A 144,179-nucleotide genomic window follows, 5' to 3' on the forward strand; every position below is an offset into this window, starting at 1 on the left:
CTGCTCCAAGGTGCCCTCCCCTTGAGAGGGTAGCTGTGCCATCCCTTTTCCTCCACACAGGACTCAGTAGTCCGTGTGAATGTCTCATGACTCATCCATGATGCCACAGAAATTTTGGGCCGATGTCTGAGTCAATACCTATCCCTGTTTTTTGTCAGATTGGCAGAAAACATATATTTTGGTATGCCGCAGAATTTTAGTAAGTAGTATATGTGTGCCATGAGATGAAAAATGTTGAAAATTGCTTCATTATATAGTACTATGTATTTATATATGTCAGAAACATATTACATGCCAACTATGCACATGAGACATAAGCTATTCAATTGAAAAACCAAGTAAGCAATTAATAAAGTGTAGTGCACAAAATTATAGAAACAGGTCAAAATATTTTTAGGAAGCAAGTGGTAGTTTTTTGGGACTTACAGGATATATCTAAAAATGAAAAGACCCAGAAACTGCATCATGAAGTGCAATGTTTTTGAAGGAGCTCAGACTATCAAATGATCAAAAACTGTGAGTATCTGTACATCTATACACTTGGAAAATACTGTTTGTTAGTAAGTCACAAAAGTATTGATACCGAAATTTTGACTTGGAACCAGGAGTATATTTCCAGTGATGATATTGCATTTTCTATCACAGGTTACACACCGTAATCTGAGGACGAATCAGAGAATTTACGTCAGACTGAACCCATGTGCATCGAGATGTTCTCCTAACAAAGAGAAAGCAAACAGCAAACATCATTCAAAACTACAACAGACTAGTTATCTATAATGAAATCCAAGTACAGTAAATATTACTTAACAAACCAGCAGATACATTAATTAGTTCATTCCTAAGTTGACCTGACATGATGGAAGGAGTTATTTGTTCAGCAGGAACTAGGTGAATAGAAAAGGTGTTCTTTTTTCTTTCCTGTTTGTTATATAAGCCTGCGTGCTGATGGCTTGGGAACCCATCCATATGGAGACAAAGGTTCTAACAGATTGTTTTTACCTGAAAAGGTTTTTCTTCTTCATGTATTTTGAGTCAGTTCTCAACATCTTCCAGGTTTAAAGCACAAAGAAATTATAGATTTTATTGGGAAGAAACTTTGTGTAGAATAACGCAGAAAAAAATCATTCCTATCAGCATAAGGCATCCATGAATATGTCTTATCAACTCATCAACTCCTGTTCTGGGCAAGGGTTTCTTCTAATTTTCAATAAATAACGTCATGAATAATCATATTGAAGAAATACGGACTGGAATACATTTTCATTAACAATGTTTTGGAAAATTATATCTATACACAGATATTTTTGTTATAAGCAAGCATAGTCCAAATTATATAGGATTTTACATTAATGCCCGTATCTCTTTAACTTTGCTCTTTTGAACGTCACAAAAGAAAGCTCCCTGACTCCCAACACTCCACTGCCATGAACACATGGAGCAGTCCAGTGGCAGAGTAGAAGGGAAGAATAACTACTTGACATTCACACCATAAAAAAATAATTCCTAAAAGCCCATGAAGAAAAGGGCATCATCACAAGCCTTTTGGAGAAGCACAGTCCCCACAGATACCATTCATCAGATGAGGCTCTCCCAGGCTGAACTTAGAACTGGTAACCCTAGAGTTCCAGCGACTACACATTACAGAAGTGTTACATCTGAATCAGGAAATCAGGCACTCAAGACATCTAATGAGCTCAGCATCTAAGACAGTACAAAACCAGTACTATTCCAGAAGTACAGAAAAGAAATTAGCCCCAGCTGGTGTGGCTCAGTGGATCGGGTGCCAGCCTGCAAACCCAGGGACCACCTGTCCCGTTCCCAGTCGGGACACATGCCTGGGGTGTAGGCCAGTCCCCACTTGGGGACGTGCGAGAGGGAACTGATCAATGTGCTTCCCACACATGATGGTTCTCTCCCTTTCTCCCTCTCTTCCTCTCTAAAAATAAATAAAATCTTTAAAAAAAGAAAGAAACTAATTCATTACAAGAAATGAATTCATTAGGCCCTAACAGTCAGGGCACTAGGGCTTGATTTCTTCACAGACCCTCAAGTGAGAAAGGCTGCTCTGGAAGGTGCCATTCACACATATAAGGAAGTAACTACTAGCCAGCAATGTGGCAAATCCCTCACTACATAATGGAAACATATTAAGTGTGGATTTCTGAAAACTTTTATATTTTATTCTTTGAGGTCTTTTGCTCAGAACTCTACAGATAATGCTTAGAATGTTAAGCTTTTCCAGCCCAACTGAAAACAGAAGCTGCCCAGGCTGGCGTAGCTCAGTGGATTGAGTGTGGGCTGCAAACCAAAGTGTCGCTCGCAGGTTCGATTCCCAGTCAGGGTACATGCCTGGGTTGCGAGCCGTGACCCCCAGCAACTGCAAATTGATGTTTCTCTCTCTCTCTCTTTCTCCCTCCCTTCCCTCTCTAGAAATAAATAAATAAATAAAATCTTTAAAAAAAAAGAAAAAGAAAACAGAAGCTTAAAAAACAAAAACAGAAAAAGGCTACCCATTGCTTTAGTTATAAATAATGATTTCATAGGACAGTGAATCAGGTACATGATGGAGGATTTACAAGAGCCCAAAATAACAATCGGATCACAAAAAAAGTGACTATCCATCTGATACTATCATAGACTTACTCCCTTTAAGTATCAGTTATTTTTTGCCATCTATGCCACATTATGGGTCAAAATTCTTTCTCTAGCATTTTCTCTAACAGAACAGGAAACTAGAAAGCAAAGGCATTACCTGAGTTTTCAGAAGCTTGTTTCCAACACTGTCTTGAGGCTCTTCAGGGCCACACTAGTCTGGGGGCAAGGCTGCTCCCCACTGGGATGAGCACACTGGCCATTCTCCACTTCCACACTGCATTATGTCAGGGCACCTGCCTAACATAAGCACATGAATGCTCTAAAGTAATGAATAGCAGACAGAAAAAGTAGCTTCATGCTACTGAAAATATTACCTAGCATTTGTAAAATGTATAGTTTTAGATAATAAAGAACACTTTATTGATTATGCTATTACAGTTATCCCATTTTTTTCTCCCTTTAACCTCCTCTGCCTTGCATCCTACCTTCCTCCAGCATTCTCCCTCCCCACTTAGTTCATGTCCATGGGTCATACATATAAGTTCTTTGGCTTCTCCATTTCCTATAACCTCCCCGTCTATTTTGTGCCTACCCATTAAGCCTTTTTTAAGGAAAGATTTTATTTTTAGAGAGAAGGGAAGGGAAGCAGAGAGGGAAATATCAATGTATGGTTGCCTCTTGCACGCCCCCTACTGGGGACCTGGCCTGCAGCCTAGGCACGTGTCCTGACTGGAAATCAAACTGGTGACACTGTGGTTGACAGCCTGTGGTCAATCTACTAAGCTACACTAGCCAGGGCCCATTATGCTTCTTATTCCCTATGCCCATTCCCCTATTCTTCCTTCTCCCCCTCCCCACTGATAACCCTCCTTGAGATCTCCATTTCTGTGATTCTGTTCCTGTCTTAGTTGTTTGCTTAGTTTGATTTTGTTTTCTTTAGGAGTTTTAGGTTCAGTTGTTGATAGTTGTGGGTTTGTCGTTTTACTGTTCCTAGTTTTGATCTTCCTCTTTTTCTTAGATAAGTCCTTTAATATTTCATATAATAAGGGTTTGGTGATGATGAACTCCTTTAACTTGACCTTATCTGGGAAGCACTTTATCTGCCCTTCCATTCTAAATGAGAGTTTTGCTGGATAGAGCAATCTTGGATGTAGGCCTTTGTCTTTCACGACTTCAAATACTTCTTTCCAGGCCCCTCCTTGCCTGCAAGGTTTCTTTTGAGAAACAGCTGATGGTCTTATGGGAACTCCTTTGTAGGTAACTGTCTCCTTTTCCCTTGCTGTTTTTAAGATTCTCTCCTTCTCTTCAATCTTGGGTAATTGAATTATGATGTGTCTTGGTGGGTTCCTCCTTGGATCCAACTTCTTTGGGACTCTCTGAACTTCCTGGACTTGCATATCTAGTTCCTTTGCCAGATTGGAGAAGTTTTCTTTCATTATTCTTTCAAGTAAGTTTTCAATTTCTTGCTGTCTCTCTTCTCCTTCTGGCACCCCTATGGCTCAGCTGTTGGAAAGTTTGAAGTTGTCCCAGAGGTTCCCAAGCCTCCCTCATCTTTCTGAATTTGGTTTCTTCATTCTGTTCCAGTTGAATATTTCTTCCTTCTGTTCCAATAGTTGATCTGAGTCCTGGTTTCCTTCTTCACTGTTGATTCCATGTATATTTTCCTTCATTTCACTTGGTATAGTTCTCACTTCTTCCTTCATTTTGCAACCATACTCAATTCTGTGAGCATCCTGATTACCAGTGTTTTGAACTCTGCCATTTGATAGGTTGGCTATCTCCTTTTCACTTAGTTCTTTTCCTGGACATTTGATCCATCTTTCATTTGGGCCGTATCTGTCTCAGCGCACCCATTATGTTACAAGGGGCAGAGCCCTAGGTGTTTTCCAGGGTAGGTCAACTTGCTTAACTTTTAGTTACTTCCCATTACCCACAAATTGGGCCCTTATGCTGATTCCTGGGTGGGTGGGCTTGTGTACATTTTAGGACCCCATGGGTCCCTCCAATGGACTCTCCTGTGAGACCAGGAGTTTCTCCCACCACCACAACCCCCACAGGTTTTTACAGCCAGAGATTTCAAGGCTTTTAGGTTTCCATACTGGACCCCTGGGTTGTGTGGTCTCACCACCCAGCTGTTCCTCCTGGTTTATATCTGCACTCAAACTGCCCAGTCCACCTACCCCCCAGCTTGCCATGCATCCTTTCCACCCCTGCTGCCCATCTGCACCCCTCATACCAGTCTGGATGAATGCTTCTTTATCTCCTTGGTTGTCACATTCCCATACAGTTTGATGTTCTGGCAGTTCTGGTTGTTTTTTTGTTTTTAAATTGGTGGTTATCCTTTTGGTCATGCAAGGAAGCCAAGTGTATCCACCTAAGCCTCCATCTTGGCCAAAGTCCAGTTTTAAATGATTTAAAATTTATGTCAAACTTAGTAGAAAACTGAAAGGGTTTTTTTCCCCCCTCTTCCTCATATAGTTCTTAATTATTCCCTAAAGCCTTTCTAAGAGTTTCCAAATAGCAACCATCAGGTTGACAGTTCACAGATCCTTTTACTATATTAACAACTAGACTGATAACTGCAGTGAAAGAATTAACAAATTCCCAAGGAGTTACCTCAAGGACTTTTAAGACACAATGTGAAGCATATATATTTTCATACGGTGGAATATGGCTTTAATACACAGAACAAAAATTTTACTTTGTGAATAAAATGTGGTCAAAATATAAGTCTACACTGAATATATGTGGAAAAGATATTTAATTGTAAAATAGAAAAGTAGGCCAGAGTACAGTTTTAAGGGTAATTGCTTCTTTTACAGTATAGGTAATCTAGAAGGGCCTTAGGGTTAAACATTTTCATAAAGCAATAAAACATTAATGCAAGAAATGAAGCAAGAAAAAGGGTTTGAAGTTACATTTTACAAAAATGAATGAACAATATGTCAGAGTTTAATGTTCATACATTGTGGAACTCAACAATATTGTGATGAGAGCAAGTCACAGCACAAAGGACTTTTAGAGAAAAAGTAAAAGTTATGGTAGACCTATCTATAGCATCACTATAGTATAAAAAGTTCTTGTTCTACATACAAAATCATTTTTTTCCATAAGAATAATTTCTTGGAGAAGGGAGGGGAATGAATCCATGAAATATTTCAGAAACCCATATGCTCTGAGTTTTCCAAAAACATTATCTTAAAATGTACTGCCTTAAAGTGCTTTCACGTGGAAATCATGATGGAAGGCACAGAATACAGTTTCACGTCCCCACTACGAAATTTTCAAAAAAGCATAGATTTTTGTAGTTTGCTAATTCAAGTTATCTTGTAAGCTGCTCCTTCCAAGAACACTATCATTCCAATAAAACCAGCTGCTAGCTTACTTAGTTAAGATGATCCTACAGAATAAAAGGGTTCGCCCCCTTAGTAACTTTTGTCATCTTTGTGGGAAAAATACCTATGCAAGTGATGCAATCTGAAATTATAAAACATGCAGAATATGTACAAACACAAAGTTTTAAAAATATTTGCTTCATATACATGTAAATCTACTTGGGTATAGCTGAAGTTGAACAAATATAAAAATTTATTTTCTAAAAAATGTTTTCAGAGAATCTGAGACAACTTAAAGCTGTACAAAGATTTCCTGGGAGAAATCTCTTCATATAGAAGTTTATACCTACAGGAGTAATTCCAGCATCAGTCCACCACATAATTATTACACAACATTTGGTCTAATCAACACCGATCACCCTTAAAACTGTTCTGTTTCTGAGAAATAAAGGTTCATACTAAAATCAAAAAGAATTCACAAAAACAGTGGCTTATTGTGTTTTTGGATTTCTTCAACAATCTTTACCAACTCATTTAGAACTGTAAAAAAAAGAAAAAAAAAACTATTTACAGAATTCAGTTTTAAATACATTTGACAACTTCTAGTTTTATGTTACAAGAATTCAGACTGCATGGCTTAAGTCCAATTACCAATCTGTAGTCTCTTCTATTATCCTGTCTTCCCGTGACTGCACCGTATTGTGTACAGTTCAAGATTGTATTCTCTCTTGACCAAAAGCAAACTCAAACCATACATTCATTTCAATTAAACTGCTTCTTTATTAGTCTGAAGACGAGTCATAGCTTCTAATTTCTGTCTGTAGGCCTCTGCTTCCTGTTCTTTCTTTAGAAGCTGCTGTCGATACTTTTGGGCTTCTCGATTTGCTTCATCCAGCTGTTTCTGAAGAGCTTCTCTCTCCTAATTTAAAACAAAAAGCTTTTTTCAATTTTTGCACAAATACATCATTAACATCTACAAGCATGCATCCTTTAACAAGAAATTCGTAGTGGTTAAAAGTAGTCATTTATTGATATTTCCTAGGCATCTTGCCTTTTCAATCAATTGACTGATTAAAGCACCCAATTTGTGCCCCACACTGTGAGATACAGATTAGTTTTTGATCCCCAGAAAAATATTTCATAATTAGAAATAAGACTAACATAATAAACCCAAATTGGGTGCCTTGTACTTTTATATGTACTACAAAAACTAGTGAAGAACTTTATGAAGGAAATATATGCAATCATACCTCTTATATCATTATCTGCATTTTTTTCTGAAGGTAATACTTATAAGGTAGTATTTATTGAGCACGTATTATATGACAAAACAAGGTGATTTCCAATGACAAGCCTCTAAGATAGGTATTATGCCCATTTTACAGATGAGGAAAATGATGCTCAGAGATGACGTAGCTTTCCAATGGTAACAGAGTAAGGAATCAGATTTATGAGATGCCAACATTACTGCATTTAAAACTATCTTTCTCTGTGATAGCAAGCAAGATTCCTCATCTCTAAAATGACGTGTGGTGGTCTAATTAGTGTTTCCTAAATTATACCATTTTACAAATCAATAAAAATACTAATTTCTATATTGTGACTTGTTAAACTACATAGGTATAAATGCAGTAAATTCCTCAATAAATTGAGAGGTGACTCAAATCTGGTCCTCCTCCTCAGTCTGCTTCCATTCAGTTGCCTAAGGAAAAACATTTTAAATGTTCTTTTCCCATACCTCTAGTAAGCATATGGACAAAAGCTCAAATTACAGAGGCCCAGCACCAATTAGTGGCGGGGGGGACTAAGGTTTAGACTATTAATCACAGGAAGGGCCACCCTCACACTGGACAGGACACTTGACCAGAGGTCAGCACCTTGCCAGGGAAGACGACAATATGAGCGTCTCTTCACTGCCCCCATTGACCCTTATCTATTGTGAACACCAAAAATTCCCTCTTCTTCACTATTCACATGGTCCACAAGGGGAGCATATCTAATGCTCCTGTCTTCCTGTAATCCCATTCCCTTCCCCACACTGGGATTAAAGCTACACCGAACATTTATTTTTTCCAAGGGTTCATCAAATGTGGGAGTGATTGATTACACAAGTAGTCTTCAAATCTTCCAATTACACAAAATGTATGAGAAGAAAGGTGTGTCTTTCATCTGCAATTTAAGAAATGCCCAAGCCCTACCCTGCTACATTTTTCTTACCCACTTCTTACCCTTGCACTCCAGGCAAGGTGAAAGAGTAGGAATGAATCAGAAAAGACACCCAAAAGATGAACCTCACGTAAGCGATCAACGCCAGTCCCCCCGACAGTGAACTACAGAGGACTCTGAGCACACCAATGGAAGGATGGGAGATGGGTGCTGCTTCCCAGGAGCTAGACCCCCACCACTAGCTGGAGCACCTACAGCCATTCCTCAGTGTTTCAAAATTTCATGTGTTAAGAATTAAGATCCTTGAGAACAGGCTGACAGTGACCAAAGGAGAAAGGGGAGGGGATAGTGGGGGAAAGGGCGAAGGGTTTGCTGGAACAATTACAAAGGACACATGGACAATAAGAAATGGGGGGTGGAAACAGGGGAGGGAAGTAGGGAGGGCTGGAGTGGTGGGGAGAGGTGGGGGGAAAAGGCAGAAAACTGTGATTGAACAACAATAAAATGTTTAGAAAGTAAAAATTAAAAAAGAAGAACTGAGATCATTTGGTATCCAAAGTTTTCAATATGGAATTAAAAAAAAACTTGCCCTGATTTGATAGGAAAATTGAAATGGATAATCTTAAGGTATCTTCTAGTATTAGCTATTTACTAACACTTAAAGAGAACAAGGGATTCACAATTATTTCAAAAAAATGAGAGCAAACTGAGTGAGGTAAATAGTCTACAGTGAATACAGTTTAATCCTATTTTCCTTACTGTATATTTTTATTGCAATTAGTAGAATATATCTTAATATAAATTGAAAGCATAGTTAACATAATTAAAGTCTGTGTTCTCATTTTTTATTTCCCAGATACACAGGTATTGGGGGGATCTTTTTGGCATTTTACTTTTCAAACCAAATAAAAATCTCTAAACAGTGGAAAATATTACTTATTTTACTCAAAAGATCCTCTTTCCAAATTTATTTGTCAAGTATTTACTGAACATGTTACACGTAAGACACTTGCTTAATGCAACCAGTGATGTTGTTGTTTCAACAGACTGACAGTGCAGCAGACTGATATTTGAGATCTATATTTACTGGTAAAAGGTAATACCAACCCGATGGCTTTGACCTTCAACACTAAAAACACAATAAAAGTACTTTTGACATTTTTAAATAAACATACGTTAGCCTACTAATATGTAATGCTAAGTATTTTTCCTTTAACAGTCTAACATTGAAGAATTCCAGGAACAATAAATTCTGATAAGATTTGGTAGCAATAAAAGAAAATACTTGTCTTACACCACAACTCCAAACCCACATGATATGTTACTATCACTGTCAGCAATGGAGTAACAGGGCAAGGACAGACTTGAGTCCACTTTCTCATTTTCAAACAAGACTCCTGAGCTCTGCTTCGGCTAGTAGCAATTATCTCTTAACAGTTTCATCATTTTTATTATACAATTTTCCAATATTCAAATTTATTTTACTTCAGCTATTATAAAGTGAAAAAATCATTACAGTGATTTATCTTCTACCCCATCTCAACATAAATTTTAGAAGACAATAATAATGTCAACTAACATATACTGAGCATTTACTACATGCCTACCATCGTACCAGTCCTTCACATCTATTCTTTAAACCTTACAACTATCTGATAATGTAAGCACTATTACTTTCCACTTTTTACTGATGGGGAAACCAGGTCTTGAAGGGTTAAATTATCTTGACCAAAATCACATAATCATAAAATTATGAAATATAATTCAAATCTAATCTGATTCCAGACCCATATTCTTAACTATTAAACCACTTATTTCTTAACAGAGAAACTGGGCGGGGTGTATGAGCTATCCATTTGCTGTATATAAACATCAACTTTCTAACTGCCTTAAGCCAAATAAGATCCTGTTTTTATAAATAAAGTTTTATCAAAATACAGCCATACCTACTCATTTCTAAATTGTCTATGGTTGCTCACCCGCCACAACGGCTGAACTAAGTAGCAAAACACAGACTAGATAGCCCAAAAAGCCAAAAGTATTAGCTATCTGGCCCTTTATAGAAAAATTTTGCTGACTCCAGCCCTAGAGAAAAAGAATTACCAAAAAGGGATGACTCCAAAAAATTTTTGAACTTTGATAGATCAAAAGGTTATTCATTAAGGAGGCAGATTGAAAAAAAATTGTATCAAATGAAACATTATATAAAGTTTATAGAAATTAATTTTTAGAAGAACATTAAGGATCCCAATCTATCACTGGTTAAAAGACACAAATTGCTCATTAAAAATAAATAAAATTTGCTAATAAACATATTTATCTTTAGCTTCAATGGTAAAGAAAAGGTAAAGGGATTTCCTGAACTCACACAATTAGGTAATAGAAAACAAACTATTACTCCTAATGTATCAATTATATCTTCTTCCTCCCACATGTACCAAGAACAGTTTTAACTTCAATTCAGTAGGCTACTGTGTATTTATGGAAGAAATCCAGGAACAGTACACTTCTTCCAAAAATATATTGTACAGCCCTGTCTGGGTAGCTCAAGTTGGCTAGAGTATCATCCAATACGCCACAGCTGTGGGCTCAATGCCTGGATCACTGGTCAGGGCACATACAAGAACCAACCAATGAATGTATAAGTACGTGGAACAACCAATCAAGGCTTCTCTTTCTCTCTCTCCCCCTCTCTCCTTCCCTTCCTCCCTCCCTTTCTCTCCTTTTCTCTTGCTCTCTAAAAAGATAAAATAAAAAATGCAGTTCTTTTATATATATAGTATGGTAATATCATGGGGTGATAAAACTATATACATTACTGCAATTTGGTCTTATTTATATGTCTCCTCTGGGGGGGAAAAAACCCATTCCTTATATTGCTACAATGCAGACATGAAAGCCACATTTACAATAAAATTTCTACAATTTAAACTAATTTTTCAAGAGATTGATAAACCTCTCCAATGTTAGCTGGGAAGTTGTAAATGTATATTCTTAAGTCTTTCTTTATGGACAGTCAATCTGGCAGCTGCAGATACACACAAAGGGAAACCCAAACATGTTACACTCCATACAATTTCCTTTTTACTTTCTTCAAAGCAGAGGTTCTCCATCTCAACCCTGATATTTTTGAGCAGGTAATTCCTTATTGTGGGGGCCTGTCTTGTGCATCATTGTAGGATGTTTAGCAGCATCCCTGGCCTCTACACAAATGTCAGTGGCATGCCCCTAGTTGCAATAACCCAAAATGTCCCCAGACACTGCCAAATGTCCCCTAAGGTCTAAATTGTCCCAGTTGAGAACCATTGCCTTAGAGAGACTTTTCAGGTGAATGACCAAACTGTCACTTAAGAGAGAAGTATAAAAATCTGCCCCCAAGAAAATAAATTCAAAAGAACTACTTCATGTATTATAAGGAAATGATAACCTGGTTTGATGAAAACACCAGAGTTCTCTTCTTTTTATAAGCCCAGCCCATCTCTACCATCTAACTCACTGTATGCTTCCAGATCTCACTGTAATAGCTCTAAGAGATCATGCAACTGTGGCCTGAAATTTCTGCTGGTGGAGACTAGGATTTCCATCACCAGAAAATTCCAATTACTAAAACCAAACCAAACCAAAACCACTCTTCTTTATACCAAGTTAAAACTCTATCCCCTAAGTTCCATCACCTTGGTTCTAGTGAATTCATACACCTCAGCTCACACTCTACTGTTATTTGTGATTATTTTCTCTGGTTTCTGAAACACTGTAAGAGAGGAATCAGGGGGAACTTTAAGGAACATAGGAACTCTCACATTAGGTAAATAAAAGTACAAGATGCACATTCAATGCTTTAAAAATACAATTGATTAAATTTAGCAAGTCTATGGTTTAATAAAAATCCTAGTAATTTAAAAATATTTCATTAAACAGGTAAAGCAAAGTACAAAACATTTTTCACCTTATATGCCAGAAATAAAGATCTGACATATCAGTAAAAAGATATTTTAAAAATTACTAAATAAGTATATAATACTACTCAATGGATTAAACAGTCAGTTTGTGAGTAAGATCTTCAATGTGTTGCCCTGGCCAGGTGGCTCAGTTAGCCAGAGCACCGTCCTGATAGCCTAGCCGAGGTCACAGCTCCATCCCCAGTCAGGGCACACACGGGAGTAAACCAAGAGGTATGTGATGGGTGGAGCAAAAAGTCCATTTCTCTCTCTCAAATCAATACAAAAAAATTTTTTTGAAAGAACTTCAATGTATTAAATATCACTCTGAAAACAACAACACAATTCACCCTTCATAATTAAAGTGATAATTTTACCAAATATTGTGGTTATACCATGAATCAGACCATCTTTTCAACTCAAAAATTCTTTGTGATTGTGACCAAAGATATATGAGTCTTACATTTAAATGAATTTGGGCAAGGATATTTTCAAATTGTCCTCAGTCAGAATTATGTTGTCTTTCAGTGACTTTAAAAAAATAATCTTGTCTGGCTAAGAGTGAGGGTAGGTAGATACACTTCGCTTCCTCACAAAACCAAAGGAGGGACAACCACCAATTTAAAAATAAAAGACAACCAGAACTGCCAGAGTATCAAACTGTCTGGAAGTCCAACAACCAAGGAGTTAAAGAAGACACATTCATCTAGACGGGTACAAGGGGCGGAGACGGAAAGTCGGGGCAGCGAGGAAGCAGGACAAGGCAGCGGCTAGGCTAGCAGACCAGGCAAGCAAAGCAGCAGCTGGCTGACCCGGAGGTCCCACATTTGCATGAGAGGAACAACTGGGGAATGAGACAGACTGCGCAACCCAGGGTTCCAGCACAGGAAACTAAAGCCTCAGAACCTCTAGCTACAAAAACCCATGGGGATTGTGATGGTGGAGGAAACTCCCAGTCTCACAGAAGAGTCTGTTGGAGAGGCCCACCGAATCCTAGAACACACACAAGCCCACTCACCCAGGAATCAGCACCAGAGAGCACAATCCGCTTGTGGGGATCAAGGGAAGTGACAGAAAGTGGGGCAAGAGCCAAGCAAGCAGCACTGTTCCCTCTCTGACATTCCCCCACACACAGTGGCACAACACAGCAAAGACGTTTGATCCACCCTGGTGAATACCTAAGGCTCCACCACTTATAATTAACAGGTGCACTGAGACAGAGATATGACCCAAATGTAAGAACAGATCAAGACTCCAGAAAAAGAACTAATAAGCAACAAGGAAATCGCCAACCTATCAGATGCAGAGTTCAGAACACTGGTACTCAGGATGCTCACAGAAATGGTTGAGTATGGTTGGAAAGTAAAGGAAGAAGCGAAAGCTCTACAAAGTGAAGTAAAGGAAAATATACAAGGAACCAACAGTGATGGGAAGGAAACTGGGACTCAAATCAATGACTGGAACAGAAAGAATAAACAAATATTCAACTGGAACAGAATGAAGAAACAAGAATTCAAAAAAACGAGGACAGGCTTAGGAACCTCTGGAAAGTTGTTAAACTTTCCAACAACTGAATCATAGGGGTGCCACAAGGAGAAGAGGAAGAGCAAAAAATTGAAAACTTATTTAAAAAATAATGAAAGTAAACTTCCCCAATCTGGCAAAGGAACTAGATATGCAAGTCCAAGAAGTTCAGAGAGTCCTGAAGAAGTTGGATCCAAGGAGGAACACACCAAGACACATCATAATTAAACTACCCAAGATTAAAGATAGGAGAGAATCTTAAAAGCAGCAAGAGAAAAGGAGACAGCTACCTAACAAAGAAGTTCCCATAAGATCATTGGCTGATTTCTCAAAAGAAACCTTGCAGGCAAGAAGGGACTGGATGTATTCAAAGTCATGAAAGGCAAGGACCTACATCCAAGATTGCTCTAGCCAGCAAAACTCTCATTTAGAATGGAAGGGCAGATAAAGTGCTTCCCAGATAAGGTCAAGTTAAAGGGGTTCAAGCCCTTATTATATGAAATGTTAAATGGACTTATCTAAGAAAAAGAAGAAGATCAAAACTAGGAACAGTGAAACGACAAACCCACAACTATCAACAACTGAACCTAAAACTCTTAAACAAAACAAAATCAAACTAAGCAAACAACTAAGACAGGAACAGAATCACAGAAATAGAGATCACATGGAGGGTTATCAGTGGGGAGGGAGAGGAGGAAGAATCGGAGGAAAGGTACAGGAGATAAGCAGTGTAATGGGTAGGTACAAAATAGACACGGGGAGGTTAAGAATAGTACAGGAAATGGAGAAGCCAAAGAACTTACATGTACAGCCCGACTCATGGACATGAACTAAGGTAGAGAAGGATGCTAAAGGGAGGAGGGTGGAGGGTAGGAGGGAGATAAAGGGGAGAAAAAAATTGGACAACTGTAATAGCATAATCAAATATACTTAAAAAGAAATCCTCCAAATCCGCCCTTTTCTATAACAAGAACCTTAAATTTCACCATTTACTATTCACATATACCAGATATTATGAATTTGTGTTAATGAGTATGTAACTTTTTCAGTTCTCATAAAAACTCCAAAATAACTTTTTAAATAACTTTATTTTCATTTGATATGTTTATATCAAATTTGTGGGACATAATTTCATTTACAGTCATGTGAAAAAAAAAAAACCTGTGAGGGAACTATGGTTTGGCTATACTTACACACTGGTTGACATCTATAATTTAGTTTGGGAGAGGGAAAAGAGTTCAATCTTATCAGTAGCTAATCTAATTTCCTTAAAGCACTTAATAAGTAAATAAGCAGTTATCTATAGCTTTATAATAAATAACCCAGTTGACAAATATCAACTTTCTTTAAGAGGTTCCTCCAGCCCAAACAGGCATTTGCATTTTTCTTTTGAAAGAACAAAAAAAACTTTTAGTCAATACATAGTGATACTTCCTCTAGTGACTTGTGAGAATGACGTGTATAAATTTAATGGAAAATAAAGGATGGAGTGCAAGAACCAAAGACATTCCAATGTTACCAGGATGGCAGACTTTGTGACAAACAAATTCTTCACTCATTCATTCATTCATTCAATGTTTATTTATTGAGGGCTTGCTATATGTATAAGGCAAAAATTAAACAAAATACTATGTAGTTTCTGTATCAAAACAACACTGACAGTAATAAATATAAAAGACAAAAAATATATATATAAAAGCAAATTGAATTTATTTTGGATGACTGCAGCAAAACACACCGGGTAAAAGACTCCTTACTTCTATTTCTGCAGATTCCACCCGGTTTTCAATTATTTCGATACATTGTCTCTTAGCTGGTGGTTCTTCACTTATAACAGTTTCTTCAGCAATGTCCGTTGCTGGTACTGTTAGTACTAAAATGAAAAAATGTACACATTACTTCATTTTCTGAAAGGTTTAGTAGAAATAAAACTAGTCAACATTGTTGATGCAACTTATCTAAAATATGTTACAAAACAATAATTTCAAAACATTGATTTGTTTTTTGAGGATATCCATATTTGTCTTCACCTTCTTGCTTTTTTACTACAAACTAGTCATTATTTAAGTACCCACTTATTTTTTTAAAATTTGTATCTAATATATTCATTCATATGACACAAAATCAAAATAATATTTAACAAGCATATTTTGAGAGGTCTCACTCCACTCCTGCTAACACAGATGATCACTTTTATTGGTTTCTTGTGTACTTCTTTTGTTAATCTATATAAAAACAAACATGAACATACATGCTCACTCTTCTTTCTTACACAAAAGGTAGCATACATATAAAACACACATTCAAATGGTACATCATTCTGCAATTGTTTTTTTCACTCCATGTATCTAAGTTACCTTTCATCAGTATATGGATAGCTTTCTTTAATTTAGCTTTTAATGTGTGGATGCACCATTATGAATGCTGTCTGTTTATAAATTTTGCTTGTTTCTCTACTAGGTTGTTGGACTTTGTCTCAATTTTCAGTATCTCTTTATATAAAATTAAGTTATACAGAGACAAGCTGTCTGTACTTTACATAGCAGCATAGGACCATTAAAATGACAGTGCAAACTGAAACCATGAAAAACAATCTTAATAAACAATGGGGAAAATTACAATTATTCCATAGCCTTTAATGTTTTTTGCCAAAACAGTAAAAATTATAATTTATAAATGTGAACATAAAAGAAAGTAAAACTAATATTTATTTAGTGTAATGTAATTTAAAACATTAGAAATAATGAGAATAAAAGTGTTTTATTTCTTTTAACTCATAATGTTACACTTATAAATTAACTTGGGAATTTGAGAATCTTGTACCTGTTTCACTGAACTGTCCACACAGTGTATATATTCATATGTCAATCACACATTTTTAAATTATGGAGTCTTTAAAAGTTTATTTTAATATTCAGAACATTCCTCTTATTGCTCTTCTTTTCCAGAGTTTCCTTTCCTCTTCACCTTCCCTCCTCTCCATCCACATAAACTTAGAATCTGTTTGGCTACTTCTAGAAAAAGACCTACTGGTCTTTGTAATGGCTGAACTGTGTCCTCTCATAGTTCAAATGTTTAAGTCCTTGCCCCGAATATTTCAGAATGTGTCTGTGTTTGCAGATGTAACTTTAAAGAGGTGAAGAGCGTAATGGGTCATTTAGGTAGGCCCTAATCCAACAGGACTGGTCTTCTTATATGAAGAGATGACCAGGACACAGATGAGGGACAACCACATGAGGACACAGCAAGAAGGCAGCCATCTGCAAGCCACAGAGAGAGGTCTCAGAAGAAACCAAAACTGCCAACACCTGGATCTTGAATTTCAAACTGCCAGCATTGTGAGAAGATAAATTTCTGTTGCTCAAGTCACCCACTCCGTGGTACTTTGTTCTGACAATCCTAGCAAATTAATACGGTCTTTTTAAAATATCACATTACACTTCTAAATTAACTCAGGAAGAACTGAGAGCTTTATGATAGTGAGTTTTCCCATCGAAAACAGACTTTCCATTTGTTCATCAGTGAGGTTCATCTGTATAAATGTCAGGTTTGAGGAATGTTGTATCTGCCTGATACAAATACTTTGAAAGTTTTCTTCTTTTCTGTATAATTCTTGCTGGGAACCACCCTGCCTGGTTTCAGGAGCTGTAACACCCCCATGGCTAAGGCTGAGTGAGCGACCTTCGGACCAGAAGCCACTAAGGAGACAAAATTTATCTCCCTGGCAGGAGCACTGCTTCTGCTCTTTTCATAACTGGCCCCCAATGCTTGATCAGTTAGCCAGTAACAGGTAGGATTCCCCAAGGGGGGAACAACCTAAGACAGGCATGATCACATGGAGGCCCCTAGGGAAGGACTTGGGGGGATATAGCAAAAGGGGGTAATGGACCCTCGCCCCCTCGGCTTTCAGAAAGCCTGAGTCTTCATTCTGCCTGTGAGAAGTCTATCTCTGGCTGCCTTACTTCTCCTGCCTGACTTAAGCCTGAAACAATGACAGAGGGCGGTACAGCCCTGTGCTGGAAAGGGCAGGTTTCCCCAGGTGATCAGGCCTAAGAAAGAATACATAAACTCCTATGAAACTTGCTTTGCTAAGAATGCTCTCGATTACATGATGAAGGTCCAAGCAGGAAATGAGTTTGTGCCCTTAAGTTTTGTAGCCTTTTAGCTAACAGACTCTGACTCAGAATAGGCCCTCAGAGTTCTTTGCATGTTATCTATTGTTTGATCCTTACTGCCTGACAATGTTTAATGAACTTTACCGGTATTCCTGTGCAAATTGAAATGCAATAAAAGACCTGTGAAGGCAAGGATCAGGGTGCTCTCCCCTAGAGAGCATGGCCAGACCGCTCCGAGGTGCCCCCCCCTTGAGAGGGTGGCCATGCCATCTTTTTTCCTCGGCACAGGACTTGGTAGTCCATGTGAATGTCTCATGTCTCATCCATGACACCGCAGACATTGCGGGCTGCTGTCTGCATCAAATTCTAATTAGTTCTTCAAAGCTTTACAAAAGAAAAATTTGGGCCTGATCCAAATTTTAGACCAGCTAGTAGCAGATGATTTCTGTACAACAGGAGAAAGGCCTCTCAGGCTTCACAGGGCAAGGGTTTCCGCCTGTCCTGCTCCAGTGACAAAGCCTTTCCCATAGCACAATACCTCTTCTACCACTAAACCAAATGTGCTTTAGGAGCACTTCTACCTCCAGCCCTTCCTTTCCGTAATTCCTTCACTGGCCATGAAGACGCACAGTCTCTGCTATCCTAGTCATTTTCTAAAAGGTTATGTGTGTGTATAACCTTTTATTTTCGGGGACTGGGTGCAGGGTGATGCTTGCTCAGCTAGGAACTTTCTGCATTTTCTCTTTCTGCTTCCTCCACTATTGATGCCCTATTCTATCTTAGCCCTGTTTGCCACACTTCCTATTTAGTCTGGGCCCTGTCTTGCTGGAAATGTATATTTATTGCTGATTTCTGAGCTCAACCCTTTTCTTGTTGTACTGTTGTGGGTTTTTGTGACAGTTCTCTTGCCCTGGCCATAATGGTCTTAGCTTCTTTGGCAGTACTTAAAATATGAAATTTTGTGGTTTTCTCAGCTTTTTAGATTTGCTGAAAATGTAGCTGGGGCTTGTTGCATCCACTGCATTGCTCTCTGTGGTTTCCAAGAAGGGAAAACATGGGGAAATTATCAACAAAGCTGCTAAATGTTGCCACCACATTCCTACTACAAGTCTTAAGTCCAACTTTTTAAAAGTAGCCTTTTCTTACATGGTATTTTAAAAACCTCACATGATATCTGAATTGTATTAAATGGCCTAGGAAATTATTGTCCAATGCTGACTAAGCATTATTTATTTAAGCTCATTCTCCAACCAGAACGTTTTGGGGCCAATTCTTTTCTTCACCTGGTATATACTCAGGAAAAAAACAAGCTAATTTTAATTATGTTTGTTGCAAAGGGCTACAAAAATATAATTTAAGGCAAAAATAAATACTCTGAAAAACACATCACAATATCCTATGAATTGAGAATAAACACAAATTTCATGTAAGTGCCTACGACCAACCTTGTTGTCCGTCTGGCATGGTCACAATGATGGGCTGACCTATCCCACTGGTTGGAATGGAGTGCAAATTCCCAAGCTGAATTCCATCTGTGACTATTGTGATGACTTGCTGACCTCCTGAACTAACCACTTGCTGAATTGCACCATCCACAGATTCTGCAGTAACTACTTCCTCCGTGGCCACTACTGGAAAAAAAAATATACATGTAAAAATCAGTGAGTATATATAAAAGTATAAACAGAAGTTTCTTTATTGCTTCAGTACCTTTGCTTTCCCTGCGTCTTTCCTTCACAGAAAAGCTTTTACATGGTTTTAAACATCACTGTCCAGCTGTACATACCTGTGTAAACATTACTGACTACAAGTACTACAATTTACAATAAGTGAGTTCCAACTATTCATGCATGTGTGTATTTAAATAAACAATTGCTCTTCACTTAGTTATATGAGGTACAAAATTTATAAGATTTCCTGAGGTCACAAATACGACAAAGTTTATATCTGCTTAAATAAAATTCTACAGTCCTAAAGATAATTTTATATGTGGTTACACTGCATTTACATTTACATATGAGTTGATAAACATTTCTATATCCAATGAAACATGAAAATTTGTATTTTTCAAGTAGCCAAAATAAACAGTATTCTCTTTTTGGATTATGTAAGCAGGGATTGCCTTGATAATAAGTGGCACACAGATCTAGTATTGTATGAATAATATAACATTTATATAATATGTAATATACTATAATGTTATAGTAATATGATATACTATAACATAATATATTAATATGTAATATATTAACATTTACATCAGTAAAATCCAAAATTGTGCTCTTAGTATTTTACAAGAGGCTCAGAGAGTATTCTATCATCTAAAAACAGTCCCCCTGGAATTGTCTGAGTAAAGAAATCACAAGTTAATACTGTCAAAATCTTTTCCTGCAAGCAATCCTATGACCAACTGTTGATCCCAAAAGACAGACACAGGAGCATTCATTGCAGTTTTACTTAAAATAGTCAAAAACTTGAAACAAACCAAATATCCAAAAAAAAGTAGAATGAATAAATAAGCTGTGGTAGATTCATACACTGGAATACCACACAGCAATTTGTGTGACACAACACAAAACATGGATAAATCTGACAAAAAACCAGGCTGAGTCGTATAAACCAGATACGAAAGACACTCTGTGCACTTTCCACTCGCAAACTGACACTGATTATACACACAGGAGCAATCACGGTGTGACGAGTAATCGCTCTGCACGCTTGATGATCTGTGCACTTTCCTGTACGCATGTGACGCTTCAATAAAACAGCATCAAAGGAAGGACAGCAATCAACCATAACACACTGAATTTTAAAAATCCATTTATCTACGGTAATACCTAATGAAAAAGGAAAGAAAGGGGGAAAGAGGAAAGCTCTTCTTGATAGAATAACATCTATCTAACAAAATAAGAACAATTATTATTGTGACCCTCCAAAACTGTCACTTATCCTAATGGATGTTAAAACCACTGGTGAAATCTTTTGAGGAAACAAGACATTTAAATGTTCTCAAGGTATCACACTGAAAAGGGGGGAAGTGGGCCCCAAAAGACCTGGCAGTCCCCACTCTCCCCAGCAGTCATTACAGGACAGCCTGACATTATGTGCCCTCCGACGTGATGCCATGGGGTATTACAAAATACCACCATGTTCTTCCTGGAAATGCTGGCTTGGATCTAATGATTAAGAAACACAGGAATCCAGAATGTGGGTGATCCTGCAGACTATTGGCCTGGCCCCTGCAAAGACTTCCATGTCATGAAGGACAACAAAGGCAACAGGACTGTCCTAGACTGTGGGAGACAAAGGAAACACAATAACCAAAAACGATGTGTGAACTTTGACTGGAGCCTGAATGAAAAAGCAGCGTTTAAAGGACATATTGGGGACAACTGGGGAAACCTGAATTATGGACCATATGTCAGTAATGTTACTAAACTACTGTTGATGCTTTTAGGAAATAGAATGGAGATGTGAGTATGTAAAAGGCTGTCCTTATTCTTGAGATACAGGCTGTTACAGTCATAGGATTACAGTTGAAAGACAGAGTTCATCCTCCAACTTTCCTATGGGTTTGAAAACTGTCAACAAAAAATGTTTTAATATAATTAGCCCTGAAAAAAGAAATGACATAAAAACTATTCCTCAAGTGCTACCATTCAGACACACAGTTGTTCTGAAACATGCTAAGTTGCTACCAACTCCCAGCAGTACATCATGGGTATCAAAGACCACAGGATTTACTGAAGACTGAGAGAGACCCTACACATATCAACTTTTTTTTTAAAGACAAGGTAAGCACTGGGACCCTAGTTTCCAAGGACACATTCGTGGCAACAGGCCTGCCTGCAGCTATTACTGTTTTATTTGATAATCATGGTCACAATACAAACTGCAGAAGATAATACTCAAAATGCAAATAACCTCTCTGTTTTGAGTCCTCTCATTTTTGTTTGCCTTAAACTATAATTAGGCTTTATTACCATGCACTTAGGAAAATTTCAGGAAGATAATTATAAAATAAAATGTAGGGCAAAAAACAGTAATATATTCAATAGAACAACTACTAAGGTTTTCAAACACATGAACTATTGCTTTGATTTTTTAAAAAATATCCATATGAAAAAGAAGTGTTCACTCTGATTGAATGTTAACTACAAGTAGTGAATATTTTAAAGCATAATCCTATGTAATAAATTTCTGAGATCACACACAAGGTACAACTCGAAAACTTTCATCTTTGCACTACCTGCAATGATAGTCATTAAAATGATGAAGTTCTTGCCTTTCATCTAAAAGGCTTTCTTTTTAAGTTGTGCTATGGTAAGGAGTTTAAGAAAAAATTATAGGAAACCAATTACATAAGAAGACAAAGTGCCCTCAAGAAACTCTAAGAACACCCAATAATCAGTCAGCTGTTGAAACATGTAAGAATAAACAGAAAGCCTAAAATTTTTTTAAAGTGTTATTAAATATATATATGTATGTATATAAAACATTCAAATAAGACAAGAAAAAACGGTCTTTAAGATGTTCTAAAAGATATTCTACATATAAATATGTCAACAATAAAATAAACTTTATTAAAATTTTTCAAAGGTATTATGCCTGCAATTGAAATGGAAACTTTATGAAACGTATTCTATAAAGCCAATATGCTTTTATTGCTCTGTTTTAAGAACAGAAAAAAGAACTATGTGCAAAGGAGACCTGACTCAAATTTCACCATTAGGAGAAAGGAGGGCGACGGCCACCAGACACATTACACATCTGGATAGACAACCTTATTACCAAAGAGCAGAAGGGTAGTCACGGACATCTATTAAATCAACAGATTATATAGGTACGCCAAAAGGAAGAATTAGGCCAAGCAAAGCTACATCAATATAGGACTATAGGTTACAGCCATAGTGCTTTATGAGTTTATTTTAAAAGGACTAGACAAACTACACTGCAGATACAAGGCCTGTATCTAACCAATTGTAATTTCTTATTCTCCATTCCAAATAACTTGCAAATCTATTCATTTCTCATTATCTCTTTGCCAAATCCTAATCCATGTTACCATTATCTCTTCCCCAGCTCACTGCCCCAGACTCCTAACTAAACTCCCTCCCAGAGCCTGACAAAGTAATCATTTAAAAAGTCCTGTATAACCTTAACCTTCAACCAATGTGAGTTACTCTCCCACTCACTGGGCCCAGCCTCTGTGGTCTTTTAGTCCTCTGAAATCACAAGCTCTTTCCTACTGCAAAAGCTCCATGTGTCCCTCTTCCTAAATTGTTTTTCCCCCAATTTTTGCTCCATAAATTCTAATCTAATCTATAAATGTCTCTTCCTCTGGGAAGAGCCTCTAATCCACCAGACTAAGTGAAAACCCTATATTCTTTATACATAGCACTAACCACATTTATTTTTCTGAGTGAATAACTTTATTATTTCATTCTACTGAAAGACTACCAAGTTCCATAACAGTTGGGACTGTACCTGATTGTTTGCCATTTTCTCTCTAGCACCTAGCGGATGACCCAGGACATAAGAGATGTTCAATAAAAAAACTGCTGAATGAATGACTAAATAATACTTTTCTCATTGTAAATGAATGCCTGTTTATAAACCATAATTGGAAATTTTAGCACAAGAACAGTTTTGAGTTATTCCTTGAACACAAAACCTGATATATCCCCTCCATGAACTTTTATCATTTGTACATTTTTTCATGTGTTTTAAGGCAGAAAAAAAGGGAGTAAGGTTGTGAGTTTCCTGGAGTTTTGATTTTGCAAATAGGAAATACCTTTAACAGAGTGACCTGTAAACTTTGATAGAGAGATAGGATTGCTTCTGCTTTTTAATAAATAGTGTACTACATGGTGATGGTTTCCTCTTATAATACCCAAAAGAAAACTTTTATTTTTCTGTTATCTTCACTTTAGAATAACTTCCAAAATGGAAAACCTATCCATTCTTAGAGGATACCACTCCACTCCACTCACCCTGGGCCCCCAAGTCCAGCTAAAAGTAGTCTGTTTGCTCTGAAAAACAACAGTAACTATCTAAATAATTTCTTTACAAATCTCTTATATAACAATTTTTAACATTTTAACCTAGTCTTTGACTTTTCACACATTTCTTTTTCATTTCTCTAACAAGGTTATTTGTTCCTACTAATGGTAACTCTCCCTCCGCCTTTTCCCTAGCTTCAGTGTCCCTCCCACATTCCTAGACAGGAATATGTGAAACTTTACATTTGTTGACAATTCTTTGGAAAAACAGTAGCTGAGAGCTGGCTCTGAAAGAGTTTCCTGGTCATTCTATTTCTGATGTAGAGATATTTAAGCTCCAAACTTAAAATCTTGTAAGAAAATAAAAACCTCCTTGATATATATAGTACCTGTACGCATTTGTAAGTTTTGATGGCTCTGGAAGAAATACAGGAAGAAATGGCAAGGGACAACAGTGAATCACAAGTAGGTAACATCACAAAACAGAAACATCACAAAATTATGTTTCTGCCAATGGCAGGCTTAGAACTTAGCATAGAATACACGCTCAGGTACCTTTAAAAAAAATGGACGGGCCAAAAATAAAGAAACCAGCAGTCACAAATTTAATCCCTTCAGTTTCATGCACAAGAAAATACACTATGAGAACACTTCAAATATTTCAGAAATACATGTGTTTTTTCCAAAATTAATGAAATGAAAGCATAAGGAAGAAAAGAAAAGTATACTTTAACAGAGCCTCTGCAAATCTTGCCAGTCAAAAGAAATGTTCAATTGTGCCTAGACACATAGAACTTACACACTATTTTGAGATGCTAAATCTCTTAACTAAGTACCTACCACAACAAATCAAATAAAGCAAAAGAATCAAAATACTAAAGAAAAAAAAGAAGCCAAAACTAAGACTGCAGATTAGACTACTAATATGGTACATACAAGAAGATGAAATATCAGTCAAAACAAAGTATAATAATTTAAGTATATTAAGTATATTTAAGTATAACAATTAAAGTATAATTTCTAAAAGTCTCAAGCCTAACAATATGAACTTCCAGCAAATATAGTAGATAACTACTTAATTTAGAGATAACTAAAAGACACATATTCCCTTAGTTTAAGTAGGTAACTACACTTAGTAACCTGAATCAATTCATTTTTAATAGAGATAATATTAATTTTCTTTAAACCACGATTTTATCAGTGCTCACTGATCAGCATCTGTTAGATACACAATTTCATAGGAATTCCCAAAATCTTAAAATATTTTTCTAGTCCTGGCTGGTGTGGTTCAGTGGACTGAGCACCAGCCTGCAAACCGAAAGGTCACTAGTTCAATTCCCAGTCAGAGCACATGCCTGTCTTACTGGTTATGTCCTCAGCTGGGGGCATGCGAGAGGCAATGATTCCTGTATCTCTCACACATTAATGTTTCTCTCCCTTTCTTTCTTTTTCCCTTATCTTCTCTCTAAAAGTAAATAAATTAAATCTTTAAAAAATATTTAAAACATTTTTCTAATCTTTTTGAACAAAAATCAATGTGTTAGATAATGGTATATATAAACATGGGCAAAGTTAAAGATAGGCAAACAAACCCTCAGTACGCCTATGCATTGCTGGCAGTGAAAAACTGCTGCTCTGTTTTATATTAAAAGTGCTCAACACAACATTCTACTCCAGTAAGAGAAATTTGGTCTTGATCATCAGTGTCATATTTTTGTTTTAATTATATCCTAATTACCTGAAGTCTCCTCCTCAATTACTCAATTCCTAAAAACATTAAGTAGCAAGCACCTAGATATATTTAAGTATTAAAACTATTAAGAAAGCCACTCTTCTTTCCCACAGCTTTTCCTTATTAGAGATTCATCTATGCACCTCATAAACAACTGAATATTAAATTACATATAAAGATGAAAGAATATGGGTCAAATTCTTAAACTGTGGTAGGCCATCAGAATCACCTGTTAAAAATACAGATGTGAGGGCCCCATGCCAAACCTACTCAATCAGAATCCATTACGGCAAAACTGAGGCAAACATGTTAAGATGATTCTAATTCAAACAACATTTAAGAACCCTGCTCTTGTTGCCATTATCATTAACTCTCAGATTAACTGAAAGGAGTTAAAATTAGTAGAAAACCTGAATTAGAGACATTTAAAGGAATACAGCCTTCTAATCATTGGGTATATAAAGTAACAAGCTAATTCCCAATTCGTTCCAAGCAGAAATTCTTCTAGTTTGTTTTAATAATGTAAAATAGAATGAAGAGTATTATAGTAATGTTGAACTACCTGACATTTTTCTTGAATTACTCCACTCCAAAATTCTGAAGGATATTTTAAATAAGGTTTTAAAAAATTATGTGTGTATACTTTTAAATGCTAAAATTTCTTTCACTGATTCATTTCCAAAATGAGTAAGTTAATTTCATGTAACAAGACAGGTTGGCCCTTGCTGGTGTGGCTCAGTGGACTGAGTGCCGACCTGTGAACCAAAGGGTCACTGGTTCGATTCCCAGCCAACAGACATGCCTAGGTTGTGGGCCAGGTCCCCAGAAGGGGGCATGTGATAGGCAACCGCACATTGATGTTTCTCTCCCTTTCTTTCTCCCTCCCTTCCCCTCTCTAAAAATAAATAAATACATTTTAAAATAAAATCATTAAATAAATTTAAAAAAACACAAAGTTGTAGCCTCCCTTAAAAATAAATAACACTATTCAGATTTATATATCACCTTTGTATGAGTTTGCTCTTTGTGAGTCAGTCCTGCAGGATACACTAACAATATACTTCTGAAACTTCAAAGCTGAAAATTAAACCTTGGTCAAAGGTCGATGATAGTATCTTAATTCAGATCACTATTGTGAAAACAAAATGAGGTAATGCATATAAAGCACTTGGCACAGCAACAAGCATACAGCAAGAACCCAATAAATATTAATCATTATTTTTCTATACTGCATTATGCCAAATTAAACTTATAACTAATATAAATCATTTTATCATCTACCTGGCCTAGAGCCAGGTAGAGCAAATGATTATTTAATACAACTATGCACAGTAGCAAAGCCTATCATGTTCAGAAACTGAAATACATAATTCCCAACAAAACCAATCGTTTATTTAAAATGAACATTAGCAACAAGCTCTTCAGAGTATATTGAGATTTATTAAATTACTTTTCTATACTTCTCTTAAATAAAGAATCATGAAGAACTATGCATAGAGACCTAAAAATTTAAATAAGTTAAATACTTGGCAAAATAAAGGTTTATGTGAAAAGAATAAAACTGAAATTATTTACATAAAAAAACTAATAAAAATGCAATTCAATGAGATAATCTAATCATCAAGCATTAATAACTTGCAGTTACATTTGCTTGTAAATATCAAGAAAAGGCAGTAATATCATTTGGTGTCACAATGAGAGCATTATAACAGACTGATGCACTTTATGAGGCTCCCACTGGACTACCATTATGGTAATGGAAAAAAATACAATAAAGATTAAATCAAAAAATAAAAATAAAAGGGAACTAGGTCAAACACAACAAAACAAAAAATAGATTTGTTTTATACGTGAAAGATGGCCCTAATGTAATCATGAAGGTGCTATTTAAAGCCATAGTTCCAGAGTGAAGTGGGTGGTACCCTAGACTATTACAAGTACCTTCCCTCTCTTTATAGACCATGGCAGTCAGCCAGTCCAGCCTCCATCTCAAATGCCGCTATATGCTGCTATACTCTGGCTATCTGGTATCCAGAAGATGTGTTTAGCGTACTACTTAGCTGGTAAAAGTAAAGAATGTGAGCAGCACCAGTTAGTACACTGATAGTTCTTATATTTTGGTCTTCAATCATTTAAAAAGGGCAAAAGAGGACTCATGGACATGGACAACAGTGGGGTGATTGCAGAGGAGGGGGATATAAGGGACTAAATGGTAATGGGAAAAATACAATAAAAATTAAAGAAAATAATGACAAAAGAGGAGCAGAACATTTATTTCAATGGACTGTTTCAACAAACACACCTCAGAAGTAACAGTCAGAACAGTGATATAAGACAAAATGATAATTACTCAAATATTTATTTCTGTTACAAACTAATCTATAAACATTCCAGAAGAGACCAGTCCACTGATCACCACAAGGTAAACTGCATAGAGGAGACAGTATATTATAGTAGTCACAGACACACCACTTGGGATTAGATGTTGAGCACCTTTTTACCTCTTAATAGCTATGGTACTTTGGGCAAAATTATTTAACCTGCACAATCCTCAGTTTCATCATCTATAAAATGGGAGCACTACTTTATTTCCCATATGTTAAGATGTCCTTGGAAAATATATATATAAATATTGCTAAAATGAGGATGAATCTGGCAACTGTTGTTAAAAGAAACTGGAGAGACAAGAGGCAGATAAATAATTTGTCTGAGCACAGGCAAATTTATTTGATTACGCACCTCAGCTGAGGTGTTCACACTGGTCACAATGTACTCACCTGAACTTGAACTCAAGTTCTTAAAAGTATCTTCAAAAAGATTCCACTATGATATACAGCATTGAAACAAAAAAATCACTGTGTTCATAGAACATTGTAAGTCACATGCAATACAAGTCTAGTGAAATTACTAATTCTCTCAGACTAGACCACACATAGCATTTTTAAAGATAGAAGTTAGAGAAGTTGGTATGACCAACTCATGGAGCCCAAGATCTAAAGGTCAAAACTTCCAGCTGACTTCCAAGAAAAGTTATATAATTTTCAGATATATACTTTAAATAAAGACAAAATATGGACAAGTTTAACCAAGCTAGAAACCAACAATGAAGTTAATTTTCTTTGATATGCTTATATAATTCCAAAGATGCCCAAAGAGATCTAGGAATAGGCTACAAAAGCAGCATGTCAATATGATGATGCACATAACTGCTAACAGATTCAGAAGAACATGAAGACATAAAAGGCTTAGATTCAAGCATTGACTATGATGCTAAAGAAGCTGGAGAATGGATAAATGTTTATTATCACTAGCTTGTAGAAAAAGAGAGTGAGAAAGACAAAGAAAAGAGATAGGTAGGTTTTCTCCCCTGAAAAAAAATACATCTTTCAATCAACAGCACCTTAAAGAATCAAATGCAGTAATATCTACCTTCAAGCTTTTTGGACAGGATTATATGAGATCATTAGGTAAAGAATTTACCACAGTGCACAGCACACACAGACAGCATTCAATGAACTGTTGTAGTTGTTGTTCGTGTTGTTATTTCTGATCACACTTTGTGAAAAACTAATTTAAATAATGAATGACATCAAACTATTTTTAATTTTATAAGCATTAGTCCAAACATAATGGTTTAAACTATAGTAATAAGAATAATTTTGTGGAGTTTTTTTAATTCTCCAATTAAAAAAACATTTTGCTTACATAATAATAATAGCAAACACTATTTTGGTTAAGTATAAAAGGAAACTTTACCTAATCAACTGTTAATACTGTTTGTCATTCCCCCAATAGTGGCTTTGGTATGCTATTTCCTAGTTCTGTCAGTCGTTAAGATTTTATGTCATTCTACCAGGATTGACAAAAATAAAAGTTGTGAAAAACAATTCATATGTTGTATATTTATCTATATACTTTATTTATACTAAAAGTCATAGACTAGTAAAACAAAGGCCAAACTGGGTACACAGATATGTTTTCTGTGAACCACACAGATTTGTTTTTTAATTTTAATTAGCTGGCAAGGTTTAATATTCCTTTAAAATTCAGGTTTTCAGCTTCTCGTGAAAAAGCAAAATCCAATAACACTGAGCATGTGACTCGACTCGGTTAGAGCTGAGCAGCTGATGCCCCCTGCCCAGCTGCATTCTCCTCAGTAGGCCATCATCTCAGCCCTGCCCACTGCAGCCTTTTCTATTACCTCCCAAATCTCCCACTTGTAATGTATACCCGTGACTTGCTTTTCTAACCTGGAGTTTCTGAAGAATTGGACAAGGGAGCAGACGCTTCAGCTAAGGCAGCTAATGTAGCTAATACTGATGTGGAGGAGTTTCCAAACTGAACAGCAGACACACCCGTTTCATCTGTGAGAAAACAGAAAATAGATTTGAATTTTTAAAAAGCTTAATCTGATATTCTGTTTTGCTTTATTTGACTCTTAAGTGAGGCCTGGATAATATTAATTTTGTGAAAAAAAAGCTTGGATAGCATTAGGTTTTAAAAGATAATATTGCAGTATGTTTTGCAATATCACCTTTCTTTAGATTAATTTCTCATAAAATTTTCCTTTTTTGCCAATCATACCAAAGAAAACCAAAGTAGCTGAAATATTCTTACCCTCATTCTTCAACTGTCCTTTCTTAAAAGGATGAGTACGTACTACAGCTTAAAATCCCAACAGCTATCCTATATGCATCTCACTACCCGATGACCTGGATGCACTTTCTGAAGATACCAGACCTGTTAGGTTGACCACCCCTCCAGGTCCAATGATGAACTGCGGCGTTGCAGCATGTATCGTCACAGTGTCAGGACTCTCTGGATTTGTGTTGATTTGGTTCTGCATAGCAATCTGGGGGACAAATCACCACACGGTTTTCAGACTTATAACCAGAACATATAGCACAGGCTTTCAATGTATAAAGGAACATTCTGTAATTTAAGAAGAACCATAAATACAAATGGATGTCTTTATTTATGGTCTCATGAGAGTAGAGTGGTAAACCAAAGGTACAAATTTACATCCTTAGTTCCATTACGTAAAGCAGCACAATCCCATGAGTGAAGAAATGGTCTGAAAGGCTCTTACAGCACACAGCTGAAAGATACACTGCTACCCTGTGACTACAAATTAAATTATTTAGATCAAATTATGTCCTCTACTATATTCAGAAATCTATAACACTACATACATAAAGCTTGTCCTTCCCAATTAAATGTTCTACATCTTTAACCCTGACCCCTAAACTGTACTCTTAAGAATGAAGTTAGACGACACCTAGAAAAATTCATTTTTCTAAACATATCTTCAGATGGTCCTAGAGTTTTATTAGGAAGAATAACAAGAAGATATGCAAGAAGAGGCAGTAAGTAAAGAAGATAATTTGCATCAATGTTGTGTGGCTGAAGAGAAGAGAAGCAACGTTGGCTATTAGAAAAACTTGCCCCAGAGCCATAAATAAAATCATGCTCACAAACAGATTTTTCTGAGGATGGTAAAAACAAAAGAAACCAAAGAGAATGATAAAGACAGCATCTGCATCATTCACTCAGGGGTCATTATTATGGTTGCTAAAAAACGTTTTATAGTAAAAGTATAACAGACTTTGACACGCCATATGGTATCTAAAACCCTATGGTATGCAACAAAAATAATTAATTGAATAAAATGTCTAGAAGGAGAATTCAGGAACTTAACACAGAAATAATCACCTTATCTAATCTTCTAATGTTAAGTGCAAACACTATAATCTTACAATCAGGAAAATGAACAGTAACGAATAAAGAAAAAGTGAAAAAGGAAATGGCCTGTCCAAAATAACTAAGTCCAAATGAAAGGCTACAAATTAAATAGTTCAAATCATCCACAAGACAGAGATCCTTTTGTTTATATTCTTAAATTAAAAGTGAAAGTTACCTGTAATATCTCTGCTAAATCTTCATTCCCATTGTCTATTGAAATATCAAATGCAGTTTTACAAAATTTACTTTGTGTGTGTACATCAGCACCATATTTGATTAAAAGCTCCACCACCTCTTGATGATTGTGTTCTGTGGCCCAATGTAGAGCAGTCATCTTTAACATGTCCTTTGCATTGACATCAGCACCATGCTACAAAAACATTTCAAAATAAGGTATCTCAAAAATATGAAATATTAAAAATTCCTGAATGAAAACACTAGACATTCCACTTTTAAAAATTTGCTACTAATATGATGGACCATTTTTGTGTGTGTTGAATAATCTATATGCTCCAGGATCACCACACATCTGTCACTTAACCAATATTCTATCATGATGACTTTCCTAAATGCTTTCCTTCTAATTTCTTAGAAGTGCAGCAGTTACTTTTTCAGTCACCCAGCTATAAGCACGAAGGGCTAGAACAGATTAAGAAGTAAAGGAAAACTATGAGCGTCCCTACCCAAATCTTTTTTAATTTTAGTTCCTTGTTTACACAAAAATATCCTTTGCTTTCAAAACCAGGGCAATATAAAGAATGCAAAGGGAGCCACCTAGAGGTACACTGTCCAATACGGTAGCCACTAGACACATGTGGCTAAGCACCTGAAATACAGCTAGTCCAAACAGAGATGTGCTGTATGTGTAAAAACACACTAGAATTCAAAGACTTAACACCAAAACAAGGATATAAAATATCTCATTAATAATTTTTATATTAACTTCATGTAGAATATTTTTGTATTATTGGGTTAAATAAAATATTATATTAAAATTACTTTTTACTTCTTTTAAGATAGCAAACAGAAAATCTACATGCAAATGTGATTCGCATTTGTGGCTTACACTGTATTTCTTTTGGACAGGTTGATCTAGGAGCAGAAATTTTCAATCTGTTTCATCTTATGGCATAATTTAATTACTGAAATTCTGTGGCACATCAAAGAACATATATTTTTTGCCAATCTGACAAAAAACAGGATAATTTTGATTGATTCACAAAAAATAATAATTACCTACCTTTTTTGCTCCCAAGTGACTTTTTAAAAAAATCAAGGGCCTATACCTGTATATAAGGATTTCTGGTACAAAGAATTGACCAATCAGATGCAATCTTATCATGTGACATGACCAATAAGATACAACTCTATTATATGACCTATGTATCTACAGTTCAAGACAGGGCATTCACACCAGGTGGCTACTGTTGTGTCAGCTGTTGTCATTTTTAAATCTGACAGTCTAAGGAAAAAGCAGTGATGTGCCCCTGACTAAATAATCAAGTATTGCACGTTTTAAAAATTCTTACAGCACACCAGTTGAAAATCACTGATCTAAAAGCTGGAATAAAAAGGATTAATAATATCTAAATCTACCATTCTCGGTTTCAGAATTTTCTCTTTGGCACTTAAATAATTAAAGAAAAATCCCCTTTGCATTATTTGTTTGTTAGTTAACTATCCAAGCCTAATAATCCTTTCCCATGAGCATTTTAACTATGTTAAGTAAGACAAAACTGTAGTTCCTCACCATGGCAGAGATCGAGGTCTAAGAAATCATCTATTTGACTTAACTAAGAACATACCAAGAAGTGTTTTTATCCCACCAAAGGAAAACTTTAAGATAATTTCCATTTGATATGCTTACACACAAAAAATTAGATAACATGAGGGAATAAAAGTAGAAATTCAATAAAACTAGTTTCCTTTGACCTTTTATAAAACCAGGAAACCTTTGAAGGTTTACTTTCAAAAGTAAAGCACAAAAATAGGGAACACACCTTAAGCAAAACTTCTACTATGCTGGCATGGCCCTCAGAAGCTGCCATGTGCAGTGGAGTTCGGTCCACTTTGGTCCTGGCATCCCTGCTTACGCCAGCGCGAAGCAGCACTTCTGTGGTGGAGTAATGCCCGTACTGTGCTGCCAGGTGGAGTGGAGAAGTGCCCAGCTATACCACAAGAAAAGAAATCCACATTATAGTCACATTTAATACACTCCTATTACTACTTCCTGTTGCATATTTCCTGTTGATATAGCAAACAGATTAATTTACTTGTTTACACAGTAACTGGAAACTCAAAAGAAATAATTTATGCTTTATGACATTCTCTTCATAGAGGCCTTCGAGAATTCCCACACACTTCTCAGTAAAGGAAAAAAGCCAGTAATTCATTTAACTCAAATTTGCTTTCTTCATTATTTTTTTAATCAGGTAAAATAGCTGAAACAAAATTAATTTCATCAGGAATTAGAGATAATTAGGGTTTGAGAAAATTTTCAAAGTCTGTATTGGAATCTTTTCCTCATATCAACCAAATAAAACTTCTTTTCATCTATGAAATTCGTATCAAGTAAATGTAATAATGTACATTTTTATATTTAACTGTTTTGTAGGTCTTAAAAATAGGTTCATTAAATACATCAGTGATATTTTTAAACGGGTTCACACAGTCATTTTTCAAGAGAAAAATCTGATCTGAAGTGTACTTGCCAAAGGTTGGTCAGGACAGAAACAAAGTGGAGCCCAGTCCTAAAACTGGTTCCACATGGTCTGTCTAGCCACTACGTTGACGCCAAATTCACAAAACACAGAGAAAGCACTAAAATGTGAGTGAAGGAGAGCCTTAACAGAGGCATAACCTTTAATATGTGAAAATCAGAACTGTATCACATGCATCTAGAGACATAGAAAGTCTAATTACCAAGGCACTGATGTCCCAAAGAACCAACATAGTTCATTAGAACAGGCACTTTGCTAATAAGACCGCCACTGTAATAATATCAACTAAGGCTTTTGTTTAAGCACTTTCCATGGCAAGCACTATTCTAAGACCTTTATACATGTTATCATTTAATCTTGTAACACAGGTACTATTACTATCTTCATTTGGCAGTAAAAGAACTTAAGTAAAAGGGGTTACCAATTTTTGCCTGAAGTCACACCACAAGTAAGAGTCATAATACAAAGCAAGGCATGTGTTCTCACAACATATGGCAAAAACAGAAGTCGTTCACCCTGGGAATAATTATGTTATTATCAATAAAAGCCTTGTATCTTGTCAGGGAAGGTCTAAAAGATCAAAGAAGATTCTCTAACAGTCCTTTCTTTTCTCTATACATTAGAATAATTGTCTAATGTAACTGGCCCTTTGTATACTCAACATTGCTTTACTTTGTTTTTTTTTAAATCACTTATATATCCCTAAATAATAACTTTGGTTTTGCCTATTTTGAACTTTGTTTAAATAGTATCATACTCCATGTATTTCTGACTTACTTTCTTTGGTTTAACAGTATGTTCATGAGACTCACTAACATTGGTGGAATTTATGTGTGGTTCACTAATTTTCTCTACTCTATAACAGTCTACTGAATGAATAAGCCATAATTTAACCAATCTACTGATGAACATTTGGGTTATTTATATTTTTTGTTTGTGTGAATAATGCTGCTGCTAAAAACAGTCTCGTACATGTTTCAAATATACAAACAAGAGTTTTTCTTGGGAATGTTTTTAGAAGTTCAACATCTAAAGAAATGCACATGTTTGAATTTACTAGGTACTGCCAAATTGTCCCCCAAAATGTTTATACCAATTCACACATCTCCTCACCACTGCTTGGTACTGCTAGACTTTTTTTTTACTGGCTAATCTGGTGAACATACAATATTTCATTCTTTTACTTTGCATTTACCCAACTACTAATGCAGCTGAGCATCTTTTCATGTGTATTGGTCATCTGAACTTTCTCCTTGGTAAAGTAGCATATCAAATCATTTTCCCATTCTTCTTTGTCTTGTCTTTTTATTACTGCCATGGGAATTCCTTATGTATTATCCTATTGTCCTAATGTACTATCGTACCACTATGATGTATCTAGATACAGATTTTTCACTGATCCTGTGGAGATTTGATGGGCCCCTTCAATCTATGAGCTGCCATTTCTCATCAGTCCTGGAAAAATTTTAGACATCATGCCTTAAAATTATTTCATCCCTATTCTCACTCTTCTTGTGGATTAATGATTAGAGACATGTTAGATTTTCTCACACTGGTCTTCATGACTCCTAACAGCTTTCTGTGCTGCATTCTGGATGGGTTTTTGGGTTGGTTTGTTTTTTGGTTTGTTTGTTTTTTTTCATATCTTTTTAGTTTACAAATTTTCTCTTCAGCAGTTCCCAATCAATTAAAATCTTATCTCAAGACCTGATCAGTCTGCTTCTGTTGTCAGTTGTTTCAGTGGTTTATTGTTCAAAATGAATTGTTCCCTTTAGTTATTTTTGACTGTTCATTTTCCTCAGAATTTCATTTGTGGATATAAAGCCTGGATAGAGGGTAGGTGCCTCCAGAAAAAAAATATTCATTTGCGTCTACCAGCAACCTAGGGTAATCTCTAGTCCAGAGATCACTTTAAATTCATTTTTCAGTTTATGGTTTCACAGAATGCATAAGTATTTGAGTTCGGGACACAAATGTGTGCAAGGAATGGCTTGTGACTTCAATTTTTTCCCCCCTTCCATTTGGTTTCTTGGTTCAAGTCAGTTCGTTTTCCTTGCAGTAACTAACAACAAGGGCAGGAGCAGAAGCAGGTGTGGTGGTGGTGGGGGTATTTCTGGTTTATCCTTGCAATGAAGGTGCATCTCTTTGGGATTCCAGAATTATGGGGGAGGGACTCTCCTAGGAGACTTCTCTCTATGAGCAGCCTCAGTTCTTTGCCTTCAGCAAGTCATGCCAGTGAGGTGGAAAATACAACAAATGTTCTTAGGGTAAAATTTCTTTGGGTTCTGACTTCCATTTAGGTTTTTCAGGTTAAGACTCTCTATTTTCTAACTCATGGGTGGACTTAAGATTTTTAAAATATTTAATTAAAAAAATTTATCTTTAAAGACAGATGTTAAAATATTTATGGAGGCAATTAAATGATTCCTAGAATTTGCTTTAAAATAATATATAACAAAATAAAGTAGATTTTGTTATACTACTGGGGTCACAGAAAAAACATTCATGATTTGATAATTTCTGAAGTTAAGAGTATGCAGGGGTTGATATATGTATTTGAAATTTTCCACAATAAAAATCTTTTTGTTTTGGTTTTAATAAAAGTAAAAAAGAACGCAGGACAAGTAAGCCAAAACCAACAAAATAAAAAATCTGGAATTCTTAGCTTTTACCAGTGGAAGGGTTAATCCAGATTCCTAGCTCCTAGAATTCCCAAAATCATCCCTTTTGATTTAACCCCAGAATTAGAGTTATAGCTTTTGTCTTCCTCACAATGGTCTTCTCTAGTTACTAAGAACTTCCCATTCCTTTCTTCCTTTTTTACATGTTTGCAATAGTTTCACAAGTATCAATTGAAATGCAAACTTTTTTCCTTTTTAAAAGCAATTATAACATTAACTCAAATCTTTATATTATTTTCTGAATTATAAATTGTACCCAGGCTATTTATAAGACCTTTAAATTAAATCACAAGCAGCTACATTTTACATTCATCCTCCATTATTGAACTCCATAGTTTAAAAGAAAAACCCTTTGAGAGCAAAATATTTGGGTAAGGTTATCAAGTATCAAAAAATGATATAAACCATTCCCTTTAAAGAACAGCTATAATTCTAAAGTTGCAAACAAATCTGCAAAAGAACTTTTTTACCACTTATAAACACAATACTAAATTCTTATCTGAAAAAAACTCAAACTGAGAAGAAGAAAAAAACGACATCATTGTAATCATCATTCTTTACCCAGTCTGTAGTAAAAGGAGCTCCATTTGCCATCAAAATACGAACTTCATCATCTTGACCTGCTCGTGCCGCTTCTAAAAGCTTCTTTCCCAAATCTACCAGGGACATCTAAACAAAACATAGATGAATTTAAAATCTCCAAAGTTACAAAAAGGTTTGAACCTACTGAGCCAATGCAAGGCCCCACTTCTGATATCTATCCTAAAATAAAAATATATAGAAACAGATCAATAAATTATATATGTAAATATGCACATATATATCTACATATGAGGGGGAACCCCAAAAACTGGTATTTGTAAAATATTGTGTATTTATTCGTACATGTTTAAACTTCAGTCACCTTCCAAGTACTCTCCATGTGAGCAATACACTTATTGAGACATTTTTTCCACTGCTCAAAAACAGTTTTTGAACTCATTGATTTTGCTGCCTTTGAGTGTTTCTGCTGTATTTATTTCAACTCTTCCACACTGGCAAAACATTTCCTTTTGAGAATTTTTTCCTCAAGCAAAACAAAAAAGGGGCACTCAGAGCAAGACGGGGTAAATAGGAAGGGTGCGACATGGGGGTAATGCCGTTGCTTTGGTTAAAAACTGCTGAACACTCAGCTCAGTGTGGGCAGGTGCGCTAGTAAATCACCCATCACAAAATGGGAAAATGCGTTGAAAGTCTTAAAAAAAAAATTCACTGAAGCTGAATGCCAGCTGGTACACTGATACAGATGGGTTCCTAGAACACTCACCTAGTGGGGGAAGCCTGTATACAAGGGGCCCACCCTCCAGAAGATCATTCCGGTTTTTTTGGACACCTCCCCCCCCCCACCGTGTGTGTGTGTGTGTGTGTGTGTGTGTGTGAGAAAAGAGATCATTTTTAGAATGTGAACAATCTAAAGATAGGAAAATGGTTAAATTGTGAAATTTGGTAGAATAAGATATAGTAATTTAAGATAACTGCTTTGAAGTTATATAATAACATTAAAAGTTATGCCATGTTAAGTGAAAAGACACAAAACTAATTTTTTGAATGTCAAAATATACACAACTAGTGGTATGGCTATGGGAAATTCTACCTTCAGTTTACAAAGTTTCTGCAATGTTACTATCTTATCTTCCTAATCTATAAAGTGGATTTTTAAGAGACAAATTATATTGTATGACTGTTAAATAATGAAATGCTGACATTAAGGAAAAGGATATACTATTGACTTACTAAAAAGGAAGAATGGAAAAGATAAAGTAAATGCAGGGTATCGAGGACTTAAAATAGCAAACTTATTGATCTGCTTATAAGAACTGCAATAAAACAACAATGAATTTGAACAAATCAATTTCTCCCATAATTCTGAATAATTACTTTAATTATTCAAAACATATATTTAAGTACCCAGGATACTTAACTTACTGTAGTTGTAAAATTCCATGAGCCATACAGCTGTGCAGTAGATTAAAGCAGCTGAATACTTTTAAATTAGTGGGTCTCAATGGTAGAGGGCACTCTGTATACAGAGGTATTCTGGGGATTGATGCAGGAAGGAGTGGGGTGAAGGTTCTACTAGCATTTAGTGGGCAAGGGGCAGGGACACTAGAGGTCCAGCAAGTCAAGGAACAATCCACTATGGCAAAGAACTGCCACATGTCCTGTATGAATTTCAAACATTCCACTGAATATATCTAAGGCTGGAATTTAATATGTAAACAAAACATATTTTCCAGTTATTAATGTATCCCAAATTTTCCAAAGTACAACCATACTATAAATCTATGTTTTATTCAGAACTTTACTAAGAGTTGTTCACCAGTTTGAAAAATCATGTCAGCAATCTCAATGCCACTTGGGTGTATGAATCAGCAACATAAAAAAATGACACTGTATCACCATGCTTTCAGAGCTATCACATTCACACTGATTCTCTGCATAGGTGGCAGCCATGTGACTACCCCTTGTGACACCTAGTGTAGTCCACTGAATATTTACGTGCTGAAATACACATTTATTATAAGATGCTTTCCTTCTATTTCTCCTGTACATTAAAATTAAGATATAATAATTTTTGAAATTATGCTGACAGGTATTATTAACTATGATTTTCACTTCCAGTTAGCAAAAGGGGCAATATAAAATATATAGTATAAAAAAGCTGTAATGGATCTAATTATTTAGAAATAAAATTTAGAAATGAAAATTATTTAAAAATAAAATACACATGAGAGCAAGTAAGATCAAAATCAAAGGTGCTCTAATGCTCTAATTTTCTTACCAAGATAATTAGTAAAATTTAAAATAACACTGAAATGTAGCAATTTCACTTCTGTTTCTCACCTGAGGAGAACCACACACATCACAGAAGAACGGCTCTAACCCTTAGAACTCAACTGCATTAAGACAACAAAACTGACCAACGGGACAATCACTTCAGAAAGAGCCCTCAATTTACTTGGTTTACTGTTTACACATTAAATCCTCATAGATAAAGCAGTATTAGATTTAAACAAAACCATATAAAGACTTGGCAATAAATGTTTTGGTATACCAAATAATCAAATAAAGAATATAATCCAATTCAGTGTATTTTAATGAAGGTTTAAAACACACTGAAAATATACTATGTATAATAACATTAAGTGTCATGTAGTTGTTTTCCCTTTCATCTTGAGAAACCAACTGAAAAACCCACTGTAATAAATTCCATTTTTAATTCCTTTACTACTTCTAAAGAAGCTTATCAGGTTTTGATACAAAGCATTATTTTTTAACTCCAATTAAAAGGTATTTTAATAAGATCTATAGAGGAACTTCAAAATGTCTACAAGGAAAATCTGCGTTTGCTTAAAATTACATGCTGAGAGGGCCATCTAGTGGTAACAGGAATTACAAATAATTAAATTTTTAAAGCTTAAAGTCTATTTTGCTTTTAATTTCTGTAATTCATAGCTCACAGATCGGTTGTGAACTTATACCATTTCCTGGACATGAAAACTCTCTATAAAATTGTAAAGCACTAACTAGTTCCATTTGAATTGTTACTAGCACTATTAAAAATGAGTACGAATGAAAACACTTAGAAAATATAATCCAATTATAAAATCCTTAATAATAAACCTTATCTCATTAAAACTTTTGAATAAAATATCACTCCTGGAGTACAATTATAAATCCAATTAAATTCTTCTAAAATTTATCAAGCAATTTAGCACAAGGGGGAACCCTCCCAAAAAAAAACCAGAATTTATTTATTAAGAATTGTGTATTTATTCTTATACTTTTAAACTTCAGTCATCTTCAAAGTACTCTCCCTTTGATGCAATAGACCTTGTTGAGATGTTTTTCACACTGCTCAAAACAGTCTTTGAACTCATTAATTTTGATGCTTTTGAGTCCTTCTGCCATTTCTATTTCACCTCTTCCACACTAGCAAAATGTTTTCCTTTGGAGACTTTTTTCATACTGGGAAACAACAAAAAATGTCCTTGGGAAGAGGGGAGAGATCTGGTGAGCAGGTAGGGCAGAGCACAGGGGTCATGCTGTTTTTGATCAAAAACTGCTAAACACTCAGTGTGGTGTGTGCAGGCGCCCTCGTAAATCACCCATCATGAAATGGGCAAACAGGATGAAAGTCTTAAAAAAAAATCACTGAAATTGGTGCAGCCTCTCACAATAACACCAGCTGGTACACTGATACAGATGGGTTCCTAGAACTCTCACCTAGTGGGGGAAGCCTATACTACAAAGGGCTCACCATCCAGAAGATAACTCCATTTGGGGGGGATGCCCCCTCATGCATATGAACCAAAATCCTTTAAGATACTCATAATCTTTGACCCAATAACTTCACTCATATAATCTATCACAAGGAAACTATGAAACATAAATATTATAAAAGTAATGTTGTAAGATCAGGAAGAATTGCAGTGCCCCAGTGCAAACAATAAAAAAAATAATTAAAATACATCATAATGGAATACTGTAGTCTTTAAAATTTTTTTTTTTACTTTTTATTATGAAAAATGTTGAGCAAATATAGAGACATAATAGTATAATAAACTGCCATAGAGCCACCACCTAGCTTCAATATTATCAATTTATGTCCAATCCATTACTCATGTACACATTCTATTTTGAAGCAGATATCAAACATATTTTATGTCTGTGATTTCAGTATTTATCTCTAGAAAATAATGATACCAAACTGAATTCAAAGGTTTCAAAATAGAACTGAGCTGTCCAATACAGTAGCCACTAGCCATAAGAAGCTACTGATTATTGAAATGTAGCTAGTCCAAAATGAGGTGTAAGTATAATGCATCAGATTTTAATAACTTAGTACCAAAAGGAATGTAAAATAGCTCTTTAGTTGGTCCGAAGGTTGTGGGTTATTGTTAAGCTGTAAAATAGCTCATTAATAGCTTTTATATTGATTACATGTTGAAATGGTAGTATTTTGGATATATGAGGTTAAACAAAACACATTATAAAAATTAATTTTGCCTATTTCTTTCAGACTTTTTTAAATGTGGCCACTAGAAAAGCTTTAAAGTAAATATATGGCTTGCATTATATTTATATTGGACAGAGCTGTCCTAGAAACATCTTGAAGGCACCAACTCTAGAACTGCTGGGTACAGCCAAGATTGTTGTACCCAGCAAAGCCATCACCTAGAATCAAAGGGCAGACAAAGAGCTTCCCAGACAAGAACAAAATGAAGTTCATCATCACCAAACCATTATTATATGAACTGTTACAGGGACTTATTTAAGAAAGAGAAGATCAAAACTATTAACAATAAAATGGCAATAAATACAACTAAATCTAAGTGACAAATTAAGCAAAGAAGAACAAAGAATCATACATAAGGAAAACATTTTGATGGTTCCTAGATAGGAGGGGGGTGGGGTTAATGGGTGAAAAGGTGAGGGGATCAAGGAGTACAAACAGGTAGTTACACAATAGCAATGGGGATATAAAGTACAGTATAGGAAATGGAGTAGACCAAGAACCTATAGCACAACTGACAAACACAAGGCCTGCAGGCCAAATCTGGCCCTCCACCTCGTTTTATCCAGCCCAGCACCTTGTTTCTACCCGGTGGCAGCGCCCAGTTCTCACTTAACTGTTAAGGAGTAGTTATATTTGTAGAGTCCTAAAATTACATTTGGCCCTTTGAAGGCAACCGTGAGGCCGATGCGGCCCCCAGTGAAAATGAGTGTGATACCCCTGACCTATAGCATGACACATGGACATGAACAATGCTGTGGGGATTGCCTGAGGGTGTTGGCAGGTGCTGCGTGGAGGGACAGAGGGGGGAAAAATTGGGACAACTGTAATAGCATAATCAATAAAATATAATAAAAAATAAAAACTATAGGAGATATGCATGGCTATGGCCTTTGGCCTTGTAAGACTTCACAAATTCATTTGGGGATAAAGGCACCCATAGATTCTACTAAATTCTCATCTTTGTAATCCACTATCCTTCTACCCCATTTAACTACTAGTCTTTTTTAGATCACATGTATTTATTAAAAAAAAAAGAGACTGAGGCTTGAGAAGAGTAGAAGCAGGAGGTGAAAATAACACTAGAACTCTACTGGAACCAGACCAGTAGAGGGTTTCAAATTAATCACAGAAGCATAACTTACCTGCTTACAATAAAGTGAAGCCAAGAAACTGAAGGATGTGAGAAGGACAACAGTAAACCATCAATATCCTACCCACAGTACACTGTGTAAAAATGCAGCAAGAATGCAGTAAAGAAAAAAAAAAGAATGCAAAAACTTTGATCCATTCTTTCCAAGATTTCTTATATTCATTCCTTCCTTGCACTACCTCTTTGCCTCATACCTTAAACATTACAATGGCCTCTTAGCTGACCTAACTCTAGTTTCTTCATTCTGCTGTGAGGCAATCCCCTTATAATAAATTTTCATTCGATTCAAACATTTCTGTAAGTTAATCTCTACATAATACCTAGCCTCGAAGGATTCACCATCTAGTAGAAAAGACATACAGTGTGGGGCAAAAGTAGGTTTACAGTTGTGAGTAGTGAAAGAGTTTATTCTTTTTTTAATCCTCACCCAAGGATATGTTTACTGATTTGGGGAGGGAGGGAGAAAAATATCTATGTGGGAGAAAAATATCATGGGTTGCCTCCTGTACACACCCCGGCCAGAAATTGAACCTGCAACCTTTTGATGCATGAGATGATGCTCTAATGAACCTAGCCACCCAGCCAAGGGAAGAGTTTATTCTTCTATTATTGTTTATTAATTATTATATTAATTTCCTACTTTGCCCCACCTTGTACCTCTCCTGATTCTCTTGTCTAAAATTCACATCGGTACAAGCATTTGAAGAACAATTTATCAGTATTTAGTAGAGTTAAAGATGTATCTACACTTTGACCCATGAATTCCAATGCTGGGAAGCCAGCCTATTTCCTTGTGTACTCTAAAACTTGTACACAGGAGAGGAAACATGTATAAGAATGTTTCAGAAACATTCTTTGTAATAGGAAAAAAATAAACTACAAACAAGTAGTGTCCGTCAACAAAAAATGTTTATTATAAATCTTTCCAAATAAAGTATGTGCATACACGTATGTGTGTACGTGTATGTATTCACACACTTCCCATGTGCCCATCACCCACATTCTAAATTAAAAGTTGACCATCTTGCTTCATCCTACTCCTTTACAAAAAAAAATGTACTTTAAATCTAATACATGGCATTTGGTTGTTACATCCCTAAATCAACTTTATTCCAGAACAATTTCCTTCCCCCATCTACCTCACCTCTCTTTTAATGCCCCATGACATTAAATGATCGGTTCACTGATATGTCATGTTCTGGGTTTTTTTGATTGTTTCATTTCTTTTTCATTCTTTCATCTCCCAAATTCTTATAAACAGTTAGTCTATAGTTGACTAAATTCAGATTTTAAATTCTGGACAAAAATATTTCATAGTTGATGCTATATACTTGATATTGAATCACATCAGAAAGCACATTCTTATAAAGAAGCCAAAGAACTTATATATATCACCCATGGACATGAACTAAAGGGGGGAATGCTAATGGGAGGGGGGATACAGGGCAGAGGGGGATAGAGGGGAAAAAATTGGACAACTGTAATAGTATAATTAATAAAACATACTTAAAAATTATTACAAACAAATAAAAAAGAAAGCACTTTTTTGGTTCCTTTTTAGTAATACTAAGATTAATAATTAGGTTCTTGATAGCCTGATCTTTCCACTGTAAAGTTACATTGTTTTTACTTTGAAACCAAGAAGTACTCTGTGGAGTGTTACTCTGGCACCATGTGAATATTCAATTCCCAATGAACCTTTTGCCTAACAGTTTTTACATCCATTAATGATCCTGGCCCAAAGCAACTATTTTATAACAGGCTGTAACAAATTGTGACTTTTTTTTAATTAAATTTTATTGATGATGCTGTTGCAGTTGTTCTGATTTCTCCCCCTCTACTCCTCCACCCAGCACACCACACTCCCTCAGGCAATCCCCCTGCCATTGTTCATGTGCATGGGTGTAAGTTCTTTGGCTACTTCTTAGGCTGCTCCATTTCCTATACTGTATTTTACATCCCAATGGCTATTCTGTGTCTACCAATTTATACTTCTTAATCCCCTCACCTCTTCAGCCATTTCCCACACGTCCCTCCCATCTGGCAACCATCAAAACACTCTCTGTGTCCATGATTCTGTCTCTGTTCTTCTTGTGTGCTTAGTTTGTTTTTTAGCTTCAATTGTTGATACATATATATATTTATTGCCATTTTACTGTTCATAGTTTTGATCTTCTTTTTCTTAAGTCCCTTTAACATTTCGTATAATAATGGTTTAGAATTCCTTTAGTTTTTTTTTTCTTGTCTGGGAAGTTCCTTATCTGCCCTTTGATTCTAAATGATAGTTTTTCTGTGTAGAGCAATCTTGACTATAGGTCTCCACTTTTAATCACTTTGAATATTCCTTGTCAGTCCCTTTTGACTGCAGAGTTTCTTTTAAGAAATCAGTTGACAGTCTTATGGGAACTCATGTGTAGGTAACTAACTGCTTTTCCTTTGCTGCTTTTAAGAGTCTTCTTTATCTTTAATCTTTGGCATTTTAATTATGATGTGTCTTAGAGTGGGCTACCTTGCATCCATCTTGTTTGGGACTTGCATGTCTATTTCCTTCACCAAATTAGAAAAGTTTACTTTCATTATTTTTTCAACTAGATATCCAATTTCTTACTCTTTCTCTTCTCCTTCTGATGCAATTGTTAGACCTCTTGAAGTTGTCCCAGAGGCTGCTTATACTTTCCTCATTTTTTAAGATTCTTTTTCCTTCTCATTGTTCTGATCGGTTGTTTTTTGCTTCCTTATGTTCCAAATCATTGATTTGTTCTCAGCTTCATCCACTCTACTGTCGTTTCCCTGTAAATTGTTCTTTATTGCAATTAGTGTATCTTTTGTTTCTGACTGGATCACTTTTTTAAAATATATTTTATTGATTATGCTATTACAGTTGTCCTGTTTTCCCCCTTTCACTCCCCTCCACCCTGTACACCCTCTCCCACCCATATCCCCCCTTTAGTCATGTCCATGTGTCATACTTATAAGTTCTTTAGCTTCTACATTTCCCATACTTTTCTTACCCTCCCCCTATTTTCAGCCTACAATCTACTACTACTTATTCTCTGTACCTTTTCCCCCTCTCTCCTCCCACTCCCCTGTTGATAACCCTCCATGTGATCTCCATTTCTGCAGGTTCTGTTCCTGTTCTAGTTGTTTGCTTAGTTTCTTTTGGTTTTGCTTTAAGTGTGGTTGTTAATAATTGTGAGTTTGCTGTCCTTTTACTATACATGTTTTTTTCTTTATCTTCTTTTCTTAGATAAGTCCCTTTAACATTTCATAAAATAAGGGCTTGGTGATGATGAACTCCTTTAACTTGACCTTATCTGAGAAGCACTTTATCTGCCCTTCCATTCTAAATGATAGCTTTGCTGGATAGAGTAATCTGGGATCTAGGCCCTTGTCTTTCATGACTTGGAATATTTCTTTCCAGCCCCTTCTTGCCTGTAAGATCTCTTTTGAAAAATCTGCTGACAGTCTGATGGGAACTCCTTTGTAGGTGACTGTCCCCTTATCTCTTGCTGCTTCTAGGATTCTCTCCTTCATTTTTACCTTGGCTAATGTAATTATGATGTGCCTTGGTGTGTTTCTTCTTGGGTCCAACTTCTTTGGGACTCTCTGAGCTTCCTGGATTTCCTGGAAGTCTATTTCCTTTGCCAGATTGGGGAAATTCTCCTTTATTATTTGTTCAAATACGTGTTCAATCTGTTGCTTTTCCTCTTCCCCTTCTGGTACCCCTATAATTCGGATGTTGGAACATTTAAAGGTGTCCTGGAGGTTCCTAAGCTTCTCCTCGTTTCTTTGAATTCTTATTTCTTCATTATTTCCTGTTTGGTTGTATTTTTCTTCCTTCTGGTCCACTCCATTGACTTGAGTCCCAGTCTCCTTCCCATCACTATTGGTTCTCTGTGCATCTTCCTTCATCTCTTTTATGGTAACCTGCATTTTTTCATGTAATTTGCACCCAAAATCAACCAATTCTGTGAGCTTCCTGATCACCAGTGTTTTGAACTATGCATCTGATAGATTGGCTATCTCTTGGTCACTCAAAAGAATGAGCCCTGGGGCATCACTCTGTTTTTCTATTTGAGACATGTCTCTCTCTCTCTCTCTCTCTCTTTTGGGGGAGGGGGTCTGGTTGCTCCTGTTACAGCGAGAGGCGGAGCCTTAGGTGTTCACTGGGGCTGGGCACCCCAGTCGCTAGGTTGTGACGTTGTATGTGGGGGTGGGGGTGGAAGGGAACAATGGCAATATCTCCGCTCTCCTGGCACCTCAGTACCCCTCCTGGGATCCTGGGTTGAGCGCTCTGCCCTGGTCCACAATTGCCACCACACTGGGTCCGCCAGCCACCGCTTGCGTACTCAGGGTCTACCCACTGCGATCCTGCATGCCCCAGATGGCTAACGAGCTCCCAGTTGCCTTAGGCGCCCTGTTCCTCCCTGCTATCCGCTCGCGCCAGGCGCCCCACCTGGCTCCTCCTCTCCGCCCTTCCTACCGGTCTGGATAAGCGGATCTACTTCAACTTTTTGGCTGTCCGACTTCCATTCAGATAAATTCTCTGTCAGTTCTGGGTGTTATTCTACCTCTAAATTGTTGTTGTTCTAATCTTGGTTGTGCATGAAGTATGGTGCGTCCACCTATGCCTCCATCTTGCCGGAAGTCAAATTGTGAATTTCTAATTCTATGATTCCTCCTATATTTACTATCTGGCATGCCTCATTAACTGTATACAGTTTCTACTAAAAAGGTACTTCAAATGCTTATTCACCAATTTTCAGAATAAAGAATAGGTAAAACAGCCACCTCCATTTTAAAAAATATTCTTATTGTTATACATTGTTTCAATAAATTACTCTTATTCTTTTCTTATTTCAAACTGTCCCAATTTTGGCCAATCAGAGGCCCTTCAGGTTGGCTCTTTTCTGTCTTTGAAAGCTTTTGCACTTCAGGCACAAGGTGTTCTAGTCTCACCATGTATTTTCCCTGCCCTAGTCCTGAAATCAGACATTGCTTTGAGGAGCCCTGGATTCTGAGTAGAAGTATTTGAAGACCAGCACTGGAGTAAGAGAAGTGTTCATATTTATCAAGTGACACACTTGCTTCCAGGTCTTCAGTGAACAGAACTATGAAAGAAATATAGATAGAACAGAATTCTATCTATCAGAATAGAATTAAGAAATACATTTTAAATCATAAGTTGATATTGACATAATTCAAATTAACTATCAGGTTTTTTACTTAGCTTCTTTCATGTTATATCTCTATTGGCTTCTAATATATAAGCATAAAAAGTTATTGGCTTTATTCTATAATATTTATCAACTGGTATCAAAATAAAAATACCAATATTATAACTAACAATTAAATGAATGAAATTTAAGCATTCTTTTTGTCCTTAGCATATACACCATTTACTGTTGAGCTCAAAAGTCACTTGATTGTGTTTTTCTCCATGTATTTAAATAACTTTTTAAAGGTTCACTTGTTTAGGTTTGTTCTCAATTTTAGGAATTGCTTTTATTTTGAATTATTTTTAAATATGTAACATATTTCCAAAAATCAAATGTACCACTGGTGGGGAATACTATTAACGGAGAGGTCATGCATGTTTGGGGGCAGATGGTGCATGGGAAATCTCTGTACTTCCCCCTCAATTTTGCTGTGAACCTAAAACTACCCTAAAAATATTGTCTTAAAACATCATTTTAGAGTTAACTGGGGAACTGTGTACACTGCCTTATCATGTAATGATATTAAGGAATTATGTTGATATTTCCAGGTATAATAATGGTATTATAGTTTATTTATATAATTTAGAAATAAAAACAATATATTTATGGATTAAATAATGTAATGCTTGAAATTTTCAAATAATTTGGGGATATATATGAAACTAGATTAGTCACGAACTGATCATTTTTGAAACTGGGTAATAAATACATGGGCGCCTCATTATACTCTTCTTTCCTTTTATATATTTAAAGTTTTTTATACAAAGAGCTTTTAAAAAATTTATCCTCCTTCTAGATAATACAAGGACCTTAGACCCTAAAACCCCCACTTACCCCTCCTTTATTGCCTTTTAATCCATTAGATATTTTTACTGTTTTATGTCATCAACTTTCATTTTCCAAATATGTCATTTCTTTACCTTTCAGCCCTTCATACATTTTACTCCTCATATGGCTATTTATACTTAATTAAAAATTCAGTTTCTCAGTCACACTTGCTACATTTCAAGTGCTCAATAGCCCTATGTTGCTTATGACTACAATACTGGACAGCACAGATAATATTTCCATCATCACAAAAATTTCTACTGAACAGTGCTGGATTTAAACGATCTTTAATGGGTGAGAGGTTGATAACACATTTTTGTCTAAAAAATATCTTTACTACATCATCATTCTTTAAAGATATTTTCACTGAGTGTAAAATTCTAGGTTGGGAAGCTTTTTTTTTTTTTTTTTAAATTTTATTCATTTTTAGAGGGAGAGGAAAGGAGGGAGAGGAAAGGAGGGAGAAAGAGGGAAAGAAACGATGTGTGAGAGAAACATCCACTGGTTGCCTCTCGCATGTCCACAACCAGGAGGCCTGGCCTGCAACCCAGGCATGTGCCCTGACTGGGAATCAAACCAGTGACCTTTCAGTTCACAGGCTGGTGCTCAATCCACTGTGCCACACCAGCCAAGGGAACAAGCTTCTTTCATTTCATATTGCAGATATTTCACTATCTTCTGACTTCCACTGCTATTGAGAAGTCATCTGTTAATATAATTCTTGTTCTTTTGATGATTATCTTTTCTCTAGCAGCTTTTAAGATTTTTCTCTGTCATTGGTTTTTTGAAATTTCATCAATATGCCTAGGTGTGCATTTATTTTTATGTTGATTAGGCTATGTTGGAAATACTGAATCCTGGTTTGGTATCTTTCATTGCTTCTGGAAAATACCAGCCATCATCTCTTTAAAGTCCCCATTTTCTCCTTCTTCTTCTTCTGAAATTCTAATTACGATCTCCTTACTCCATGCTCCATCTCTCTTACCGTCTTCTACAGTTTCATTCTTTTTCTTCTTCTAAGCTATGCCCCAGAAATTCTGTCTGGTCTATATTCCATATCAATAATTTTTCTGATGTATCCAATCTGCTGCAAACTACATCATTAAGTCTTAATTCAGTCACTGTATTTTTTAAAGATTTTTATTTATTTATTTTTAGAGAAAACGGAAGGGAGAGAGAAAGAGAAGAGGAGAAACATTGATGGGCCAGAGATACACTGATCGGTTGCCTCTCGCATGCCCCCAACTGGGGACCTAGCCCGCAACCCAGGCATGTGCCCTGACTGGGAATCAAACCAGCAATTTTTTAGTTCACAGGCCAGTACTCAATCCGCTGAGCCACACCAGCCAGGGCCAGTTATTGTATTTTTTATTTCCAGCAGTTACATTTGTTTTTTATAAATCGACTGTGTTTACAGTGCCACTTTTTTTGTAGTTTCCTATTTCCTGTCAAGTTTGTCATTTATTTCTGTAAACACAGTAAGCATGGCTGTTTTATCGTGTACCTTCTAATTCTAATATATAATGCCTATGAAAATATTTTTCACTGTCTGTTGTTTCTGCTGGGTTTTGCCTATGTTTCCTTGTATGCCTGGTTATTTCTGTGTGTGGTCAGTGTCCTTGAAAAATTATTTGTGGGAATGCCTAAGATGAAGGAACGTTTTCCAGGGAACACTTGCATTTGCTTCTGCCAAGCTCCTAAGGGACACTACCAGTCAGGGAACAATCCAAATTAAGTTATGACTTAAGGTTCTCTAAGCTTGCTAGGCTATGGCCACAACTTTCTAAAGATTTTTGTTTCCTTTTTCTTTTTTTCTCCTACTCTGCTCAGTGCCAGGACAATCTGCCTTGAAGTCCCTTGATGTTTGGCTGGGAGGCAGGCAATGAAAGAGGAGCTGGAGTTAGTTCTGGTCCATCCTTACCTCTCAGGTGTAAACATACAGAGTCCAATGTTTCCTACTCCCATGTGGAATAGGGAAACATATCTTGTAAGACTTTACATGTCTATATGTTGGGTAGGTTATGAGTCTTGATTTCTTTCTGCCTTACCCCACAAAACTGATGATCAGAAATCTAAATTTCTTGATGTCGGCAAACATATTCAGGGTCAAAGTGGCTTCAGTTCTCCAGGTATTCTGCTAACCTCTCTTGGTTTAGGCTTTCTTCCAGGATTTGATTTACCAGACTCCCTATCGTCTTAGTTTTTTAAAGCTTGAAAGGTACTGTATCTTCTCCAGCATTTTCAGTTGTTTTCAAAAAGAGCACTGGTCTGAAGAATCTAGCCCACTGTTACCCTTATGTAAGATATAGTTTGAAGTAGAGCTAACAAGACTTCCTGATGTTTTACAAGCCAGTGTACAAGAAAAATAGAAGTCAATGATGACATCTAGGTTTTTTTCACAACTTGGTAAAAAGTAGGATTACTTACTGAAATAAAGATAGCAAAGTAAAATAGGGTGGATCAGGTGTTAAGAATTTGGCCCCTGACTTGTTAAGTTTGACATGCTTTAGCTAGGTTATAAATTTCTTGTGGGTAGAGACAGGACTTTTTTTAGTGTCATTTGCACCCATAAGTTCTTTAGAACAGCACTGCACATATAGCTGGCATTCAAGTAACCAAGTATCTCTCTACCTCAGCACTAAAACATTTTGGACCTGATAGTTTCTTGTTGTGGGAGACTGTCCTCTGCACTGTAAGATATTTAGCAGCATAGGGTATTCAGCAGCATCCCTGGTCTCTACCCATTAGATGTCAGTTACACCATCCTCTCCTCCATTTTATAGTATCAAAAAAAATGTCTCTAGATATTGCTGAATGTCTGCTGGGAGGCAAAACCACCCCTAACTGAGAACCATTAGTTAAATGCTACCTGAATTAAAGTTAACTTCTATCCACTATGCTATTACCACCCTTTTACTCAACTGGACACATCAAAGATATATAAGAGGTAAAAGTCCATCCAAAGCCCAAACTGTAGTCCAAACCAATTCAGCATTTCTCAAGCTGTGTTTCCGAAAGCTCCAGAAGAAGGCAGTACTGAGAAAGGCAGTGGGTCAAGAGGTGAGCACAGCTTGGAAGTAACATAACAGTTTCACCCTCACTTTAGCAAAATTACCTCCAACTGTTACAGGATTCTATGTATAACATTATTTGTAATATTTAAAGCATTAAAAAAAAAAGCTTTTCCAGTAAAACATCTTCTCTTCAGATATAAAATGGTTAAAAATTGAAATCTCAAGCAAGAATTACTTAATTGCTTTTTATTGCTATTCCATACCCAAGTCTTTATTAACATATACTCAGAAAAACCTACTGAATTCATTTGTAAGTCCTGACATGCATGTGCTTTATCTATGTTTTCCTTTCACTTTTTTGACTCTAGCCAAATATAATCAGGTAAAAGCCATTTGAAATAAATCAAGACCTCAAAAATCAGATTCTATAATATAACTCATTGAAATAAATTTTAAACCCCGAATTATATTGCAAGAACTCCTTTTAGGTAACACCCACAATGTTGTGACTCCTTTCCTCCATTAGGGTCAATCTCTTACATACAGTTATTCCCAAATGTAGTGCAAAAATATTCTTGTCCTCTACTGCAACCTTCCCCTAAATCAGTTTTAATATTGTTTTAAAAATTACAATTAAATCTCGTCTACCCTAAAGATCACTTCCTCATTCAAAGTTATTATTTCTTCATATTTCAGATAACAAAAGGTGTAACTGAATTGGAACTATGCTGATTATCAAGTTCCTACATTCCATATAAGTTATGTACTTGTCATTTATACAGTCTGTTTCTCTATCTACATTCAATCCGTGCATACCAATGTCCCTATTTCACTGTAAAATTAGGACATCATTACAAAACTCGCTATGAAACCTAGAATATAAATAAATGTCTATAATCTAAGAGTAAAAAATATTTACTGATGACTATTTAATATTCACATGTAAGGTAAGGTCAAGTTCTATATCTAAAGCACATAAAGTATATACACATACACTAAACTAAAAAGGAGTAAGAATTTTTCAATTTGCATGTCCAGAACTTCCATGCACATGCCAAAACCTAACCTTCCTCCTGTACTCCCTGACAATGCTACCACCCTCTCTACCTCACAAATCAGAAATCTAAAAGCTATCCTCAACTCCTTCTCCCTCATGTCTCTACATACAGTTCGTTGGTCATCAAGTCCTTCACAGTCTACTTCACATCTCTTTTTGTCTTAACCTTTTTTTGATAATTCGAGTATTTTCATATAGTTCAAAAATCCAAACAGTGTACACACTGAAAAGTCTTAATGAAAGCATTTACACTACTTCCCACACTCCTTCTAGCCACAATAAGTAACCACCTTCACAAGCTTCATAGATGTCCCTCCAGTATTTCCACACTTACCAAAAGACGGCATTACTACATACCATTCTGCCCTTACTTTTACTTAACACATCCTGGAGATCTTTTTTCCTATTAATTCATAGAGAGCTTCCTCAGTTTTTTGTATAGCTGCTTAGTATGCTGTTGTGTGCATAAGCCTTATTTTATTATAGATGGACACTTCTGCTACTGTAAGCAACACTGTAATTAATAACTTTATAAATGTATCATTTAATTTCACATAACTGTAAGATAAATCCACTAAAGCAGAATTATTGGAACAAAGATAAATACAAATCTAATTTTGACAGATATTGCCTAATTGCCCTCATATCATTTTTAAATTAGTCAGTCCTTTCCTCTCCATTCTCTTTGCCACTGCATTCTCCTTCCTGTATTAATGAAGTACCCCTAAGTGATCTCCCATCCTTCTCCAACTACTGTCCACCCTATTGCCAAACTAATCACTATTTTTAATTAAGTTTCAAATATACACTATAATCTTCTAATTTTAGAATGTTAAAAATTATTGAAAAGGCTTAAGTTTCCTACGATCATCCCTCCTTATGTCTACACCCAAAACCCAAACCTGTATCCACTACCTATGAGTTAACCACTATTATCAGTTTAGTATTTATCTTACTAGACCATATTCCTTGCCATTGCATGAATATAACACAGTATTGATTTAGATTTTTCCTTATTTATAGAAATGCTATCATACTGCATATACCGCTGTACAATTTATCATGCAATGGGTTATGTAACTTATTCATTTTTTTAAATTGTTACAGGTTCTTCCACAGGATGAATACACGAATTTACTTGCTCATTTTCCTACGTATAACCAGTTTTGCTTATTTCCCCATTTTTTGCTATTATAAATAGTGCTGCAATAAACATACCTATACATGCCTCCTTATACACACAAAGAATTGTCTGTCTAGTATAGAAAGTGGACAGATTTTTTTGGGAATAGCATTTTAAATTAATACATACTACCACCAAGTACTCACACCAATTTACACCCCAAAACTGCCTATATAATTTGTACTCCCAACAAGTTTATAGTATTTATTATTACTTTTCAACCTAGCCAATTTTCGCATTACCAAGCTTTTTAAGTTCTGCCTGTGTTGGGTGAACCAAAAAATTGTCATTCTGTTTTAATACCTATCTCTCAAATTACGTATGAGATTATATACCTTGTCAAATGTTTGTTGGCCTCTTATATTTCCTTTTCTGAAACTGCCACCTCATATTTTTTAATTATTTTCCTATGTCACTTTCTTTATAGAAGTACATTATATATATTTCTGGTTTATTATATATGTTGCAAAAATTCCTCTCAGTCTGTTTAAAATTTCTACATTTTAAACATAGTCAAAGTCTTAAACTGTGGTCAAATTTATCAAAATAGCTTTCTAAAACATATATAATCATTATTCCAATCATTTATAAAAACACTAGGATTTAACCACATGTACATTTAACTTGAAGTGAAAAATAATTAAGGAGTTGGCCACTTACCATTCTACCTCATAAACATAAGTCCAAGAATTAGCCTGAAATGTGAATGTCCCTTTTCTTAAGTAGGTCTCAATTCTCAAATGTTTCTTTAGAGTGGATTTCACATTATAATGGGTGAAAGTTTAATGTTTAAAAAACATTTTTGGGGGGTGCAACTTTGCCCATAAATGTAGGCCAACTTCTTTTAGAGCACAATTGAGAAAACAGTGCTATGTTTCACCACTAGAGGAAAAACTAACTATATTGGACTTATTGAGAGATGGTATCTTTATTTCCCATGTGGCAATTTCCTACAAATAATTTTGACTAATTTTCACCTAATTGCAAAATCCTTGAATAAGTGATGACTCCACTGCATTTCAGACCATTAAGGACCTAGCCCAGACCACACTGCAACCTCATGAACTCACCACTTTCCCCTAGGATTCTCATACTATTCCTTTATGTTATTGTGCCTGAGAAGTCTTTTCCTTATCCCAATTTACCTGACCAAATATTCATATCCTTCCTCCAAACCCAGTTCAGACACTACCTCCTGAACAAGCTCCCCTTGACCTTCTCAGCAAAAAGAATTAATCATTTCCCTACTCTTTCATTGTGCTCTGAGCATACTTCCATTAATATACAAATCCCACCATATTATGAACAATCTGTTTACAAGCTCCCCTCTCCCGTAAGCTTCAAGAAGTCGGGCAGGGTTTATCTTAGTCATAAGGATATTTTCTCGCAATCTCTAGCATCCTACTCAATAGCTATTTGCCAAATTAAACAAGTCCTCTCTAGTCAGCACTACAGCAAGCACTAAAAACCTATACACAAAATAAAATTGAAATTGTACACATGCACACACACAGCAGTGTGTATCTATACTAACAATGTAAAATACATTTCTTATTGTGGATCACAGTAAAAAATATTTTGAAAGCTACTTCCATAACTGCTATGAATACAGAAAAGCTTTAAATTACCAAATAAAATGACATAGTTAAGGAAGACTTCTTTAACATCTTAACCATTTGAAGTGTGCACTACCTCTCTAATCTCATCTATCACTCTCCCTTATTCTTCTACTCTAGCCAAGCCAAACCTGTTCCCACCTTAGGGTCTTGGATGGACATGTTTCCTTTCCCTAGAAAGCTCTTCACTTAGATAAATGCATCCTTTACTCCTTCATTCCAGACACCCAAACACAGAAGCTTTCCCCATCAGCTAATATATCAACCACCTCCCCCCTTCTATGCCCCTGTTCAGTTTTATTCCTTTTCACTGCACTCATTACCACCTGACATTTGTTTACAGCGCCCCTCCCCCACCCCACCCCAATGTCAGCTCCAAGAAAACAGAGACTTTGCCTTCTGTTTTGTTCATTACTATAACACCAGAGATTAGAACAGTGCCTGGCACAGGGCAAACATTTCTGAACAGGCTTTGACAGACAAGGAAAAGGAAAAGGAAAAGGAAGAACACATGGAGCTGTGCCTGAACATGGTATATTACAGAGGAAATATGAGCTTGATAATAATGTTAAGGAGTAAAAAAAAAAAAAAAGAATATAATAAGAAAAGGTTTGAAAACCAGAAAGTAGAGTTTGGACTTTATCCTGTAGACCATTGGGAGTTATTCAACATATTGAGCAAATGGTAATCCATTCAAACATTTATTCAGCACAAGTTCAATTCACTTTGCTTGGCACAATGCTGAGTGCAAAGGTCAATACCACATGTTTTCTCTTCAGACAGCTTAGGTTTAGTAACAGTGAGTTCAAAAAAGTTTTAGAAAAAATTATTCTGGCAGACATACGCAGGATGGATTTGGAGGAAGGAGACTCAAGTTAGAAAGGTCAAATAACAGGCAATGCAGGATCCCAGGACAAACTGAAATCCAATAAAAAATAACCTCAAGAACTATGCTGACTGCTGGATATAAGAAATAAAGGAGAACGTGCATCACAGAAAACTTTAAGATTTAAGTGTGATGATGGTAAAACAAAGAAAATGGAACAGACTGGAAGTTGGATGATAATAAATCTAAAAGTGATGGAAATTCCTTTAGCCGCCTATTGGGCATATGCAGTAAACCATTGGGAGATACAAACCTGGAGAGGACTCATTTAGGAGGCATCAGCATACCAAACATCCACCTGATAGAAGACAAAGACGAGAGGAGAGGATCAACTACTGAAGGGAATAACGACAGTGGTCAGAGGATCATGAAACAAAGAAAGAAACAGAAAGTAGTAGTCAGAAAGGGAAGACCAGGCAGGATGGCACACGAACATGAAGGACAAGTAAAGAAAGAATGTTAAGAAGCGTAGGTGAAAATCAGTATATTCATTCCTGCACTGCATAATGATATTTCAATAGACAATAGACTGTATACACAACAGAAGTCATGTAAGATTATAATGGAGCTGAAAAATTCCTATCACCTAGTGTTGGTATAGCAGTACTAATGTCATGTGTGTGATGATACTGATGTAAACAAAACTACAGTGCTACCAGTCATATAAAATGTAGCACATACAATTATGTATAGTACATAATACTTGATAATGATAACTATGTTACTGGTTTATGTATTTACTGTAACATATTTTTTATTATTACGTTAGAAGGTACTCTTTCTACTTATTAAAAAAAAAAGAGAGTGTGCAGAGTTTGCACTTTCCCTTTCTACCAAAGACTGTGCCTCCCTGCCTGAGCTGAAACACACAAGATGTCTCACCAAAGCAGAGGGGAGCAGACCAGCCCAGTGCAAAGCAGACTGAGGTGGAGCACAGCAGAACTGTCCAGCCTGAGTGGGCCTGGCCCCAGGGCTGTTCTACAACCATGCTGTTTTCACAGCTGTGCTGTATTGCAATTGAGCTGTTCCACATTGAATAAAGCATCCTTCTTTATCACACACACATACAAAAACAAAGTTTGCTGTAAAACAGCTAGCTGTATTATACACGCAGCAGCCACATACATCTCATGTTTACTGTGTCTCTTGATTGCATCATTTCTTCTTCTTAATTTAATCTCATGTTGTTTTGCACAGAGACGAGTATAGGCTTGTAGCCTAGGAGCAACAGGCTGTATCGTATAGCGTAGGTGTGTAGTAGGCTAGACCATCTAGGTTTGTATAAGTGCTTCACATGACGTTTGCACAATGATACAATCACCTAACAAATGTATCCCCTCCATTAAGTGGCACATGACTGCCTGAGTAAAATCAGGATGAAGGTAATACCACTGGCAAGAAGGATGTTTCTTAAAGTGATAGTCTGAAATATGACATTACATAATTGCAACAAGCTAGGGAAGAAGTAGTAAAAAAATTGAGGGCAACAATTTTAACTAACATCTTTAAAAAATTTTTTGAAAGAGAAACAAAGGAGTAAACTGGAAAGAACAGTAATGACAGTTAATCAAAGTTCATTTTTTTCCTCCCCAAATAAACAAGTCTGTATATATGAGGGTGGACCAGCCCTCCTCTCAAAAAACAGAATTGTCTTCTGGAGGGCAGGCCCCTTGTAGTCAAGCTTCCCCCAGTGGGTGAGTGTTCTAGGAACCCATCTGCATCAGTGTACCAGCTGGCTTTGTGAGAGGCTGCATTCGGCTTCAGTAAATTTTTCTTGAAGACTGCTTCAGTGCACTTTCCCATTTCATAGTGGGTGATTTACAAGTATACCTGCCCACAACGAGCTGAGTGTTCAGCTTTTTTTGACCAAAAATGGCATGATATCCATGCTCCACCATTGATTCTTTCATGTTTTGCTGGATAAAAGGAGTCCTCAAACGGAAACATTTTGCCTATGTGGAAGAGATGAAGCAAAAAACGGCAAAAGCACTAAAAAGCATCAAAATCAAAGATGGCAATGTAGGCAGCCATGGATCACCTCTTCACAAACCCACATCAAAATATAGAACAACAATCACTCAGAACCATCAGAAATTGAGTTGAATGGAAGTCTGACAATTATGGAATAAAGAAACCACATCCATCCAGACTGGTGCCATACATGGCAAGCTGGTGCCATATATGAAACTCCACCAACCTAGCTAACACTGTTGGACCTGCTTTGGAGATGCCTAGAGACTCTGCCCCACCCAACTTACAAGCAGACCCAAGCTGCTTTTCCGTATGAATGGCTGGTCTTGGTTCCTGCTACACAATTTCCTAAATCCTCTCAAACAAGCACGAACCAGCTTCAGTAAGCCCTAGCAGCAGCCAGCCTAGATCCACAGCTTGGCTTTGCCTAGGAATCTCCAGGGCAAGTACAAGTAGCAGCCATCTCAGATTGCTTTTCAAGGGTCCCCGGGCAACACAGGTGGGAGCTGACCCTGGCCTGCACCACCCAGGAAAACCCTGGGCCAGCGCACCCAGTGGACAACTACAGTCCACACTGGAGCACCACCACCCTGCCCTTGCACAGCTGATCCTCCACAGAGAGTGGAGACTGGTGGTCAGTGATCACTGCCAGTCTTTGCAGCTGACTGGCCTGAGTAAAGCCCTCCCACTGACCTGCCAACAGCAACCAAGGCTCAACTACAAAAGGAAGAAAGTACTAAGCCCACACGAAGGGTGCACCTTGAGTACCTAGCCTGGGTTATAGGGGAGGCTGTGCCACTGGACCTTACAGATCTAATGTAGATAATACATTAGCCCACACTACCAAGACACGGAGTCAAAGCAGTTCTATGTAACACATAGAAACAAACACGCTGCCAAAATGAGGAGGCAAAGAAACATGGCCCAAATGAAAGAACAGATCAAAACTCTAGAAAAACAGCTACACAAAATAAAGATAAGCAATCAAGCTATCAGATGCAGAGTTCAAAACAGTTGATAAGGATGCTCAAGGAACTTAGTGAGGGGCTCAAGAACATAAAGAAGATCCAATCAGAAATGAAGGATACACTAACTGAAATAAACAATTTTCAGAGAAACAACAGTTGAGTGGATGAAGCTAAGAATCAAATCAATGATTTGGAACATAAGGAGCCAAAAAAAAAAAAAAAAAAAAAAAAAAACACAACCAACCTGAACAATAAGGAAAAAAAGAATCCAAAAAAATGAGGATAGTATAAGCAGCCTCTGGGAAAACTTTAAAAGGTCCAACATTCGCATCATAAGGGTGCCAGAAGAAGAGAAAGAGCAAGAATTTGGAACTCTATTTGAAAAACAGGGAAAGAAAACTTCCCTAATTTGGTAAAGGAAATAGACATGAAGTCTAATAAGCAGAGTCCCAAGCAAGATGGATGCAAAGAGGCTCACTCCAGCATGTATCATAATTAAAATATGAAGGGTTAAAGATAGAATCTTAAAAACAGCAAGAGAAAAAAAATTAGTTCCTACAGAGGAGTTCCCATAAGGCTGTCCGCTAATTTCTTTTTATATTTTAATATTTTTTAAATTTATTTTCAGAGAGAGGGGAAGGGAAAGAGAAAGAGAGGGACAGAAACATCGATGTAAGAGAGAATCATCAATCAGTTGCCTCTCACACACCAGTAACCAGGGACCTAGCCCACACCCCAGACATGTGCCCTGACCAGAAATGGAACCAGCAACCTTTCGGTTCACAGGCCAGCACTCAATCCACTGAGCCGCACCAGCCAGGGCTATCAGCTGATTTTGTAAAAGAAACGTTGCAGGCTAGAAGAGATTGGCAAGAAATATTCAAAGTCATGAAATGCAGGGACCTACAGCCAAGATTGCTCTACCCAGCAAAGCTATCATTTAGAATCAAAGAGCAGATAGAGCTTCCCAAACAAGAAAAAAACTGAAGGAGTTTATCATCACCAAATCATTATGATATGAACTGTTAAAGGGACTTATTTAAGGTCAAAATTATGAACAATAAAATGGCATGAAATACTTATCAATAATTTAATGTAAAAAACAAACTAAGCAAACAAGAAGAACAGAGACAGAATCATGGATACAGAGAGTGTTTAGTTGGTTGCCAGATAGATGGAGGGTGTTGGGGACAATAGGTAAAAAGGAAATAGGTGAGAGGATTAAGAAGTACAAATAGGTAGTTACAGAATAGCCATGGGGATGTAAAGTACAGTATAGGAAATGGAGTAGCCAAAGAACTTACAGGAGACCCATGGACATGAACAATGGTGTGGGGATTGCCTGCAGGAGTGGGGGGTGCTGGGCAGAGTGGAGCAAAGAGGGAAAAATCAGGACAACTATAATAGCATAATCATTAAAATATAATTAAAAATAAGTAAATTAAAGGCATCAAAATCAACGAGCTCAACACCCTGGCTGGCATAGCTCAGTGGATTGAGTGCAGGCAGCGAACCAAAGTGTCGCAAGTTTGATTCCCAGTCAGGGTACATGCCTGGGTTGCAGGCCATGACCCCCAGCAACTGCACATTGATATCTCTCTATTTCTCTCTCTCTCTCTCTCTCTCTCTCCCCCTCCCTTCCCTCTCTGAAAATAAATAAAATCTTTAAAAAAAATCAACAAGTTCAAAAACTGTTTTGAGCAGTGGAAAAAACAGCTCAATAGGTGTATTGGATCAAATGGAAAGTATTAATACTTTGAAGATGACTACAGTTTAAACATGTAAGAATAAATACACATTTTTTAATAAATAAATCGAGTTTAGGAATCTAAATGATTCCTCATACTTGAATGCAGAGAAACAACCACTGCAATTAATGGTCAAAGTGACTGAAACCAAGGAAAGGTGTGGCAGCAAGATTCCTACAAAAGCAAAAGATTCTATTAATACTTCTGTTCAGTTTACAAAGATGGAAAAATAGAGATTTTCCTGGTGACAACTTTAAAAACTGTGCAAATTTATATTATCAATGGCATCTTTTGAGGGAGAGGAAGAACATGAGACAACAGAAAAATCTGAGATTTACAAAATAATTGCCAAGAAGTAGCAAAGGCCCATTGGAATTGTTAAGCATATATTTAGCATGGCGAAAAATATTTTCATAGTCATTCACCTTCCTCCACAGATACACTGCAACCTATAAGGAAAACAGAGAAAATAGTGGAAAGATTTGACAAGAGCCTAGTAAGATATGAAAGAGGTGACTCATGTCAAGTTCAAGCTTTATCTCATACATGTAGGAATAAGCTAAGGGCAAGAAATTGAGGGTCCCTAGAACAGAATAGATAAAGGAACACAGTAATCACATGGGCAAAGATAAAAAGAGTTCACACAAGCCAGTTAGGATGTAAGGAAAGTATTTTAGATCATTCACTTACATACCTACCGTTCACTATAATCTGATTGATTGTATGACTCCTCCACCCCTTAATTTGTATGTTGAACTCTTAATGCCCAAAGTGATGGTATTCTAATACCTTCTAAGGTGAGGCCTTTTGGGGAAGTGATTAGGCCGTGAAGGCAGATAGATCATGAATGAGGTTACTGTCCCTATGAAAGGAAACCTGAGATAGTTCCTTCCACTATGGGATTGTACAACAGAGAAGTCTGCAACCTGGAAGAGGCTTCTCATTACAACCCAACCATGCTGGTGCCCTGATCTTAGTCCTAATAGCCCCCAAAACTAAGAGAAATAAATTTCTGTTGTTTATAAGCTCAGTCTCTGGCAGTTCAAACAGACTAACATAGCATTATTCACAATAGCCAAGATATGGGAGCAACCTAAGTGACTGATGATCAGTGAATGGATAAACATATATACATACACATTGGAATATTACTCAGCCATAAAAAATGAAAATTTACACCATGGATGGACCTAGGATATTACACTAAGTGAAATGTCAGCCAGAGAAGGGTAAATACTATATGATCTCCAATGAAAAAAACGAAAGACTCATAACTATTAAGAACAAACTGATGACTGACATGCGGGAGAGCACTGAGGGGATGAGTCAAAAAAGTGAAGAGAAATAAAAGGTACAAACTTACTGTTATAAAATAAATAAGTCATGGGGATATAATGTACAGCATAGAGAATATACTCAATAGTGTCATAACACTATTTACTTAAAACACATAATAGATGGTCACTAATCGTGGTAAGCATATCATATATACATTTTGAGTAAGTATGTGTTGTACCTGAACCTCATAATATTGTATGTCAAGTATATTTTAATTTAAACATTTACCTGCTTAGATACATGGTAAATTCTGTAGACACAAAGGAATACAGGAGTAGGTTTTTTGCTGTTGTTTTGTTTTTGTGACACCCTGAGAATCTTTATTGTAGCCAAAATATACCCACCCACCATATATCTAAAGTAAAATACAGCATGACTTTTCCTAAGGGAATACTGTTCTACTAAGGACAGAAAATGAGAATAAACAGGGGAGTGAATATGAAAAAGGTAGAGAAAAAGATCATTCTTATTGTCCCTTCCCCCTACTCTAGTCAAAATTACTTATGAATGGATCACTATTTCCCTTGTTTTCAAATTATCTTAGGAAAACATTTAGAATTACAGCAAACACAGCATTTATAAGTGAATTTATGCGGAACAGTTGTCAAAGTTCAAAATACCATGAAAGATCTTGAGAAGACAGTGGAGTATTTCACATAAAAATAACTGAATGATCAGGTCAGCCAGGCCCAAAATGATGATGAAAACATGAAAGATTAATTTGGGCCATGTCAGTCTTCTTGGCGGAGGTAAATTATATAGATGAGAGATGGACAGATGAACACAAAGGCCAGGCCGCAGGCTATCCCTTAAGATCATCTAATTCCTCCTCCATGTTTGGGTATAAACTGGCCATGATCACTCCAGCTCCCACAATAATTAGATTAGGAATCAGCACATGGAAAATGCTAGGATAAATGTCTCCAAAGATGTGCCCCATTAATGCCAAGTAGCCTAGGAGTGGGCACACAGTCATCATCTGTTCTATACAATCTTTGGGTAACAGTGGTGAAAGAAATGAAGCAGAAACCAGGACTCCAGCATAAAGTTCATGTCACCAGCATATAGGCAATGGACAAGTCCCTCACATTGTTTTCCTGGTTCTTATTATTCTTTAAGACTGTGATAATACAATTATGAATAAAAAAAGCAAGGGCAAGCAATCCAGTCAACTGTAGAAACAGAAATCTTTATCTCTGGAACAAAAACCTCTGTTGGTGTACCAGCAGTATCCAACCTGCGTCCTGCCCTGTGCAGCTCAGGATAGCTATGAATGCAGCCCAACACAAAATCATAAATTTACCTAAAACATATGAGATATTTTTGTGATTATATGTCACAATGTATTTAATGTGTGGCCCAGAGATGCCAAAAGTTTAGACACCCCTGTAAACCAATGAAATTCCAAATGAAATCCCAAGCAAATAGCCTTCAAAGTGACAAGGAAAATCAAACACAGAATGGACACTGTGCCTAGGATATTAAAATTTGAAAAAAAAAGGAGGGCAATTTGACATTGAGCAGTGGCAGGAGGAGTCTTATAAGGTAAAAGGGCACTTAAGCTTATTCCACCACTTTTCAAACTGCTGAGGTCCATGTCACAGGCGTAGAGGATCACAGGGCCACCGCTGGGGCAGCCATTCTCTGCACTTGGACGAGTCAGAGTTGCTATCATTGGTATTCAATACAGCATCTGTGTCATTAATGTGATAAATAAAGCAGAAAATACACTTTCTAGCACTAAAAACTAGACATAAGTACCTAACAAACTATCAATAAACTCTCATTTTTCCAATTAGAGACACCAAGGAGAAAAGGAGACTCAACCACTGCCTGAAAGAGGCAAAAAAATATCTGTGATATTCCCAAGCAGTGGAATCCATAGCATATTTTTTTAATCAAAGAAAACAGAAGTGAACATTTTCTGATATTTTCTTTTTAGTTTTTAATTTTTTAATTATGGATTACAAAGCTATATAGCATGAAAATGTGTTTTAATATTAAAATAGGACTCAAAATTTAATAGTCTACAGGTTCCTTAACTGCAATTCCAAAATCCAAAAAAGCTCTGAAACCCAAAACACCTTATTTAGCAGTAAAAACTTTACCTGAACTGACATGAAGCTATTTATAATCTTATTTACCCTATTTAATGTAAACATTCATACATTTTCCTGCAGAAACAGTAACATGTTTAAGGACTCTGTTGAAAAGTTACATAGCATTATTACCTTGCCTATATCTGAAAAATTTCTTAATTCCAAAACCTATTAGACTCCAGGTGTTTTAGTGGGCTATGACCCTATAATATTACTAACATTTACTGAGTTATCAACTATGTGTCAGACACTGTTCTGATCACTGTTTATGCAGTAACTCATTTAATCCTCCCAACCACCATATGGGAGGTGTAATTATCCCCATTTTACAAAGGAGGAGCTGAGGCACACAGTGAATAAATTACCTCAAGTCACACAGCTAGAGTGTAACTAGACTAGAATGAATACAACATTTAAAACATTACACATAAGTTGAAGAAAACAACCAAACAGAGAACAGCCCTGGCTGGTGTGGTTCAGTGGATAGAGCACCAAACTGCAAATCAAAGGTCCCAGTTTGATTACTTCAGGATGTGTGCCTGGGTTGCAGGCCAGACCCCTGGTTGAGGCAACTGATCAATGCATTTCTCATACATCACACATCAATATTTGTCTCCCTCTGTCTCTCTCTAAAAATAAAAATCTTAAAAAAAAAAGAGAGAGACCTGATTATTATGATAGAATGGTTAGGAGTCAGTGATATTTTTCTCTAGTCAATTAATATATTACTTTTATAATGTTAAGGAATAAAACAAAAAATGCACATTTCATGCAAATATAAATTTTCATTTGTGAATTCCTAACTTGCATCAACTGTATAGTATAAAATCAAAACTAACCTTATGTTAACATCTTTAATTCTTAATTAACATATAACATCTTAATTTTTATTTAATCTTTTAAATTACAATACACAATACATATTCCTAGAAGTTCAGAAAATGCGAATAAGAAAAAAAATCACCTATAAATCTACACTCAGAAATAACCACTGAACAATGCAAAAAAGAAAAATGACTCATGCATGTGGACAACAGCGTGGTGATTGCAGGGGATGGGGCACTGGCGGTAGAAGAGGTTATATGGGGAATAAATGGTAATGGAAACAATACAGTAATAAATAAACTGTTTTAAAGAATTTCTTTAATTAAAAAAAGCACATATCTTTACAGATGTCAGTATGTTTTGTTTCTTGATCAAAATGGATTAATGTTTTTTTCACTTCCATATACCAAGACATCTTTTCATGTCTTTACATTCTTCTAACATCATTTCAATGACTAGGCAGTACCACACTGCAGGGATATAGTCCAGCAATTACTGAGATATTCAGGCCATTTACAATACCACCGCATAACCACCAAGAGTCACTGGCTCTGGAGTCAAAGTCCTGGCTCTACCACTAACTTTACCACCTTGGGAAAGTTACCTCATCTCTCTACAGCTCAGTTTTCTCTTCTGAAAACTGGGTATATTACCTACTTTATGATTAATGGGGGCTTAAATATTGTAATACACAGCTTTTATTATCAACAATGTTGCAATTGGTGTGCTCACAAGCTACCAATTTAATAGGATCTTTATTACATCAAGGTAAATTGGAATTTCTACATCAGAAGGCTTTCAAGTCTGTCAAATTGCAGATGGGTTTAAAGACCTCGTCAAATAGGTCTCATTTAACACTTCCCTTTATCAAGAAAATAAAAACTACGATCCGGTTAAGCTAACCAGCTCGTTTCACTCAATTAACCTTTGCTCTTCTACTTTTGTACCTGCAAACTAGTATTTCGTAAATTCTCAGTTTGTAGGGAACTCAAAGACACCAGGCCCAAATCTTCCCTCGGCACATCAGTTCTTTTACCCTGAAATCCCTAACTTTAACACTATCAGTGAGAGTGGACAACCTACCACGCAAAACAATAAATACTGTTTTTTAAAGAAAAGATTTTATTTATCTTTAGAGAAAGGGAGAAATACATCAACATATGAGAGAAACATCGATGGGTTGCCTCTCAGCACACCAACAGAGGATCTGGCCTATAGCCCAACATGTGCCCTGATCAGGAATTGAACCAGCAACCCTAAGCCTTGGGGGACAATACCCAGCCTAATGAGCCACACGAGTAGAGCTACATACACTGATTTGAAGAGTATTTTTTTGAAAGAATGTTGAAATCTGCCTCCTTCTAGCTTCTATGCACTGATCTGAGTTTTCGGGTCAGATCAAACTTTATCTTTCTGTGTGACAGATCTCCAAAGTATTTATAGACAACTATCATTTCTTGGATGAGCTTCTCTTCCTTGGGGCCAAACATGGTTTTTCAACCTTTTCTCCTTTTCATTTCCCCCATGATCAATGTCCTCTGGGTTTTTTTTTTAACTTGAGTGTCTACCACCTGGGGAACTTGAAAAAACCACAGTGGCCCACATCCTTTCCTACTTAAGCTTGGATCTCTAGATTTATTTAATTAGCTTGCCAGGTGATTCTGATATCAAGTTTTAGAACTGATACAAGATTCCACTTATGATAGCACGCTACCTAAAAATCTGACATAATGTCTCAGGTAATACAACCAGTGCAAAGTAAAGTAGGGGCTAACACCATGTTCTTTATATATGATGCCCTACCAACTTGAAGAGGACATTTACTTTCATAAAAAATACTATACTAGTGTCGATTCTACAGTCAGTTAAAATAATCGAGTCTTTTGCACATTCTCTATTTGTGCACTAGTATCTTGGGCCCTAACTGCTAACCTTTACAATTATTCCCATTAAAAGGTAAGAGAACCAGGGCTAAGAGTTTTAGATTTCTATTTCTAAGTGTATCAAGGGCCCTGCATATGGATTTACCTTCACTGGAAAAAATCACTTCATGCTAAGGTTCTACACTTATATCATGGACATACTTAGTCCAAATAAAGGTATACTAGCCCACCAAAGACTGAACTGACAGCTGATTACACCAAAAGCATCTTCTCTGCCCAGAGCACTGTTGTCAATTCTGTGAGGTACACAAGCCCTAATACTAACAGATTTAATAGATTTACCTTCTAGAGAGCATGATGGAACAAACATCTTCAGACTTTTTACTAATTTTAGCTATAGATACATTAGTGTTACAGAAATATACGAATACTAGTTGGAAAGCTGTAGAGTCAAAGAAATGATACTTATTAGGAAAATAAGTTGCCCTCAACTCTTAAGTTTTGTTTGGCTTGTTTTTTAATGTTTGCAAAGAGAGAAGCAATGGAATCCATCAGTGAGTTCATCCTAGCTCAGGCTACTTGCAAAGGGACACAGCACCACCAAAAATGCACACTCAAAATAAAGTGATTCAAAATCCCATGGAATAATTTCCGAATTCCTTATGAGTTGTTTGCTTTACTTGTTAATATTTCTAACTTATGAGATACTTGAGGTCATACATTTCAGAGATGAGGAAGGTAGGGGCAAACCAAGATCCAATCTGATATTTTCATTTGAACAGCAAACATCAAAACTATACCTGGCACTTTCTAACAATTACATGAAGAATGACCAGATGCTTCCTGTTGATGGAACATTAGAGAACTACAGACTGACAGAATCAGACTAGAGTTCACAGAAACAACTGGAAATGAATTTAGCTTCATTTCAAAATCGTCAAATCAAAGTATGGCCTTAAATTTTCACATATTTACAGTATAATTGCCCCCCCCCCCATAGAGAATAACAGAACTCTTAAGTAAGAGTTAACTTAAAGGGTAAATATATGCATTGCAAAAGCATTGTCTCACCAAAGGTTTCACTGAAGGATTTCATTTAAATCTAGAACTCCTACAGTGCTTTGAAAAGTGTCCCATCTTCAAAAATTACATTTACATACAAGGTTTCACAAACACATGTAATACAGAACTCATGTTCTATCTGTGTGCCTCATTAAAAATAAGTTGTGGAATTAAAAGTTTAATTACTTAAAATCTCTTTAGATGTCCCTGAGTCTCCAGGATCATATGTAGATTATGCAATCTTTATTCCTGTTGTTGTCCATGCATCTAAATCCCAAACTGAAAAAAGATAAAGCCTAAGAAGAAAGTATAGAAATCAGCCTTCTTAACCATATTTTTTAAATGTGTCTGGTATAATATCCTGATTTGACTTTGGGGGGGGGGGGAGGATAGAAATGGCACATTTCTCAATTAAAAAAAAAAAAGACATGAGTATACAGTGGATTGTTCCCGACGTTACATGACACCACAACAAACTGAATGCAGAAAGATTTAGTAATCTATCTTCCAACCCGACGTTTAAAGACTTGTAGAAATGCAAAACAATGCCACTCTTTGCTCAATGTGTCATTTATGTTAACATGTAATGAATTTGTTTCGGTTATATACTTAAAGAGGAAAACTAAGAAAAATAAAGCTGTCTCTAGTTCCCTTAAATTCTAAGACTGGGCCAGAAAGTGTAAGTGTCAAGGGTGATGGTTATGTCACCGAGAAATTTAAATCAAGTCAGGTGGGTCTATATGTGAGATAAACTATCTGCAAAAAGAATTTCTGACCAGTAACTTCTACATAATGAATTCTTGACATGGAAAATTACAAGGATCCTTCCCTAACTACATTAAATCATTTTCCAGATAAAACTGCACTTCAGAAGTAACTTGCCTGAATCCAGACAGCGACTCAGTGTCCAGAAAGAGCACTTAAATATTTCCACATTACCAAGCCCCCTTCAGAAGCACTGTGGTCTCTGCCTCTCCCGTGAACAGATGTCTGCTCGCCACAGTCCAATCAGGTTTAAAGCAAGAGTATGTGTACTGCAAACAAGCTTAAAGTGGGAAAACACACAAAGCGGGCCTACATCATTCCTTTGGTTTCAGTTTTCACGTTGCACCCCCGAGGCTACCCATGTTGAGGCTGTCGATTCAACACGATAGGAAAGCTTCAACGAAACACACTTAGACACACTGATTAAGTCTCCAGGCAGAAATGAACTGGCAAAATTCTCAACTTCTTTCCCGAAGCCAAGCACCCGCAGATCCCGGTGGCCAAGTCCCAAAAGCAGGTCTCAGCATCCAGAGTAGCAGGCTTCGTCCCCACAGGACTCCAGTCCCCAAGGCCAAGAGAGTCGCCGCAGCAACCCAGCCGGGAACGGGACCGGTTCTCCGGTTAACCCTGTCTGGACCGTCCGCTCCCGCCACGGCCCGAGCGCCTCGGGGCTCCGCGGCACAGCGCACCCGGAGCCAGTAGCCCCTGCCGCCCTTTTACCCGCTCCAGCGAGCCCGACAGAGCCGTCACGCCGCCCAAACAAAGAGATCCGCGGCTCCCGAGGCAGCGGACGGCGAGGCCGGGCCGCGCCTGCCTCTCTTCCCCGCCCGCCTCCCGACGCCCGCAAAGGCCCCACCGCCCGGGCCCGACACCATCCCCGTCCCGGGGCCGCCGCTCCGGACAGGCTCGGCAAGTAGCGGCGGAGAGGCCGCTGTGCGCCGTGGCCGAGGAGGGGGCGGCTGCCGCCACCATGTCTGCCCGCCCCTCCCAGAAGCGGGGTGCTCAATGGACAATGCGCGGCGGAGGCGCGGGCGGAGAAGGCGCCCAGGCCGACCCCGCCGACCCCGCCGACCCCCGCGGAATAAGCGGGGCCAGGAGCCCCGGAAACCCGGCGCCTTAATGCAATAAACAGGAAATCGCGGGGATGATCTGGGTTCCGGGGGAAGTGGAATTATTTTTTACCAGCGAAGAGATCAACTTCCACATCCGGTGGTAACAGGGCCCTACACAGACCCGCACTGACCTGGAAAAGCTTCGGGAGCGGCGACGGGGGAGCAGCAGGAGGTGGTGTGGGGACCCGAGGCGCTTCGTACCCGGCCGGGCTGACGCGGCCCCGCTACACACAAAGCGCTTCAGCTGCACAGGGCGCTATTTTCTGAAAATGCCGCGTCTGGTCGGCGCCCAAAATCCCCACCGAAAAGTCCCCCGTGCTGCGCGCGGAGGGACACATGGTATGCCAGTGAGTCAAAGCTCCCAGCATCCCTCCCAGACCCGGCCTTCGGCAACCCCGCGTCTGAGCCTTTCCGCCCCGGACCTAGTTAGCAGATCCCACTCCCACTCACTGCTCGACCCCGTCCGGAGGGAAGAAAGGGACGGGAGGGTCTGAATTTTGTGTTTAGGGAAGGGGAAGGAAATAGGCCATTTCTAGATCTTTACACAAAGAAAGCGGCGGAATGATCCGCTCTTGACGACCGCAAGTCCCGGCTCGCCCGGCGCCTGCGCGGCACAGGGGTGGGAGCTGTGGCCGGCCATGTGCGCTGGGTAGCAAGTCCGGCCGGCCGCCGTGCTTTCCCGCCTCTTCCTTAGGCGGCAAGGAGTTGGGAAACAAGTTACTGTGCTAACGTTCCTGTGTTTCCGGCATGAACGCTGAAAAACAGGGAATCCGGGGTCCGAGATTAAGCTGACGTACCTAGCAAAGTACTAGGAGATGGAAGGGCAGTCAGGATTTAACTTAAAAGTCTCTCTAGATTGAACTAGGCAGGCTGGGGCGGGAGTCGCTGCTCAGATACAGGGGGAGGAAGGAAGGATGGGCAGGTTAATTACGACTTACACGTTCCTGCAGCTTTTTAAAATTTTGATGCTAGTATTTCGTAACCCTATTAACTGCTCTCTAAATTCCCTTAGATTACTGACACCTGTGGTAGACGTGCTTTTTAGTGGCTGGAATATCAAGACTTGTGTTTAGTAACAGAGTATCAATAGTTTACTTGGATATGGTGATTTGCAAAGTTAAACCTTATGAATTTAATTTACGTGGGATGATTTACTAAGAAACCCAGCTCACTGGTATGTTTTTAATGGAGGAGCTTGGGAATGACTTTCCCACCCGCTTTCAACCTTTGGCATCCTATGGCTAGGAATTGAGAGTATCAGACAAATTGGGGGCGGGGGGAAGCTGACAGGTTTAATTAAATCCATATTGCCCACTGATCTATGTGGACTCAAATAAGTAATCTTTTTTTCCACTTGCCCTTTTGTAATACTGGTGTAATTTAATAAAGCATTGTGCCTAACGTTAAGAGTAGAGTGAATGACATATGGGCCATATTCTGTTGTGATCTAATATTTCCATTGCTGCAGTTGATAAAAATTTGTTGTATTTTTGGCCAGATGCTCTTCTTTAACATTGTTTATTTGAATTTATTAAGCAAATGGTTTGTTTAGAATCTTTGCCTTCATTAATGTTATGCTATAGACTGTAGACAGATAAATCAGCATCTTCAGTATAATAAGGGAAGCTGTTGGATACTGTGAAATCTTATACAAGAAGAAACTCTTACCTTGGGAGGAAGGACTGGAATTGGACTGGAGAAGCAATTAACTTTAATAAGGGAATTGGGGAAGAGCTTTTCAGGCAGAGGAAGCAATAAGTGCAAAGGTTAAGAGGCAAACTCTGGAGAGATGGTTGGGTGATGAAAATAATGCTTTTTCAGAAGTGCCTGAGATATTCCTGAAGAGGTCTAATGAAGGCCAGGAATGCCATGTGCAGGAATTAGCTTTTGAGAGCTGAGAAGCATTTGAAAGATTTTAAATGGAAGCATCATAAGATTGGATTTGCATAGTAGAAAGGTAACTATTGTGCAAAAATCAGAGGCATGGAAAACAGTAGGAAGAAAACATTAATCCTTGAGAGAGTAATGACTTAGACTGAGATAGTGGCAAGTAGGCCTGAAGAATATAACCAAAGTGATTGAGGGCTTGGTCATTTGGTGGACTGGATAATGGAGTGGCTGAGAAGCAGATGTCAAAGGTAACTCCCAAGTTTGTTGGGGGAGCAGCTGGGAGAATGGTAATGTCTTCACTGAGATTAGAAACAAGGGAAGAGAAGTTAGGTGAGGGAGTTTCATTATGACCTTGTAGAAATTGAAGTGATTGTGAACCAACCAAGCAGATATGTCAAGTAGGTAATTAGATGTTTACTCATTTAAGTTGTTCCAAGAGCACCACTCTGTAACTGGCACTGTTCTACACACTGGAATAAGTTAAACAGCAACAAGACCAACAAAGATGCCTACTACTGCTTCTAGTGGAGGGAACAGACTATAAATAAGTTTTACCAAAAAAAGGAGGAAAGATAATATCCCATAATCTGTTGCATGAAGAAAATTGAAAAGAGTATTTGGATAAAGCCTTGCTCTGCGGGGGTGAGTGGGCAAAATTTTGGTTGGTCAGAGATGGGGTCACTGAGAAAGGTACTCTCTGCAAAGATCTGAAAGGGAGTAAGTTAAGAGCAGTATTCGAGACCGAAGGGAATAGCAGGGCAAAATCCTAAAGCAAGAGTGTGTTGTGTTTAGCAAGGAAGCCAGTGTGGCTGAAGCCTAGAGAACAAAGAAAGGAATGGTAGATAAAGTCTGCACCCTTGTTAAGTTTAAGTGCTCTAGAAGCCATCAGAGGGTTTTGAGGAATAGAGAGTAACATGGAGAGTAGCAGTAAAGATAAAGTGGAGGGGTTGGAGATACATTTTGTTGTTAATCAAACATGAGTGAAGGAAAGGGAAGGATCAAGAGTACTTCCAAGATGTGGGGCATGTTGTCTAATACAAATATAACACAAGCCACACATAATTTTATAGTAGCCACATTAAAAAAATAAAAAGGAACAGTTGAAATTAGTTTTAATGACTTTTATTCATCCCAATGTATCCAAAATAGTATCATTTCATATGTGATCAGTATTAAAAAGTATTAAATATTTTAAATGTTTGACATTCTTTTTCTTAGTACTGTGTTTGAAATCTGTTATGTATTTTACCTGACAGTGTATCTCAATACTTGATTTCCTAAGATTTACAGTTAAAAAGTAAATTCACATCCCCAGATCATTCTAAGCATGTTTAAAAGTTTTGCAGTAATTGGATGATGTATCAGACTTTTGATATAGTTTTTAAATAGTGACAAGGTTTACAGTTCCCTAAATTAGCCACATTTCAAGTGCGCAATAGTCACGTGTGGCTAGTTGCTCCTGGAGTGGACTGTGGAGTCTAGTGGGAAATCAGACTAAAAGAGTTGTGTGGAACCTTCCTGGAAGCCTTGGGTGCCATGTTAAGTGATTGGAATTTTGCCCTAACGACAAAGGGAACAATGGATAGTTCTTGATCTAGGGAGTGATGGTGTTAAGCGCGAGGCTAGAAAAAGCCATTAGATGGCCTGCTGATGATTCAGGACCAAGAGCAACCCTTCAGTTGAATCCCCACATTCCAGGCTCTGACCTTAGCCCTTTAGATCCAGAAGTCTGATTTTTGTCAGTGCTCTTTAACAGTCCCACCAAAAGTGTGGTCAGCAGGTTTATGCCAGTTTGCAAACCCTTTGTTACTGGTCCACGACAAGGCATTTACAGAAGTTGAGAGTAAGAATTTAGAAACTTTTATAGCAAGTTTACACATTCATTTGTCTGTGGATCTAATAAAAATTTTGGTGTTGTATTGTGTATATCTTTGTTTTCTTTTTTATTTCCCTTTTCTAGCAATTTATTTTTATATTCCAAGGTTTGAGGACTATAATGATCTTTCACCCCAGATGGGTTTTTTTTATCCTTACCTAAGAACATTTTTTTTCATTACTTTCAGAGAGAGAAAGGGAGAAAGAGAAACACCAGTGTGAAAGAGAAGAAACATCAATGGCTTGCCTCCCATACACACACAGACTGGGGATCTCACATACCCTTATTGGGGACCTAATCTGCAACGTAGGTATGTGCCCAAACCTATGAATCAAACACTGAAACCTTCCAGCTATGAGCCCATGCCCCAACCAGCAGAACCACACCATCCAAGGCCACCCCAAATGATTTTTGAAGCACTGCTCTAGAGGCACTCAAGACAAAGGGAGTCAGAAGGACCAAGTTTCCAGAACACTTATCTAAATCCAAATGCCATCGTTTACTTTATAATGAGAACTGTAATGGCTGGGAGAGGAATGGACATCTGCTTAGTTTCTCCTTCCATATAGAAATGGAAGGCTACATGGAAATAACCAAATGTATAATAGTTACCATTTATTGAAAGCTTCCTGCATGCTAGCCACTGTGCAAAGCCTGTTAACACATATTGTCTCATTTAATCCTCACAGCAACTCTGTAAAATAAGTATTAATAGCCTCATTTTTCCAACGAGGAAACAGAGACTAAAGTAGATAATGGACTTGCCTAAAGTCACGAACATGGTAAATGTTAGAAGATTTCTATATAGTTCTCATTTCAGTGCTATTGAACCTATTCACTTTTTTGCCATTATATTCCCAGTATGTATGAAATTTCCTGGCAAAACAATTATACATTGTTTTAGAGAGAAAATACATGAAGTCAACTACAAGCATCTTTCGTTTTATTGCACTTCAAGGACATTGCACATTTTAAAAATTAAAGGCAAGACCCTCTACCAGCAAAAAGATTACAACTGGCTTTATTGCAGTGGTCTGGACCCAAACCCACAAAATCTCTAAGGTATGCCTATACATTTCTCTCAGAGGATTCCTTGGTGAATTTGGCAGCAGAGTAAGGGGAGTTCTAACAGCATCAGGCAAATGCATTCATTTCTACAATAGAAATACATCTGCTTTGCTTCTATCTGAATTTGTAGAACCACAAATCAATTTAAAAAATATATAAAGGGGCAAGAGACTTGAAGAGACCTCACAAAAGAGGGGATCAAAGTGGCCAATAAACATGAAAAGGTGCTCAACTTTTTTAATCATTAGAGAAATACAAATTAAAACCACAATGAGATACTGCCACAGGCTCACAAAAATGACTGAAATGGAAAACAGAAAATGCCAAGTGTTAGCCAAGAGTTGAAATAATTGAAACTACACTGCTGGTGGGAATAAATATTGGTGTAGCCACTTTGGAAAATTCAAAGTTCAAGAAACAGGCAAAACCAAACGAGATTTAGGATTATATAGGTAGTGAAAACAAAAAGAAGAGAAAGGATATGGTTAGCTTTGGGGTGGGGGAGTAATGCTTGGGAGGGTATGATGGGTTTTTTAGAGTGTACCAATGTTCTGGTTTTTGATCTGAGAGGGGGTTACATTACTGTTCACTTTGTCACTCATTAAGCTGTAGGTTTTGGGAGTGAATGTACGTGCTTTTCAGTATGTATATTATATATTCCATAGTTTAAAAAAATGTTTGAGCCCTGGCTGGTGTGACTCAGTGGATTGAGTGCTGGCCTGTGAACCAAAGGGTCGCTGGTTCAATTCCCAGTCAGGGCACATGCCTGGGTTGCGGGCCGGGTCCCCAGTTGGGGGTGAACAAGAGGCAACTACACACTGATGTTTCTCTTCCTCCCTCCTTTCCCATCTCTCTAAAAATAAATAACATCTTTAAAAATAAAATAAAATAAAAATTAAATGGTTCAGTGGATTGGGCATCATCCTGCAGAACAAAGGGCTGCAGTTCAATTCCAGAGCAGGGCACATGCCTGGGTTACAGGCCTGGTCCCTGGTCGGGAGTGTGCAAGGGGCAGCCAGTCAATGTTTCTCTCCCTCTCTTTCTCCCTCCCTTTCCCTCTCCTTAAAAACAAAAATAAAGTCTTTTTCAAATTTTTTTCTTGGAGTTAACCAGCTAGAGAAAATTTTCCTGGGCAATGCTGAATACATACTACTATTACCTTACTGATGGAACCAATCTTTCTAGATGTTTATTATAAATGTGAAAGATAAGATAGGCCTGAATTCTGGGGTTGGCAATAGTGAAGGAGAGGTGGCACATGCAAAAAATACTACAGAACTTGAGGCAATATGGGAAGATGAACAAGCATGGCAGTTGGAGTGAGGAGCCTCAAATTCACAGCTTAACTGATCATTTAGTTTAGGTTCTAGCCACTCTCTTAGTTACGTGACCTGTGCATATCTCTTAACCTGCCTGAATTTCATTTTTCTCACCTGTGGGAAGGGTATTTAATAAAACTAATATTTTTTATTTGTAACCCTTTGTAAGCTATTAAAAGGGCATAATAAATTTTATTGATGTCTTAGTCAATGAGGTGGGAAGGGGAAGGGGGAAGGAGTTGAGAATGGATGAGATTTGAGTCTGAGTGATGCAGGTAATAGTGATAGCCTGAACCAAATGGGAAAAACCAGAGAAGGAGAAGCAGATTCAGAGAAAGATAACATTCTATTTTATACACATTGTGTTTAAGATTATGCCAGAACATAAAGGGGGAATTGTTATACTAATATAGAACTTCTAGTTTAGTATTCTAAGAAAAAGGTCAGGACCGATGATTAGAAGTTACCCACAATAAGGGTGGAAGTTAGAGCCATGGAGTAAATAAGATCATGGAGAGAGCAATAGAAAAATAGAGTGAGTACTGAGGACAGTGGCAGAAGAAGCAAAGGAAGGAGGGGAGAAAATCAGCATTAATTGAACATCTATTAAATTGTGTGCCATCTGCTCTACGTTTGTCATCTCATTTATTCCTTTCAAATTCCAAGGTAGTTAATTTAGCCTCACTTGGTTGACTAACTTTGTAGACTCACACCAAGAAAAAGAGCCAGCATTGAAAATCAGCTTGACCTTAGTTTATACAGTACACTACAACATTCCTGGGAGACGAGGTATCTCTTGCAGAAGCCCATAGGGAGAATTTGAGTCAAGGAAAGATAAGCACTGAGAAAAAAAACATTGAGTTTTTGTGATTTGTGACCAAGGGGTTACTGGATATGTGTAGCAGTGCCTGCACTCCTGTTTGTTGTGCTTCTGTGAGTGTGGATAATCCTGACAAGCATGTTATAGACCTATGACAGTAAGAAGACAGTCAAGATAGCAACTGTAAAAATTAGTATAATGGAAACAAAGCCAGTTGTTAAAGCCTAGCTAGATGTTCTTGCCAGCCAAGTGCTTTGAATCTGAAGGCTTGAAAGAGAGAAATAACTCGCTGGGTGAACTGATGTTTGCTGCTTTGTTCATGTACTGCCTAGAACCCCCTTGAGTGTCCCAGTGGTATGGATTTTTTACATTGGGAAACACCTGGAATGTTACATGATAGTGTTCACTGTTTACAGTGCACTTTCAGTCACCTGAAATACTGAGTGAAAAGGTCAGGATGGCTTTTCCCGCCAAGGTCATTAAAACTTGGTATGAAAGATAACTTTTTACTGGTGAGAAACATATATGCCTTTTAGAACGCAGCCTCAAAACTTAAGAGTAATCCACTGTAATCAATGAGGAAGATTTTTCTCTACTAGGTTTATTAAAACTATTTACTGTTGGAATAGCATTTTATCATTAAAGAAAAGTAAAATAAAATGTTCCAACACAATATAATTAGTGGTTTATTCCTGCATGTTTTTAGATTTACCCTAAATAGCATGTGCATTTTTTGGCAGACATATCACTGAAGAATTTTTAATTGATTGCAGCAGCATGATGTCTTCTATCCTTGTCTACCCCCTCTGCCGAGTTTTAGAGAAGTCCTCCAGTAAGCAATTGAACTTCTTTGGCAAAGTTACTGATTTCAGAATTCCCCAGATGCACTGAGAACTTTGATTTCCAGGAACTGGTTAGACACAGCCACTTCACTCAAGCTTATATTTTATACCCCACAGTTAAGGTTTGCATTTGGGCCACCTTATTTTCTTAGTCTCTTATCAGGCAGTGAGCATGTAATAATTATTGGTTGGTTATGGCTCCCAGCCAGATTTTTAAAAATTATTTAAGTAGATAATCTGTCCACTAGTGCAAAAAAAATTTTATCTTTATTTAAATATTTATTTATTTATTTATTTTTAGAGAGAGGGGAAAAGAGGGAGGAAGAGAGGGAGAGAAATGTTGGTTGCCTTTTGTACATGCCCTGACTGGGGCCTGAACCCATAACCCAGGTATGTGCTCTGACTGGGAATCAAACCAGTGACCTTTCACTTTGCAGAATAACACCCAACCAGCTGAGCCACGCCTGCCAGGGCCAAAAAAACTTTTAAAAACATTATCAACTGTCTTCCATCCATATAATTCCAACCCACAAGGTAACCTCTAAGCTTATTTTTTGTGTATTCTTTCAGAGGTTTTTTGTCTTGCCTATACATGTAAAAGTAGATACTCTCATTTGCCCCCATTTTTATACAACAAGGGAGGGTACCATATACACTCTTCTGCACTTTGCACTTAAGACATCTTGGGCTTTTCCATATTAAAAGCATAAAAGGCATCATTTTTTCTTAACTCCTGCTTGTGATTCAACCGATCATTATCCAATTGAGGGACATTGAGTTTATAATCTTTTGTGTTCTAATTCATGCTTAGATGAATATCTTTGTACACACATCTTCTTTTATGTGTATCTTATCCCAGTTCCCAGAGTGGATTTGCTCTGCAAAAGGGCATATATGTATTCTTAATTTAGATAAGTATTGCCATATTGCCCTCCATGTACCAAATGTTTCTCCATAGCACTGCTGATAGACCAGAGTGCTACCAAATTTTTGGATTTTTCCCTGCCACCTTTTGAAAGGTAGATTAAGTACTACCTAATATTTCAGGACCAGTAGCAAAACCATTTGGTTAGGTAAGAAGACATGGGATTCTGCCCTATAAGATTTGTTCAGGATCCTAATTCTTTGCTGCAGCTCCTGCAGCTACATACCCACAACTAGTAAAACATGATTGCTTGTGCAGTAGAAGCAGCTGGCAAACCTGGAAAGGGACCAAGAATGACTACAAACAGCTCCACCTATACTTTTTTATGTAATTTTGCTTCAGTGCTGAGGTAGCACAAGGAAGTAGGAAGATGGAATATTAGGTTGAGTTCCTCCTGCACTGGGATTATATTAAGTCATGAAGAAGGCTTTCCAGGAATGATGATCTCAGATAGTTGGAGCCAAAGTAACTTCGGGAAAGGTTAAGAATTAGTTATGGCATACTAGCTTACTGGCTTTTCAAACTTTTTAATCATTTTATAACTTTGTACATTTGCTGTGGACTGAATGTTTGTGTCCCCCTAAAGCCCCTAGTGTAATGCTATGTAGAGATGGCCCTTTGGGGGGTAATTAGAGTTAAATTAGGTCATAAGTGTGGGGGCCTCGTGGTGGAATTAGGAGAGGCTTTATAAGATGAGGAAGAGAGAAAGATCTCAGCTAGACCACAAAGGAAAAGCCACATAAGGACACAGTGAGGAAGCCTCTGCAAGCCAGGAAGAAACTCTCACCAGGAACCAAATCAGCCAGCACCTTGATCTTGTACTTCCCAGCTTCTAGAACTCTGAGGAATACATTTCTATTCTTTGAACCACCTGCTCTATGGTAGTTTATTATGGCAACCTAAGTGACTAAGACAATATATCTCTAGTTTTCCACAGATTCATGAAGTTCTATCAAAAAAATTGACATAACTATTAATAATATTCTTTCTTCAGATTACCTGCAGCCAACATACTGCCTTTGCTGTTCCTGCACTATTTGGAAACTGACCTCTTTAAGCATAACAGATGACAATTCCTTCAGTTTGTTTAGTATTTTAATTTGCATCTCAGGAGTGCCTTGGAATTCTGTCACCTGAGTTGAGATAAGTGGTATATAAATGCCGGTGAAAACTCATTTCCTTAATGGGCTGTAAGGTTATGTTACACCCTAGTGATTGATTGGACATTTAATGACACCAAGGAATCTCATTACTTTTGTTGCACTATGATGTTTTGTTATAATAGTGTTATAACTAATTTTTTAAAACAATCTTTTAGACATTGAAATATTTAAAAGGAAATGATTTGATATCTGGGATTCATTTCAAAATAACCTGGAGTGGCAAAAGTGTGGATTGGCAGTATCAAGGAAAGAAGAGTAGTCAGGGAATGGTAACTACAGAAGCTGGATGACAGATGCATGGGCGTGCTCTATATTCTCTACATCTGTATATGTGAAATTTTCTGTACTTAAAAGATAGTTTAAATAACTTATGATTGTGTATAACTAATGACTGCAATATGCTTTTTTTATCTTACCTTGTATTATTCTGGTACCCGATAAAATTAACATATAAAGAATCTTCAACTTAAATGTCTTACCAACCATGAAGATTAAAAAGCTAGCATTAGTACACATCGGACTTCACTTTCCATGCATTTATTCAGCAGCTCCTGAACACTTTCATATCGATTTTCTTACTTAATCTCTGCCAAGTAGGTGTTATCTCCACGTTACAAATGAGAAAATGTAAACTCTAGCTACGTATACACAGGTAGAAAATAGCAAAATTAGGATTTTTTTCCCATTCCGTCTCCCATTTTCCCTGAGAGACAGAAAAAGCCTGTCTCTCAAACTCTATATTTTATTTTTGTTATATCATACTGCTTCTCAGACATGACTTACTACCCTTCCTTTTATGTTGTTTTCCTTTTAGGAGTGAGCCTGGCACAACAGGTCAGACAAACTCACATATGGAAATGTGAAAGATTCCTGGGGTGTTTGTCCTCTCCTTTCCTGTTAAGGCAGCTTAAGTCCCAAGGCAGGAATTAAAAGTATACTGCACCTTCAAGAAACCATGGAACAGCGAGCTGATAAATTCTAGACCTAACTTGCCAAGCTTTTGTTCTCTAAAAATTCATTTGATTGTTATATATATTTGTGTGGGACACTGTACAAGATACTCAACTGACACTCTCACCTTACTATCAGAACACAAGAGCTCCACATTGAGGGCATTATGGTCAGTGAAATATGTCAGATGGAGAAAAAACACTGCATGTGCTCACTTATATAAGAAATCTTAAAAAACCAGACTCAGAGGCAGAGTAGATTAGTTGTCAGGGGTGTGGTGGTGTTGAGGAGAATGGGTAAAGACAAGAAAGGGTACCAAACTTCCAGTATTTAAATAAGTTCTGGTCATCTAATGTACAGCATGATGACTAGCTAACAATACTGTATCGTATGGTCAAAACTTGCTAAGAGGAGATCTTAAAAGTACTCACCACAAACAAAATGGTGGGGCAGTGGGTAACTGTGAGGTGATGGATATGTTCACATTATCATGGTAATCACTTTGCAAAATACATGTATATCAAATCATGTTGTATGTCTTATACAATATGTCAATTATATCTCAAAGCTAGGGAGGAAATGTTCAGTCTTAACACAATTACCTCTGTCCTTTTCCTCCTGCATCCCCACTCTACCCTATCGATTTACATCCTCAATTGAAGCCATGCCCAAGCAACTCAGGAAATGGAGGAAAATACAAGGTAGAAACATACCCTAACTAATACTGACCAGCTGTCCCTTCCAGTCATCACTTTCTCCTTTCTCTTCCCAAGGATATGTCTAGTTTGCACTTTAAGGGAGCTTGGGACAACTCCCTAGTCCATAACAACTGAACTTTAAGAATACTTACATATGGTGTGACAGACCTTAACAAGAGTCCCACCCAGAAGTTTGTGGGAAGAGACCAGGTTTTATAAATACTTACAGTTAAAGCAAGACTTGAATCCAAGAAAAGGTCCTCACTGAGGCCTTAAGTAGGATCTAGTTATTTACACTCCTTTATACCCCTCTCCCACACATTCCCCCACTAATCCAAAGCACCATACTCAGGCGAATCTAGACTCAACTAAGTTTAAAACAATCTCTTGCTGATTACCCCCACAGAGTGGGTCATGTGAGACAGACTTGCAGCTCCATGGTGCACTTTCTCTGCCCCTGGATTATTGCATATCCAGCCCACAGAAAGTTGACAGAGTTAAAAGAGCACAGACTCTAGTTTTATCCAGAGATATCCTTTGACGAGAGAAAAACACTGAATCATTGGAGAAGCTATGCTGTGTTTGATTCTTAAAAAGATTCGACCCTTAAGCCCAAAGAGATTAGAAAACTGGGAAATGAGAAATTGAGAGTTTGAAGTTTGATTGAGAGAAGACCTGCAGATTATTTAAGAGCATAAACTTGAAAATGCCTCTGACCCACCTCTGAAGAAGGCCTTTGGTAGGATGGAAAGCTGAGAGCTGACATTCCCCTCTAGCTAATCCACCTGCCCCTGGCAGTGGGCAAACAATAGGGAGTACCGTATTTTCTAGTAAAACATTAAGCCCAAAGTCTTGGTTTAAATTTAGATTTTTAGTTTTTCACATGTACTAAAAACTGATTTTTCTTCCACCTGCACACACAAGTACAGTTATCCCTCTCCCCTTTAAATTCTTCAAGTGAAACTAGTTTTGCTTCTCCTCTTCAAGGCACCACCCTTCTCCAATAGTCCAGGCTCAAAAGTTTCTTCATTTTATTTATTTGGTTTTTGTTTCACACTCAGAAACTACAGTCCAGCTAGAGCTGAAGGACTGAGTGAGAGCACAAAAATTATAGAATACAGTGATCAAGGGAGGGTGGTGGAGTGTGCACCTGAGCAGCTGAAGGAATGGTCTGGAGGTTAAGATAAAATACAAGTTAAATTTATAGGCATCATCCACAATCAATAGTGAGCATGGTGGTCCTGCCATTCCTGGACCTATGTGCTCCAGGGCTTCCACAATATTCATGTACTCTTCCACCTTGCCAAAGACCACGTCTTTGCCATCCAGCAACTCGGTGTTTGCAATGTGGTATGTGCACTCTGTGAGGTGATGGCACCATTTGTGTTGGGTACAGCTTTTACCATGGACAAGATGCCTGGACCCACCAGTATGCATCAGGACAAAACATCATCAAACTTCTCCCCACAAATGGATTTGCTGCCAGTGCTATTGCAGTGTGTGAAGGCACCACCCTGGAACACAAACCCTAGAATAACTGAAAGTGGGAGCATTTATAGCCAAATCTTGTTTTCCCATGTTCAGAGCATGAACATTTTCTGGCTGTCTTTTGAACTTTGTCTGCTAACAGCTAAATGCAGACAAGGGCTTGCTATAAAAGCCAATGTGTTCGAGAACCGGGTGGGGTTGACCTTAGCTGGGTAGTGGCAGTGTAGAGCTTGCAAAACCAAATTTTCTTCATTCTTTAGTCCCAATTGCTTATCTTCCCTGGAAAGGGATTGCATTTATACCTTTATCTCCACAAACAAGGACTCTGCCCTAAATTAACCTCTATTTTCTTTCAGAGTACTGAGTCTTGTTGCCATCTTTGAGTTTTACCTTTCCTTCCTGCCCCCAGACTATCCTGCCTTATTTCTACTGTGATCTTTTCATCTGTCTTTAAAGATTTTTTTCTCTTTCAGAGATATGTTATTTCACTTTTCCTTTTTACTTATTTATTTATTTTAGAGGGGAGGGGGAAGGAAGGGAGAAACAGGAGAGAACCAATTGCCTCTTCCATGCCCCCAGCTGGGGACCTGTCCCACAACCCAGGCATGTGCCCTGACTGGGAACTGAACCTGCAACCTTTCAGTTCACAGGCCAGAGTTCAATCCACTGAGCCACCAGCTAGGGTCACTTTCATCTTGAGAGTCTTTTGAGCATTCTCTATAGTATATCTAGGCTCATCCTTTTTTTTTTTATGGGTATCATTTTTTACTTTTCTCTCTCTTTTTTTTTTTGTTGACATTATTACAGATATCCTCATATCTGCTCCTCTGCCTGCCTCCACCTGGCCCTCACCTCCCCTTCTTTCTGGCCATTACCACACTGTTGTTGTGGCTATAGGTCATGCATATATGCTCTTTAGCTAATCCCTTCACCTTCTTTTATCCAGTACCCCACTTTCCCCTCCCGTCAGACAGCTGTCAGTCTGTTCCATGTGTCCATGCCTCTGTTTCTGTTTTGTTTGTTAGTATATTTTGTTCATTGACTCCACATTTAAGTGAGATTATATGGTATTTGAAATAAGACTGGCTTATTTTACTTAACACACTAATCTCCAGGGCCCTGGCTGGTGTAGCTCAGTGAATTGAGCACTGACCTGTGAACCAAAAGGTCCCCTAAATTCGATTCTCGGCCAGGGCACATGCCTGGGTTGCAGGCCAAGTCCCCAGTGGGGATTATGCATGAGGTGGCTGATCGATGTTTCTGTCCTCTTTCTTCCTCCATTCCTCTCTCTCTAAAAATAAATAAAAATCTTTAAAAAAAGAAAGAAAAAATAATAATCTCTAGGTATGTCCATGCTGTCGCAAAAGGTAAGATTTTCTTCTTTTTTACAGTCTAGGCTCATTCTTGATCTGATCCTATCCAGACCCAGATTTGAGCAGACCTGCAGTCAAGGATGATAGTACAATATTTCAAAATACCTAGTATAGTTCCTGACATAAAAGGTACTGGAGCTTCTTTTTTCTCTTATCAAGTTAGTGTCTTTACTGCCTAAGAGTATTAATGGTTATATCTGTGTCATAGATTATTCTGCCTCCAAAAAATGTATTCAATATTCAGTCTCTCCAAATCTATCAAACATTAACATATTCGCATTCTACCTTCAAATTTTATTTTATTTTTTTGATAATTTTTTATTGCATTTTATTTTTTTCTGTTACCACTTAGCCTCCTTATATCCCCAACCCAACCTTCAAATTTTCAAACAGTCATAGCCCTGGTGGGGTAGCTCAATTGGTTGGAGCATCATCTTGTACACCAAAAGATTGCAGGTTCGAATCCTGGTCAGGGTACATACCTAGGTTGCGGGGTTGATTCCTAATTGTGGCACATAAGGGAGGCAACTGGTCAATGGATCAATGTTTCTCTCTCACATTGATTTATATATATAGATATATAATCTCTATATCTCTCCCTCCCCTCCCCAACCTCCAATCCTCCCTCTCTTCCTTTACCTCTCCTCCCTCTTCCCTCCCCTTCCTCTTTCTCTAAAATCAATAAACATATCCTCAGTGAGGATTAAAAAAAATTTAAACAATTTTGAAAGTCACTGAAGTAGAAACAAATGAAAAACCATACCTAGTTCTTGGCTAAGAAATTCAACATCATAAGATATTGTTTACTTAACATATGTCAAAGATACTAACAAGGCTTTTTGGAGAGCAAAGGAGATGAGAGAGGGGAGCTAGCCAAGCTGATTAATACTCACATGGAAAAAAAAAGCAGAAATGGCCCAAAAACCCTGGCAAAGAAGAGCAATAAGGGGAAATTAGCATCTGCTAGATATTAGTCAGATTGTAAAGCCTCAGTAAGGGCGCTAATCTACCTTCATGACATAAACACCTCCAACTACCAATGCATTGAGAATTAGGTTTCAACATACGAATTTTGGGAGGACACAAACATTGTTACACCAAATACCATTTGTAGCACAGCGTAGGGGACAAAAGGGATCTGTAATTACTGACAGGGGAACATTAGCTTAGTATAAACATCATTTTCAGAAAGGTGCAGAAAGTGTATATAGTGTGCTACGTTTTAACAAGGGTAGAAGAGATATATGTAGGTATTTGCTTGTGTTTGTATAAAGAAACACTCGACGATCTTAAAAGTTACCCTTGGGGAAAATGATGGGAGCAGGACTTGTCAGTGTACACCTTTTGATAATGCTTTGTTATTTAAACAATATTAATATATTTCATATAATATAAATAAAATACAAAAATACATAATATGTATTTTAATATATATAAAGGTTTTCCCCATCTATAAATAGAAATATAAAAATTAAGGGTTGGGAATGCCTTCTGAAATCACCTGAAACAGTTTCCTCATTTTAAAAGTGAGAAAATGAAGAATATAATGGAGAAATGTTCCACATGAGCTTGTTTGTTCCAGAACTAGAATACAGGCCTCTTAATAGGTGCTGTGTCCTATACTCCATTGATCTCACTTTTTTTTTTAAGATTGTATTTATTTTCAGACAGAGGAAAACAGAGGGAGAGAAACATCATGGGGGTTGCCTCTCATGCACCCCTACTTGGGTCCTAGGCCTGCAGCCCAGGCATATGTCCTGACTGGGAATTGAACATGCAACCTTTCAGTTCATAAGCCCACATTCAATCCACTGAGCCACACCAGCCAGGCTGATAACACTTGACTAACTCACTAATGTCTTACCCCGTTGGCTGATTAATTTATGTCTTAATTTCTCCACATAAATGTTTACATCTTTAAAGGTATTCCTCTGTATAGTCTGTAGCACCTCACACAGTGTTTGGCCCTTAACTGCTTCATTCATTCATTTATTCAACAATTTATTGAAAGTTCATTAAATGCCAAGCACACCGCTAGGTCTCCAAGCTCTCAACTGGAATACTGGAAGTAAAGGTAGAAGTTTTAATCCTTGTTCTAAGCATTGAAATAAAGGCAGCAAAGCTTGTAATTAATTCACCTACCTATGTGAAGCCATATTTAAATTTACTTTCTTAATTATTATTCTTGGGGCAGGGCCTCAGCAATGGGTGACATGCATCCTGCTGTTCATATATAGGTTGTAGGTGGACAAGACTACTGATTATCAAGCCCAGTGTTAGGTAAATGGAGCACCTTTGGCCTGCCTGCTAAGGATAATCCATGGATTCCTTTCTATCCTACTTCTGAGAATGGGATTACTCTTGGTTCTTAGTAACCTTCTAGAAAAGACCCTTTTCCCTGGCACCCTTTCTCCTAGTTCTATCAACAGTCTGCCCCATGCCAGACTGTCAGTGTCTCAAAGACAGGAACCATTTGTTTCTTTGCGTTACTACCTGTTATAGTGCCCAGCACATTTTAAATGTTAGTTGAACAACCAAATATGTCTACACCATACATACACTATACTTATGATCCAAATGTGTCTCCTCCAATGTGTTTCCCATTAGAGTGAGTTTCACTTGACTTCTAATTTGTTTTAATGTTTCTGATTCCCAACTATAGATCCAGTAGCTCCCATTCTGTTTTCCCACAACCATAACTATAATCTTTCCTCTGTCCTTTCTGGAAACATTCCCTAACCACTGAGCCTACTGGGAAGCAAGTGTTTCCCTGGTACTCAAGATAAAACTTGGCAAGTTTATTTGTCCTCAAGGACCTTCTCAATACAAAGTTTGATTCAAGCCTGACCCCTGATCCTGGCAGGTTGTGCTTCCCCTAGGTTCAAGGGTTTCTCCAGTCATTTTTCAAGAAGTCTTCTGAGTATACTTATATTGCACAATGAGATGGAAAAGAGCTTGTGCTTAGGAGTCTTGCATAAGTGCTTTCAAATTCTGGTCTGGCACTCACCAGTTCCGTGATATTGAATAAGTCACTAAAGCATTCTGAGCCTTGTTTTCCTATTTGTAAATTTAGAATAATAATGTTCATCTCATAATGTTATGGTGATTTAGAAATAAGGCATGTGGCAATCCCTGACATGTGGTACTGCTCTAAACACAGCCCCCTTTCCACAAAGTGGCAAATTAATGAATAAACAAAAAGCTTGCCCAAGCAACAAAACTTATTTATGGAAACCTGAACTACCACTTTCTGAAGATGGGGACAAACCAGGTCTCTTGGTAGCTTGCCTTGGCCTGTCTCTAGCATTTTAGCTTAAGAACACTGTGCTCTTGAGGTGTGTCACAGTACGTCCTGATCTAGGGCCAAGTCAGGTTTTGCCAATGACATTGGTATGTAAAGGTCCCTCTTACTAGGCTACAGGACATCCTTGGGTATCACAAGGCAGAGTCTCTGGTCTTTAGGTAATAACCATCTATCAGAGAATATAAGATATTTACATAAATAACAGTTACACATGGTAGAAAGTGATGTGGCCTAAGAGATTTATAGAGAAAATGCTATAGCAATTTAATAAGGAAAAACTTCCAGTTGGAGATCAAAAATGTGTTTACTCAGTCTATAGAAATTTATCATAGATGTGTCTGTGTAGGATAGACAAGACACTAGGATGCAAAGATTAAAATTATATTATACTTGCTGTAGAGGAGCTTAATAACTAAGGAGACGATGACAGAAAAAAATAATTGCAGTACTATGTGGTAGGGACTGTTTCATAGTGGTTATTTTCAGTGTGCTTTGGAAGCAGAGATCCAGAGTAATTAATTCAGTTTAGGTTGTAGGTGGACAACACTACTGATTATCAAGCCCAGTGTTAGGTAAATAGAGAACCTTTGGCCTGCCTGCTAAGGATCTTTGTAAGGATCCTTTGTAAGGATCAATGTAAAGATCTTTGAGCTGGTTCTTAAAGGATAAAGAGGAGTTTACCAGATAGAGAAGATGGGAAAGGATATTCGTTAAGGAGTTGGCCTTTTATTTTGAAAAAAAAAAAAAATAGAAGAATTTAGACACCAGAAATGGGAGAATATAGAATTGCATCAACAGAGGTAGAGAAACCAGAAGAAGGCATGAAGTGAAATAGTTCTTTCTGTAGTACTGGTGAGTAAAAATAATAAATGAATTTGATCCAGTTTGTGGTGGGATTGAAGACAATAGGAAAATTTATTAAAGCTCTTCAAACTAGGACATGATAAGGCTACAACTCTGACTTGAGAGAATTAATCCAGTTTTATACCAGATAGTTTGGACAAGGGCACACTAGGAGGAAGAAAGGCAATTAAGAGACCATTAAAATATCTAGGTAAGAGGTAAAGAGATCAGGTAAAAAAAAAATGGCAGGAGGAATGGAAGGGGGAGGCCAAGTGGAAGAAGTTTTATAAACATGGGATTATAGTTATTGGTTACCAGAATCTCTGAGATAATGGTGTACTCTTAACAGAAATAAACATAAGGGATAAGGCTTGGGAGAAATGAAAAAAAAAAATTCAGTTTGGGTACATTCACTTCGAGATTCTTCAATAGATTAATTTCCATAGACTGATAGAAACAATAGATAAGATGGACAGTAGTTAAGGAGACATGGGAAGCGAGAAAGTAGAGGTAGTAAATGTGATTTCTTTTTTTGTGAACTTTAACAATGAAGTTTTGAAAAGAGTACATAAGGAAAGAAGTTGAGCGTTTTTGTTGTATAATGTACTAGAGACACTGACTTTGTTTGTCAGTTGAAAGAGAAACTGAAGAGCAGACCAAAAACTGAAGGTGAAAGAAGAGGGGATAAATGATAGAGAGAGCAAGGTCATGCTATCAGAGTATTAGTAAAGAAGAAGATATAAAATGCTTCCAGATACAACACAAAACTTCCAAGCCTAAGACATAATGACTTCAAATTCTACTTCAGATGATCTCAATACTTTTCAATCCCATTGCAATTACATAAACCATATTCAGACATCCAGCCAAGATGGAGGCATAGGTCGATACATTTTGCCTCCTCACACAACCAAAAGGACAACAACAAGTTTGAAAACAAAAAATAACCAGAACTGTCAGAAAATCAAACTGTATGGAAGTCTGACAACCAAGGAGTTAAAGAAGAAATATTCATCCAGATCAGTAGCAGGAGTGGAGATAGGCAGAGAGGACACATGGCAAGGCAGTGGCTGAAGGACTGGACAGGCAAGACTTTAACTGGTGGACTGGGTGGTCCTACATTTGCATGCAGATAAACTGGAAGGAACAACTGGAGAGCGAGACAGACTGTTCAACCCAAGGTTCCAGTGCAGAGAAATAAAGCCCAAAACCTCTGGCTGTAAAAACCTGTGGGAGTTGTGATGGCAGGAGAAACTCCCTGCCTCACATGAGAGTTTGTTGAAGAGACCCACAGGGTCCTAGAATGTACACAAAACTTCCCACCCCAGAATTGGCACCATAAGAGCCTAATTTGTTTGGGGATAGTGGGGGAAGTGACTGAAAGCTGAGCAAGCGGCATTGTTCCCTCTCTGACCCCTCCCCCACATACAGCACCTCAATGCAGCAATGTGGGTTTGCCCCACCCTAGTGAATAGCTACGGCTCTGTCCCTTACAGCATAACAGGCACACAGAGACGAAACAAAAATATGGCTCTAATGAAAGGATAGATCAAAACTCCAAAAATAGAACTAAGTGATGAAGAGAGAGCCAACCTATTAGATGCAGAGTTCAAAACACTAGTAATCAGGATGCTCACAGAAATGGTTGAGTATACTCACAAAATAGAGGAAAAAATGAAGGCTATGCAAAGTGAAATAAAAATACACAGGGACCCAACAGTGAAGGGAAGGAAACTGGGACTCAAATCAACAGTGTGGACCAGAAGGAAGAAAGGAACATCCAACCAGAAAAGAATGAAGAAATAAGAATTCAAAAAATTAAGGAGAGGCTTAGGAACCTCCAGGACATCTTTAAATGTTCCAACATCTGAATCATAGGGGTACCAGAAGGAGAAGGGGAAGAGCAAGAAATCGAAAACTTATTTGAACAAATAATGAAGGAGAACTTTCCCAATCTGGCAAAGGAAACAGACTTCCAGGAAGTCCAGGAACCTCAGAGAGTCCCAAAGAAGTTGGACCCAAGGAGGAACACACCAAGGCACATCATAATTACATTAGCCAAGATTAAAGATAAGGAGAGAATCCTAAAAGCAGCAAGAGAAAAGGAGACAGTTACCTACAAAGGAGTGCCCATCGGACTGTCAGCTAATTTCTCAAAAGAGACTTTACAGGCAAGAAGGGGCTAGAAACAAGTATTTCAAGTCATGAAAGGCAAGAACCTACATCCAAGATTACTCTATCCAGCAAAGCTTTTATTTAAAATGGAAGCGCAGATAAAGTGCTTCTCAGATAAGGTCAAGTTAAAGGAGTTCATCATCACCAAGCCTTTATTATATGAAATGTTAAAGGGATTTATCTAAGAAAAAGGATAAAAAAATATGAACAGTAAAATGACAACAAACTCACAGTTATTAACAAGCATACCTAAAACAAAAACAAACTAAGCAAACAACTAGAACAGAAACAGAACCACAGAAATGGAGATCACATGAAGAGTTATCAGCAGGGGGTGGGGGGGAGGTACAGAGAATAAGTAGCATAGATGGTAGGTAGAAAATAGGGGGAGGTATAGGAAATGTGGAGGCCAAAGAATTTATATGTATGACCCATGGACATGAACTAAAGCGGGGAGTCGGGGAGGATGTGGGTGGGAGGGGCTGTGCAAGGCAGAGGGGAATAAAGGGGGGGAAATGGGACAATTGTAATAGCATAATCAATAAAATATATCATTTAAAAATCCATTGTTTTTGAAGTACTGCATCCCATTTTCATTGTTAAATGGCAAATTTTACCTTTTATAAAGTTAAAATTTTTTCATTTAAAAAATATGAATAGTAAAATGACAACAAACTCACAACTATTAACAATTGAACCTAAAAAAAAAAACTAAGCAGACAACTAGAACAGGAACAGAATCACAGAAATGGAGATCTCGTAGAAGGTTATCAACAGGGAGGGGAAGGGGAAAATGGAGGAAAAGCTACAGGGAATATGAAGCATAAATGGTAGATACAAAATAGAGAGAGGTTAAGAATAGTATAGGAAATTGAGAAGTCAAAGAACCTATATATGTATGACCCATGGACATGACCTAAAGTGGGGGTACAGGGCAGAGGGGAATAAAGGGAAGAAAAAATAGGACAGGACAACTGTAATACCATAATCAATAAAAAATATTTTTAAATACCATATTCTGACCGGATTGCAACATGGCCTACCTAGTAAGAGAGGCACTTTGCCAAAGTAAAGTAGGAGTTGTATAATTGCTTTCCCTAGGGTTCTGCTGCAGACAGCTCCTTGTTCAAATACTTCAGATTTGATATCACAGTACTCTGTAACTGGTTCTTTAAAAAGCTTTTTAATTTGGATAGATGTTGATTTTCAAACTTTCCCAACTCAGACATTTTTAAAAATCAGGAATAAATCAAGAAAGCCTCTAGAGAAGAAAAACCAGGTCTTTGACCACAGCCTCACCTGTGACGATTGGGCTTTGATGTGTGCAGGTGAACAAACCCCTTTAGTTCAGTGACATAAGCAGTTGGGAAAAAATGTTTTTAACTAAATACATGAAGCATCTAGAAAAAACAGAATACATGAATGACCTTAGAATAGGCAAAGATTTCTTAAACAGGACACAAAAATCACCAGGAGTGGAGGAAAATGTGGTATATCCAAGCTATTAAACAATTATAAATTTTTGTTCACCAAAAGGCACCAATAAGACAATAAAAAGACAAGACACAGAGTGAAAGAAAATACTCTCAATATGTCAATAAAGAAGATGCATGCCCAGTCATAACATGGCAAATAATTTGAACAGGCATTTCATGAAAGAGTACCCAAAGGACATTATCCAATAAACATTTTAAAAGGTATTCATCTTCTTTAGTCATCATAGAAATGTATGTTAAAACCACAACAAGGTATCATTTTTTAAAAGATTTTATTTATTTATTTTTAGAGAAAGGGGAAGGGAGGGAGAAAGGAGAGAAATCCATCAGTTGCCTCTCTCACACCTCCAGCTGGGAACCTGCCTTGCAACCCAGGCATGTGCCCTGACCGGGAATTGAACCAGCGGCCTTTCAGTTCACAGACCAGTACTCAATCTACTGAGCCACACCAATCAGGACAAGGCATCATTTTAGCTGTCAAAATGACTAAAATGAAAAAAAAAACATAAAATGTGTTGGCAAGAATGTGGAGCAACTAAATTCACACAGCTGGTGGAAGAATAAGATAGTTCAACCTCACTAAAAGGCAGTTCAGTAACAGGTATAAAAAAGCTTGGGATTTACCACGTTATTTGTTCTACAAATGTCAATTCTGAAAATTTAGGCTAAGGTATTTATCATGGATGTGCGTTAATATTTACATCACAAATGTATATGTATAACATACAAAAAGCTTTTCTAATATTATTTTTAAAATATTGTTAAACCTGAAACTTAAATGTTCAATGTACAGTTAAATAAATTAAGGGATTGTAAAAGAATATTGTACACTAAAAGAAAAAAAATTATTTTAAAAATTTATCTTTTTTCAAGCAAACAATTGATGGTAGTTGAAGCTGGGAGATGTTGAAGCATGGGTCTTCGTTGTACTATTCTCTGAACTTTTGGATGTGTTTGAGAAAGTCCCTGGATATGTTTGAGAAAGTCCCTTTGTGACACGGTATTTTATATAGCCTGTTCTTTGTTAAAACATGAATCTATATCTTTCATCACAACTGGAGCTTCAGTCTCAAAATCTATAAAAGACTTAATTCAGCGCTTGAAGAGTCTAAAAGATGGACTTTAACTAAAGTCGTGTAGCAAATATAAGCCTCTGCTAATTTAGTGTGCATTGTTTAAGCAAGATTAATAGAGGCCTTTCTGACACCAGAAATCACTCTATTTACTCCAAGCCACTTAAAACTTAACCCTGTGGGAATTCTCAATTTTCAAAAGATTAGTAGTTCTTGGTTGATAGTTCTGACCTGCGACAGGAAAGTGTTTCAAAACTAGGCACAGAAGCTCTCCATTTACCCGTTTTCTTTATTCAAGTAAATAAAAATATTCCTCAAATTGATGAGCTATTTGTTTGACAATTATAAAAGATTAAATTGTCATTTTCTGAAATGCTTTGATTGGAATATGGTCTTTCTAAGCTGTCTAATTATTCAATGTGTTTCAATCAGTAGACATAGGAAAGTTTTTTCCTCTCTTACTAAATATACTTATTTGCTAATGACTATTCTAACTCACCGAAGTTGTCTACTTTAACTTGAGTGAGAATTTTCTTTTTCACCTTGACTCTTTGAATTTAAGAGAGACCAAGTCTCATTTCATTTCTAAGCCTTGGACCCATATATCTAATGTCTTTAAATACCTAACTCCATTTGGAGGACTCCAGCCTCTTTAAATCTGCATGCTCAATACTGACTCCTCTATTCGCCTCTCCCAACCTGATTCTCTTCTAGGTTCCCCATCTTGGAGAATGACTCCAACATCCACTCAGTGGCTGTAGTTTGAGGCTTCAGCAGCATCATGTTTTCCCCTCTCCTTTTATCTGTCCACATATTCTCTTACCTTCCTCCAACCTCAGGAGGAGTTATCTTTATAAAAGTGAATCAGATCCTGTCATCCCTTTGCTTAAAATCCTCAAGAGGCTTTTCATGGCTTTTAGAATGAAAGCAAAATACTAAATCCTATATATAATCTACAAGATCCCAAAAGTCTGGCTTCCATCCTCCTCTCTAGCCATTCTCAGCTCCTACCCAAATGCCCTAAACCTCCTTCCTACCTCAGGGACTTCAGATATGATGTTTCCTCAGCCTAGGGAGCTCTTTCTCCCCACATTGCGCTGCACTCCTATTTAATTCCCCTTAGTCATCTAGAATTAAGCAGCAGTGAACGATAGCTGTGGGGGAGCATCTTAGGGATGAGGTGGATGAAGAAAGTGACATCTTTGTAGGAGACTGAGCAGGAACTGTCCATGAAGCGGGAGAGGTACCAAGAGAGTGTGAACTCACAGAAAGCAAAAGACTCACAGCCAATGCTAGAGAAAGGCTAAAGGAGATAAGAAATGAAATGTCTTCACTGGATCTTGCATTTAGAAGGTCCTTGGTGATCTTAGCAACAAGATTTACTCCTGAAAGAAATGAGGAAAGAGAGAACCTAACTTTATGTTTTTCAAATTTAGCATTTTTCTTTTTTTAATTTATTGATTTTTAGAGAGAGAGAGAGACATTGATTTGTTGTCCCATTTCTGACTCAATAAATAGCCACAGTGCCCTGACTGCAGATGGAACCTGTCACTTTGGCTTATTGGGACGATGCTCCAACCAACTGAAGAGAGACCCTAAATTTAGACATTCTTTAAAAAAACTTGGCTATGGATGGAAGGAAGGTGAGAGAGGATGGTAAAATGGGGATATGGGATGGAAAAAGTGTGTGTGTGTGTGTGTGTGGTTTTTAAAATAAAAGAACATGTTCCTCTTTAGGAAGAAAAGGGCAATGAGGGAGGGAGAAAGGGGGACAGAGAGAGAGAAAGAAAAGTTATACCAAAAAAGGGGAGCTAACTGACAATGCAGGGTCCCCAAGGAGGTATGAGGGGTTGAATCTAAAACACAAGTAGCCTTGGACTAGAAGAGAGATGGATGGTGATAGATACCAATCCTCAGAAGAAGACAGACTCCTATGAGTATAGTAGATTCATAAATCCTAGACTTGGAATCAACTTCAAAATGTCTTTAGCTTCAGTCAGGTAATGCAACGATATCTCTATAAATAAGTGTCCCAGAGAAGTTCACAGTTTGCCTATCCATATGGCATCTTCAGAACCACATTCTAAACCTTTGGATGAATAAGATTTCCTACTTGTGCCTAACACTACTGCCTGACACAATAAGGTTATGCCTTATTTTACTATTTTCCTGATTTCCTATAAGGGAACCAGCTACTGTTTGTAAGCACTACTGACTGTCGCTGTATTTAAGATGCTAGTGAAAAGGTTTTGCTCTTACAATAGAATATGTACATGTTTACTTTCTTGGTGTATTATTTGATTAAAATATTTTTTATCAGAAACAACCCCTTTAAAACACTTTTGTAGAACAGTGGCTATGGCCAAAAAGTTAAATCCTAGTAAAGTGTCCTGAAGTCTATTCCTGACAGATAAATTTCTAAAGTGACAAATGGAACTCAAGATGCCACTCAAAATTAAAATTGTAATATACCTTCTACACCCTCACAGGCCTGTCTTGCTGTAGGTGGTGCAACTCTCCCTTCCAATCAGCATTTTTGTGGGGGTTAGAAGATTTGAGCTGGACTCTGACCATCTCCTACCTATAGACCAAGAGTTTTTTTTTTTACCTAGAAGTTTGCAGATTATCAGCTGTGGACTCTAATGTGTTTCTAAAATTGTGTGAGCAATAATTCTGTAATCTTCCAAGGAGACCATCTGTAAGTGGGTCATTATCTAGCCCAGTCCTCACAGACTATAGCTTTTTGGAGTTTGTTTACTATTCTTGTCCATATTCCACTTTCTAAATGAGTCTTCTAAATTACACTTCAGTTAGGCATTGGTCAGGAGTGGATGACTTCATTGGGAACAGGGAACTAGAGACATTATCTTTGATGTCATAGACTTTTCCGAATAAGATGCTGCTTTGAAGATAGCCGTTGTTTTCTAAGAGACTTTTGTGGTGTATATGAGACTTTCAACATCAGGATATGCGGCTTGTGGATGCGAGTTCAGGTAGGAATGAAAACAGGCAAGGAGGCACTGAGGGAGAAACAGTGAGGTTTTATTGTTCTGTGGCCCATTGTTACTAGAATATTATAAAATTCTTGTCCACATGCTGGTATGTGGCTTACAAAGCAAAACAGCTGAGGTATACTAGGATATATGTTCCATTTCTTTAATATCTGTTCCCCTGTCACCACTGAGATGATGTAATGTTGAATACATGCCTTGCAGTACTACGCCAGCTATGAGAAGAAAACAGCTGTCATTGTTCAGAGATTAGCCCACCTTTGGCTTAGGGTCTCTGGCTGGATCTGACTCTGAAACCTGGGTGCTCTCTCCTTGGCTTCTATACTCAGTCTCATGTAACCCATTGGCTCCTGCCTTAACCCAGAATACATCACATGGATTTGTGCATTTAGCTGGAACTTGCCCATTATAATGAACTGAATAAAAAAGTGGGAAAGCTCTAGCACATGTAGCTTCCCTTGTGCATCCCTGTGTTCTCCTTTGGTAGGGAGGAGTTAATATATTCAAACCTCTTTGTGCTGGCTCTCTGCTGTCCAAAGCCCACTTATGAAACTTTGGTTCCCACAACATTCCTATCTTTCTAATCTTCACTTTCCAAAACCTATCAAAATTTACCTACCTTATGTTTAATTCTCATTAGTAGAAGGCTGACTGATTTGGGAGAATAGTTTAATGCTAGGATAGAAGATTTTCTCAGAGATGCTAACATTCATATGAATTCTTTTGTTTGTTTGTTTTTTAAGATACATCAGTGTGCGAAAGAAACATCAATCAGCTGCCTCTTGCATGCACCCAGCTCGGGACCTGGCCTATAACCCAGGCATGTGCCCTGACTGGGAATCAAACTGGTGACCTTTTGGTTCAGTTTGCAGGCTGGTGCTCAACTCACTGAGCCATGCCAGCCAGGGCGAAGGTATGATATTTTAATGGTGGCATTCAGATACCATGATAAATCAGAGAAAGAGATTTGGAGACATAGGAATTAAAAATGACCTTATCTGATTGTCTGGCTGATCTTGCTACTAAATAGATGAAAAAAATTATAGAAAACAAATTCTGGAAATATAGAAAGATTATTTCAAGGGCCACGTGTGTCAGTGAGTCAGAGAGACATTGGCAGTTCCACAGTTTGTATAGAGGAAGCGTGCTGGAGCCCAGTCAGGTTGGAGGGGTAGGCTAGAAGATGCTTTTACACAGCACTTTACAAAATCATTGATAACAATGTTAACTAGCCCCCTTAAAGAATGAAGGGTGCTGATGGAGTGTATTGAAGGGTGTTAAATCCTCCTCAACTTTCTCTCCTGGACGCCAGCCACCTTTGCAGTCAGGCAACATTTATTGAGCACTTAATATGTGCCAGGACTTAGTTAAATCCTTTGTGTCATAAATGTGGGATTTCTTTCACATATAAGATCATATGAAAGTCTTGTGTTTACCCATACTGAAATGTAAATTGGAATAATGGAAATCATCTATATAATCTGCTAATGACATTATCACATTTATCCTAAAAAGAAGAAAATTATGTGTCACTCGATCACTTGATTTTTTTCCATATAGTCCAATCATGAAGTGGTGGAAAAAATCTATTTATGCATTATTTATCCCAAATTATCACACTCCTAGATACAGACATATAAAAAGGATCATCCATTCATTCCATTTTTTCCATGAATATACTAAACAAAGAGGGTCACAGAGACACTCACTGTATTACATCTGAAATATACCTGTTTCTCTGTAGAGGTGCTACATAATCACGGAAGTACTTACCCCCTTCATAGACTGATATGACCCACTGGGAGGATGCACGTTCATACTCTTTCTACATATCTATATGTGTAATATACTCACACCTTTGGAATAAAACTGTAATAGAATAGCTGGCCATCAAAGAGATATCAATCAGAACACCACCCCACCTTCACACATCTCTACCACAAAACGGGCCATTGAAAGTGCCTTGAGTGTTGTACCTCTGCACTTAGCAGGTTATAAAGTGACATGCCGATGGGTTTAGAATTTTAAAATATTTCAGAGATGAGATTATAAACTCCCCAGTAACTGCATAAATCATCTCATAATCTAGTTAAAATTTCAAAAATCTTCCACAAGATTTCTCACAGATAGTTACTTTAAAAATAAATTCAGATAGAAAAAAGTGTTTTATCACAGCTGGGTGAAATAACATTTCACGTTCCTTCAGGTGGAGTCCATGACCACCAGCATCAGAGTCACCATGGACATCTTAAAACTCCAATTGGTGGCTCCCTCTTCTCACTACTGAATGTAAACTTGAAGTTGGTTCTTCCACATAATTGAGGAAAGACACACTAGTCTGTCTGCTGGATAACCCAGTGTTCTTGTTACTCTTCCTGCAGCCTAACAACAAGCTGGCTCTACAAGGAGGCTGTAAGGTTTCAGGCAGAAACCAGGGTTGATAAGGAAACCTTCCTAGGCAACTAGCATCAAAAAGCTTCTTTTTAAATCAATAAAGTTGTAACCCCAATAGAAAAGCTCAAAGATTTTCAAATCTTCAGGGTGATCTCTGCTCTCTACTTCTCCATAAATATGTGAGGTGGCGGGAAGTCAGGATTCCTTTCCTGGAACGTTTCCCAAGGCGCATCCAGACCCAAGAACAAGTCTCCATGGGTGGGCGGACAGCTCAGGGATTCACAAATTTGGCTAGCCCCAAGTCTGTGAACTTTTGTTTTGAACCTCCACTGCATGTTGTTGAGTTTATTCAAGCCTCATATTGCTTGATAATATCTAAATCTGAAAATCACTTGGCATGTATTACTTAATACATTTATCTATGATTTGGAAGAATAAACACCCCCATCAAAAATTGCACTCCTACTCCCATAGGTGACATTATGTTACTTTAGATAGTTAGGAGTCATATAAATGGGAAAAAATTGCATGAAAGATATCTTGGAATTTTGACTTTAAGTATCTTTTCTAAATTAGATACTTCCTTAAAATGTCATTATAGTTTAATAGTTTCTTTTGTGTGTGTAAATATGTAAAAACAGCTTAAACATGTGTTGATTCCATGATCTCAGTTTAATATTCTTGTAGCTCAGCAGTTCTTATAGCTATTGAATGGTATTCTCCTCTCTCTCTCTCTCTCTCTCCTCTCTCTCTCTCTCTCTCTCTCTTTTTGCCAGTTAATATTAGTATGACAAAATCGTAGAGAAAAATCTTTAAAAGATTTTATTTGTAGAGAGGGGGAAACAAGGGTAAAAGAGAGGGAGAGAAACATCAATCAGCTTCCTCTCACACGCACCGTGACTGGGGACCAACCCCCAACCCAGACATGTGTCCTGACTGGGAATCGAACCAGAGACTTTTTGCTTTACAGGATGATGCCCAACCAGTCAGGGCATCGGACAGTTCTTAAACAGTTTAAGTAATGCTTTAATGACCTCAAGTCAAGTAGGTGAAAATTTTTTGATAGAGTCAATAAACTGAAAAATTTCTCATTAAAATAAGAGCATGCATCACCATTTGTAATATTGTAATACTGTATTTGAGTAACATTTGTGAGGATAATCTAATAGAAGCAGGGAAAATCTGGAACACAAAGTAACAACCTCATTGGGGAACCACTGAATCACATAATAACAAGATTAAAACTCTTAGTTTAGATAGAAAAACAAAGGCAGAAGAGAAGACCTACATCTGTAAAATCATAAAGGGATGAAAAAGGTGAGCCTAGTTATTCACTAAATCTTGAAATCATAGAATGAAGGTGCATTTCTAAAAATTTATTGAGGTAAGTTTAGGCCAATTATGTAGAAATATAACTTCATATTTAAAAATAGAATCAACCTAAGTGGTGATGTAGTAGATATTTTTCCAACTTAAAAAAAAACAATGGCTAATAGAGTCTCAGTGAATTGCAAAGAGTGGCGAATGCCTGTCGTTTGAAGTTGATATCCAGAACAAGAGTCAAAACTTGCCATCCCTTGTCTGCTGATGTATCCCCTAGAGAGAACATATTTGACGGGCCACGCAACTGGCCCAGTCTGGTAATCATTATAATTTTAAGAAATAAAAATGAGATGAATATAAAAGAATATGTAATTAGTAAAAGAACCACAGGATACTTGTATTTGGGCTTTAAAAATACTGGTATGAACATCTGTACATAATGTAAATTTTGTCATACATGTGAAATCCACTTTTTTTCATAAAATATTAGCGTGTGACTCGCTTCTTGTGTTACTCTAGGATAAATATGTTTTACTGACCTACAGGCCTATATAATCTGTGCTCCCTTCCCTCCCCATGCCTCTGAGGTCCTCTCCTATCTTCATCGCACTCACTCACTTTATGCTGATCATAGAGCCCTTGATGTTCCTCCAGCACACTCATCTCTTCCTGCCCCACTGCCTTCACCTGTGCTGTTCCCATTGCATGGATTCTCTTCTCCCACATGTATCTGCAGCTTACTCCCTCCCTTTACCAAAAGCTTTGTGAAAATGTCTCTGTCAGAGATAGTCAGCTCACCCCTGACTATCCCATCAAAAATACCACTGTCTTTGCTGGTCCTTTGTCCTATTTTTCTTCTTAGCACTCAACAACACCTAACATTATATGTATGTATTTGCTGATTATATGTCTCCTCCACTAGAATGTAAGTCAGTTCTGTGTTAAGGAGGGACTTTATATTCCAAGTCTAAAATAATGCCTGGCATAGAACACACAGTCAGTAAATACTTGTTGAGTGAGTGGATGATGAACCAGGTTCAGTAAGTTTTGGACTACTGCTTATGTTGGATGGCACAGGAATTAAGGCTATGATCAAATACAGACCACCCCTTCTACACAGCTAGTGACCATTAGATTGTAGGTACCTGTAGATACTGCTGACTGGTCTGTTACAGCACACCTTTGAAAAAGAGCTAGGGTTTATCGTGCAATTCAGTAAGTTAATTTCATCCAGGTAACCCTGCTCCTTAAAAACTCTTATCCCACTAATTTTGAAAAATCTAAAGTTGGTCCCCAGATTTCTTTGAATTCCCTAGGAATGGTTTTGTTTTTTCTGCTTTCACCACCTGAGTTCAATTTGGGAATCATCTTGTCATTTTGTGCCTGGTTTCTCTCCTGCACCTGTTGACCCCCATGTGGAACTTCTTCATAAAAAAAAAAAAAACTCTCAAGCAAATGATTTGGGTTTTAGCAAACCTGACTGATGTGCCAGGGAAGTGGAGGAATTTCACTTATTAGAGAGGAGGAATTGTGACAATTACCTCAGAGCAACAAAAATCACTTTAGGTAAATGTTGAAGAGTACTGTGTACTAAAACCTTTCTGCCACCCCATCATAGGAGATCCTTTTCACTGGCTAATTCATTGTTATGGCTTCTTCCCTTTATCACTGCACATTCCTTGCATCCTGTCTCTGAGATTGTCTTCAAAGAACTCCGAATTCTCTGTTTTTGTTTGGTTCCCACTCCAAACTCAGCTCTAGGTTATCTTTGCATATTCAAATTCATCAAGATGCTCAGCAGAAAAAAAAAATCCCCCACCAACTTCCTTCTCCAAGATGCACCCTCAAAAGATAGATGGATGCATTTTCGCTTTAGTTATGAAAAATTTGCTAAGGCACCCTAGTTTGTAGTTCCAGACAGTACGATATATTTCATATTACTATCAGTCTTTAATCTTTTGGGGAACAGTGTATAGCTTAGGTATAAAAAGAACTATATTTTTTTAAGTATTTCATTGTGATAGAAAGGAAATTAACATTTACTGAAAGATTACTGTACATTAAGCACTGTTGGACTAGGTGCTTTCATTTTACAACTTTACTGAATCCCTGTCTGGCACACACTTTTCACTTTAAGGCATTTACTAGACCTCACCTCCCAGCTTTCCTATCCAGGAGACACCTAGACTGTCCCTGGTGATTCAGAGACCATGGACAGCAACCCCCTTGCAAGCAGTTTCCTGTTGACAGGTATTTAGAGCATCCAATCATCTTTCTTCACGGGAGTGCGAAGAGCACCTCGTGAGAAAAGTTCAGACCTCTCGATTTGTTCGTGTTGAGTTTGGGCCTTTAACTGCCATTAAGCGTGTATATATAATGTGCTTTAGGATCACGTCCGTTCTTATTTGACCAGAGGCTTGGCTTCAGAAAATGATAAACTTTTCGCCAGAATTGGAGAGGATTCAAATTGTTTCCTACTTCTCCGAGCTGAGGAAGACGGTACGTAGCTAACAGACGCAAAAGCAGCCCATCTTCCTTCGCGACAAGGCCAAGGATACTGGAAACAGCAGAGTGACCAAGCAACCCGGGAGGAAAGCCGGGTTCAGCAGCTTAGGGAAGGGACCAGCTGAGAGGTCGCCCCATATTACCGTAGCCCCAGCTCTGCCCTCACCGCCCACCCAAAACACCCTCCTCGGCTTCCGCAGTCCTCGGCGCGGCCTTCTTTGGCTGGGGCAGGGCTAGGAGACACTGGCAGTCAAGGGCGCGCGCGCAGCCCCTCCCCGTGACGTCATTCCCGCGACGCAGCGCAGCGCAACGCAGTGCAAATTGGGAAAGGGGGATGGACTGGGCTGGCTTCCGTCGGGAGAGCGAAGGCTATTTCTTCCCGAGGTTGGTGGAAGATGGGCCTTTGGCGGGGAGGCCGGCGCTAGTGGAGCCCGCCGGGCGCCAAGGTGAGTGCGGGTCTGTGTCTTGGCCTTTGTTTCCTGGAAAGACGTCGCAGTGAACCCCCTTTTCTCCCATCAGCTGCTGGTCATCCGGGAGAGTAGCCCTGACCACCGAGGGGGGCAAGTGTCCCGGTGAGACTACCCCGAACATAGAGTCTGCCACTGGAGGAAGAGCCCAACCTCTAGTCTTTCCCGCCGCCCACCTAGGGTTACCCAGCAAGTTTCGCGTGGATTCTGTTTTTTCTGTCTCAAGGTGGCCTTGACCATTCCTTCTCCTTCTTGTACACTCAGACCCGAATTTGACCTACTACTGCTTGTTTCCGTTTTCTTATTTTTTTGCGAACGAGATACAATCCCAGGCCTTATTACAAACCTTCAGAGTGTTTCGCAATGCCTGCCTTGTCCCAGACTTGCTTTTAGTGAAGTCCAAGTATGAGTTTACAGGACCTATAAGCTCATCAGAGTTAAAACTGACTTCTCCCAAATAAAAGCTTTCCTTTCTTAAAATTTGGCCTCTCGTACCGAGTTGTAGGACTAGTGAATTTCACCTCCACTCCACCTTGGAAATTATCAGAACTCTGAATCGCAATGATGTTCACTTATGCATAAAACTGCAGACTACACTCCTGGGTTTATTTCGCGCTGCCAGTTCATTTTGTGACCTTGAAGCAAGTCAGTTAATCACTAACAAAAGATTTATTTGGAGACAGAGGTGTTGCAGAGCCAGAGAAATTTAATATTTGTTAAGAGTTGTGAGTTTCAGATGAAAGGAATGCCGCACTACAGGATGTTACTCTTTCAGAATCTGCAAGCATCCTTAGTTTTTACGTTTTCTGCTGCAGCCCTTAAAAATGACAAGTGGTATTTGTTAAGGATGTGTTCCTGTTCTAGTCTTGCTCTGTGACTTTGCTATGTAAGCAGATTTTGCATCTCACCAGATTCGGTTTTAGGTTCATTGTTGAATGTTTTACATGGTGGATTTAGATAGTTTTCTTATGACTCCACAGTAGTGGACCAGTTTATGTGAAAGGTAATGTAGGTCGTGCTCCATCTTTATTGATGTGATTACCTTGAAGTGTGTATTCCTTTTCTTATTACACATTGTGTGCATCTTTAAAATTAGTAAGGACCATATAGTAGTAAACAACAACCTGTCATTAATGACATAAATATGCAGTGATTGCACTTAGGTATGTATTCTATTCTTCCAGAAAATAATGCCTGAGAAAAACTGACAGAAAAATATTTTAAAGCTGTTTTTCTAACCTTAATTATTTATATATTTACTTGAACTTTATTAATGATCATTGTATTTGTTTATTAAGGTGAACATAACAGGAAAGGACCAAAAAGGCTTTTGTGAAAATACACAATTGGAAAATAAATCCAGCACAAAAGGTTTTTTCCATAAAATTCATAGCATTATATTTTATTATGAACTTGTGTACATGAAAATATACTTTTGTGGAGATGGAAGGAAAAAAGTGTCCATTAAATATGAGCCACTAATACTAGAAATAAGAATTTTAAAAATCTTGGTTATCCTTCTAATTACCTATTGCTGTATAACAAATCATTTCCATACAAAATGGCTTATAACTACAATTTATTTAGTCTTCTTTCTCTGGGCTGACTGGACTCAGCTGGTTGGTTCTCACTTGGGATTTCATGCTCGTGTAGTCAGATAAGCAGCTAGGATTAGTCATCTGAAAGCTCAACTAGGCTGGATGTTCCGAGTGGCTGATTTGCTTGGATGGCAGTTGATGTTGGCTGTGAGTTCCCTGGAGATGTCAGCTGGACCACCTGCATGTAGACTCTTCGCGTGGCTGGGACTTTTCTCAGTATGGAGGCTATTCCAAGAGCAAGTGTCTCAAGAGACAGAAGGTGAAAGCTGTCTCTTAAGCCTGGATCCAGAAATTGGTACAGCATTACTTCCAACATTCTCTATTGGTCATCTTCATATTATTTCACAGCTTCTAGTATCATGCTTAGATCTATTCTTTATGTCTATGGTTCTCTGTCTTTATTGCACATTAGAATTTACCCGAGGAGCTTTATAAAAATATGTTTCTGCAAGTCCTGTGCTCAGAAATTGTGATTTAAGCCCTATTTATCTATTTTGCAATCTGTTAAAATAATTAAGGATATTAAAGAGGGAGAGGATATAGGAAATGGGTTAAGGTTATAAATGTAGATAGACATCTATTCTACAAAACAGTTACCCTTCTGTTTTTTCTAGCCATGGGCCTTAATAAAACCAACAGATTTTGTCATTGTTTGTTAGTCCCTATATTATTATGGTATTTGGCTTTGTGTTATCAGTGTGTACTTATCTTTCATCTTAAAAGGTAAAAACTATTTTTTAAGAGGTAGAAACTTTTTTAGGAGGTATATTTTTTGTATCCCCTGTAGCTCCCATCACTACCTTGAGTAGGTGTAGGTATCTTTGAAATTCTTGCTTTATTTGGTTTTAATGATACGTTTTCCTTCTAGTTTCTTTCTTTCTTCTGGAGCCCTCTTCTCCTCCCAAGTTCTGGGCCCTTTAAGTATCTTACCTGCAAAGAAACAAAATCTCATTTCCTTGGTGATTCTAGTTCTAGATTTTAGCTACTATATAAATTATGTCTGTGTTTTAAAAACTTATCAAAAGTTTAATAAAATACATGAAAGTGAAAAAAATAGGGTTCTTTTAAATCACATCCTAGATAACATTATCACGTCAATGTCAATACTTTATCTCCCAAAACAATAGGAATTATCAAAATTAACATTGAGCCCTGGCTGGTGCGGCTCAGTGGATTGAGTGCCTACTGTGAAGTAAAGGGTAGCCGGTTGGATTTTCAGTCAGGGCACATGCCTGGGTTGCAGGCCAGGTCCCCAGTAGGGAGTACGTGAGAGACCACCACACATTGATGTTTCTCCCCTCTCTAGATCTCCCTTCCTTTTCCTCTCTCTAAAAATAAATAAATCTTTTTTAAAAATTAACTTTGATGCCTTAATAGTTGATTTTATATGTCTTGTCTCTCTGTAGAGTTTATCTGGAATTTTATATTTACATTTCCACCTTTTTGTAAATTTTTGTACCTTTTGCATACACTCAGCTTGTTCAGAATTTCTTGTAAATTGGTGGGTTTTATTTGGGCATAATTTTAATCCCCTGGGGACATTTGACAATGTCTGGAGACATTTTTTGGTTGATACTGCTGGCATCTACTGAGTAAAAGCCAGAGATTTGCTAAACATCCCACATTGCACAGCGCAATCTCCCAACAGCAAAGTTTTGTCCAATCCAAATGCTGCTGTAAATTTAGTTTTTTAAATTTCACTTTTTGTTAACAGCACTACCATTCTTCACATTTCTCAGGGTAGAAAGTGTGTGTGTGTATGCTAGTAAGAAAACTATCCTGTTTCAGTCAGTCTGCCATCAGCATGCTTCTGCCTTTTCATGTTCTTTTTTTACAGTGGCCTGCTGGTTATTCTTTACCAAAGTATTATCTATTTCCTTGTTCTTGTATCCTTCAGTTCCATCTTGCATATCCTCACTTTGATCCACTCTGAGATACCATTTTTTCTCTTCAAGAACTGGCTTTTCATTGCCTGCTAAATTAAATATAAACAATCTGCATGGCTTCAGAAGTCCTCCATAATGTGATTCCATCTCCTTACCTAGTATAGTTTATTGTTGGCCAGCAGTTAAGTGTTGACTGTAAGGACTACTGGATAGGTGCTACAGATGGTGCATGTCAGAGAAGGTATGGTCCCTTGATCAAGTTGATCTTTTCCCAATAATCCCTGTAGTATTCCTTATTTTTCTTGTTGCCTTCCCATACTAATTTCTCATTTTTGTGACTTTATTTTTGTGGGTTTCCTGTGATAGAATGCCCTCATTTCTCATGCAGTTCATAGTTATGTCTTCTCCTCCGGGCCAGTTTCTGACTTTATCTCATCACATCATCATGAGCACTGCATGCTTATGAGGTATGAGGGCCTTAAAGCATACTCTTAATTGTCATTTGGTCCATATGCTGTGCTAAAGAAATGATATAGATATGAAGAACTATAGAATTTAGACCAAAAAAGGAACTCCAAAAACTGGGACAATCAAGGATGGAAGAGATGAAATTTAAATTTGGAAGGGTGAGGGACCAGCACAAAAGAGGAGAGTAGTGGAAGAAGCCTCCTCCCTTACCCCACACAAGCTGCATAGAATTTCTCCTTCTGACTTCGTAGTCTTTTACTAATGAGTACTGGCTTACTAATATATGTTGTCTTTTACTTAGTGAGTACTGGCTTGGTTTTGGTAACTAAACTGAGATATTTGTGATCAGAAGCCCCATGATACCCTCTTTATTCCATAGAGCAGTGTTACTCAAAGTAGCCAGTTTCTGTTACAGGCTCGCAGCTTGTGCTAAAATGTAATAATTTCTTCATATGAAAAGTTCTGTGTGTTTAACATTCTGTCATACACTTTGTATTTTATCACAGTCTGGTAACAAAAAATTTCCCAACCTGCACTAGCCTATAGACCACACTCTAAGTAGCATTGCTCTGCAGGACTTTTACACTTTTTCGATTATAACCTATTATAGTGAGAAATACATCTTACATTTCAACCCAGTGTTTTCTATAAATATACATACATGCACATAACCAAAACTAAAGTTTCATGAATACTACTTCACTGTGTATAACATGCTCTCATATGTTCCCTTCACTTTTATATTTTTAAAAGTTGATTGTGAACTTCTAAATGGATTTTGATTTTTTAAAGTAAATCCTCACCCAAGGATATGTTTATCGATTTGAGAGAGAGAAAGAGAAACATCTATGTTAAAGAGAAAAATCTGTTGGTTGTCTTCTATACACATCCCAACTGGGATGAAACCCTCAGCCTAGGTCTGTGCCCTGACTAGGGATGGAACCTCAACCTTTGATGTGCCAACCAAGCAGGCCACCCAGCCTAGGCTCCAAATGGATGTTTTAGAAACACTGCTCTCAGGCATTTAGCACAGTACTAGACACATAGTAGGTGCTCAGAAAATACCAGAACTTTTAGCAATGATTATTTTTTGTAAGGTTTGAGCCTTCTTAATACCTTAGAATTGTTTTAAAACAATTCACTACCCAAAGTCAAGTCTCCCTTCATCACCATTTATCCCCCCTTTACCCTCTTCTACCTCCCCCCATCCTCCTTTCCCTCCAGTAATCACCGTACTGTTTATTGTCTGTGTCCATGAGTTTTGTTTTGTTTTGTTTTTTATTTTTTGCTAACCCCTTCCTTGTTTCCACCCAGCCCCCTCTCTCTGAAAATCAATCAGTCGATCTTTTAAAAAAAGACAGTGCTGTATTTTTTAACATTTGGCATCCTATTTGACAGTGCAACAATTTTGTGAATGAAAATGGAAACAGCCGTGGTCCTTTGATGACATTATCAGGGAAAGGTACTTATTTCAGTTCTCAAGAATTGAATAAGTACAGAAACGGTAACTTTAAAAAAGCATGATCTTTCTCCTAGAAACCCTCACTAGAAACTTTGATGTCATCATAATCTTATCCCTGTATTTCCCTCCATGTGTCTAATCATTTGCCAAGTCTTGTCATTCTACCTTTGCAGTGCCTGTTGTATCTGCCACCTTTATTCCATCTCTGTTGCCCTAGTTCTGACCCTCATCATCTTTCCTTAGGATCATTCTGATAGGTAACTAGTGTCTTCCTTTTCTTCAGTCTTTTAAAGCCTGTGCACTGTTGTCAGTTTGGATCACATAACTCCTTTCTTAGAACCCTGCTTTGGCTGTTACTTTTAGAAAATTAAAATAAATCCTTTATTGTGACACTCAAGGCCTTCTGTTATCTGTTCCTAGACCATACTTTTGGGCTTTAGTGTTTAGTAGATCCTTGTTCATTCTTCATACTATGTTCTTGATTTTTTTCCCACCAAGACACATAAATGTTTTCTCCTCCCATGATGCCTCCCAAGATCCCTCTACTCATACTTAATTTTCTCTTTATAATTTGGTATCATACTATTTTGTACTACTGCTGCTTACAATATTCTCTTTCACATTAGCTTTGTGAGGAAGCCTGACTGGTGTGGCTCAGTTGGCTGGGCATAGCCCCACAAAGCAAAACGTCCCTGGTTTGGTCCCCAGTCAGGGCACATGCCTGGGTTGCAGGTTTGGTTCCTGGTTGGGATGCATGCGAGGGGCACCTGATTTATGTTTCTCTCTCACATCAGTGCTTCTCTCCCTCTCTTTCTCCCTCCCTTCCCCTCTCTCTAAAAATAAATGTATAAAGCCTTTTAATAAAATGCCCCTAAACAAACAAACTTTGTGAGGAAGCACATCACATCTGATCTTTGAGTTCCTAGAAACAGTATCTTCCATACAGCAGAATATCTGTGAATGATTGAATTTAACTTTGAAATAGCTAATTTATGATATTAAGTTGCCTAGGTAGCATTTTTAATTTTTATATACTTTGTCTTTTAATGATCTAAGCTTTAAAGGTAAGCATAAGAAACAGATTCAACTAAGAACATATTCTAGACCTTCACTTTAGAAGGTTCAAATCAGTAGCTTTCTTTTCACAGCCAAGAAACCTAATGGTCCTGAATCAACAAAATAGACTCTACCTGACTTTGTGAACATATATTCTGTGGTTGGACCAGGAGTACTTATGACCCAGATGTAGAATAGAATCGGAAAAAAGATAATATCAGACTGGTACTTGGATACTCTGCTTAACTTTGGCTTTAGTCCTTATCTTAGTACACTTAGTAGTGTCACCAATAAAAAAAAATGATTGGGCTTTTTGGGAATTCCATTCGACGAGCTGGCCTATGCAAATGTTGGCTTTCTGTGGTTGAGTAAGCTTAAGATCCTAGCTGAGCTGTTGGAAGCAGAAAAGTCAGGGATAACTCTTACTGTTACCTTCTTACCGTCTCCCGACCCTCATTAACAGTCCAAGCCCCAGCATCCCCTGCCTTCTGCCACAGTATTATCTGCTGTGGTATCACTAAGGGCTCAGGTTCCTTAAGTACCTTCCCAAGAAGTTACTTTCTTGACCTTACCTTCTCTTAGTCAAAGGTATTATTCCTCAACTGCTGGTGCTTATGTTTCAGTAGAAATCATGTTTCTGGAATACCATTCTGTTCAATCCCATCATTCTCTCCTTTATTGCCCTTTTTAAAGTTATCTGCAATCTACTTCCATTTCTTTATTCCTTAATGCTTGTGCTCTTGCTTGTGCTCTTGCTTCTGCTCACACCACTGTTGTATGAAAACTGTATTCCACAAAGATGTGTGTGTGTATGAGGCTCTTCCAATAAATCATTTTAAATCATCATTTAAAAGTCATATTTTGCATTTGCTTCTTTCACCTGTAACTTTTACATTTCTGTGGTTATTTTCATATTTATATACAATTGCATATTTTTATTTATATTTGTATTATACTTATGGCTTTCTTTAAAATTTTTTATGAAATATATGTTAAGGACATTATATACTTATTTATGTACTATAAAGCACGATAATAAAATGGTCACTTGTGCTCACCTGTCAGTGTACTACCCAACTTGAAAAATAAGCCTTTCCTGACACTGCCAGTGCTGCTTGTATAGGCCTCTGATTACATCCTCTGCCTCCCCAGATGTAGAATTTTATGTTTATTATTTCATTTTTCTTTGTAGGTTTACCTCATTTGTACCTTTAAGCAATATATTGTTCACTGTAGTTTGTTTTTGAACTTCATACACATGGTGTCATGTAGCGTGCATTCCTTTTTCATTCAGCATTGGGAGCATGAGCCGGAGGTGAGGAGGGGGTGGGTGTGAGCGGGTAGGTTATGTTATGTTCTTTGGCTAAACTCTTACCCAAACAGGTGAAGGAGCATGTGTTATCTTTCTGTCTGTAACATGTAACATAGTGGATTTTTTTGCAAGGTAAGGTACTCAAATGACGCTGTTGTCTCTAAAAGTACGGGAGTATGAGGAAATCCAAGAGATCCCTATCATACTCTTTCCTTAATAGATGCTCTTAGCTGTTTTGGTGATGAGTTGTTGATAAATTAGATACCTAACTAGAAGGACATGTTTAACGTTAATTAATCCCTTTGTCAGTGACGGTGTGGTCCAAAGGCTTTTTTCCCTGTCATTATAGCTTTAGACACAGAACACAAAATGGAGGGAAAGTGTAGAAAATGTTTACATATGAGCTCATTGTTTTTAAATGCATAGATCTGACGCTACTAATTAAAGTGTTTGGTTAAACATGTGTTTATAGATAAATGGAGCAAACGGAAAAAATGAGAATTATAAAAACATGACTTTCTGAGAAAAATAACTAGGTTTGCTGACTAAAAGTCAGTGGATTAAAGGCACAGGGTTAGAAGGGATGAGTCTCAAAAAATCAAAAAGTTTTACTATTATAAAATGTGACTAGAATCAAAAGCAGATCGGGGTGCTTTTGAAGTTCCACATGGTGAACAGAAGCCTTTCCCCCCTAAAGTTACACCTTACTCAGCTTTTAGAATTAGAAGTTCATTGATATCTGTTCATCTCATAATAATGAACTGATAGCTTTGAGAACTAAAGGCTTTGAGACAGTGGAAATAAGTGATAGAAAAAAGTCATAATCTTTAAACATATTAAAGTGGATATTTATTCAAACTGTAGTTCTTCACAACTGAAGACCTCATATAAATTTAATTGGATCCCTGAAGTTTTCCAATTTGGTGACATTTATGATCTTACACCAAGACTCCCCCATTCGGTGCACTCCCCTGCTCTGCCCCATCTAAGCATGATCCCTGCATATGACACACACACACACAATGTAATTGGTACACACCTAGCCTCTTGTTTTCCTATTTTTACTACCTCCTCCATCCCCCTAGTCAGAACTTACCAAAGCAGATGAGGAAATGAAAAATGTCGTGCAACATTAAAGACCTTCACAGAGTAAACCAAAGTACTTCGTTGTATTCTGCCAGAAACATGTTCAGATGTCCTTAGCTACATATAGAGTGGCCCTGCCTACCTATCACTGCCCCCCCATTGCTTGTTTCCTTTTATAAGTTGATATGAATGAGAGAGAAATATATCTAAATGAAACATCCTTCTATTTGTGCTCTATATGCATTAATGTCAATTTAACGAAAGAAAAAACATAAAAGCTCTTATTATTAGTTCCTCTGATGGGAACAATTCCTGATACTTAAGGGAAAATGGTACAAATAGTAATTCATTTAGTTAATGAAAATTTGGGGGGGAATGAAATTGTTTATTGATACCCTGTATATCTTGAACTCCCAGAATAGATATATTCAAGATAATTTAATTAACTCTTTTAGCAAAGGAAACAGGTTAGCAGCTTTATCTGCTCACTTATTCTATTGTTAAAGAGAAAAACTCGTAGAATTATTTGTGTTCATTTTGTTTCAGAAAAGAAGTACTTTTAATGAAGTACACCATCCATTGTGAAAGTGGAAGAGTAAAGATTATCCACCATGCCGGCCGTGGCTTCAGTTCCTAAAGAACTCTACCTCAGTACTTCACTAAAAGACCTCAATAAGAAGACAGAAATTAAACCAGAAAAAATAAGCACTAAGAAGTATGTGTCCATTGCTAGTTTAACTGAGTCATATATTAATTTTTAGTTCATTTCCATGTTCTTAAATCAGTTAAGTGAGTAGTAAATGTAAAGTTTATTTGAACAATGGCATCATCTCATAAATAAAGACCTCCTTAGATAAGTTCTTAACTTTATCTTGGCAGAATACATATATATTTTTCTAATATGCATATTAATCTGTTTTATGGACAATATGTAGATCATAAGTTTTTAAGAGGTAAAGACTATTAGGTTTCTGCAAAGATCATTCAGCCAAAGTTAATATCTTTTTATGAAACAGTATAAAAATACTTCTTAATTAAAAATCTTTATCCTTGTGTATTTCATATATAAGAGATGGTCTTAGCATAGTCTTTCTTTGATAAAAGGGGGAGATATATTTTTTTATCTAGTATTCAGCAAAGTGTTAATTTGACATGAACTTTTAAGCTATTGATCTATGTAATACAGAGCTGCGAAGGGAGTTTTAGAAAGAAAGGTGTGTCTATCTAGCCATACACCCCAGGCTTGGAGCAAGCACATGTTAGAAATTGGGGAAAATAGATGTTCCCTTGGCTAGAGATAAATGGAACCCTGTAAAAAGTGATATGTTTGATCCCAAATGAACCCACTCCTGAGCTCTTCTGGAGAATATCCTTACTATTTTTTTTTTTTAGTTTGACGTACCTCTGTCCTAGGACTATGATACAACATGAGGCAGGGCACACACACTGATGAAATGATTCTTGTGTGGGACATACTTGGTCCTAAATACCACTTTGTCCCTTTTTTTTTTTTTGAGTGGTGCCCTAGATCCTTGGCCTGACCAACTTCATCATTAACCCATGTCTCAATCTTAGAGCAGTTTGAAAAATATAGTAAGTGAAATGCACTGCTTTGTATACATGATTTTTGATAAAGCAGGTTGTATGTAGGCATAGGCACTATAACTTGGTTGCCAAAACTTTAGTCCTAAGTATATGAATTATTCTTGGCAGAAACACCTATTTTATTAATTTGCTCTGTCAAACCAGGAACATATCCTTAAAGGGAATGCCACAGAATCCTCAAATTATTTTGCTGAAGCGAAATTTCAAGATCATATATTTTTGGATGTTTAAGTCTCTTTTTCTTCCAGGACCAGTGAGTCAGAGTGCAGTTCAGCCATTTTGTAGAAAACCTTAACCAAATAAAAAGATTGAACTCATGTTCCCTTTCCTTTCCCTAATTTCTTGGATTTTTAGATGGGGAGAACTGTACTTTATGGTTAGAAAAAGCAAGGAGAACTGAAAATACTTGTTTTAACATTAAAATAAAGATTTTAGCTCCCTCACTTCAAAACAAATGCTGTGTTCTTTAATTATAGAGTGTGTGACTATTACATGGGTGCCTGAGGACCACTTGCTTCAGAATTATCTGTTGTAGCAAATCTTTTAAAACTGGACTCAGAATGCATTTTGAACAGTTTGTGGTATATAAACTATTATGAAACACGTGTATTTACTTGCATCATAAGGGAAATTTTCAGGTGCATCCCAACTTTCATTAACTTAGTATCAGTTCTGAAATAGTGCAGCCTAAATTACGAAATTTATTTTATCAACATTTTCTGTGGACTTTACACATGATTTTTACTCCAGATGTTGTGCTTTATTTTTTTCTCTAATTTTAAGTTATGTACAGAGTGCCGTGAAGATCTTCAAGACAGCAGAAGAAAGCAGAACAGATCGCGATGAGGAAAGGGCCTACGTACTATATATGAAATACGTGACTGTTTATAATCTTATCAAAAAAAGGCCTGATTTCAAGGAACAGCAGGTACCTTTTATTTATACATTTTTACTTGCTAAGTTATTTTTGCAGAATGGAATTTTCTCCTCTAAAAGTTTTAACCATACTGTAATTTAGGTAACATTATGTAGCATCAAGTTCAAACTCCTGTGCAGATAATAAAAGCAAACTGAAGATTTAATTTCATCTTTTGCAAACATGTGGATACACACAGTATATACACATTCTTTTTTCTTTTTAAGATTTTATTTATTTTTAGAGAGAGGGGAAGGAAGGGCGAAAGAGGGAAGGAAATATCCATGTGTGATTGCTTCTCGTGCACCCTCAAGTAGGGACCTGACCTGCAACCCAGGCATGTGCCCTCACTGGAAATCTAATCTAACCAACAACTCTTTGGTTTGCAGGTTGGCAGTCCACTGAGCCACACTAGCCAGGGCTATATACACATTCTTAATTTTAATTTGCCTTGTAGTAGTACAAATTTATAGCAACATACAGACTCATGATCAATTTGTTACAATAAATCATTGCCAGGTCAAATAAAAGTATTCATTTATTTATGCATTAAATAAAAAATATGACTGTTACTGTACTTTTTCAAAATTCAAGGTTTAGTCACTTTTTTTCATGTGAAAAGTTTAAAGGTTATTTTTTTAGTGAATTTATTGGGGTGACACTTGCTAACAAAATTACAGGTTTCAGGAGCACAATTCTACAACAAATCATTTACATACTGTATTGTGTATTCCCCACCCCAAGTCAAGTCCCCTCTGTCTGTCACTATTTAGTCCCACTATGCCCTCCTCCACCTCCCTCCACCTCTCCTTCCCCTTGGCAATTACCACAGTGTTGTCCATGTCCATGAGTTTTCTCTTTTTTTCTTTCTTGCTCAATTTCTTTACCACTGCCCCCTGATAGCTGTCTGCCTGCTCTCTGTCTATGAGTCTATCATTGTTTAATTTGTTATTTCATTTTGTTCATTAGATTCCACATAAGAGTGAAATCATATGGTACTTGTTTGTTTCTGACTGGCTCATTTCACTTAGCATAATGCTCTCCAGGTCTATCTATGCTGTTGCAAAGGGTAAGAGTTCCTTCTCTTTTTACAGCCAAGTAGTAGTCCATTGTGTATTTTTTATCCATTATCTACTGATGGACACTTGGGCTGCTTCCACATCTTGGCTATTGTAAATAATACTTCAATGGACATAGGGGTGGTTCTATCCAACACCCATTTATGATAAAAACTCCAGCAAAATGTCAATTGAGGGAACATACCTCAACTAATAAAGTCTATATAGGACAAATGCACAGCCATCATTGTACTCAATGGGCAAAAACTGCAAGCATTTCCCTTAAGATTGGGGATAAGAAGAGATGTCTGTTTTCATCACTCTTACACAACACATACTGAAAGTCCTAACCGTAGCCATCAGACCAGCAAAATAAGAAGGCATCTAAATTAGAAAGGAGGAAGTAAAACTGTCATTATTTGCAGATGACATGATAATATATGTAGAGAACCCTAAAGATACCACCAAAAAACTACTTGAACTGTTAAATGAATTCAGTAATGTAGCAGGACACAACATTAATATCCAGAAATCAGTTGATTTTTATACATCGATAATGAACTATCCGAAAGGGAAACTAAGAAAATAGTCCCATTCATAATTGCTTCAAAAATAATAAAGTAGCTAGGAATAAATTTTTTTTAAAGATTTTATTTATTTCTTTTTAGGGAGGGAAGGGAGGGAGAGAGAGAGAGAGAGAGAGAGAAACATCAGTGTGCGGTTGCTGGGGGTTATGGCCTGCAACCCAGGAATGTACCCTGGCTGGGAATCGAACCTGGGACATTTTGGTTCCCAGCCTGCGCTCAATCCACTGAGCTACGCCAGCCAGGCTAGGAATAAATTTAACCAAGGATATAAAAGACCTATACTCAGAAAATTCTAAGACATGAAAGAAAGAAATTGAAGAAGATACAAGTAAGTGATATATACCATGTTCATGGATAGGAAAAGTCAACATCATTAAAATGTTCATACTACCCAAAACAATCTATAGATTTAAGCAATTCCTGTCAAGATACCAATGATACATTTCACAGAACTAGAACAAATACTTCAAAAATGTGTATGGAACCACAAAAGACCCCAAATAGCAATAGCAGTCTTGAGAAACAAAAACAAAGTTGGAGAAATCTTGCTACCTAATATCAAACTATACTACAAAGCCATAGTAATCCAAACAGTGTAGGTACTGGCATACAAGCAGACATGTAGACCAATTGAGCAGAATAGAGAGCTCAGAAAGAAACCCATGCCTTAAAGTCAATTAATATTTGACAAAGGAGGCAAAAACATACAGTGGGGTAAAGATAGTCTATTCAGTAAATGGCATTAGGAAAATTGGACAGATACATGCCAAAAAAAAACTAGACTACCTTCTTACACCGTACACAAGACTAAAACTCAAAAATATTAGAAGAAAACATAAGCAGTAAAATCTCAGACATTTCTTCTAGGAATATTTTTTCTGATATATTTCCTCAGGCAAGGGAAACAAAAGAAAAAATAAACAAATGGGATTACAGAGTTTTAGTTACAAACTAAAAAGTTTTTGCACAGCAAAGAAAATCAACAAAGTGAAAAGACAACCCACTAAGTGGGATAACATGTTTACCAATGATACATCAGATAAGGGGTTAATGTCCAAAATATATAAAAAACTTATACAACTCAACACACACACAAAAAAACAATCCAATTTAAAAATTGACAACAAACCTGAATAGACACTTCTCCAAAGAGTACATATATAGATGGCCATAGGCATGTGAAAAGATGCTCAATGTCACTAATTATCAGAGAAAGGCAACTTAAAAGCACAATGAAATATCACCTCACATGTGTTAGAATGACTACCATCAAGAAATCAACACCCAGCCAGTGCTGGTAAGGATGTGGAGAAAGGGGAACCCTCATGCACTGTAGGTTGGAATGCTGATTGATGCAACCACTGTGGAAAGCAGTATGGAGTTACCTCAAAAAATTAGAAATGAAACTTCCACTTCCTTATGATGCAACGATTCCACTTCTGGGAATTTATCTGTAGTTGTTGTTATGTGACCGTTTTTAATATATCACTGCTATTGTAGCCATAGTAAAGATACCAGTTTGCAAAAATAAAGCTGATTGCTTCCATTTGTATTATTATTTTGCCTTTAATCCTTTCTGCAGGTGCCTTCTTTCACTTTGCTGAAGCCATAGGATGGTGGGGAGGGGTGTAAATGAAGGAAGAGAACTGATGACTAACTGATAAGTATTGCTGGGGGAAATGGTTGCTTTTCAACTGCACCAGAAGTAGGCAAAAGAAGAACATGGAGGCTAGGTTAAAGCAATGGAAAGAATTTTATGTTGGTGGTTCCACCTCTTCTTAGAAACGGTTTTGTCTGCTACCAGAAAATAAATGGTAGCAAAGTACTGCCCATAGATTTCTTGTCTGATAGAGAAGCCACTCTAGAATTAAAATTGAGACTTTTATTTTGCTTACTCGTGACAGAATATCCTTGCCTCATTTAAATTGACTTAATAGAAGTTTAAAAAAAAAGTTCTTTTCTTTTTCTTTGAAATGGCCTTACTTTTTTTTCCATAATAGTGGGATTGGTGCCATTTCTTTTGGTTGTTGGTTAAGGGATAATTTGTATTTCCCTTTAATGGTGATAAATCATTGCTGGTGTTTCTTATAGTAAGGTTATCCTAATAATAGCATGAAGTGTTAGATCTAGCTTTGGAAAGGTGGCCCTTGCATCTAGATGTTCATTCTTTTGTCCACAAAGGGCTGGATTGATCCTGTCCTTGGGACACCTCTTGGGCATACTTACCTGCAGATAGAGACAGAAACTTGTCCAAATTTAGACAAGTTTTTGCATGCTCTTTGATGTTTTTCAGAGTATCCTTTAAAGTGGAATTGCTCAAAAAAGTATAAAAGCATTTGCTAAAAGAAATATTTTTGAAAAATTTGCAGTTTTGGATAACTAGTAGTTTTGGCGTTTGCCGTTTGTCTATAGTTGTAGGGCCAATTTTTATGTACTTTTTAATATTTCACTTTGTTTTTTTTCTTTGACAAGATTGGGAGTGTTTTTGTAGTTACCTTAAAAAAACTGATAAGGTTGGGAGTAAATTAGAATCAAAAAGATTTTTTCCACTTCCAAGACAATCTGTTGCATTACCAGAGGGGGTACCTATTTGAAGGTGGTGGTTGTTCAGATTAGGAAGCTCCCTATTACTTCATATGCTGCAGTTGTTCAGTTCCTGGTTTTCAGTAAAAGGACTAATTTCATTTGCTCTGTCTAGGGTTCTGCATCTGTTTCTATCTTAGAACTGTTTTTCTTTTTTTTTCTATTTTCTTTTTTTTAAGATTTAATGTATTTAATTTTAGAGAGGGGGAAGGGAAGGAGAAAGAGAGAGAGAAACATCAATGTGTGGTTGCCTCTCACATGCCCGCTGCTGGGGACCTGGCCCACAACCCAGGCACGTGCCCTGACTGGGAATCAAACTGGCAGTCTTTCACTTTGCTGGCCTTTACCCAATCAACTGAGCCACACCAGAATTATCATGTCACTAAAATGATAATTTTTAATCTTAGTGGCATTTTTTTAAAATTCTCACCCAAGGATATGTTTATTGATTTTAGAGAGGGAGGGAAGGAGCTGGGGAAAGAGAGGGAGGGAGGGAAGGAGAGGATGGAAGGAAGGAAGGAAAAGATAGACATGAAGGAAGAGAAAATGCACCCTTTTCAGGAACTGAACCCACAACTTAGGTATGTGCCCTGACCAGGAATTGAACTTTGCAACCTTTTAGTGTTGCTCCAACCTGTCAAGCCACCCAGCCAGGGCTAAATCTTCATGACATTCTCCTTTTATTTACATTTTTAAAAATTTATTTTTAGAGAAGGGGGAGGGAGGGAGAAAGGGAGAGAAACATGGATGTGAGAGAGAAACATTTTTCAGTTGCCTCCCACATGCACCCCAACGGGGAACTGAACCCACAACCTAGGCATGTTCCCTGACTAGGAATTGAACCAGCAACCCTTTGCTTTGCAGGGTGACACCCAACCAACTAAGCCACATTGGTTCAGGCTCTCTGTGGCAATTGATAATTAATCCTAAATATTATTGGTAAACGTTTTTGTTTGGGAGGTCATGAGAATTGCTTGGATCTTAATGTTTAGGAATAGGAAAGTTCTATTTGGTAAACCTAAGAAGCCAATGTTTTTAGGTATATAAGAATTAGTGTTCGTTTTTAAATTGTGCCAATTGTCAGTGCTATTGAAATTCTTTTAAAAAATCTTCTTTAAAAGGAGTTTATTGATTGATCCCAGAGAGAGAAAAGAGGGGGTTCGGGAGAGAGACATCGATGTTGGAGCAGCATCAATTGGTGGCTTTCCATACGCCGAACTTGCAAACTAGGGATGTGCCTGACTGCAGTCAAATCCATGACACTTCAGTTCATGGGATGGCATTCCAACCAACTGAGCCACACCAGTCAGGACTGCTGTTGAAAACCTGAAAATATTTACACGTACTTGAACTATGCTTCCTTAATGGTACAGAGAGAGAATTATTGACAAGAGACCTCCTTAATATTAAGGGGGTGTCGTTGGAGAGCTTGTAATAGGCATAGCTAAACACACAATTTTTTCAGCATTTAAACATTAAGCTGAGCTTATAGACTGGCTTTTCCATGAGTTTATGTCAAAAAAATTAATAAAACAAGTCAAAGTACTTTTTGGGTTTACTTTGTATTTTGTTTTTATCAGAGAAACCTTATTGTAATAATTAGATTTATTATTTAAAAAGCATAGTATCTATCAATCATCAGGACTGATAGTAATTACCATTTCCACTGTAATTGTCAGTTGACACAATATTGAACAAATTGTATATTTTGATTGAAATTACATAGTGAAGGGTCCTTTTCTTACATTTAGTCTTTAATCTAGAAGAATAACTCAACCAAAACATGATCTACTTTTAAACTAGATTGATAGACACATGATAGCTGTTACCAACAGATTTATTCCATCCAAAGCTCTTGGTGACTCTCTCCATGAGCCAAAGATGGATATTTTTGACCTTCTGGTCTTTCTTTTTTAAATTTTGATTAATACATTCTTTGTGATGAATTGTGCTAGTAGGCTCTGTTTGCAAAGTCACACTGACAGGTCATGGCAGATTAGACCCAGTACTTACTTGGTGCAGTCTCACTGCACTGCTGTCATGTTGGACTAGCCTTGACTTAAAAATCTCTCTCTGATTGCAGGAACACATGAGTGACTGCTTCAAGATGTGATTTTTTAAAACTTCATTATGCTTATTAGTAAATTATGTGCCAAAACTTTGTGTTTTTTAAAGGTAGACTATATTATTGGTGGTTTGTTTCCTATCATTTGATTTTTAGTTATTCAAGGTTTCCTCAAATGTAAAACTTGTTTTATGTCTAAAGTGTTTGAAGGCAGGTAATTATTGTAAAATACAGGTGGAAGAAAAAACATTTCATTTTGAAACAAAAGGAAACAAAATTCTGTGCTGTAGATGGATACACAACTTGTTTTACTGCTTCGGAGACTACAGAAAAATAAAACTAGGTAACCTATTTACAATTGCAAGGAATATTACATTCTTGAAATTTAACTTTTTGGCACTTAATTATAAATGAAAAGAATAGTATTTACACTTCCTAAAAGGTGCCTTACAAATAAATGAAGCTATTAATTACTGGAATTTTTTTTACCATGCTAATGGTATGAAGAGATACTTTTGAAACATTTAGAGAACAAGCTGTGATTTATGTAGGTTAAAAGTTTTTAAAAATACTTTATTCACTCATAATAATGTTTTCATCACAAGGGGTGTCCAGCCTGTGGGCCACGTGTGGCTCAGGATGGCTGTGAATGTGGCCCAACACAAAATCATAAATTTACTTAAAACATTGAGCATTTTTTGTGATTAGGTGTCATAATGTATTCAATGTATGGCCCAAGACAACTGTTCTTCCAGCGTGGCCCAGAAATGCCAGAAGGTTGGACACCCCTGAAACTTTCCTGTTTTAAGTACTATGATTTTAATGTCTTTAGCATTAGAGCCGTGTGCAGTTGCCAGCACTAACAGTACAGCATGGTTTTCCTATTATTTTAGGACTACATTCATTCAATGCTTGGACCTGCAAACATCAAGAAAGCGATTGAAGAAGCTGAAAGACTTTCTGAAAGCCTTAAACTCAGGTATAGACATTACTATTTTCAAATCTTTACAAAGAATGAAAACTTAGAAGATAAAAATATATTTAGAATATGTCTATTTATGTTGATCATGCATAAAAATCCCAATTCCTAAAAATAAGTTCTGTTTTAATGGGACACAAGAATTAAATCTTTTGCTATATCACTTATATGATGTTCATGTTTACCATTAATATTCGTTACTGAAATTTTAAAAATGCTTAGAATGATAGATTATTAAAGTAAGGATTGATGTATTCATTTAGCACTCAGGTCCCATTTTTTTTCCTAAGTTTCTAACAGGATTCTTCAGAAAAATATAATTCATTCTGTGCCCCCTGTTGTAATATTCCACTGGACACTGTATTATTATGGAAATAAAGTGTTCAGTATAGTTTTGATCTGCCTGGTTGCAGCAGTTATATGTGTTTAAAAAAATCTGATTATAGTGTTTGCCATGACTGGTTTATCATACATCATATAGTTAGAAATTTAAAATGGTATGTTTTAATTTTTAGTCACTCCCTAATAACAAAATAAAAAGGGGAACTATTTTTAGTTCAGTATTTTCCTTAATGCTGTTCATACTTGGATTAATAAACTATTACAGTTATATACATCATAGCCTTTACTTAGAAATGGTCTTTTTTAAATGCTGTATTCCCTTCATCCTTTCTAGAAATTACTACTCTTGGATCTGGAATATGTTAAGGTGGATTATATCACTTAGAATCACTGTTCTCATTCTCCTTTAGCAAGTTAATCAATTAAACAGAATAGAATTTCCCCTAATCTTTGGATTACCCATCATAAACTGTTTTCTCTTGGATTTGCCTGGTTTTCCCCTAATCATACTGTAGCAGTAATCATGTTCTTTATTTTCTCTGTCTTTTAAGCTTTTGGACCTTTCACTTATTTGTTGTCTGTTCTAGGATTTTAGGATTGTAAGTCCTTTCAAAAGGAAATTGCAGCAGGTTTGAATCATTAAAAGGTGGAGATTAGTGGGAGGGAAAGCAACAAGAGCACTAAAAACTTCCAGCTTGAGAGCATAAGAGTTTTCTTTTCAAGATTTTTGGGCAATTTGAAATAAATCTACAGGGGGCAGATTTACAAGTTGTGGCTTGTAATGAACAGTGGCGGCATTGAATACAATTGGAGAGAGAAAATATGTACCCAGGCAGGGTACTAGTGTTATGTAATGGAAACTCCTTTACTTTCTATGATCGTTGCAATAAAAGACATCTTGACCTCATTTTTCAACAGATACGAAGAAGCCAAAATTCGGAAAAAACTTGAAGAAAAGGACAGGCAGGAGGAAGAGCAACTGCAGAGACAGAAAAGACAGGAAGCAGGAAGAGAGGATGGTGACACATCAGGCTAAGAGTTCTTTGGAAAATGTATTAGATTCCAAAGACAAAACCCAAAAGGTATTTCAGATTTATTCTATGAAATAAAAAGATTCTTCTCAGATTATTTGCTTAAGAAAAGTTGAGATATAACTACAACATACTTCTAGGCAACAAGGGTAAAATTTGATTTTTTTTTTTAATCAGAAATTGAATTGAATGGAATTCTACCTTCAGCTGGTCCTGTTACAAGTTTTTGGTTTGTGGTTACCATGACATTCATATGTAACAAGCTGTGTTTTTTGCAGTCTCTTTTAAATTGACACTTGCTTAAAACTGCATTTTGAAAGCTCTTTTATAAAAATGTTAATGAAGACTGTTCAAGATTATTGTAATATGAGAGATCGAACTCAACAGTGCTTAAACAAAACATGGGAGGATTTTTAAACACTAATTAGCTTAATGGAAAAGTATTGGAGTGTGTTAGTGTGGGAGGCTGGTCATCGTGACAGGTTATCTGTGTGTGCTAATTTTCAGTTATGGAGATTAGGCTCCTACCCTCCCAGAGATGGGGAGGTAGGGTCCCTACATTTTTTTAGAAATTTTTCACTGTGGTAAAATACACATTGCACAAAATTTAACCCCTTAACCGTTTTTTAAGTACACAGTTCAGTGGTATTGAGTACATTCACATTGCTGTGCAAACATCATCACTATCCACCTCCAGAACTACCTTTATCTTGCAAAACAGAAACTCTGTGTCTGTTAAACAATAACTGCCCGATCCCCCCTCCCCCCAGCTCCTGGCATCCACCATTCTATTTTCTGTCTCTATGCATTTGACTACTCTAGATAACTCATGTAAGTGGAATCATATACTATTTGGAAAGCCCTACATTTTACCTAACCCCCCACATTTATGTTTTGGACATATTTTACACCTTTTGTGTGAGTGTGTATGCCTGTATTCCTTAATTATAGTTACTTACACATGATCTTAACTACGTTGTCTTTTAACCTTCATACTAGCTTTATATTTGGTTGGTCCACTACTTTTACTAAATGTTTGCCTTTATCATTGTTTTCTTTTCTTTTCAATATTATTTTATTTTTACTACTGGCCATTTCTTTTCCACTTAAAGAAGTCCCTTTAACATTTCTTGTATTGCTGGTTTCATGGTATTGAACTCCTTTAGTTTTTGCTTGTCATGGAAACTATCTCTTCTTCAATCCTGAATGATAACCTTGCTGGGTAGAGTAGTCCTACAGTTTCATTTTAGATTTTCCCTTTCATCACTTTGAATGATTCATGCTAGAGAATAGCCCATTTTTTATTTTATTGAAAGAAATATTCTTTCATTAAATTAAATAGTAAATTTTTATAACAGTCTGTGGTTTTAAATTATATTTAGCTGATAACTGAAGAAAATTTTGAAGAAATTTCATAGGACTCAGATATGCTGGTAGTTACTTCAGCTGTTAACTACTGACAGAGTAACATGGTAATGCCATATCTGTCTGTATTTTATAAAATGCCAGCACCCTGAGCCCTTCATTTTCTAGGTTTTCAGTTTCAATGAAGTATAAAAGTTGAACTTTTTTTTAATGAACATTTTTGTTTCTATTAAAATTGAAGCTTTTTTTTTTTTTTACGAAATAGGTAAATGGTGAAAAGAATGAAAAAAATGAGACTACAGAGAAAGGTAGGTGTGTACAGAAAGAGAGAGTTCTTTTAGGTTATTACTCAGATCTTCTTTTTAATCAAAATTAGCTTCAGATTTTATACATTGAGATTCTAATATTGTGTCTAATCTGTATGCAAGCTATGTTAGTTTTCCCAGCCTGTACCAATATACTGACAGTGTATTACATTCTGAATTTCTATATCATGGATTTTATTTATGATAATATGCAATTGAAAACATCAAAACCACAGTTTATGTTGGTCACTGTTTTCTTTTCGGGGTAGTTTAGCATACTGATTACAAGCATGGACTCTCAGGAGCAAGGCTGCTTGGGTTTGAACATTGGCTCCTCTTCTGCATTTCCATATGATCTTGAGCATGTTACTTAATCTCTGTAACTAAACTCCCCCTTTTTAAAGGGGGATAATAATAGCACCTAGGTCACAGGGTTATTGTGAGGACTGAACGAGTTAGTGTATATGAAACTTACAGTAAACTGTATATAAGTATTAGCTATTACTACTTACAACTCTAGGTTGAAGACTTATTTAAAAGTTTTCTTTACTCCCTTAAAAAAATCTAAACCAGTAATTTGGTATTATCTACAGGTGGTGTCTGTGCTCTAGCCACACATATATGGCCTGAAGAACAAGACTTGGGCAGTTGCCTAAGTTTTCCTCTCAGAAAGGGTTTAATTTAAACATCAGTTTTTTGTAACGCTAAAAATAACGATAAAAATAAATTCTTTAAAATATTGCCACACAACAATTAACAAATAAACTTAGTAAGGTATATTCCTAACAGCTGTTATCAATTCATTCTAAGATTTATTTCTATCCATGTGTTCCCTTGTATCTCATCCTACTTCAGTATTATTCATCTCAGTGGTTTGTTCTCAATCTTCTTAGATCATTTATTGTCAAAATGATCTTGGTTGTTAGAAAGGGCAAGTAGGATGGTTATTAACAGCTGGATATTTTAGCTTAGGAGATACTGTCACTATGCTCTTCTCATAACTCACTGCTGAAGAAATAGTTCTTTACATATTAAGCTCCCTCGTAGTGCTTTTTGATCTTTTACTTTACGTTGTACAAGCTGAAAGAGGAAAATAGCAATATAGCAACTATTTATTTTGACTAAAAATCAGAGGGCTAGATAGTAAATATTTTAGGCTTGGGGGATCCTGTGGTCTTTGCTGCTATGGTGTGAAAGCAGCCAGTGACAGAGTATAAACAAATGGGTATAGCTGTGTTCCAGTGAAAACGGGAGGCCCTCGCTTGCCAGCCTCTCTCATGGAACACAGGTAACAGGCTTGTGGCTCCAGGCATACTCGAAAATCTGAAATAGCCCTCAGAAAACCCCTTAGAGACTTTAAAAAGAGAATTTGGACCTCATTTTCACTGGGGGCCACGTCAGCTTCACAGTCGCCTTCAAAGGGCCAAAATAATTTTAGGCACTGTGTCAATGTAACTACTCCTTAACTGTTAAGGAGTTGAAATTACATTTGGTCCTTTGAAGGCAACCATGAGGCTGATGTGGCCCCCTGTAAAAATGAGTTTGACACCCCTGATTTAGACTTTTTCAAGAATTTTTGAGCCATAGATGTTTCTTCTGGTTGAAGTTTTTAAATGGCTTAATTTTTATTTTAATCCTCACCTGAGGATATGCTCATTGATTTTAGAGAAAGACAAAGGGACAGAGAGAAGAGCACCCATACGTGCCCCAACGGGGGTCAAATCCACAACCTAGGTATGTGCCCTGACCAGGAATTGAACTGCGAAGTTTTGGTGTATGGGACAGTGCTCCAACCAGCTGAGCCACCTGGCCAGGGTTAAAATGGCTTAATTTTAAAAAATAGAATATTTTTGTGTCATACTACATTAATTTCCTTTATTTTATGCCACTAACAGAGCCAACACTAGAAGTAATTATAAACTCAACAGCAAGTTTTGCTATTTAAGTCTTTATTAACAGAACATTTACTTAGTTTCTTGATAAATGTCAAAAACACATGTTATATGTAATGCTAATTTAAAAGGTAATAGTATAATGGAGTAGTGGGTATGTGACAAGGACACTTCACTGTTCAAGAAAAAGCTATGCTTTTCTGTATTTAGTACTATGATAGAACTGGGTGTTATTTGTCACTAATATTATTCCTCATGATTCCAAGGATCAATCACAGCAAAGGAACTATACACAATGATGATGGATGAAAACATCAGCTTGATTATAATGGATGCTCGGAGAATGCAGGATTATCAGAATTCCCATATTTCAAACTCTCACAGTGTTCCTGAAGAAGCCATCAGTCCAGGGTGAGTCATTGTGTATTTAGATAAAATGGTAAACTATGGATAGTGATAAATGTTAATAATTAGCATCCAGTCTAAGTGACAAAACAGTGTTTTCCTTCCCATTGACCTTTTCAATTTTTGCTCCTACTGGCATACCTCACCCTTTCTGAATAGTAGTGTAAAAGACATTCCAGTCTGCCTATTTTCTCTTACCTGTGGCATTTGGAGTCTTATTAGAAGAGAAATGAAGCTGTCTGTCCATGCTCTCTCTTCCCAGGTGTTTGTAGACTAATTTCTTGTACTATTTTTTATGTGCAAGCTTTTGAAATATATGCACCAAGTGGACTAAAGTTGTGATCTAATTGACTGGGTTTTTGGTTTTTTTTTTTTCCATTTCAGTTTCCCATACTATTATTTGTGATAAAAGAATACACAAGTACTTTTTTGAAGAAGAAGCAGTATAGCTAAGTAAGAGAGAGTATAGGGTGTACTTTATAGATGGAGTCCATCTTTCCATCTATAAAATGGGGGAATTATAGTACCTATCTCAGATGTTCTGAGAAGTTTAAATGAGAAATTTTATACACACACATTTAGCGTAGTTCCTGACATTTATAAGGACCTAAAAAAAGTAAATTTTCTTTTTTGATAAGAAGTTTTTAACTTATGAAATTAAAGTTATATGCATAGTTGTATTGTATATTAGAAACTATCACAATAGTGACTGAGTGAAAACTCCAGATCCGGGCTAGTTTCACTGTTTTGAGTGTTATATAACCTTTCTGGGTCTTTGTGTATGGGCATGGATTAGGTAAAGTCTGTGGTCCATAGTAGCATCAACTTAATATTAAGAAGATACATTACTTAAATTAGGAAGTAAAATTTGCATAATATTGGGTGCATTGCAGATGTTTGCTAATTGTTTGACCTGAAAAATAGCATGCATTGTAAATATGCTGTCTAATTCATGTATCAGTCTGTCTAGCTATTTATTTTATCTGACTTTTTAATTGAATAGCTTAGGTTGATGATTACTTTTTAACAAAACATGGTGGCCTCTGCATTCCCTCTATCATTCCTCTACCGTGAACCACTAAACAGATTTGTAAAATAGTACACTATTTAAATATGAGATTGGAGAGCTTACTCTAATCAGTAATCAAGTAGGCGTGACTATATTTTGAGTTTAATTGTTTCCCACAACATGAGATTTAGACTTATTGTAAAACTCAACATAAGTTTAGGTAAAAAACTAGGAACAGTGAACTGCATGCCAAGAAAAGCATTCCCCTTTAATTTCTCTCTCAGTCTTTCTGAATTAGTTAAAAGAAGTTCAGTTTGGTGCTAGCATTCCTTTTTAATACTTGCTGATCTCTCTTTCTTACCAGAAAGCACACCTCAGAGCTTGCAGTGTCTATAGCTAAGTGATGGTGATTACTGTATTTTTTCATTGTCTAGTTTTAAGTTTTAAAACAATGTAGTATTCAAGTGATAAGAATGCTTATGTAAGTATTTAGCCCAGTGAATTTTCAAAAACCGTGCACATCCATTTAGTTAGTATCTGGACAAGAAACAACAACACCTTCACTGCAGAAGCCCCTCATATGCCACCTGTCAGTTACCTCCCATATCCCCACCTGCCCAGGGGACCACCAGCTTCTAACAGAATAGATTGGTTTTTGTCTGGTTTTGTAGTTTATATAATGGAATCATGCGATCTATAGTTTTTTATGTCTGGCTTTTTGTACACAACCTAGTGTTTGTGAGAGTCATCTGTGTTATTGTGTGCACTTGTAGTTTGTTTATTCTTACTACTATATGGCACTCTATTAGGTGAATATAGCATTATTTATTGATCTATTTATGTTTAGGATTATCCCTTATTTATTGGATATGATGCTGTTTTTCCATGTATATGGGAATATACATTTTCCTGTTAAATTTATTTAAGTAAAGGATCACTTTCAATTAAATTAACTAATTAAAATATTAAATAATAGTCAAGGTAGAGCAAAGTTGCAGCATTGTGTGAAGATAATACATGAAAGAGTGAACTTTGGGAAATACTGGTTGATGCTATTGTTTTCCAAAGTGTTTTCTGCAGAATACTAATCTTGGGTTTTTGGATAAACAGTGTTTAGGCAAATATATCCCTGTAGTCAGGAATAGTCCTTAATATCACATTGCAATTTTTCTCATTTTTTTGTTAACTAAGTATCCTTCCGATCTCAATATATCAGGTGAGAATTATTATGAAGCAATATTTTATATTCGTTTTATCTGTATATTCTAATAGGCACAGTAAACAACATTATTACATATGGAATTTTTAAAAAATAAACCATTTAGTTTGACTTAACAACAAAGTACATAGTGCTGAGGACTTTGAGATAATAGGATTTGGGGGAGGAGCCACGTGGCAGGCCCATTGTAAGTAAGGACTTTAGGAAGAACTTCAGCAATTCTGTGAGCAAAAGAGGAAGTGAACAGCATGCTTTAACATAGAGTTGATAATATTCCCAGGTGATGATGTAAGAGCCAACACAATGAAGCAGCTAAGACTGTGGACATGAACCAAATTGCCTGAGTTTGAATTCTGGCCTCACCTGGAAGCTGTAACTTTGAGCTGGTTAATCTCTTTGTGTCTCAGTTTCCCCATCTATAAAATTGGAGTAACGATACCTACTTTATAGTATTGTTGTGAGAAGTCAGTGAGATGCAGAATAAAGCATTTAGAATAGTACCTGGCACATAGTAAGTACTGTATGTGTGTTAAGTAAATATTTGGGCATTTAATTAACTATTAATTATCTGTATAGGTAACAGAAAACTGAAATATAAATAATGTTACCTAGGTGATCCCCCGATTATTTATACTTGGCTGAGAGAGATGCTCAGATGAATCCCTCTGTTTCCAGGTTTGGTCCCCCTTTTTTTGTAAAGGGTCAAAATTGTGTCTACTTCTTTTAGTATCTAATACTAAAATATATTCCTATATTATGCAGTTGTTAAACATTTTAGGGTATATAGTATCTTAACACAGTCTGACCTCAGAAAGGAACCTGTCTCAAAGTTTGCCATGGTGTGTTACAGGCTGTAGAACAAAACTCAGTGTCTTATGTTAGTATATTAGGACCTCTTATCTACTTTTGCCCCAATACAAATGTTAATACATTTCAGAGTCACTGCTAGTCGGATTGAAGAAAACCTCCCAGATGACTCTAAAGACATATGGAAGAAGAGAGGGAATGTGCATTATGTGGTACTTCTTGACTGGTTTAGTTCTACAAAAGATTTACAAGTTGGAACAACTCTACGGAGTCTGAAAGATGCACTTTTCAAGGTTAGCAAGTTTCCTTGTTAGTTTACTATAATTGCAAGGCTTCTTTGGTTGGTAGAGGTATGTGGACTAGTTTATCTTAAGGACAAGAAATTCATTAGGCTTGTTGTAGATTTTTCAAATTTACATTAAAAGACATTTTGATATACCAAATAACTGTAAACTTCTCTATGTAAAGTAGGATGTTAGAATTTTCAGAAATAGAAATCATCTGAAAAGAGTGTTATTTTTTGGCTTTAAGAATTAGATTATATTTTCACTTTTTAAAAAATAGATTTATTTATTTTTAGAGAGATGGGAAGGAAGGAAGAAAGAGAAAGAGAAACATCAATGTGTTGTTGCCTCTCATAGGCCTCCAAAAGGGGACCCAGGCCCCCAACCCAGGCATGTGCCCTGACTAGGAATCAAACCAGCGACCCTTTGGGTTGTAGGCTGGCATTCAGTCTACTGAGCCACACCAGCCAGGGCTATATTTTCACATTTTTGATTGTTCAAGACAACTGTACTTGAACAACAATAAGAAATGTGAAAAAAATAAAAAAGAATTAGACTATAAAACATAAAGACAAAGGAAGAGGTCAGTAAGGAAAAAAAGACTTATACATTTGACTTCATAAAATTAAAACTTAGATGTGAAAAAATACCATAAAATTAGAAGATGGAAGACAAACAAAGATATTTGCAACAAATATGGCAGTGATTTAAGACTACCAAAAATCCAAAGAGTTTTTATAAATAAATAAGAAAAGTACTTCAGATAAAATGGTAAAATAAGTAGTGGGCACAGACATAAACAGCAGAGAAAATATAAGTGATAAAATCATAAAAATGGTCAACCTGTAATCAGAGAAATGCAAATTGAAACAATGAATGCCATTGTTACTGATACAATTAACCAAGATAAAAATGCTGTTTGTTATTTTTATTGATTGATTTTAGAGGGAGAAAGCAGGAGATAGAGACATCAGTCTGTTATTACACTGATTTGTGCGTTCATTGGCTGATCTTGTATGTGCCCTGACTGGGGATTGAATCCACAATTTTGGCATATCATGATGACACTCCAGCTAACAGAGCTGCCTGGCCAGGGCCCAAAATACTCCATTTAATTTGTTAAATTATTAAACAGTGATCACACTGAATGCTGGTGAGATTGTGGTAAGAATAAAATTCAGTCTGCTGGTAGGATTGATGGAACATGCCTCCCAGGAGGGCAGTCTTAAAAGCTTTGAATCAGTTCATACTTTCTTTAAATAGGGAATCTGGAAATATATACAAAGAGAGGTTGATATATAAAACTGCCAATGTTTACCTAGTTTTGACCTACAAAAGGAGAATTTCATAAGTTCATCCTAACCTAAGATACTTGAAAATTTACTGTATGATAACAGTGACATAACAAATCAGTGAGAAAAAAATTGATTGAAACAAATGGTTTAGTGACAGCAGGCTAGCCAGGAAGTTAAAAAAAGAGGATCCCTTTCTTATTTCTTAGACCATAGTAATCTCCAAATTGGTCAAAGACACACGTAAATGTGTTGAATGAAACAGAGAACTACTAGGAGAAAGTATTAGTAGGTATTTTTATTATCTTAATCCTAAATCAGGATACCATTAAGGAAGGTCAATATATCTGTGTAAAAACACCATAAATGATGTAAAAGTCAAGACAGATTTTATAACATACAACAGAGACCTCTTTTCCTAAATACTCAGAGTACATTTATTGTTTACTAATAGTTGACTGTATAGAAAAATGGGCAAAGGATGAAAATAAATCATAGGATATAAATGGCTAATAAACATATTAAAAGATGTTCAGCTTTACAAATAAATGCTAATTAAAACAAGTTAACATTTTTGTCCACCAGTTTGAAAAATTGTAAAGATTTATAGTGGGCATTCTCATACTTTGCTAATAAGTATATAAATTGGTGGTGTCTTTTTGAAAGGCAATTTGACAGCATCTACCAAACTTTTAAACCATTGGTTCTACTCCCAGGAAATTATCCTACAGAATATAAAGATTTTTTTAAGATAATTTCAAAGACTAGCAATATATAAGAGCCTTAAAATGTTCATGTGCCTTGGCTCGATAACTCCACTTCCAGAGATTTTCCTAATGAAGTTAATTGGGTGTGAATGTGTAAGGAAGAATCGTCAATGTTTATCTCAGCATTGTTTATAATTAACTGGGAAAAATAACATTAAGTGTTCAGGTGATGGATTCAGTTTTGATATGTGTGTGTTTATGTGTAAATGTGTGTATGAAATAGAATATTAGCTGGTCATTACAAATTATAGCTCTTTATTAATAAAAGGCTAATAAGAGAAAAGCAGCATCATAAAAGTTTCATTGTTTTGTAAATATGAAGTTTAAAAAGTATGCCTCTTCATAGAAAGCTAAGAATAAACTCTGACATGTTAAAGTGGTATCTCTGGGTTGTAAGGTTTTAGATGATTTTTATTGCATATAAATTTTTCTTATATCATGGATTACTTGTGTGGTTGTAAAAACTGCATCCATTTGTTTCATTTAATGTTGAATTTTTAATTCAGCTCTCCTTTTTTTAACATTTAGAAGATGAATCTTGAAGAGAGCACTTTTATTTTTTTTTTAAGATTTTATTTATTTATTTTTAGAGAGGGAAGGGAGGGAGATAGAGAGAGAGAAACATCAATGTGCGGTTGCTGGGGGTCATGGCCTGCAACCCAGGCATGTACCCTGACTGGGAATCAAACATGCGACACTTTGGTTCGCAGCCCGTGCTCAATCCACTGAGCTATGCCAGCCAGGGCGAAGAGAGCACTTTTAAAATTCAGGTTTGTTGTACTTTTAGCTGCCATATTAAAAACACTATTTCCTTATTTTATAGTGGGAAAGTAAAACCGTCCTGCACAATGAGCCTTTGGTTTTAGAAGGAGGCTATGAAAACTGGCTCCTTTGCTACCCCCAGTATACAACGAATGCTAAAGTCACTCCACCCTCACGAGGCAAGACCAAAGAGGTGTCTATCTCATGTATGTATGTGAGAATTTTTGTTTACAGTTAATTCTTCAGTAAAATAAACTTTAAATTTATGTTCTCAGGATAATGTTCTTAATAGTGTGTGCATTTGTGCTATTAGGTAGCATTTTGTTTTCAGGCATAAGAAATACATGATGTCCATATAGCCTGTAAGTTAATGTTTAATTCTTTAAGACTAATTATTAAAACTATTGTTGTCACCTCATGTTGCTTACATTTAACTATTCACCTATAATATGAGTGAGATATTTCAGTTCTGTTTATGGAGTTTGCTGTTCTTTCCATTTATTATTATTCTTTTGGGGATTTTAGTGAATTTTACTTATCCCTCACTGGAAGAATCAGTTCCTTCGAAACCTACTGCACAAATGCCACCTCCTCCTATAGCAGTGGATGAAAATATAGAATTGATAAATGATCAAGATGACAGAACGAGACCATTGACTCTATCAACTCCGTTGGAAGCAATTGCTACTTCTAAGTCTGATGTTTCTCCCATAAGTCAGCCAGTGCCTATTGTAAGGAATTTTCCACAGGTATAATCTTGAATTTTTTTAACTTTATTATCTCTTTTCTTTGAATATTACATTAAATATATAGCATAGAAATGAAGTTTTATATATAACCTTTACTATTTTAGAAAAAACTATCAGTGAGAAGAATGTATATGTTTTGGTACCTTTTTTGCTATAAAATATTTTTGTTATAATTCAGTTCTGTTGCCATAGCAGTATTAGAATAAATAGTGTGAAGGATTTTTAAACCCAGCTGGCAATCCAGTTACTACAGGCAATGACAATAAAAGATTATATTATTACTACAGTGAATTTGAACACTTTTAAGTTTTGTGGGGGTTTTATTATTATTTAATCTATAATATTTTCCCAAATTGTTTGGTTTACAGGTGATAAATATGTGATGTTGGTATTTTGGTTTTGAAACAGTACTTTAGTTCCATTTCCTTAGAATTTGACACATAAATTATAGGCATGTTTTAATAATAATTGTCTAAAAAATTTTAACCAAGAAGTTACAATAAAAATTTGCAGCATTTTTCTCTTAGATTTTATGTAAGGGAAGGTTAACTAATTCTCCCCTAGCATTTTTCAGTAAGATTTTTTTAGCATTCATATGTACAAAATCAGCCATAGCATAAGGCAGAATATCATAATTGTTCTAATAGTTACTGGAGCACAGAGCAAGGAGACAAATTCTGCCTGAGGGTATCAGGGAGGTCGTCATGGAGTTTTTATCTGGGCTTTAAGAGTTTAGTAAGATTTGAGAATGGAAAAGACAGTAGAAAATTATATGACTAGAGGCTCAGAGCATGGGCTCTGGGACCAATGAGTAGTTGTGACTGCTTGGACACAGTTCTCTGTGGGAGAACGGTGAGATTGGAAAGATGGGCAAGAGGCATCAAGAGAGACTTGGGTCAAATTGGAACTTTATCCTGTAGGCTCAATGAAACCCTTTAAAGGATTTTAAACTTGAAAGGAACATGGTCAGAGCTACCCTTTTAACATTAAGGAAAAATGTATTTTGGTTTCTATCCAACCTCATGTTCTAGTGGTTCTTCCTACTTCCTTCTCAAGTGTAGAAAACAACAGGGGAGAGTAGATGTTTTTTGGTTGTTTTTTTTTTTAAGTGAACGGGAAAAAAAGAAGTGAGGAACAAATGAATGATATTTTTCTTCACTAACTTCTTCCTACAGTATTGTTTTTTACTGGGAAAACATATGATTTATTTTATAAGAACACGATGCAGGTTGTTGTTGCCAGATATTTTTGTAAGTTCTCATTTTTGTTTAGTAAACTGCCTTCTCAAAAAAATCATGCTAGCAATGCTTCTAACAATTTCATAGGTTTAGTTTGCAGTTAAATTGAGGTAATAAACACTTAACTCATTAAATCAGGAATTTGGATAGTTTACTTCTCAACTTATATTTAGGATCTTATCTCTTAGGAATATTTTATTAATTCTCACAGCATTCTATTTATTTATTACATGTCCAACACAATCTCTCCCCTCCTGGAACTTATATTCTAGGAGGGAAGAAGCTTTTGAACAAATAATTGTAGTTATTCCATCAGAATCCCAGCAAGTTCTATTAGGGAAAAGAATACAGTATTAAGAGGATACATATTAGGGGGCTTGGCTAGTTTTAAGGATCAGAAAAGTCTTTTCTAAGAGAGAGATAGTTATACCAAGATTTAATATTGTGGTGGGAATTATCTAGGTGAACAGCTGATGTAAAGGGGCCTGAGTTGGGAAGGAGCATAGCATCTTTGAGGAAATTTTTTTTCTTTGTTCTTCCCTGTAATTTTTTTAAAGATTGTATTTATTTATTTTTAGAGAGGGAAGGGAGGGAGGGAGGGAGGGAGAGAGAGAGAGAAAGAGAGAGAGAGAGACAGAAAGAGAGAGAAAGAGAGAGAGAGAAAGAGAGAAAGAAACATCAATGTGTGGTTGCTGGGGGTCATGGCCTGCAACCCAGGTATGTAGCCGGACTGGGAATCGAACATGCGACACTTTGGTTCACAGCCCGAGCTCAATCCACTGAGCTACGCCAGCCAGGTCTAATTTTTTAAAATTATTTTATTGTTCAATTACAGTTGTCTGTATTTTCCCCCCACCACTACCTCCTACCCCAGCCAAACCCACCTCCCTCCCTTGCTTCCACCCTCCCCCTTGGTTTTGTCCACGTGTCCTTTATAATAGTTCCTGAAAACCCCTCCCCCTCTCCTCTGGCTGTTGTTAGATTGTTCTTAATTTCAATGTCTTTGGTTATATTTTGTTTGCTTTTCTCTTTTTTTGATTATGTTCCAGTTAAAGGTGAGATCATATGGTATTTGTCCCTCACTGCCTGGCTTATTTCACTTAGCATAATGCTCTCCAGTTCCATCCATGCTGTTGCAAAGGGTAGGAGCTCCTTTCTCTCTGCTGCATAGTATTCCATTGTGTAAATGTACCATAGTTTTTTGATCCACTCATTTACTGATGGGTGTTACAAGGCCACTGTAATCAAAACAGCCTGGTATTGGCATAAGAACAGACACATAGACCAATGGAACAGAACAGAGAACCCAGAATTAAACCCAAGTCTCTATGGTCAATGAATAGTTGACAAAAGGGGAAGAAGCATAAAGTGGAGTAAAAGTAGCCTCTTCAACAAATGGTATTGGGAGATCTGGACAGATACGTGCAAAAAAATGAAACTTGATCATCATACACAAAAATAAATTCAAGATAAAAGACTTAAATATAAATTGTGACACCATAAAAGTCCTAGAGGAAAACATCAGAAGGAAAATCTCAAGACATTCCACGCAGCAACATCTTCACAGATATGTCTCCTAGAGCAAGGGACATAAAGGAAAGAAGAAACAAATGGAACCTCATCAAATTAAAAAGCTTCTGCATGGCTAAAGAAAACAGCATTAAAATGAAAAAAGAACCAGCTGTATGGGAAAACATATTTGCTAATGATGCCTCGGACAAGGGTTTGATCTCCAAAATATATAAAGAACTCACATGACTCCACTCCAGGAAAACAAAACAAAACAAAAAAACAATTAAAAAATGGGCAAAAGACTTAAACAGACACTTCTCCAAGGAGGACATACAGAGGACCCAGAGACATATGAAAAAATGCTCAGCATCACTCACTAGTCATCAGAGAGGAATTTTTTTTTTTAAGGAAAGTATGGATAGACCTGGAGAACATTATGCTAAATGAAATAAGCCAGTCAGAGAAAGATAACTACCACATGATTTCACTTATATGTGGAATCTATTGAACAAAATGAACTTAACAACAAAATAGAAACAGACCCATAGCTACAGATTGACAGTTGTCAGAAGGAAGGAGTTTGGGGAGGCTGGGTGGAAAACGTTGAAGGGATTAAGGAAAGAAAAAAAGCCTCATAGACAACAGTATGGTGATTACCAGAGGGAAAGGAGGATACCGGGAGGTAGAAGAGGCTAAAGGGGAGGGAAATAAATGGTGATGGAAGGAGACTTGACTTGGGATGGTGAACACGCAATACAATATACAGATGATGTGTTAATAGAATTGTATGCCTGAAACCTATATAATTCTAACCATTTTCACCCCAATAAATTCAATACAATTTTTTTAAAACAGGAAAGTATGGCTAGTATATATAGAATGAGATAAGATTGGAGAGATAGGCAGAGACGAGACTCCCGTGGTAAGGATTTTAGATGTCATCTGAGTATGGTCAGTTGCTATTTAAAGTAGGGTTTTAAATAGCTGAAGAACATAGTCACATTTGTGCTTTAAAATGATTACTCTGGCCACAATGTAGAGAAATAGAAGGGAGCAAGAGAAGCTATGTAGAGAGAATGTTGATGTGGACTTGGTTGGTGTTAATGGAGGTGGAGGGGCAGATACAGGATGAAAATCATCAGACTGCATAAGGGCAGGGGAGACCATGAAACTCCGTTGTCCAATTTGAGGTATTTGGTTAGTGATTCTATCCATGAGACAGTCATGTTTGCAGGGGGAGAGTGTAGATTTCAGTTTTGGTTTTATTAGGTTTGTGATATATATATATGAGACACCACATGGAGTCACTGAGAAGGCAATTGAATATGTGGAAATGGAACTTAAGACTAGCTATGTCCAGCTCTAGGCTTTGTGTTTTATAATGAACTCTTCCACATCCAGAACTCATCTGGGTGTGCAATCAAGAGGAAGTAAGTGCCAGCACCTTATGAGAAATCTGGACATCGGGTAATTTGCAAATAGATATTTTGGCAAATGTTGTCTCCACGCAAAGTGATGGTTGTTTTATCATGACTTGATTTCAAGAACTGAGTTCCTGGATTTTGACAAAAGTATGTTTTATTATGTTATTTGTTATAGATTGATCGTACTAAAAAACCGGCAGTCAGATTGCCTGAAGATCATAGAGTAAAATCTGAAAGTGCAGATCATGAGCAGCAGTCTCCTCAGAATGGAAAAATTCCTGATCGTTCCACAAAGCCAGTACTTCCCCCTCCAACTGCTATGTTAACAGATGAAGAAAAAGCTCGTATTCATGCAGAAACTGCTCTTTTATTGGAGAAAAACAAACAAGAAAAAGAACTTCGAGAGAAACAGCAAGAGGAACAGAAAGAGAAACTGAGGAGAGAAGAACAGGAACAAAAAGCCAGAAAGAAACAGGAAGCTGAAGAGAATGAAGTCACAGAGAAGCAACAAAAGGCAAAAGAAGAAATGGAAAAGAAAGACAGTGAACAGGCCAATAAAGAAGATAAAGAAACCTCAGCAATGAGGGGCAGAGAAATAACAGGAGTAAAAAGACAATGCAAAAGTGAACATGAAACTACCGATGCCAAGAAATCTGTGGATGATAAGGGTAAAAGGTGTCTACCCCCTGAAGTACAAAAAAAGTCAGTGGGCGATGTGCCCCCTGCCTCCATGGCAGGAGATTCAAGTTCAGGCAAGGTAAGCAGAAACAAACAGTATAAATTGCCAACTAAGTGAAATAAAATGCACATAAAAAGATGAAATCAGTAGCATTCCAAACACAGGGTAGGCATTTTAAGTAGTTTTCTAGAGGGTTATAGATTTGTACTGATTCATCTACATTTTGCTCACCAACTCTCCTTTGATTGGTTGGTAATGGAATTGCTCTTTGTGTCTGAAATGCAACATATTTTTAATAATTGGAATAGGTAGCTACATTCTTATTTTTGATGTATAATCATCAAAAGACTAGAGTGAAATATTATCTTTCTTTCAGTGTGGAGGAATTAGATGCCCAATATTTATATGATAGTGTTTGTATCTGCTTAGAATATGTCCAGTGACAAATCTGTCATTTTGTTTGTTGGTTCACATAATCAAGAATACTAACAACAACCCAGTTAATGTTGGTTTTCTCTGCTCTGGGCTATCCCCAAAATTGATTTCTGTAACTACTTTTTGTCCATTTTTTTCTCTATTATTTTTTGTTGATTTTTTTCTTTATTATGCAATTAACAATGCCTTTCCCTTTTGAACCCTAAATAAGTCTTTATAATAACAGGAATAGTTAGTTATAGCCCTACTTATGTACATGTAAATAGAAATACATTTTAGGTAGTGTGAAAGTTACTTTTGATGGAAGGTAGGACACCATATTTTCAGGTTATTAATTTCTGTACTTCTCAAGCAGCAGTTCAGGCATACGCCAACTATAACAATTTTTATTAATGCTTCAGGTACCCAGGGAACATTTACCAGGTAGCCTTAGCTATCAAAAATGTAGTTGCCATACAAACACCTTTCTAAACACCCAAAGCCAGGGAAATGAAGCCCATGTACTAATGCTTTACTTATAGGAGAATCAGGACTTACATGCACTTATAATTTAAATGTTACTCATTGTGTATCTACTACTAAGTTTGTTTTAGTTCTTTAGCCTTAGTATTAGGAAATGCCACATGGGCGCTACCACCTTTAATTTAAACGAATCTACTTTGATAGCAAAATTGCATAGTTTTCAGAGGCCTCACTTTTTTCTCCTTTTACATTTTCAGTCTGATGGATTTGCTTATATCAGCTAGTGATGGGTAGGTGTATATTAGGGGAAAATTAAATGTTTTTCCCCCCTTCTGAAATCTTAATAATTTTACAGCCTATTAAGATTAAAGGACAGCCAGAAAGTGGAATTCTAAAGACTGGAACTATTAGAGAGAATACAGACGAGACTGAAAGAAATAAAGTAAGTAGTTCCTTGGGTGGGAGAAAAACATGGACTATAACCATGCGGTTACCATTACCATATCATTCATTCTGCATCGTAAGATCTACTCTCTGAGGGAATTTTTGCGATGTTTGATAGCTGATTTGTGTTGGTTTTTGCATGATTACATGCTTCCTATTTATTCTATTCTATTCATTGTATGAAATGGACATTCTGTTAATTTTATGAAATCAAAAAATACTTAGGTTTTATTATATGATGCCAGCAAATTCACTTCTGGATATATACCTAAAGGAATTAAAAGCAGGGCCTCAAAGAGCTATTTATACATTCATTTGTATAGCAGTATTATTCACAGCAGTGATAAGACAGAAGCAACGTACACATCCATCAACAGATGAATGTATAGACAAATGTGGTATCAAATCATGTTTGTGGTATGTTACAAACAGTGGTGTATTGCTCAGCCTTAAAAAGGAAGGAAATTCTGACATATGGTACAGCATGGATCAACCCTGAGTATGTTACGCTAAGTGAAATAAGCCAGTTACTAAAGGATGAAAACTGTATGATTCCATTTACATAGTGTACCTAGAGCTGTCAAATCCATGAAGGCAGAAATTAGAGTGGTGATTGGCAGGGGTCCTGGGATGGAGGGGATGGACACAGAATTTCGGTTTGGCAAGATGAAGAGCATTCTGGAGATCAGTAGCACAACAGTGTGAGTATACTTATGCCACATGACTGTACTCTTAAAAATGGTTAAGATGGTACATTTTACGTATATTTTTTATCACAATTTTTGAAATATTTAGGTCTTTTATGAAACATCTCTGCCTTTGTTTTTAAGAGCTTTAATATGCATACCATAAAACCCAGTTTAGAGTACAAGTTCAGTGATTTCAGTTCAGAGTCGTGAAACAATTCACTCAATACAATTATAGAACATTTCCACCACACCAAAAAGATCTCTGTGCCGATTGTAGTCACTCCCTCTTCCTACCCTCAGGCCCCAGCAACCATCTACTCTCTCCATGGATATATCTCCTGGACATTTTGTGTAAATGGAATCATTTTATATTTTATATATATATATATTTTTTTTTTATCTATGTGTGTGCGTGTGTAAAGTCTTTTGTATATGTCGTCTTTCATCTAGCACAGTTTTTTTTTGAGATTTGCCTGTGTTGTAGAACGTATACCCATAGTTTATTCCTTTGTATTGCTAAGTGGTATTCCCTCATGTGGGTGTACCACATTTTATCCATCCGTTGATAGACATTTGGGTTGCTTCTGCTTTGGGCTGTTAGGAACAGTGCTGCTGTGAACATTTGCATATGTGTTTTTGTGTGGAAATATGTTTTCATTCCTTTGGGGTTGATAACTAGAAATAGAATTGTCTTTTTCTCTTTTTTTTTTCTTTTTCTTTTTTTTTTTTCTTTTTTTGTCTTTTTAGGAAACTTTTAAAGACCACTGTCATTATAGGCTTGTGCACGCACAACTCCTCTTCCCCTTCCTATGATATTTGGGCTTTGAGAAAATAGATATATAATTCTTCATGTTCGAGCTTGTTTTAAAAATAGTAAGGATAGCCAACACAGGCTTTTGGTTCTCTGGTACAAGTGGCTTAAGTTTGTATGTGACAAAATTCAATTGAAAAATCAGATTTTTTTCTCTTATTTTAAATACTAGGCTCGAGAGCCTTTGACAAGAGCACGAAGTGAAGAAATGGGGAGGATCGTACCAGGACTGCCTTCAGGCTGGGTCAAGGTAAAAATCAAAATTAACACAGAAATAAGTAACATGATCATTGTGTTGTTTTTTTAAAAAGAGGTTATTTTGTTTTGTTTTTGTATTCTGCATCTTCTCTAATACAGTCAGGTCTTTTTCTTTACTATGGAAGACATAGCTCATTTCCCTAATTACAGCAAGTTAGATTTCTGAATATCCGACCTGGGATGCTGGCTGTAATATATAAGCATTCCTGGCATTTGCCATTTAGAAACAATGTATTACTTTAAAACTTTAAATTCTTTGGAATTTTACTTAGAGAATTGATTATCACCGTTTTATTCAAATGATGTTAATCCAAAAGTTTAATTTAGCAGTGGAATACTTTTGAGTGAGTTTTTTGTTCATGTAATGGTCATTGTTTTTTTCACCTGTTTTTGTTTTTTGTTTTTCCAACCAAGTTTCTCGACCCGATCACTGGAACTTTTCGTTACTATCATTCACCCTCCAACACTGTTCAAATGTATCCACCGGAAATGGCTCCGTCACCTGCACCTCCTTCCACCCCTCCAACTCACAAAGCCAAGCCACAGATTCCTGCTGAGCGGGACAGGGAACCGTCCAAATTGAAACGCTCCTACTCCTCCCCAGATATAACCCAGGCCATACAAGAGGAAGAGAAGAGGAAGCCAGCACTTACTCCAGCAGTTAATCGGGAAAACAAGTAAGTTTATCTTAATTCCTAAAACTAGAATAATCTGCTATATTTGAAAATTACTCTAAACGTACCGGCTTATTTATGTCAGGGAGTCAGAAATTTCTGTGGATGGCTCCGCCAGCCATTGTTATTTACTGTAGGGGAGAAAGAAATCACTAGATTAAAATGTCCTTGGTTTTTCTCCCAAATGCTAACTTAAATATATCAGAGAAGACTATCATAAGTATTAATGTAGATATAAAGGTATATATGTTACTATATTTTACCACACCGTGCCATAGACCACCTAGAAGTTTTCACAAACTTCCTAAATCTCCCTTTGAGGACCATAATTTATAGGCTTATCGAGTTTGCCTTAGTGCAGCTCTCAAATTCTAAACTTTTTTTTTAGTTAGCCAGTAATAAGGGAGCAAATTTACATAGTATTAAAATAACAAGCATTGTACTGTGTATCAGCTCCTAATCCTTATTCTGTTCCCTTTTCCCTCGTTGCATTTCTGCTGTTCTCTTCACATGTAGTGATCAGTAGGTTCGTGTAAGTTTCCCAAAAACAGTATTTCATTTAAATGTGTTCCTGGCTTTATCCCTTTTTGAATTCTCAAATGGCTCTGGCTCATGACTGATAGGGTTATGATGTGAAAATTTTTAAGTCCACGTAACCACTTCTAAACTTAACCTTTTCGGAGAGGGGAATGGTTGGAAGTGTCAATACAGCGGTACCTCAGTACTTGTCATTAATTCATTCTGGAACACGTGATGAGCGCCGTAACCGATAAGTACAGAATGATGAAGCATTTTCTCTTGTGGGGCGGCCTCATGACTCATACAAGTTCTGGCAAATACGATGAGTCCCGAGTAAGTGCTGAGTGCTGAAACATTTTTTTTCTCATCAAAATGCGAAAAGTACGGGGTTTGACAAGTTCTGAAGCCAACAAGTGTGTACCAAGGTATGACTGTAAATGGCAGTGGCTTTGTTTTCCTGTTTATAATACACATCCTCTTGACTGCCAAGGAATTTCAGCTAGGGAATCTTTTTGACCCCTATGGTAATACTTCCCAAAAATGTAGTTGATACATACTCCTTCTGAGAATTTGCCCCGCCAATTAGGGAATTATGTGGAGATTTTTTTCTTTAATCATAAATCTAGCTACAGATTTTAGGGCTTGCTATTAAAACTGGTGAGATTTAATTCCTTCTTGCATCATCATTCTTAATACAATTTGTTAATTTGACAGTTTTAAAAAGTATCATATATGCAGCTTATATATTTTTACATATATTGAACAGAGAAAGAGTTCATGAGTTCAAACACCTGAACACAGTGT

At 37.0% G+C, this 144,179-nt stretch overlaps 2 protein-coding genes and 1 pseudogene across 7 annotated transcripts in view; 1 reads left to right on the plus strand and 2 right to left on the minus strand.

Moving 5' to 3' along the window:
• Positions 1-5,260: 5,260 nt before the first annotated feature.
• Positions 5,261-70,693, minus strand: GABPB1 (GA binding protein transcription factor subunit beta 1). Of its 6 annotated transcripts, none has more exons than XM_036033403.1 (9): positions 70,407-70,427; positions 37,115-37,222; positions 33,153-33,320; positions 31,328-31,522; positions 30,151-30,262; positions 29,661-29,774; positions 19,122-19,304; positions 15,319-15,434; positions 5,261-6,852 (listed from the first exon to the last, which is right to left on the minus strand). In XM_036033403.1, exons 2-9 carry the CDS (start codon positions 37,220-37,222, stop codon positions 6,700-6,702), a joined length of 1,149 nt encoding a protein of 382 aa, XP_035889296.1. In that variant the 5' UTR covers positions 70,407-70,427; the 3' UTR covers positions 5,261-6,699. The 6 variants fall into 6 exon arrangements, with proteins under 6 accessions (XP_035889296.1, XP_035889293.1, XP_035889309.1 ...); XM_036033400.1 differs by having other exon boundaries at positions 19,122-19,307; XM_036033416.1 differs by lacking the exon at positions 70,407-70,427 and adding an exon at positions 43,763-43,785 and having other exon boundaries at positions 19,122-19,307.
• LOC114492216 lies at positions 63,037-64,479 on the minus strand (annotated as a pseudogene).
• Positions 70,694-88,502: 17,809 nt separating the features above from the next.
• Positions 88,503-144,179, plus strand: part of USP8 (ubiquitin specific peptidase 8) — a 62,532-nt gene continuing 6,855 nt past the window's right edge. Inside the window, 15 exon segments of the mRNA XM_028505535.2 lie at positions 88,503-88,905; positions 112,755-112,923; positions 114,597-114,741; positions 121,916-122,001; positions 123,262-123,370; positions 123,372-123,425; positions 125,005-125,047; positions 127,203-127,347; positions 130,507-130,669; positions 133,543-133,687; positions 134,007-134,230; positions 138,580-139,161; positions 140,336-140,422; positions 142,097-142,174; positions 142,597-142,859. Coding sequence (XP_028361336.1) covers positions 112,820-112,923; positions 114,597-114,741; positions 121,916-122,001; positions 123,262-123,370; positions 123,372-123,425; positions 125,005-125,047; positions 127,203-127,347; positions 130,507-130,669; positions 133,543-133,687; positions 134,007-134,230; positions 138,580-139,161; positions 140,336-140,422; positions 142,097-142,174; positions 142,597-142,859 — 2,228 coding nt within the window. The 5' untranslated portion in view covers positions 88,503-88,905; positions 112,755-112,819.

The sequence above is a fragment of the Phyllostomus discolor genome, chromosome 1 (genome assembly GCF_004126475.2).
Source record: "Phyllostomus discolor isolate MPI-MPIP mPhyDis1 chromosome 1, mPhyDis1.pri.v3, whole genome shotgun sequence".
Classification (NCBI taxonomy): Eukaryota; Metazoa; Chordata; class Mammalia; order Chiroptera; family Phyllostomidae; genus Phyllostomus; species Phyllostomus discolor.

Excerpts from the sequence above, each read along its gene's own strand:
- GABPB1 (XM_036033400.1), bottom strand. The coding sequence starts at position 37,222 with ATGTCCCTGGTAGATTTGGGAAAGAAGCTTTTAGAAGCGGCACGAGCA. Across the intron at positions 31,523-33,152 it reads TAGTAGAAGTTTTGCTTAAG|CATGGTGCTGATGTCAATGC; the intron begins GTGTGTTCCCTA and ends ATGTTTTTGTAG. Across the intron at positions 29,775-30,150 it reads AGGGGTGGTCAACCTAACAG|ATGAAACGGGTGTGTCTGCT; the intron begins GTCTGGTATCTT and ends GTTTTCTCACAG.